This window comes from the organism of the source record quoted next, unplaced genomic scaffold (genome assembly GCF_019419815.1).
Source record: "Pyrus x bretschneideri cultivar Hongxiangsu unplaced genomic scaffold, Pyrus_bretschneideri_v1 Contig52, whole genome shotgun sequence".
NCBI lineage: Eukaryota > Viridiplantae > Streptophyta > Magnoliopsida > Rosales > Rosaceae > Pyrus > Pyrus x bretschneideri.
The window spans coordinates 606676-745418 of record NW_025999790.1 but is presented as its reverse complement, the minus strand read 5'-3'; the positions used below and the strand labels follow the sequence as shown (position 1 = coordinate 745418).

The 138743-nt window shown below is 36.8% G+C and overlaps 19 protein-coding genes, 2 long non-coding RNA genes, 1 other non-coding gene and 3 pseudogenes across 31 annotated transcripts; 15 read left to right on the top strand and 10 right to left on the bottom strand.

Moving 5' to 3' along the window:
• Positions 1 to 1967: 1967 nt before the first annotated feature.
• Positions 1968 to 2355, bottom strand: LOC125470727 (ADP,ATP carrier protein 1, mitochondrial-like). The gene has a single exon (XM_048570209.1). The coding sequence runs from the start codon at positions 2338 to 2340 to the stop codon at positions 1999 to 2001; it is 342 nt and encodes a 113-aa protein (XP_048426166.1). The 5' UTR covers positions 2341 to 2355; the 3' UTR covers positions 1968 to 1998.
• Positions 2356 to 2879: 524 nt separating this feature from the next.
• On the bottom strand, positions 2880 to 3526 carry LOC103954941 (ADP,ATP carrier protein 1, mitochondrial-like). The gene is made up of 2 exons (XM_048570213.1): positions 3443 to 3526; positions 2880 to 3215 (listed from the first exon to the last, which is right to left on the bottom strand). Exons 1-2 carry the CDS (start codon positions 3524 to 3526, stop codon positions 2880 to 2882), a joined length of 420 nt encoding a protein of 139 aa, XP_048426170.1.
• A 234-nt stretch (positions 3527 to 3760) lies between these two features.
• Positions 3761 to 14664, top strand: LOC103954942 (annotated as a pseudogene).
• A 5468-nt stretch (positions 14665 to 20132) lies between these two features.
• Positions 20133 to 22965, top strand: LOC103954869 (zinc finger protein WIP5-like). The gene is made up of 2 exons (XM_009366717.3): positions 20133 to 20880; positions 22446 to 22965. The coding sequence occupies exons 1-2, from the start codon at positions 20173 to 20175 to the stop codon at positions 22902 to 22904; spliced, it is 1167 nt and encodes a 388-aa protein (XP_009364992.2). The 5' UTR covers positions 20133 to 20172; the 3' UTR covers positions 22905 to 22965.
• A 2323-nt stretch (positions 22966 to 25288) lies between these two features.
• On the top strand, positions 25289 to 26573 carry LOC103954870. Its single transcript, XM_048570403.1, has 2 exons — positions 25289 to 25616; positions 26249 to 26573. Exons 1-2 carry the CDS (start codon positions 25412 to 25414, stop codon positions 26476 to 26478), a joined length of 435 nt encoding a protein of 144 aa, XP_048426360.1. The 5' UTR covers positions 25289 to 25411; the 3' UTR covers positions 26479 to 26573.
• Positions 26574 to 27205: 632 nt separating this feature from the next.
• On the bottom strand, positions 27206 to 28217 carry LOC103954871 (thylakoid lumenal 19 kDa protein, chloroplastic-like). Its single transcript, XM_009366718.3, has 2 exons — positions 27824 to 28217; positions 27206 to 27684 (listed from the first exon to the last, which is right to left on the bottom strand). The coding sequence occupies exons 1-2, from the start codon at positions 28200 to 28202 to the stop codon at positions 27308 to 27310; spliced, it is 756 nt and encodes a 251-aa protein (XP_009364993.2). The 5' UTR covers positions 28203 to 28217; the 3' UTR covers positions 27206 to 27307.
• A 5510-nt stretch (positions 28218 to 33727) lies between these two features.
• Positions 33728 to 39586, top strand: LOC103954873 (putative RING-type E3 ubiquitin transferase C3H69). 2 transcript variants are annotated; one of them, XM_009366719.3, is made up of 8 exons: positions 33730 to 33980; positions 34585 to 34672; positions 34769 to 35562; positions 35889 to 35958; positions 38207 to 38295; positions 38367 to 38427; positions 38805 to 38887; positions 39265 to 39586. In XM_009366719.3, the coding sequence occupies exons 1-6, from the start codon at positions 33970 to 33972 to the stop codon at positions 38401 to 38403; spliced, it is 1089 nt and encodes a 362-aa protein (XP_009364994.2). In that variant the 5' UTR covers positions 33730 to 33969; the 3' UTR covers positions 38404 to 38427; positions 38805 to 38887; positions 39265 to 39586. The 2 variants fall into 2 exon arrangements, with proteins under 2 accessions (XP_018504841.2, XP_009364994.2); XM_018649325.2 differs by lacking the exons at positions 38207 to 38295; positions 38367 to 38427; positions 38805 to 38887; positions 39265 to 39586 and adding an exon at positions 37291 to 37682 and having other exon boundaries at positions 33728 to 33980.
• A 499-nt stretch (positions 39587 to 40085) lies between these two features.
• Positions 40086 to 42814, bottom strand: LOC103954872. 2 transcript variants are annotated; one of them, XR_007253073.1, is made up of 5 exons: positions 42525 to 42814; positions 42352 to 42420; positions 41869 to 41997; positions 41174 to 41228; positions 40086 to 40326 (listed from the first exon to the last, which is right to left on the bottom strand). It is a non-coding gene; the product is annotated as an uncharacterized LOC103954872 (long non-coding RNA). The 2 variants fall into 2 exon arrangements; XR_668271.3 differs by lacking the exon at positions 42352 to 42420 and having other exon boundaries at positions 42525 to 42790.
• A 2978-nt stretch (positions 42815 to 45792) lies between these two features.
• LOC103954944 (putative disease resistance protein RGA3) lies at positions 45793 to 49928 on the top strand. Its single transcript, XM_048570402.1, is given in 5 exon segments — positions 45793 to 47254; positions 47256 to 47391; positions 47394 to 47990; positions 47993 to 49331; positions 49436 to 49928. Coding segments are annotated over 4 exon segments (3348 nt in total). The 5' UTR covers positions 45793 to 45919; the 3' UTR covers positions 49273 to 49331; positions 49436 to 49928.
• Positions 49929 to 50000: 72 nt separating this feature from the next.
• LOC108867764 lies at positions 50001 to 52495 on the top strand. Of its 3 annotated transcripts, none has more exons than XR_007253189.1 (6): positions 50001 to 50146; positions 50406 to 51166; positions 51287 to 51730; positions 51817 to 51921; positions 52004 to 52149; positions 52299 to 52495. It is a non-coding gene; the product is annotated as an uncharacterized LOC108867764 (long non-coding RNA). The 3 variants fall into 3 exon arrangements; XR_007253188.1 differs by having other exon boundaries at positions 51287 to 51736; XR_007253187.1 differs by having other exon boundaries at positions 51287 to 51921.
• Positions 52496 to 52554: 59 nt separating this feature from the next.
• Positions 52555 to 53241, bottom strand: LOC125470730 (annotated as a pseudogene).
• Positions 53242 to 61554: 8313 nt separating this feature from the next.
• LOC103954874 (arabinogalactan protein 23-like) lies at positions 61555 to 61974 on the top strand. Its single transcript, XM_009366720.3, has one exon. It carries the CDS (start codon positions 61616 to 61618, stop codon positions 61811 to 61813), a length of 198 nt encoding a protein of 65 aa, XP_009364995.2. The 5' UTR covers positions 61555 to 61615; the 3' UTR covers positions 61814 to 61974.
• Positions 61975 to 66030: 4056 nt separating this feature from the next.
• Positions 66031 to 67088, top strand: LOC103954875. The gene is made up of 2 exons (XM_048570212.1): positions 66031 to 66288; positions 66415 to 67088. The coding sequence occupies exons 1-2, from the start codon at positions 66031 to 66033 to the stop codon at positions 66973 to 66975; spliced, it is 819 nt and encodes a 272-aa protein (XP_048426169.1). The 3' UTR covers positions 66976 to 67088.
• A 209-nt stretch (positions 67089 to 67297) lies between these two features.
• LOC103954876 (putative disease resistance protein At3g14460) lies at positions 67298 to 70253 on the bottom strand. Its single transcript, XM_009366723.3, has 3 exons — positions 68253 to 70253; positions 68098 to 68166; positions 67298 to 67906 (listed from the first exon to the last, which is right to left on the bottom strand). Exon 1 carries the CDS (start codon positions 70118 to 70120, stop codon positions 68309 to 68311), a length of 1812 nt encoding a protein of 603 aa, XP_009364998.2. The 5' UTR covers positions 70121 to 70253; the 3' UTR covers positions 67298 to 67906; positions 68098 to 68166; positions 68253 to 68308.
• Positions 70254 to 70264: 11 nt separating this feature from the next.
• LOC125470752 lies at positions 70265 to 72472 on the bottom strand (annotated as a pseudogene).
• A 798-nt stretch (positions 72473 to 73270) lies between these two features.
• Positions 73271 to 79685, bottom strand: LOC103954877. Its single transcript, XR_007253074.1, has 9 exons — positions 79458 to 79685; positions 77191 to 77291; positions 76675 to 77036; positions 75114 to 75986; positions 74937 to 74982; positions 74668 to 74729; positions 74469 to 74575; positions 74271 to 74358; positions 73271 to 73995 (listed from the first exon to the last, which is right to left on the bottom strand). It is a non-coding gene; the product is annotated as an uncharacterized LOC103954877 (transcript).
• Positions 79686 to 84260: 4575 nt separating this feature from the next.
• On the top strand, positions 84261 to 87456 carry LOC103954878 (zinc finger A20 and AN1 domain-containing stress-associated protein 8-like). 2 transcript variants are annotated; one of them, XM_009366726.3, is made up of 3 exons: positions 84261 to 84396; positions 84496 to 84567; positions 86673 to 87456. In XM_009366726.3, the coding sequence occupies exon 3, from the start codon at positions 86687 to 86689 to the stop codon at positions 87203 to 87205; it is 519 nt and encodes a 172-aa protein (XP_009365001.2). In that variant the 5' UTR covers positions 84261 to 84396; positions 84496 to 84567; positions 86673 to 86686; the 3' UTR covers positions 87206 to 87456. The 2 variants fall into 2 exon arrangements, with proteins under 2 accessions (XP_009365001.2, XP_048426278.1); XM_048570321.1 differs by lacking the exon at positions 84496 to 84567 and having other exon boundaries at positions 84374 to 84396.
• Positions 87457 to 94939: 7483 nt separating this feature from the next.
• On the top strand, positions 94940 to 95899 carry LOC103954879 (zinc finger A20 and AN1 domain-containing stress-associated protein 5). The gene has a single exon (XM_048570400.1). It carries the CDS (start codon positions 95127 to 95129, stop codon positions 95628 to 95630), a length of 504 nt encoding a protein of 167 aa, XP_048426357.1. The 5' UTR covers positions 94940 to 95126; the 3' UTR covers positions 95631 to 95899.
• A 3333-nt stretch (positions 95900 to 99232) lies between these two features.
• On the bottom strand, positions 99233 to 102986 carry LOC103954881 (sm-like protein LSM7). The gene is made up of 6 exons (XM_009366730.3): positions 102827 to 102986; positions 102501 to 102568; positions 102315 to 102396; positions 101772 to 101843; positions 101597 to 101649; positions 99233 to 99535 (listed from the first exon to the last, which is right to left on the bottom strand). The coding sequence occupies exons 2-6, from the start codon at positions 102501 to 102503 to the stop codon at positions 99446 to 99448; spliced, it is 300 nt and encodes a 99-aa protein (XP_009365005.1). The 5' UTR covers positions 102504 to 102568; positions 102827 to 102986; the 3' UTR covers positions 99233 to 99445.
• Positions 102987 to 105088: 2102 nt separating this feature from the next.
• LOC103954882 (60S ribosomal protein L31) lies at positions 105089 to 106858 on the top strand. Its single transcript, XM_009366731.3, has 2 exons — positions 105089 to 105247; positions 106366 to 106858. The coding sequence occupies exons 1-2, from the start codon at positions 105159 to 105161 to the stop codon at positions 106646 to 106648; spliced, it is 372 nt and encodes a 123-aa protein (XP_009365006.2). The 5' UTR covers positions 105089 to 105158; the 3' UTR covers positions 106649 to 106858.
• Positions 106859 to 111076: 4218 nt separating this feature from the next.
• On the top strand, positions 111077 to 114263 carry LOC103954883 (protein gamma response 1-like). Of its 2 annotated transcripts, XM_048570247.1 has the most exons (3): positions 111077 to 111370; positions 111780 to 112919; positions 113458 to 114263. In XM_048570247.1, the coding sequence occupies exons 2-3, from the start codon at positions 111782 to 111784 to the stop codon at positions 114168 to 114170; spliced, it is 1851 nt and encodes a 616-aa protein (XP_048426204.1). In that variant the 5' UTR covers positions 111077 to 111370; positions 111780 to 111781; the 3' UTR covers positions 114171 to 114263. The 2 variants fall into 2 exon arrangements, with proteins under 2 accessions (XP_048426204.1, XP_048426203.1); XM_048570246.1 differs by having other exon boundaries at positions 111077 to 112919.
• Positions 114264 to 116399: 2136 nt separating this feature from the next.
• LOC103954886 (DNA damage-repair/toleration protein DRT100-like) lies at positions 116400 to 117865 on the bottom strand. Its single transcript, XM_009366739.3, is given in 2 exon segments — positions 116400 to 117174; positions 117176 to 117865. Coding segments are annotated over 2 exon segments (1107 nt in total). The 5' UTR covers positions 117686 to 117865; the 3' UTR covers positions 116400 to 116577.
• A 3166-nt stretch (positions 117866 to 121031) lies between these two features.
• LOC103954885 lies at positions 121032 to 123959 on the top strand. Its single transcript, XM_009366737.3, has 7 exons — positions 121032 to 121275; positions 121545 to 121608; positions 122099 to 122346; positions 122431 to 122649; positions 122721 to 122813; positions 122920 to 123021; positions 123144 to 123959. The coding sequence occupies exons 2-7, from the start codon at positions 121545 to 121547 to the stop codon at positions 123771 to 123773; spliced, it is 1356 nt and encodes a 451-aa protein (XP_009365012.2). The 5' UTR covers positions 121032 to 121275; the 3' UTR covers positions 123774 to 123959.
• Positions 123960 to 124588: 629 nt separating this feature from the next.
• On the top strand, positions 124589 to 129995 carry LOC103954884 (SURP and G-patch domain-containing protein 1-like protein). 4 transcript variants are annotated; one of them, XM_048570278.1, is made up of 9 exons: positions 124589 to 124781; positions 125923 to 126313; positions 127282 to 127408; positions 127614 to 127720; positions 128424 to 128540; positions 128884 to 129018; positions 129184 to 129366; positions 129470 to 129648; positions 129790 to 129995. In XM_048570278.1, exons 2-9 carry the CDS (start codon positions 125962 to 125964, stop codon positions 129814 to 129816), a joined length of 1227 nt encoding a protein of 408 aa, XP_048426235.1. In that variant the 5' UTR covers positions 124589 to 124781; positions 125923 to 125961; the 3' UTR covers positions 129817 to 129995. The 4 variants fall into 4 exon arrangements, with proteins under 4 accessions (XP_048426235.1, XP_009365011.2, XP_009365009.2 ...); XM_009366736.3 differs by having other exon boundaries at positions 125889 to 126313; XM_009366734.3 differs by having other exon boundaries at positions 125872 to 126313.
• Positions 129996 to 135795: 5800 nt separating this feature from the next.
• On the top strand, positions 135796 to 138526 carry LOC103954887 (transcription factor bHLH130). Its single transcript, XM_009366741.2, is given in 9 exon segments — positions 135796 to 135867; positions 135984 to 136062; positions 136177 to 136916; positions 137043 to 137345; positions 137348 to 137385; positions 137487 to 137654; positions 137781 to 137846; positions 137939 to 138007; positions 138114 to 138526. Coding segments are annotated over 7 exon segments (1287 nt in total). The 5' UTR covers positions 135796 to 135867; positions 135984 to 136062; positions 136177 to 136321; the 3' UTR covers positions 138162 to 138526.
• Positions 138527 to 138743: the final 217 nt, after the last annotated feature.

Sequence of the window (138743 nt, the reverse complement as noted above, 5' to 3'; positions counted from 1 at the left end):
TTGAATGTTTCGATGTCACATCCCCACTCGAGCCCCCACTAGAAGAACCAGTGACGATCTTAGACTGGAAGGATAAGGTTCTAGTTAGACGTTCGTGTTGGTGGCTCACGAGAACTCTACGGTGGTTCTGACAGACTCCAAATAATGTAGGGTTTTCTTTCATATCATTTATAATTAGTACTTAGCCTGCTGGACTACACTTAGGTTATCTATGCTTTGATACCAAATCCCGGGCCGGGATGTGACATTCAAGTACTCCAAATCCTCCCTTGAACATTTCAAACAGTCCAAATCTTCTCAATAAAACTCCAAATCCCCCTTTGAATATTTCAAATCTTCTCAATAAAATGAGCTTACTCAGTTGAATGAATTATTGGCCAACCTTGTTGCAAACCCTGGACTGAGACCTTGAATGATTGTCTAAATTCTTTTAGAGCCTTTTATTCCTTTTTAAATTTCGCCATCCTGCAAATAATTTCTGGCTTCGTCATTGTGAACTACAGTATTTTTTTTTAATATAAGAGGAATGTCATCGGTCACCACATACAGATGATAAGGCTAATCCTCTTCTTCATATATTTTGGTGTCATGTGAGGCTAAAAATGTACTTTTGGCCTCCAAACAAACGGTACACTAAAACAAAGTCGATGACCCTAAAAAGTGCATCCATAGAAGTTCAAACTCGAATTAGGAGTTTCAAACATTTGGTCTCTTTACAAGGCCAAGCCCTTGGGGTTCATGAACTACGAGCTCGTTTGGATGAGTTTTTAAAATGACTAAAAGCGCTTTTGATGAAAATATCTTTGGAACCAATCCTTGGTAAAAATGCAAGTAAATTCTGGAAAAGCACTTAAAGTGCTTCCTGGAAAAAGCACATAACCGGTGTTTCTTGCATAAAGCACTTGAAGTGCTTTTGGAAACAAAAAAACATTCCTCTAGAAGTGCTTTCAGTTATTTTAAAAGCACATCCAAATGAGTCCTACATTGTTTCAGGAATAAGACTTCTAAATTTAATTTCAAAACTGATTCCATTCCATTGATGAAGCCTATCCCCTTCTCCCTACATTGGTTCAGAAATAGGAGATAATAAGAAAACTGAATCAGAGAATTGCTTTTGAGCAATAACTTTCAAAAAGCAAGTTTTTAGGATTCTTAAAATGTTATTGTCAGCTTGAGGGGTTCACTACCATATTCAACATATGACTTTAGCGAACAATCCTTTTTTTTTTTTTTTTTCGAATAAATTGTAATAATTGTCCATCAACTTTAATTAAATTGGAGCAATGATTTCAAAACTAAAAATTCATTATCATTGGTCCCTCAATTAAAAATTTATTACCATTGATCCCTCAACTCATCAAAACGTGTAGCTATAGTCTTTTTCGTCAACTTCGTCATAATTTTATCAAAATGAGTTATGTTGGAAATGTCATTGCTACAATTAAATTAAAGTTGATGGATCATTTCTCCAATTAGTTTAAAGTTGGGGGATCATTTCTCTAATTAGATTAAATTTGAGGGACCATTGGTAATGAATTTTTAGTTGAAGGACCATAGCTGTACCCTTTGATGAGTTGAAAGATCAATGGTAATTATTTGTTAGCTAAGGAACCATTCCTCTAATAAAGTTAAAGTTGAAGGGCGATTGCTACAATTTACTCTTTTTCCGCTTTACACATCCTTTTATTTTTCTCTTAATTTTCCTTCGATTTTTTCAATCAAAGGCAAGAAATAGACAAACGCATAAAAAGAAAGACATGGTACGTGAAAATCACTTCCTTCCAACAATACGTAAATTTCGGAGACGAACATTTGATTTGAGCATAATTATTTGACATCATTGAAGGAAAAATGATGCAAGCAGGAATTCACAAACTGGAAAAACCAAAAACAGAAAGAGACAAATAACCAGCAAATCATACCAATGAAACTTCAGGATAATTTTGCCGAAACAAGTTCTTCAAAAACTCAAAAAATATTTTCATCACCATCTAAAAGCTATCTGGCCTTGGGAGGAAAAGTATTCTTAACCGGACCAGATCCGTACTTCTTGCCGAACACAAGCAGCTGTAGCTTGTCATAACCAGACAGGACACCAGCACCAGCAATGGCACGGAGGATGTTAGCACCAGCACCCTTGAAGAGAGACTTGGCACCCTCGTTCTTCAAGATTTGTTGGAAGGCATCCAGGGAACTCCTGTACTTGACGGCTTCACCGGAGGTCATCATCATTCTTCTGCGGACAGTGTCAATTGGGTAGGAAGCAAGACGAGCACCATTGGTTATGAGCCAACTGAGGGCAAAGCTAGCGAAGAAACTGTCCTGTAGTTTTCCAAACATAACAGCAGCGTGTCACCAAATGCTACAAGCTCTGGATTCGTACTGCAGATCAACAGGCCAATAAGCCCAAACACTTGAAAGGAAACAAAAACAAGTTCTTGTAACGATCAACTGATAATAGACGACGACTGCGGGCAACAGATTAGAACACTGGGGCATAGCATTACTTAAGAACCAACTTCATCCAATTCTTTGTAATTGCTTCGCATAGCATTCTTCACAAAGGAAGCATTACATTAATAAAACGAAGCCAAAAATAATAAACAGAAGAATGGCTGCATCATAAAACTTTTTGCAAAATTATTTTAGTCCCTTCTCACAATTTTAAGAAGGGAAATGAATGACATAAGAAACATTATATATCATAACAATATGCATGCATACAAGAGATTGCACAGTACGTAAAAAATAACAAAGTTGAGCTAGCAACTAACGTAAGCACACCATCGAAAGAATATATAAGCATGAACAAAAAGGTAGTGAATAAAGAAAGGAAAGTAATACACTAACCTGAAAACCTCCAGTAAGGAAAACAGGCTTCAGTGAATCATAGAGTCCAAAGTAGAGACCACGGAGACAATGATTCCAACACAAGAAATGTTGAATCCACAGTAAAGACCAGCAATTCCAGCAGATTTCAGTGTCTTCTGGTAGACCTCAATCAGACCATTGAATTGTCTTTCTCCTCCCTTCTTTGCAGCTTTGGCATCATTGGTGAAACGGAGCATAATCCAAATAGTAGACAAAGAAAAGAGAAGAGCACCAACAGCACCTCCTGAAGCCAAGTTACCAGCAAACCATTTCCAGTAACCATCCCTGCCTTTCTTGAAATTGAACAGCCTCTTGAAGTAATCCTTGAATGCAAAGTTCAAGGCCTACAACAAATCCAGGTAACATTTTAGTACAAGCACACATCAAAACTTTTATTTTACCAGGGAACATTTAGTAGAAGAATAACATCACAAACCTGAGAGGGGAAGTGACGGATAACATTGGCAGTGTTCCCTCCCCACAATTAACCAAAACCCTCTTCCTTGATTGTACGGCTAAAGCACTCACCAATGCCCTTGTAAGGTTGAGACAAACGGCCGGTTTTGATCACCTCATCCTGGTTTTGAATCAACAGCTTGACACGCTCAATTGGGGCAGGGACAGTTTTAGATACGGCAGCGGAGACAACACTCATGAGAAAATCAATAAGAAAGTGGCCTTTCTTTGCAGGGGTTTGAACAAAAATAATGTGGGACAATACTTCTCTATTCTTATTACCAACAAGCCATGATCAATACTTGAATTGAGAAACTTTTGTGTGACCAAGTCAAATGGTCATTACCTTCTGAATGTCGATGCTATCTTAGTATTTTCATTGATGGATCTTTTCCTCGGAGTACAAAGAAGATCAAAGGAGAGCAGATTTTTTTTTTTTCATTTTGTCGTAGGAGAGGGAATATTTGAACAATTGACGGTGCCAGGATAAGTTATGTCTAACACTCGAGCTGCAAGGACCGGTAATTAAACTAGTTAAGGTCCCAAAAATTCTCTGTTGTTGTGGCCAAATTGTCACATATTCGAGAAAACTGACATCTGCTTGTTAAAATCTTAGACGAAAGTGCAAGACAACGGGCTAATAAATAATGGAACGTTAACATCAACAGAGGTGTTAATTTGGTTCAGTTCAAAAAATACGTTGTGTGATAAAAACTGCATGATTCATTTTGCAAATGACTCCAAAATCATGTGATGTAATACGCAATTAACCCAAAATTGAATTATAAACATGTTTTTGGAGAACAGATAAACGTGGCACACCCTTCTCAACGATTAAGCTAACAGAGGCGGGAAGTGGAACGTCTCCAAAAATGGCAGCCATGGTGGCGGAAGAAAACCCAAAGCAAAAGCAGGAACTTGCAATGGATAAAGAAGACGATGACGACTAGCATGGCGCCAAGGAGGCAGTGCTCCAAAAGTACTTCCTTCAAGAATGGAAGCTCGTCAAGTCCATCTTAAACGACATCGTCTCAAATGGGCGGGTGTCCGATCCCTCCGCTCCCCACAAGATCCGATCCATTGTAACGCTCACTTCCATCCCTTTTGATATTTTCTGCATTTTGCAAGATTGAATTTTTTGTTAGAACCCATTTGGAATTACTATTACTAGACCAATAATACCATTTTTCGTTAATTACATTGTGATTGGAGACATTTTTAAGTGAATATGATATGAAATTAGTTTGCTTTTTAAGTTTTTGATCAAGACACCATTCTAGCTTACTGTAAAATGAATTGGTTTTGGTTTTGGATTTGTGGGATGCAGTTATTGTATTTAGGAGTAGGCTTTTCTGATTGGGCCCGTTTCGATCAATTCAGAGGTGAGCTAGTGATTGCACTAGTCCAAGTTGGTTTCTTAGTTTGTCTTTCGAGGCATTATTTGATTGGTGAAAATGTTTTTGTTCTATACTGAAAATTTGCTATTTGTTCCTTATATGTATGCAGATGGACAAGTATCAAGAACAGGGTCAACTAGTTGAACCTTACCTGGAAAGCATCGTTACCCCGCTCATGTTTATTGTTCGCTCTAAAACAGTAGAATTAGGTGTAGCTTCAGATGAAATTCTTGAAGTAATTAAACCTATATGCCTTATTATTTATTCTCTCGTCACCGTTTGTGGATACAAGGCGGTTGTCAGGTTCTTTCCGCATCAAGTTTCAGTCTTGGAACTTGCTGTGTCTCTTTTGGAGAAGTGCCATCACACAAATTCAGTGTCTGCGGCAGGAAAGTCCAGGAGAGATGGAAGCTAAATGTGTGATGCTTTTGTGGTTGTCTATGCTCCTGTTGGTTCGTTTGATATCTCCACTGTTGATACTAGCATTGCAAACAACAGTAATCTTGGAAAACTTGAGCCAGCTCCTCTGATATTGAGGATAGTAGGGCTCTCCGAAGATTACCTTTCAAATTCAGGCCCTATGTGCCCTATTGCTGCTTTGCTGCTCTCGAAGCTTCTAACACGTCCAGACATGCCAAAGGCCTTTTCCAGGTTTCTTTCATCAAGTACATTGGTCATAACTGGTGCATACTAACCGCCTACTTGAGCATTGCATGTTTACGTGATAAAAATTGATTAAAATTCCAGCTGAGAGCAAGCTATGATTACACCCTCATGGAATTTAACCTTCTAGCCAAGAGAATATTAGTTAATCCTCTCTTGTTTTTGTTTCTGCACCACATTAAGTTCTTCCTTCTTTTTTTCTTTTTTGGAAACACTTAAAATTTAGTATTGGTTTTATGGTTAATATTTTGAATAGAAAATAGTATGAACACTCAATGTCAAGTAACTTATCTTTCCTTACATGCTCTAAGACCTTGCAGGTTGAACAGTTAGATTTTCACCCAATGGCTTAGAATGGGTGATAAATTTGATACGAAATACCCAACCTTAAGTGCTTGTACATTACATTACACACACATGCTTATGTGCATGTTCTGTCATTATTTCTTTCTTAGCTAGTATGCTGTAATTCTAGACAACTTTTATTGCTGCCTTTGCTTACCTATTTCTTATACATATTCTTCTTCAGCTTTGTTCAATGGACACACGAAGTCCTATCTTCTCCGACAAATGATGTCATCAATCATTTCTGGTTACTTGGAGCTACAGAAGCACTGGCTGCTATTTTCAAGGTCTGCTTTTGCTTCTTTGTTGTTCATACGAGATTATGAACCCCAACATAGTTTGCAACTTATTTGACTAAGGTGAAGGACCAATAACTGTGACCCTATAAAGAAAGTCAATATAAATGAGCAAGTATGATGATATTTGCAAGTATTGCAAGTATTGCAAGTTGCATACTGCATTTATACTTTTTAATGGAAAAATAAAGTTACAGGGTAATTCCTACCGATAACTTATTCGGTTAGGTTAGACCAAATTAACAAGATTCTCTTGAAAGTTTTTCTTGCTGGAAGTTTTTGCGGTTTATTTCAATAGTTGGGCTGTTTCTCTGCACCATGCACAATATACATCCAATGGCCTCGTAATCTTGTGGACTCATTGGGATGTGAGGAGATGCTATTGATATCCCTGTAATACTTTTAACTCGTATGATTTTGTTGATGCCCATTTTGTGCAGAGACGGAGTACTTGGGAAGAGGAAGACCTAGGAAGACTTGGACAAAGACTCTAAGAAACTATCTAGGGGATAACTTGGGTAATGAATTTGATTCTGGGTTGCATATAATGTCTTGTTGGTTGATACTGAGTCAGGAGTCAGAATTTGATTCTGGGTTGCACCAAATTATTGTGCTTCTTGAGTCCAGTTGTCAGGTTTAGAAACTTGGGTAATGAATTTGATTCTGGGTTGCATATAATGTCTTGTTGGTTGATACTGAGTCAGGAGTCAGAATTTGATTCTGGGTTGCACCAAATTATTGTGCTTCTTGAGTCCAGTTGTCAGGTTTAGAAACTATCTAGGAGATAACGTGGGTAATGAATTTCATTAGAGCTCACAATATAAAACTATGCGTGATATAATGATAAAGTAGTAACTAGTAAGGATATTATATTTTAAAAACTGTTCGACCTACTTGGTTTTAAGATTAAATATGTTCATTCATTTCCACTTTGAGGTGTAAAATATCCTTTTAACTTTTGATACACATACTTCAATTTTCATGTTTTTTTAATATAAAAACAAAATTGTATATTGTTAAGTTATGGAGATTGTTTTAAACTTTTATGGATGCTACAAATCTACGTACAGCAGAAATCTATTTTTCTAGAAAGGTTGTCATTTATTGTGCTCAGTTTATGATATTTCAGTATCTTATATACCATCTTCAATAGACAGGTTGGTGGGCGGCAACTCTTGCTTGATGTTACTATTGTTTGGGTTGACACCTTATTGTTGATCAAGTCTGGCAATGCCGCTAGGAGCCCATTACTTCGCAAGCATCTGATGAAATTAACACTGAGGATTGGGCTTCTTTGCCTCCCTCATCGTACACCTTCATGGCGCTATGTGGTTAGAGACACTAAATTTTTTATCCTTTCCTTATTATGAACTTAGTTTTTATAAATAGTAAGTTGTTTCTGTCAATGTTTAAGAAACTTAATTTATTACACTTGTTTTTCATTACAAATGGTATGTATTTCCTGTTGAGTTCCAAATATGTCCCACCTTTTAGTATCTTTCTTTTCAATTTTTTATGCTCCTGTTAAATGATTAGAGTACTTCAGAATTCAAATACCAGATGTGATTCTGCATCTAGAAGCATAAGATTTTTGAAAGGGGCTGCACATTAAGCAATTCTTTGCATTTTACAAATGACCACACAACGGATTACTGACTTTTGTAAAAAAGCCCTGATATGTCTTGGATAATTTCGTTTTTTCTCTGATGGCTCTCTTGCCTTAATCATGTACTGTTGATGCAGGGGAAAACAAGCTCTTTGGGACAGAATGTAACTTTGTCTGCATCTGAAAAAACTGGTCGATGCAATTATGCTTTAAATGATGAGGTTTCCAACTCCGAACCAAGTTCAAGCTGCCAGCAAGATGAAGAAATGGATGTTCCAGAAGTCGTAGAAGAGATTATTGAGATGCTACTTACTGGGTTGAGAGACATGGTATGTTTAAAGGTGTGAGATTCCATGAAAACTTGATTACTTTGAAGTTAGTAGCTCCTGCTGTTAAAGTTTCAATGACTATGGATCTCTTTTTTTTTTGTTGGTCCCATCTTGGTCATTTACTTGATCTTTCTTTAGAATTTTATCGGTTGGGAACATTTCTGGATTTCTGATATAGTAACCTTTGGAGACGCTGTCATTCCTCAATATTCTGCTTATCTGCAGACATTTTGATCTTGCATTTTAAGCAAACTGTTTGTTGTGAACTTGAAGAGCCAAGCCATCTGCATAACAGCTTTGAATGATTCTCCTCATAAGTGAGTTCGTTCTTAACAATTACTATACAGACGAACCTAAAGGATTATTAGTTATACTTGCAAGATAAAGAAAACTAAATAAAAGTCTGATTTCCAAGATGTGGATGATTTGGCTGAGGCTTTCAATGTTGGAATGAGAAAGAATACTTACAAAAGTCCCATCAATTAGATGAAATCCTCCTAAATTACCTTGGAAATGGGGAATAATAAGTTGCAGTGGTAAATACTCAGGAACAGTTGTTCTATTTAGTTCACTGGTTTATCCTCTCCACCACCTTTTTCATTGATCCATGAGGTTCAATGCGCAAAATAGTTAGTGGTCCTTGAGGAATGAAATGGTCATCATGTCTCCTGATTCCTTTTGAGATGCGAGTCCACTATTTTTTAAATGAATTCCAGTAAGCCTTTCTTTCAGCTTCTTCCACAAGTTTTCTTTTTGGGTCGAACTCTTCCAAAAGTTAATCTCCTATAAAACTAAAAACGAGAGCTTCATTGGATGGATATAGGTTGCACCACAGAGCAACATAAGTTGGTAGTGATTCATCCTATTTTTGGATATTTTATTTTAGTTTATTTGAATTTATCTTTCCAAAAGTCATATGGTATGTACTTGCTAATAGCATTTTATGCAGGACACGGTTGTGCGTTGGTCTGCTGCAAAAGGCATAGGCTGCATTACATCATGTCTTACATCTGCCCTTTCAGAGGAGGTCCTGTCATCTGTGTTGGAGCTGTTTTCAGCAGGCGAGGTATAGTCTGGTCTCTTTCTTTAGTTTCTTTTCCCATACTTATACCATTCAACTGGTTCAAATGGCCATGCTGAAAAATCTTTCATACTCACATGGATTTCTGTAATCCTTTAAAATATAGCATCTTCATGCCCTTTCATTAATTGTAAGTAATTGTACCAATTTTATGCCCAATGGATGTACCGATATTTTGTTTTTTCAGGGCGATGGGTCATGGCATGGTGATTGCTTAGCACTGGCCAAATTGGCACGTAAAGGGTTGCTCTTACCTATCAGCCTTCCAAAAGTTGTACCCGTTGTTGTGAAGGTTTGGAAAGTTGATATTCTCTTACCACTTATAAATCTAGCTTATGCTAATTGACATTTTTGTTGAACTGTAGCGAAGTGTATGTCATTATGGTTGATCCACTATCGAACATTTTTCATCAATAGTGAAATGATTTTACATTTACTCTAAATTTGAATGCCTTCTTTCTTTTCCTTTATTTATTTTTCCATATGTTATACTACGACCTGGGTGTAAGTGACAATGAACATATGTACATCATGTCGTATTTGAACTCTACTTTGGTTTTGTGAGCTTTTATTGAGCTTCAAGCTTACGCCGCAGTAGGTTGCTCTAATATGGTGCTGTTTCTCTGTTGTACTTCTACTCTGTTGTATTCTATGTTAGATTAATGATCTATGTTAAAGTTGAACTAAGTTTAAACTATAAATTCTTGGCTTGTAGAGATATAAATTAGCACTGATGAGAGTAAATCTTCTAAATAGGCACTACATTATGATATTCGAAGAGGTCCACAGTGTTGGATCTCATGTACGGGATGCTGCAGCATATGTTTGTTGGGCTTTTGGCCGTGCATATTATCACACAGATATGAGAAATATACTGGACCAGCTTGCGCCACACCTTCTGACAGTGGCCTGCTATGACCGTGAGGTACTAAACTTTTATTATAGTATGATTTGAATCATTATTTTGTACCACATTTGCTTTAGGTTTCTTATTTTCTAGTTTTATGATGCTTAGGTTAATTGTAGAAGAGCAGCCGCTGCAGCTTTTCAAGAGAATGTTGGAAGTCAGGGTAGTTACCCTCATGGAATTGACATAATGAACACTGCGGACTATTTTTCACTTTCTTCACGAATAAACTCTTATGTTCATGTTGCTGTCTCTATTGCTCAATAAGAGGGTTATCTTTATCCATTTGTGGATGAGCTGCTGTATAACAAAATTTGTCACTGGGTAGGCTCCAACTAGAATTCTTTTGATTCTTATTTCAACTGCCTATAGTATTTGAAGTTACTTTAAGCTTATATTCTCTACAATCTTAGCTGCTAGAGTTTTTAAATTCCTTACAGACTGCTTTTATCTATCAGTGTAGATCTTATGCTTTACACAATGTCATCAAGATAAAGGATTGAGAGAACTTGCGGCTGAGGCTTTTCTGCCTTTGTTAAATATGATCCTGAATATCTTGCAAACTATGCTGTGGAGAAAATAATTTCTTGCACTCTCTCATCTGATTTGTGCATGCGCCATGGAGCAACACTGGCAGCTGGGGAACTTGTTTTAGCTCTGCACAAGTGTGGTTATGCTCTTTCTGCAGGTTGGTGTTCTAACCTCTAAGAAATACAAGTAGAAGATTACAATGAGTAAGATAAAACTTGATCTTTGGGTCTACCTTAGATTAAAGTGTTTTCTTGTCTAGTTAGATTTCCAAGCAGAAGGTTTCAGATTCAGAAACATTTCAAAAGTACAGTTTCTGGATCAAATGTGAACTGAGTAACTTTCTTAGAAATTGACTCATATGTATGTTTATATATTTTCTGGTAGGTGTCAGGATATGGAAGTAGTACTGTTATCCAAAGTGAACAGAAAAAGTAGGTGCAGTGGGATAAGAGGGAGATAAATTATCGGAGTGAAAACATAGAGAAGTGTTTTCAAATGTTCTTTTTTTCACCGTTTTTTTTTTTAATGTTAAAAACAGTGAAATTTTTTATGAGGCACTACTGAAACTTGAAAGACATGATTGCTTAGAAACAAAATGGTTTGATAGAACTAGGTCACAGAAAACAAAGTCCTTGCTTACCAGTTTAGATGTTGTACCAAAAGCCCTAATCCATGAGGAGGAAGTTATTAAATGACATGTCTGGGAGCCAACTCATCTGAGGTCATTGACAGCATACGTTCCTAATGTCTCCTTTTCAGATGGTTTTCAATTTTCAAGTAAAATAGATCTTTTTTCTTTCCAATTCAAGCAAAGCAGTTGTACTGGGTTTGTTTTCTACTTTTCTTTTCCTATCCATGCTTTTTTTTGTTGGGGGCTGTTGCTGCGGTGTGGTGTAAGATTGGTAGTTTTTTTGCATTAGCCATTACTGTTTTGTTAAATTTGGTGTTTACAGATAAGTAAAAACGTGTTACTGGTGTTGTGCCTGCTATTGAGAAAGCACGCCTTTATCGTGGAAAAGGCGGAGAAATAATGCATGCAGCTGTTTCCCGCCTCATTGAATGTGTATCTATATCATCAGTGTCACTGCCCCAAAAGATAAAACGTAGTCTGCTTGATAGTCTTAATGAGAATTTGAGACACCCTAATTCGCAAATTCAGGTGGTTATCTCTTAGCTTTATGTCTTCTAGCTAATTTCTTATTATTATTTTTTTTTCCGATATCTAAATTGCAACTCAAGTTTTTTACTATTATATGCAGGATGCTGCAGCTGAAGCTCTGAAGCATTTTGTGCAAACATATCTGGTTGCTTCATCTGTTGGAGGTACTGGTGATATGACATCAAAGTACCTCGAACTCTTGAGTGACCCAAATGTGGCTATAAGAAGAGGGTCAGCACAAACGCTAGGTGTTATGCCTTGTGAACTTTTCGCGCATAGGTGGAAGGATGTGCTTCTGAAGCTTTGCAACTCTTGTTTAATTGAGGTGCAAAAGGAGTTTTGGATCTTCATTTCCTTTATCCTTTTTTGTGGAAGAATATCATATGATGGTCTCCTAATTATATTTCTCATGTGTAGGATAATCCTGATGATAGAGATGCTGAAGCACGAGTAAATGCTGTCAAAGGACTTGTGTCAGTGTGTGAAGCATTAACTCAGGAAAAAGAACAATCTGGTATTGATGCTGTGGAGGGTGGCTTGTCCTTGTCTGGTGACATGTACTTGTTTCTTCTCATCAAGGATGAAATAATGATGACTTTATTAAAAGCTCTTGATGACTATTCTGTTGATAACCGAGGCGATGTGGGTTCTTGGGTGCGTGAGGCTGCTATGAATGGCCTTGAGAGATTTACATATATCCTATGTAAGAGTGATTCTGTTGGTCTCACTGGAAGATCAGGTCGAGTCAATTCTGCACTGGAGTTGCAGAACAGTGATGACAATAACCAGCTGCAATTATTGTATGATGCCAATCTTGCTACCAATATAGTTGCTGACATTAGTAAGCAAGCTGTAGAGAAAATGGACAAACTGAGAGAAGTGGCGGCAAAGGTTCTACAGAGGCTTTTGTACAATGAGATGGCCTATGTCCCACATATACCGCACAGGAAAAAAATTGGAGGAAATTGTTCCTAATAAAGCTGATTTAAAGTGGGGAGTAAGCATGCACATGCCACTTCTATAGTACTAATACTATTGATGAGTAAATGAAGTTCTTTGACGTAGGCCCTATCCTGTACTTGCTTGTAGCCTGTAGGTGCCAACTTTTTCATATCCTCGTTTTGTACAACTGCTTCAATTTGGCCGTTTTAGCAGATCAGTGCTATCTGGGCTAGTCATCTCTATTGGTGGGTTGCAAGATTCTTTGAGAAAGGCGTCACTCAGAGCATTGATAGAGTATCTTCAAGTTGTAGAAAGTGAAGACCAGAATGCACGGTCCAGAGAGTATATGCTATCTACTGACATGCTTTGGGTTCTCCAACAGTATCGGAGATGCGACAGAGTCATTGTACCTGCTTTGAAAGTATTGTCAAACACTACCTTATTCTGAGAAGTGAGAAATATGAATCTGTTTGTTTTATAGAAATTATGAAGGAATTAGAGGCTTCAGAGAGCAGAGTTAAATAATTAGTTAGCTTCTTGTTTATTCTTACCTGAGACCTTGGCTGGCTTCAGACTTAAGAGAGATGATACCATAACCATGTGTTAATGTTGTTTCCTTTGGCTAATCATAAGTTCATAACCTATTTATTGCAATATTTATCATCCTACCTTGGTCAAGTTTCTTGATTTCAAAGAAATCTCTTTGGTATTGCAGACCATCGAGATTCTTTTCAGCAAACAGATATTTCTGAGTATGGAGGTTAGTCCTTTATCGTCTTTAAACTTTTCGATATTAAGTGCATGTTTTCTGTTTCATATAGTGCTTTGCAGTCAGTCTTGTGATTATATATGACAGTTCTGATTTATTTGGATCTCAATTTCAATTTACAGGCTCATACACTTGTTTTTTGTGCTGGTGGTTTGGACTCTCTGGAAGTTGAATTAAAAGGGTCAAAGGACTTCTCCAAGCTATATGCAGGCATTGCAATACTTGGATATATTTCTTCAGTTTCGGAATCCATCAACACTTGGGCCTTCTCTCATCTTCTCAGTTTTCTTGGCCATTGCTACCCTAAGGTTTGTGGTTCCCAAGAAGTTTAAGTATTTATGGATCAAAACCTTAACATAATTGCATTGTCTTCTCTCTTAACCGATTGTACCACTAGCGGGTAGCGGCTCCAGTTGCAATTGTATGTTTCCTATAAGTTCTTTCTTCTTTCCTCTACCCAGATACGGAAAGCTTCTGCTGAACAAGTTTACCTTGTCCTCTTGCAAAATGGGGGTCTTGTGGTTGAGGACAAGATGGAGAAAGCGCTTGAAATTATTTCGGAAACCTGCTGGGAAGGTGACATGGAAGCAGCAAAATTCCAAAGGTTGGAGTTGTATGATATTGCTGGTCTTGACACAGATAAACTTCGAAAGTCTAGTAGTCGAGTATCAAATAAGGATGGTAACAGAAAGCCAACAACTACAGATGAAAATGCATCATATTCCTCGTTAGTTGAGTCATCTGGCTTCTAAATGTGTACACTAATGCCTCGTTTTCTCCTGCTGGCTAAACACGACAGCCCTCCTATTGTTGTGCTTCGTTCTTCAAGTGTGCTTCGAGGTGCTGGCTGATATTTGGTTTGGAAAATCTCCATGGATCTTATACATGGATTCAATGAGAGCTCTTTTTTTGTAGCTTTACGTAACGAGTTGGCACGTTCTTTGTAAATAACTGAGTTCAAATTCTTCGGCTCGTTTCTACTTTGAAGGCCAAATATAGCAAGGCCGATAGAATTTGACTAGTGAATCTTTTTTCGATGATTCCATGTAGCCCTTCGTTAGAGAGGGATTTTAGAGCCGCCATGTAGTCCTTCGTTGGAGATGGCCTAAGCCTTCAAAGAAGCTATAGACTATACACTTTAGCATGCTGAGTCCAATTTTCACTTTGTGGAATTCACATCGTTAATTTAGTCTTCTTTTTCCTGCTTCTTTTTGTTGTGCGTCTTTCTTGAGTCTGCAATCTCTTTGTGGAAAGCTTCTACCATACATAATTGGCAATGCCATTAGCGACGGTGAGTTAGATTCTTAATTATAACCGCCAGATATTGTGGATAACTTAGCCTAGTTAATTTGTTTCCTACGTTATACTATGGAAGTATAAGTACAGTTTGTCCTCATCAAATTTATTCTTTCATCCTTTATGGACATCTATTTGTATGCTTACAATGACAAGGAAATTAGGAATTTAACCCACAAATTATAGTTTACAAGCTAATTATAATAAGAGCATATGTTAAGTCATTAAAATGATAAATGGTTTAATGCCTAAAAAAGTTAATCCTTACATCTTTTTCCTTTTAAATTGCGAGACACATGTTTACAAAATGGGTAAGCTAGGTAGACCAATTTTCGACCAAATTTGCAAACTAAATAATATGTTACCAAAAAAAAATAAACACGTTAATCAAAATTTATGTAACAATCCAATCATCAACAACCATGCCTTATAGTATACGAAATTTGGTTTAAAACTTTGGTCTCCCTAGTATTCCCCGGAAAAAAATTGTTCTATTGTAAGATTTCTTTAGTGTTGGTGTTCCCACTATCCCACTTATGTCCTAATTCCTCTCCCACTATTTTTTTTTAATTTTAACAATCGATATTATTTATACTAAAAGGGTGAGGGAGTGGGCTAAGTCTCAAAATGGGCTAGCAATAATGTGGTTCAAATTCGCCTTTGGCAAGAATCAAATCTAAGACTTCTCACTTACAAGTGAAGTGGAATATTACTAGACCGTAGTACTAAGTGACTCCTCTTTCACTATTTAATAAAAAAATATTGGAATTTTTCAATTTCTTAATCATCGTTTAAACTTCAAAGATCATCTCTACGAACAAAACAAAACAAAACAAAAGATCAATAAATAAAGATCATTTTATGGTAAGAATTCTGATATCTACTGGTGTCTGGTTAAATGAGTAATGTTTACAACTAATAGATTACCACAGATATTAAAATATAGAAAGTGTTTGAGTGATATGTATGAATGCCCTACATGAACATCATACTTGTACACGAACAGTGACTCTTCCAATCATGTCAAGTTAGCATCTAATGCACGTCCTCCTCACCCGTCACCCTTGGGTGTTTGGTATACTGTTCATCATCAAATGCAGGAGAGTCACATTATTCAACGATCGATCTGCATGTTCGTCCACCATATATATCACTTTCATATTTATAAAGAGACTGGTGAAACTAAATACATTGGAATTTATTTTTGTTTATTTTTGGTAAATTAAATGCGGGGGCTAGGGTTTCATAATATCCCGCGGTTTCATTATACAGGTCTATGTGCTAGACAATGAAATATACTCAATACATTGTTGTAGTTGATTAATGTAGATTGCAAATTTTGTACATCGGTTGGCCTTTTTTAGTTAATTAAGCTTCATTACTCCATCTAATAATTCTTAAGATTGTACATGCATGGTAGATAGGCTCCACAGTTGATGAGAAGTTCCTTTTTCTACGCCAACTGATTAGTGGAAAGAAGTTTGGAATTGAAGGATGAGGTAATGAAATCTGATCTCGGAGTACAAATATGTCTGCATCTATTTGAGAAACTACAAAACAAATTAAGAGAAAAGAATTTTTTTTTTCAAGTTTTTACCTAAAGATTGAACGACAACGAAAATTCTGTAGTATTTTAAAGTATAAGATATTTTGAGTTTTTTAACCGTTAATTACAATATACTCACACTATGTTTGGATGAGGGAAATAAACATGGAATTTTGGTAAAAGTCAGAATTTATAAATTAACAGGCACCAATTCTCTTGTTTGGATTCATAAGCATAGAAATTTAGAATTTCCGTATGGAAAAAAAACTTGGAATTTGGAACCTCCAAATCCCAAGTTCAAATTCTATGTAAATAGGTGTCATTTCTCAATTTCTATGATTGAGAGTTTAAAAATAACAAATTCTGCATTCAATTCCATTGTTCTTTTAGGTTAACCAAACAAGAAAATTTACAAATTCTAGAAAATAAAATCTCTTCATTTCAATTTCCGTCATTTTTAAATTCCTTAGTAATCTTAAATTTCTTCACCCAAACATAATGTTAATGTGTGCATGAAAAGCAGGGGGGAAGCCTCTCTTTATTTTATTTGTTGACAGACCAGGACGATAGTAAATTTCTTTTTTCAGGTAAAAGTTGTACAAGTCAAATTAATAAACAATTAGGAAGCGAGCCAAATGTGGTTTGATTTGGTCTTTGTGGGAGTTCCAACTTGGGAGGGATAGGTTTTTATTTTTTATTTTATTTTTTATTATTATTATTATTTTTAAATATCATGAAGATCATCAATTTAGACATATTTTATAAATTACATGATGTGATGCTTGATAAGTGAATTTCATTTTAATTATTTAAAAAAATAATTCAATTATCAATTACCATATTATATGATTTACAAAAATACGATGTAAAAATAATCTAAAGAAAATGTGGTCTCCTATAGCTTTCATCCTTCGAAAGTGATGGACATGGGAACTTAAAAGGCTGAAGCTCAATTTCCAAACACACATGGACTCGTGTAGTCTTGGAATCATTAAACTATGAGCATGGACTCTGGTCAAACAAATACTTGTAAGTGAAGAACATTAGAGTATTTTTTAACTCTTAATGATGGTTTGGGGTTTAGTTCTTAGTTGCTTTGGCAATTCATTCTCTTATCAGAACATCTCGAATCTGCTAACTGGCTCTAGCTAAAATTTAGAAAAATGTCAAATGAAAAGTAACTCAATTAGGCGAAAAAAAGTTGATTGGATAAACACTAATAACTGATGGTTGTGTTTTTAGATAAAAAGTAACTTTATTAAAAATGACCAAGAAATTATATAAGACATACATGCCAAATGTGAGTTTCTTAGCAAATTTTACCATAAAACTACATAGGATTTCTTGCAATCTCGTGATCAAAGATGCAACAGAAATATACAAGTCCTCTACATAAGACTCATATTCAACCAATCGGGAATTAATTGTAAAAACATCACAAAGAAAAGACCGCACCACCCTTTGTTGATCTTGCAATGGTCCACAAAGAAGCTCCATTATCTACGAGTCACCTTTAACATAAACCAAACTTTGTTGATTTTACAATGGTCCACAAAGAAGCTCCACTATATACGAGTCGCCTCTAATATATGCCAAAGCTTCCTCCTCATAATCCTTTGCTAAGTGCCTAATCATAAAAACAAAAATATTTTAGATCTAAATAACAAGCGCTACTCCAAGATTTGTTGACTATTAAGTTATAACCGTTATAAAAGACTCTTCAATAGAGTGAGAAAGTGATCAACACCAAGGAAGTTTTTCTTGGCAAAGCGAAAACGCGATCATAACTAGGTAGAAGATGGAGATGGTTAGAAGATAGTAGGAAGCAGCCACATAGAATAAAAATTTGCTAGTTTGCTAAAAACAGCTATCTCTAGTCATTTTAGTTAAAATTTAGTCAATATAAAATCATAGATCTCCAAGACAAGGTCTTCATCTCAAATATTAAAAGGCTACTACAAAGCTACTCTCAAATGTATAGCATCTGATCATTTTAAAAGTCCCTCCACATAAATTTGTGGTGCATTCTTAACAAATTTAAGTCAATTAAGTTTTATGGAATTTCAAAATCCTGATCCAAACGCACCTTTAAATTTTGAAATATAAAAACATGAAATTACACACCACTTAAATTTCAGTTACAAAGTTAGAGGCCATGATGCCTATACCATGTGAACCTTTCTATCATGAAATGACAAGTGATTCATACCAAGTACGCACTACATCTATCGAAAAACATATGCAATGAGTTTGCTTGTTCCAGTATTAGTCAAAGCAAACATGTCACAATTCAAATTGTCCCCTGCAGCGTTACTTGTCCTTTGAGTATTAATTAAAGAGCTAGCTACTCTCTCTCTTTAGAAATTTTTTATATATTCCGAACATGGGTAAGTACATCACATATCATAATATAATAGAGAATATATATATATATATATATATATTTTTTTTTTTAAAATATCGCTCCACTTTTATTATAACATGAGTGCACCAACTCGTGTTTAGGTACACATCAACGGTGAATTGTCGATTTAGTTCCTGAATTATCACTTGAATGAAAAGTAGGTTTCTAAAAAAAAAATTCAACAAATTACATACCTAATATTAGATTTGAAGCTACTATATTCAATTTTTTGTCAATTTAAGTCACGGTTATCCACCCATTCTAGGGGCCGGAAAGACTCACAGAGTCATTTCAGCCTCTCTCTGGCCACAAGTCTGGCTTCCACACCAGCAACAGGTTTTGAACCCAAGACCTTCCATTTTTTAATTTGAAGAAAGCCTCGCAATCTGCCATTTACCACTAGGCCACCAGCTCGTGGTTGACGAAAAGTTTGATAAAATAACTTTGAATATAACAGTAAGGATGAAATTAACAATTTTTTAATGAATTTAAGGACTTATTTTATTGAAAAAATAATAATTCAGGGACCTAATTTTCACTGAGGTGATAATTTAGGGACTAAATTAACACTTCACCCTATAATCAATTATTTTTAGATGGAACTTCAATTTTCTTCATAGTATCATAGTAAGTTGATCACACATGCTATATGTGTTTGGCTTGAATATCCCGAACAGTAAAAGGGCTTATAAAGATGTGAAGTATTTATCGTTTTAGAGGGAGTAAGATTCTCTCCCCCTTCAAATTTCTCTCATCTTCTATCTCCTCCTATTTAAACGGTTATGATTAAACCGTGTTAACATCTTGTATTGATTTGTTTTATAGGGAGAGAAAGACAAAAAAAAATAAGAGAGAAAAAGAAAGAGAAAAGAGAGGATCAAAAGGGGAGAGAATCTTACTCCGATTTAGAGTTGGAACTTGACTTCCTTCCAAGAGCACCTAAAAACTTGAAGACTACACCTCAAAAATTTCAAACCCCAACGTCACACCTGCTTTCACGAGTTTGTTGACCATCAAAGCAAGAAAGAGGGAGCGGTACTGCATGTATATGAAACATTGTTCACGCCCATCCAAGCAAATGCTGGATGGACTCAGACCCTCATCAAGAAATGACTTGATTGCTTGAAGCAAGATATAAAAAGTCAGCAAATGCAAGGATGGACTCAGAACCTCATCAAGAAACGACTTGATTGCTTGAAGCATGATATAAAAAGTGAAAATGTTAAGACCAAAAATAACCTAGCGAAATTCCCGTCTCTCTTCTCTTCTCTCTCTCTCTCTCTCTCTCTCTCTCTATGGAGACATGCTGCAGGTCTGCTACCTGACTTTATCTCCCCATCTTGTCAATTTCTGTTTTTTTAATTGCCACCCAGGGGGGTAAAAATTTCTTGACTTTCCACAGCTTCAGTTTATTTCTTTTACCTGCAGGATCATACTCTCTCTCTCTCTCTCTCTCTCTCTCTCTCTCATTATATATATACCAATCTCATTCTGGCCAAAGTGCCACACCGTCAGCCAAAACTGTGTCTTCCTACAGTACTGTCCTTCACTGAGACTGAGAATACTCTTCTACCATGGCAGACCCCTATAACTCCTCCAATCTCTACAATAATGGATGGATCAACTTTATGCCTCTCCGCCCTCACCATTGCCCTTCATTGCTCTCTACTGCTACTTCTTTTGCCAACTCCTCCAGAGGAACCCCCTTTAATTTGAATATATCCAATCCTCCACACTCCTACGCTTCACATAATTTATTCATTGACTACAAATCCTCTAATAGTCAAAGCCAGATGCCCTCATCCATTAATGACCATATTAATGTTTCCTCACCTCCTCTCAAAGAAGCTCTTCCTCTACTAAACAACTTATTAAGCCCTAGAGGGGTCCTAGAAGAGGAACGTGGTCATGAGCCCTCAAGCGGCAGTCCGATTACTCCAAGGGAAGAGGAAACCATGAACAAATATGATGCTGTTCATGATGATGGTGATGGCGACAATGACGACGAGAACTTGACTGTAGCCCTACACATAGGCCTCCCAAGTTCTTCTAATTCTGGTAATGTGCAATCTCAGTTTGCAGATCAAGATCATATTACGGAAGGAGCGATCAGTAGTACTATTAGTCATGTGGTTTCATCAGGTAACCCTATTGTGGCCGTGGACAGACTAAACAAGGGCGGTCATTACTGGATTCCCACCCCTGCTCAGATTCTTAGTGGCCCAACTCAGTTCTCATGTTCTATTTGCTCCAAAACTTTCAACAGATACAATAACTTGCAGGTATTTCTTTATATACATATGGAGAAAGAAATCCCTTTACAAATTCTCTTATTTCCTTGCCATTTCTTATTTCCATATCTGGATCAAGGTTAATTAGTTTCCCCAGTTACCATTGAAGGTTAATTAGTTTCAGTGAGGTCGCCTGTGCGTGTTTAATTAATTGTGGCTTAATAAACTATGTGTTGTATGCATGTGTCTTTCATTTTTAGTTGTGTACTCTTACCATTAATATTTGGATGTTCATGTTCCTTCTGATCTGAAAAAGCTTCCCTGCGGACAGGATTTTAAACTGCTGCAGAAGCAATTTAATTACACACACATACACACACACACACACACACACACACCAAGAAGTAGTAGTACTTCCAGTACCAAGGCTTGTTAACTAGCATGACAGCTTCACTAACAGAAAAGATGAAGCTATGATGAGGGTGATGGAGAGATCATGATATTTATCAATTGATGGCAGCTGGATGTATACTACTACTTGCATAATCAGTTGAATTAAGAACTAAATAATACTGTAGTGCATTTTACATTTTTGGAGATTTAATGCCATGCTTTTTTTTTTTCCTGATACAATTATATGTTAACTACGGTCGGGAAATAAATTGATATCAAACCTGTCATCAACGAAATTCAAACTCAGACCTCTTATTTAGAATCGGTGAAAGTAGCTGATCCCATATATGAGAAGTTCTTCATGGTATTAGAGTCGGTAAGCTCATGTCAAGTCCATAACTACATATATGTGCTTCAAGTCACCCTGTTAATTAAACTTGTTCACGTGTTCAACTAAAAATTTAGCTAAGCATGTGAGAATGTGAATAATGTCCCATGTTGAAAATTTAAGAAACTTTGCAATAGTCTATATGGAATTAATTTATGATTTACATATTTTTTTTATTCGTTAAGTGTTAGTATGTTATTGACATTTGAATCTCCTAAGGACTTTTGAAACTAAACTTTCATCTTAGTGGGGAATATAAATGTGGATTATTTCTTCTAGGCTAAGAAAATGTGTGAAAGGTACCTGTTTGACATAGTTTTTAATAGTTTTCTGTCCCTATATCAAACTTGTTTCCTGCGCCTGAAAACACACCTACCTCAAAAACGATGAATTTTCTTGGCCAATGATAATTCTAGCTTCGTTCACTCCGCCTAGTGACGGGTACAAAAGTTACGATATTCATTTCACAGTGCAAGAAGATTGCCAATTTTCTGCCCCTTTTTTTTTAAATTACACATAACTCGTTAAAATACAACGAAAATAGAAACACATATATCAACTGTAATTGTTATGAATCTAAGAAATTCTATTTGAAGAGAAAGAGAAAAGTATTATTCATATATACTATATACATCGATGTTTGAAATGTATAGCTTTAACTTGCAGAAGTTATAAGGCATCAAAAGTTCTAGGTGCATATAATTAGGTTTCTTATTTGTATGGAATTATATATACATATATATATATATATATATGTGTACATCTTTTGGCTCTAACATTAGTTTTTTTGTTTTTCCTTCTTCCTGCACATGCATGAAATTAATTAACTGTACAGATGCATATGTGGGGGCATGGTTCTCAATACAGGAAAGGACCAGACTCCCTAAAGAGAACTCAACCCACAGCCATGTTAAGACTCCCTTGCTACTGCTGTGAACCAGGTTGCAAGCACAACATTGAAAACCCTAGAGGTGCAAAGCCACTCAAAGACTTCAGAACTCTTCAGGTACATTACAAGAGAAAGCACGGTGTCCGGTCCTTCATGTGCAAACGCTGTGGCAAGGCATTTGCTGTGAAAGGTGATTGGAGAACCCATGAGAAAAATTGTGGCAAGATTTGGTACTGCATTTGTGGCTCTGATTTTAAGCACAAGAGGTCTCTCAAAGACCACATCAAGGCCTTTGGTCGTGGCCATGGATCGTTCGATATTAAGTGTTTCGAAGAAGAAGATGAACCCGCACCCGAAATCGAACATGAAGCTGAGGCTACAAGATGGTGTACATTGCAAGGTTAAGATTGATGTGTGTGTGCCTTATCTCTACCTTGAGCTCATATGTACCATCTCCAAATGGATATTTGTTACTCATCCTCATGAATGGACATATGGTACCTTGGATTTGCCTTTCTTATGTATACTTTTATTTCATATATTTCAACCTATGAACTTCAACTGTAAACAATACAATTAAGATAGTATACATGGTTGAGATAATATAAATTGATGAATTTTTTTGAAGAGGCACCTTTTTCCCACATCAATTTTCAGTTTTGGGTCTTAGTGTAGAGAGATTTTTCAATGGGTTGGGATTGGGAACATGACTCGGTAGTGTGCTGAGAATACGACTCCGTACACCAAGTATAATAATACAATTGGTTGGAAACTTGAAAAAAAAAAAAAAACAAATTTACACCTTTTGTCATAAAATCAATCAAACCAAAAAAACAATACTGATTCAATTTTAATACCTTAATGTGCAATATGAGAAAATTGAATTTTCCAAATTTATTCTAGAGATAACTTCAAGCCTAGAGGGTGTAACATGAAGTTAGCACTATGTTTTAACTTTTATGTAGTAAACATAATAAAAAACCTATGAAAATGAGATAACTTTTAGAGCATCTCCAAGAGAGTCCACAAAATTAAATTTGAAGTGTCACGTAGCATTTTTGTACTCCAAAAAAGTTGTCAAATGAGTCTCCAAATTTAGAAAATGTTCAACATTGTCTAGATTTAGGCTCTCTATCCCACTTTTCAATTTGTTGTAGTAAAAGTAATGTAGGTAAATTAAATTTGTAGACTAAATTTCCAAACTAAATGATGTGTCACCAATAAAAAAAAAATAAGGGTAAAGTACAAAAAACTACCTCAACTATTGGTGTCATGACACTTTCATACCTTATCTTTTAAAATTGACAATGTCATACCTCATCTTTAGAATTTGTGTCAATGTTATACCTTCCGTTAGCTTGGCCGTTTATTTTTCAGTTAAATGCTGACGTGGCTTGATCCGGGACCCATTTTTATTACAAAATTATTAAAATATTATTAAAAACAAAAAAAAATATTTAATATTATTTAACTATTAAAATAATTTAAAAAAAAGTACACAAAAAATATTAAAAAAAACCTCTCCTTCGTCCCTCCCCCCTCTCTCTCTTCCCCATCTTCCTACAACCCAGAAAGAAGAAGAAGAAGAGAAAGAAAAAAAAACCCAAACCAAACCCAATTCGACCCCCTCCCCCCACCACAAACCCAACCCCTGCAACCCAGAAAGAAGGAGGAGGAAGAAGAAGAAGAAGAAGAAGAAGAAGAAAAAAAAAAAAAAAAAACCCCAACCCAACCCGAAGGAGGAGGAGGAAGAAGAAGAAGAAGAAGAAGAAGAGGAGAAGAAGGAAAAAAATAAAATAAAATGGGAAACCTAGTTCGTCCTCCCCCCCCCCCCAACCCAACCTGCAGAAGAGAAGAAGAAGAAGAAGAAGAAATCAGTTCGTCCGTCCCCCCCCCCCCCCGCATCCACCCTCTTCCCTCCACACCCATTCCCCCTCATTTTCTCCGCGCCCAGGTTCTCAACCTTCGAAATCGACCTGGCGAAAGTTTCCCGATTCCACCTCAACGGGATCTGGGTTTTTTTTCTGGGTTTTTTTTTTTTTTTTTTTTTTTGGTTGTAGGTAGTGGGTGCAAAGGTGGGGAGGTTGGGTGTGGAGAGTGGGTGCGGGGAGAAGAGGGGGTGGGGAGGGGGGGGAACAAATTGGTTTTTATTTATTTATTTATTTTTCTGGGTTGCAATTGCAGAAAGGGGGAAGAAGATGAAGATGGGGAGAAGAGAGAGAAGGGGGGGAGGGGACGAACTGATGTTGGTTTTTTTTTTTTTAATAACTTTTTTTATTATTTTAATATTAAAAAAATATTAAATGATTATTTTTAGTTTTTAATAATTTTTTAATAAAAAATGGTCCCGAATCAAGTCACATCAGCATTTAACTAAGAAATTCACGCTTAGCTAATAGAAGGTATAACATTGACACAAATTTGTAAGATAAGGTATGAAAGTGTCGTGACACCAATAGTTGAGGTAGTTTTTTGTACTTTATCCAAAAAATAAGCATGTTAATCAACATTTAAGTAATAATCTAACTGTCAATTTCCATGTCACAAGTTTACAAAATTTAGTTTACAAATTTAGTATTTCTAGCATTATATCCTTATAACAACGTGTCTTTGTTAACTTTTTCCCAAAAACTAAATACTAAAAAAGGCCACTTAATGGAGTAAAAAATAATAATAAAATCTGTGGACTGGCAAAGTTGTGAGTCTTAACAAATTTTAATTTTCAAACTCTCATATGCGTCGACAAACTTGTTTTTAAAGAGTTACATCTAAAAAAACTGTTACCTATGCTCTAAAGTATCCTTCTTCAGTCAACTTCCCCCCCCGCCCGCCTTAGTTTCCGTTTTCCAGATATCATATTCTCTCCTCCTCTCTGTCTAATACACACAAGACACAATAGACTGAGTATTTTCATGGCTCTAGCTTCGGGCATTACTCAAATCTTCTTATGCAGGCAGTCAAATGGTTTGACGGTCAAGAATTGCTCAAGTAGTAGAGATAGCAAAACAAGCTCATCCCAAATCCAGACGAAGAAGAAGCGGTGCTTGAGATGCAGCACCCTTTACTCAGACCACGACAATTCCCCGACTGCTTGCTCCTTCCACGGCCACACCACTGGTAATTATAATCTTCATATCACAATCATCCACATGTTAATTTCCTCTTTCAGTTTCTCATCTACATGTTAATTGGGATCTTGTGGGCTTTTACTAAAAGCGTGTTTCCGTTTGATTGATTGACAGTGGATATCGATAATACGAGGACCTAACCAATTTAGGAAAATGATTTCCGCGTATTTTTTTCGCATTCTGCATATACTATTTCTTTTTCTTCTTGCAATTGGATTAGATTATACAATTCAAAGGAGAATTAAGCGCTAAAACTAAGACGGTGTGCAAAAGGAGAAAATAAGTGTCATAAATCACTTTCCTAGCATCTCCAGCAACATGAGCTAGAATTCGGTTAAATTTAAAATCAAATTACATAAACATTATCGTCTCTAGTTCTGGCTAACATGGATATTACACAATATTTTGGTTAACTTTTCTAATGGGATTGAATCATTAAGGGAGATAGAGAAAAATAGAACAAGATTTGACCAAAAGTTATTTTCTTAGTTTCGGAGCGTGCTTAAATCTCTAGATTTGAATAAACGATAGGCAGTAAAAATATCACGTCACTCGGCATACAAAATCTAGCGAATGGTGAGCATAACATTGCTATGTTGATAATTGGATATGGTTTTGTAGGGGAGAAAGGATTATTTGCTCTAGCTCCACCACACCAAGGGATTGATGGAGAGTGGAGTGACAAGTCTGGAGTAATTGTGTACAAATGGAATGAGAAGAACAAGAGACCAAACACTGGAAGTGGGAATTGGAAGAAGAGATGGAGCTGCTGTCAAGAGTACGATGAAAATGCCACACCTTGTCAAAAGGGATGGCATATTTCCTATGATGATGGCTTCACTCTGTATTAGCCACTGTTGAATTTGCTTTAAATAATTAAATGTATCACTTGTTAATATAAAGTTTGTTAAATAGTTTATAAATCTATAACAATCTTTGTTTTTAATTTTTTCCTGAATATTTAACTTTGCTTTGATGGGTGAAAGTTGATGTGCGGCGTTGCTCCGTCAAGGCTTTTCGCCCATTGCAAAAATTCCCCACTACAGCCTCCCGTAGGAGTATGGCCTGTGTCTCAGTCTCAGTGTGGCTGATCATTTTCTTGGACTAGCTACATGATCATCGCCTTGGTAAGCTAGTAGCTCACCACTAGCTAGACAGACGCAAGCCCTTCGTTGGGTGGATTCCTCCTTTTGCTCATCAGTCTATGGGTATTAGAAGCCGTTTCCAGCTGAATTTTAGCTATATTGGTTTGTTTCGTATAAAAATGCGGTTCTTTAGACTCAATTATATATTCAGTCTCAGTAACTCATATTTTTCTTGATTCAATTCGGACAGTTCAGAAAAAGCACTTTACATCCCAGTAATCAGTACAATTTGACTTGTTCTGGTTTCTACTTGTGCAGGACAGTAACAATTTTTTAAGAGAAAACTTGTATTCCAAGTCACATTTGGCAGGAATCACAACTCATTTCATAATAGCACGGAACTTCTTAATGCGCAGAAGAAGCTATAAATTCCTATTTTTGAAGTGCTTATAGGAAATTAAATTGAAAGAATAAGCAGATGGGAAGGCCTGCATGGAAAGGAATTATCGAAAGTCGTTTTATTTTGTAGTCGAAATCTGTATATATTTCTCAAATGAGCAGAACCACATTGTCAAAAGTCATCAAATGCAATAAGCTAAAAAGATCCAATAGTCTTGAAAGACTCATGAACATGCTGCAACAAGTCATGGTCACGGTTCCACTCTGTCGTTGGCGCATTGACAAAATGTGCATACAGCTTGTTCTGAGCACAAGTTACTGAAATCAAACTGTGAGCAGCAACTCCATCGATCTCATACACATAGTAAACCTGTCCATTCTCGTCCTTCCTCTCCTCCGATGTCACATTATCCGCGCTTGCTAGCAAGTCCTGCAAGTTCACATCTGACAGAGCCAAATTGTTCAGCACCGCATCCTTCGGTGCTAGTTGCCTAAACCCAGAAAGGAATGTCAAGTACTCTTTTTCTGACTTCTTCTTCGGGTTGTAAAATTCGCTATCAGTCCCATTTGTACCTGTTCATCGAGAAATATACACTAAATATTGAGTTCGGATTCACTAGTTTGACAATACAAATATGTCTATATTAAGCACCACAACGTAATTAGCATGTGACACATATGTTGCAGATGTAGTGAGCTTATATGTACGTACCCTTTTCGACTTTTGAGACCAAACGCTCTTTCCATCCATCTGGCACGTCATAGACATATTCGGCGGAGGCTTTCTTGTCGGAGTTGCCACCGTAACCACCATAGTTGGCCGCGCTGGCAGCAGTGCCGTAGTAGATTTGGTAAGTTGTTTCTGCTGTGGAGTCTGCCAACGAGGGTGGAGGGGCGGTTAGGATGGCAGTTGCAGCAGCGGTGACAGTTAGTGTGGCGGTTAAGGTAGTTAGGAGTGGTTTAGAGGGTGGGATAGGGATGTGGGATTTGGGCGGTAGGGGAGTTTGAGGTGGTTTTGGAGATATGATGTTGTTGGTGGTGTTGGTGGTGGTGGAGGAGAAGAAGGTTGAGGGTGAGAACATGGTAGCCATGGGATTGGATTGAGGGGGTGTGGTTCTTTAATTTGTTTGTTATCTTTGTGGTTCTTTAATTTGTTTGTTATCTTTAATTTGAGATTTTCCTTATCCTAAGTGGTGGGAGAAAGCTCGAGATAATTGGCCATTGACCAATCATGTAAACCACAAGATGGACCCTTCCCTTTTTCCTGTCCGCCCTAGAGGATGTATGGAGATAGAGACAGTATCCAAATGACAAAGATATAGGATAATAATACTTGCATCGCTTCATGTGAGAAATGCACATTATTTCACTTTTTATCAATAACGTGTATTTACAATAAGGTTTTAAAAGACATTAGGTGCTAGTCGAGCAGCGAGCTGGGACTAGCGCCTAGGCGGGGTTTAGACGGGTGCTTAGATGGACTAAGCGGATTTAAGTCAATCTATTATATTTCGTGTAAATAAGTGTCTACTTATACTTAATATATATATATAATTTCATCATAAACTATAAAATAGAATATATATATATATTATGAAGTATTCGAACATAATGAAAACATAGGGAACAAGCATATAATGTGTAGTTCATTTAAGTATTTAACAAGTCTCTTACAATTTATTGAAAAAAATAAATGCAAAATGAAAGTTATCTATTTTCTATCTAAGTGTGTCGCGACCTAGCTAGTGCCTACGCGGGTCTAGGTGAGCTAGACGGTTGCCAAGCGGTCGAGACGGGGCCTCAGTAGGTCTATGCACCATTTCTTAATTTTCAAATGTCTAGGCACTAATCAAGGCGGTGGCCAACCGCCTAGCGCCACGGAATTTTAGAACAGTGATTTACAATATAAATTTTATTATTGGATCTATTCAATTTTTAAATCTTCATTTATTGGTTATATAAAAGTTTATTTAAATCGAAAAGCATTTAGTCATTCAATATATTACTTTGGTAGTCACACTGTCCATTTGCTCTATTCATTTGGATGTATAAACGATATCTTTTCGAATTATTTTTATGTAGGATTGATTTTTCAAATAAATATGAAAAAATTAAACGACTCTGATTTTAAAATGTACACAAACGACCCCACCTAACAGAAGATTTAGAACAAACTCGAGCACGTTCTAAAATTTAAACAAGCAACCCCACTTAATGGATAGAACTTTACTGTTGTCGTTATGTTTATTAGTTCATAAAACACGTGATCCCTAAAACTCTATCCTCATCTTCTTTATCTCTTTAGTCAGACGTAACTGCTAGCCATATTTTTTTAGGGGAGAGTCATTATTCATACGAATGGCATTACGGTCCATTCAACCCAAAAAAAAAAAAATCAGCTAAATTAAAGAGCATTCACCATAAATTCGTGTCAATTTTTGTAACTGACGTATTTGTTGTTCCTATTTTATAAAATTTTAAAAGTTTAGGAGTTTTGACGAATAAAAAGACCAGAAAATAAGTTGAGTACAATATAGTTTTAGAATGTGCCTATCATGAATGATAAGTTTATGTATCTATGCTAAAAATGGGATGAAAACCTAAGAAATTGGGTCAATTTGTCTAGTTTGATGGATTTTGTTTATTGTTACCAACTGACTAAATCGAAGTAACTAGATTTAAAATCAACAAAATGTTATTGGGCCAAGCGTTGGTTCAGCCCAAAGCGTTTCCAAGTGTACTATGTGGGCTGCCCGGTGGTCTTGGGCTGTTCAGCAATGGTAGTCGAGTCCTATTGCAAGAAGGAGTAGTTTGGATGAGCAGATAGGTCGCAAAAGTCCTAATACGATAAGGGGTCCTAGTACAATAAAGATTCTCGACGAGCAATGAATATGGCCTAAAAAAGGGGTGAGATCAAAGTCCTAACAGGAGTAGGATTGGTCGAGATAGAGTTGGAATAGAATAAGAGGTCATAATCTAGATATGGTTTCAACTCGATTTTAAGGAGGATTTGTTGCTATAAATACAAGGCATCATGCAACAATCGAGGCGAATTCAACACACAATTGCCCTGCGCAAGCCTCTCAAGCAACTTGAGATTTTTCATTTTCTTTTTCCGCCAACACATCTTCAGTTTGGATAAATAGCATTGTGGAGGCAACCGGTGAACATCTTCAGTTTGGATAACCAACACTGTTACCGTAGAATCAATCGACCAAGGAGCACCTTCAATTTGGATAAGCAGCACTGCGTTGAGGCCGACTGGTTACCTATCCAAGCCTCGGTCGAGAAAGGTTTCCGAATCCTTATTGGCAGAGGTCATCTTATTAGCCTTCTTGGCGAAGTAGGGTGTTACGAGTTACGATATTCGGCACATTGAACGCCGAGTGATTATATGATTGGATTCACAAGTGAGTTTTAGAGTTTGACATTCTGATGGCCAAACCACATTTACCATCAAGACATACATCTCCTTTGAATACTTGTGTCCATATAGTCTGGTGTCGTTTCGACGTGCTTATACTCTCATGAATATAATAACTACGACCGAATTCGGTGCCAAAGATTCGTGAACTTCATAGAACTAGCAGCCTTGTCTTCAGGTTCGAGAATCCAAAGGCCGAGATTTGTTCCTTCCTTGGCTGCAATTGCGAAGATCAAGAAGTCATCAACGCGCTCAACACAACATCAACAAATTTTACTCCTCGGTCGAGCTCGGCCGACGAGTTGACACGCCCCGCATCAACCGAAAGACGTAGTTAGCTCATTAGTTACTTGGCCTGCGCGTCACGTAGGCTTTGTAATTTTTAGGATCAACAGTATCAGAAAACGAAAAATTTATTTTGGGCATGGCTCTCAATTTGAGAGGTTTTTTTATTTTATTACTCCTTTTTTTTTTTAAAAGGGGAACAACTGATGATAGACCACGGTTATCCATCTCTTTTGAGGGTCAGGAAGACTCACAGAAGCATTTCAGCCTCCCCTGGCTATCTTCCTATACAAGATGTGGTAGTTTGAAAAAAGTTTCATTACTCACATGAAACTGATGTTATTATCCTTATTTTATAAAATTTTGTTTTATTGTTACTAAATTGTTTGAATCGAAGTCACCAGATTTTAACATCAAGAAAATCGATGGTATATGATTTAAACTCTTTTTTATGTGTGTATTAAAAAAGAGAATTTTCTTTTACATGTGTTTGAATTTGAGTAATCTTTTGGTTTTATATTAATTCATGAAACACGTTATCCGTAATATTCTAACGCACCTCATTTATCTGTTTAGCGAGGCGACGGACATAACTGATAGTGATACCCATCCTTTTATAGGAGTTATGGTAATTTGAAAAGGAGTTTCATTACTCACGTCAGTCACGTGAATAACACTGCGGTTCATTCTACTAAAAAGACTAGCTAATTAAATGAAGGCAGATTGTCTGCCCTCCTGTTTGGATGTCATTCACTATTCTTTTTTATTTTATGCGGTCATGGTTAAACCACGTTAATATTTTATATTAATTTTTTTTTTATAGATATAATAAGATAAAAAATAATATAAATATAAAATATTAACCTAACTTAATCGTAATTTCATAAATAAGAAAGAATAGGAAGTACATCGAAATTGGAGGACAATCTGCCTCCAAATTAAATACCAGTTGCCAGTAGTCGTGTCAGCTATTGTAACTAACTTATTGTCCTTCTTTTATAAAATTTTAGTAGGACATCTGAGGAATAAAAAAGAACAGAAAATAAGTCATAGTACAGTATGGTATCAGGGTGGAACATGTATTTATGCTAAAAATGGTACAAACCCACCAAATTTGGTTATGGTGACTATACTGACTGAATGCATGTGACTAAATTTAAAATCAATAAACGGTATATAAAAAAATAAAAAAAAGAACAATTTATTTTACATGTCTCTCAATTTGAGTGGTTTTTTTTCATTTCGGTCGGATGTAACTGCTGGCCATATTTTGATAGAAGCTGTGATAGTTTGAATATGAGTTTCCTTACTCACATGAGCCACAATGTGCTCCACTCTTCTGAAAGAAGGGAAAAAAAAAAAAAAAAAAGCCAAATTCGATGGTGCTCACCATTGGTTCGTGTTTTGTAACTAACGTTATTCTTATTTTATAAATTTACAAAGTTTAGTGGAGTTTCAATGAATAATATAAGTTAAAGTACAATAAGGTATCAAGATAGCCTGTACCGAGCTTGTATGGTGAAGAGGATTAATCCACCATCACCTGTGTGGTGGAATATCTCCTTTATTAAAAATAAGCGAAAAATTTGAGGATCAAAGTGGAACGAATACTAAACTTAGGAAGCAAAATGTATTAATATTATGTTTGGATGAGAGAAATGAACTTAGAATTTGAATAAAATTTAGAATTTATAAACTGACACGCACCAATTCCCTTATTTGGGTTCATAAACACAAAAATTTAGAATTTTTGAGTGAAAAAAAAAAACTTGAAATTTGGGATCTCCAATTCCCAAGTAAAAATTCTATGTAAATAAGTATCATTTCAATTTCTATGATTGAGAGTTGAAAAATAACAAATTTCATTGTTCTTTTAAGTTAACTAAATGAGAAAATTCATAAATTCTAAAAAATAAAATTATGTCATTTCAATTTTTATTATTTTAAAATCCTTTAATAAGTTTAATTTTTTTCATCTAACGTACGAACCAAAGTGGAACGCATCTCAACCCAATGCCTTAATTTCTTGAGGTATTCATCTAAAACAGTGTAAACGTACGAACCAAAGTGGAACGCATCTCAACCCAATGCCTTAATTTCTTGAGGTATTCATCTAAAACAGTGTAAACGTACGAACCAAAGTGGAACGCATCTCACACCAATGCCTTAATTTCTTGAGGTATTCATCAATTTACCCCTGAACTTGTGGCCATTGGCCAATTTTCCCTCTCAACTTTAATTTTAGCCAATGTCCCCCCTCAACTCTCATAATTAGTCAATTTGCACCCTACTGTTAATTTTTTTAATTTTCATCTATTCTTCTGTTAAGTAGGTATCAGCATGACTGCCTTTGAAGGGCAAACAAAGTCAATTTGCACTCTACTATCATTTTTTCAATTTGCACCCTACTGTCATTTTCCGTTAAGTAGGTTTCCCTACATCTTAGCAGAGGTAGACGAGGCTAGAGGGAGGAGGCGATAGGGTGTGGGTAGCTACAAACTGCAAAAGCAGCATATCAAATGGACTGAGCTGCAAACAGAGGAGGAGGGAGGCGTTGGCGGTAGTCACGGGCTCGACTTGGAGAAAAGGAAGAAGAAAAGAAAGTTCAAAGAAAAGGAAGAAGATAGAAAGTAGTAGGGAAAATGACTTTTTGCCTTATAAAGACAGTCATGCGGATACCTATTTAATGGAAGAATAGATGAAAAATTAAAAAAAATTAACAGTAGGATGTAAATTGACTAATTATGAAAGTTAAGGGGAGAAATTGGCCAAAACCAAAATTGAGGGGAGAAATTGATCAATCCCTACAAATTCAGGGGTACATTGAAGAATACCTCTAATTTCTTACAACCCTCACCGTTCTGTCCGCGACTCAATCCACTTTTCCGTGCACAGGAGCATTTCCGTAATTGCACGTCAGAACAAAAACCCTAGGTGGTCACATTTTTGACCCCTCTCTCTCTCTCTCTCTCTCTCTCTCTCCATTTCTTGTCAGAGTCTGAGGATGATTGAATGATTTCAGGCGCGGTGGTTCGTCGCTCCCAATTTTGTTTCTTCGTCATTCTATTGGTTCCTAAGCTTTTTAGGGTTTCCAATTTTTGTTGCTCAGAAAAACCCCTTTTTCTTTATCTCTCGATTTCTTGATCACCATGTCCAAAAGGTGGGTTCCTTTCTGTTTTTCATATGCAAGGAACGAATTTGGATATTGAGTTTGTTGAACCATCCAATTTTTAGATGTTGTGATTTGCCATATTGAATTTGTTATCTTTTGTGTCTCTTAGGATTCTTGGAATAGCTGTTTTTAATTTAATTTATAATATATTTTTTAATTGTTTGGTTGCTGGGAAAATGGAGGAAATTAAAAGGAGTTTTCGCCGTAGTGGTAGAATTGGTTGATTGCCCTTTGATTAATTTACTGGGTAATGTGGGTTAGGAGTTCTCTGTGAGTCAATATTTTTGAATTTTCAACGTTAATTGCAAATCTTTTGTTTTGAGTCAGGGTATGATTGTGTAATCTGAATATTTTGAAGATATGTAATGAAAATTTATGCTTTTTTTTTTTTTTTTTATCCATAGTTGAAGCGGCTCTTCGCATGTATTAGAGATGATTGATTTTGTGAAATTTTATCATCTGCAACAGCGGTTTCGCTAATCTTCTTATCCGACAGTAGTCATATTACAATGAGGATTCAATGGCTTATTTATTGATTATGCTTGGTTAAGGTTTTTGAACTACTTTGTATTGTCATTTCTGATTACCTCAGGGTTCTCTGCAAGTTTTTTGCACATGGCGCGTGTTTGAAAGGGGAGCATTGCGAGTTTTCACATGATTGGAAGGCTTCACCAAATAATGTAAACTATTTATTCTACTTTAATTGCACTTGCATTAAGTAATAATGATCAACAATTGGTACCTTATTAACTTTTCTTTGTCGTCCATCATAACAGATATGTACCTTTTATCAGAAAGGAGCTTGTGCATTTGGTAGCCGATGCAGATATGAACATGTCAAAGCTTCTCAGGCTCAGTCTTCAGGCTCATCTTCATCAACAAATTCTCAGCCATCCCTTGCTATTGATTCTGCATCTCTGGCACTTCCTGTGAGAACCTTAGCAAGCAGATTTTCTCTTGCACCCCTCTCTCTTTCAGAACTCTCTGCTTCAAGTAGCCCTTTCTTACCTCCCTCTAAACCTGCCTGGAATGGTTCTCTGGAGGATGACTATGATAATGATGAAAGTAATGTTGGGGAGACTAGGAGTACTAGACCAGAAGATCGTGCTATTTGTTCATTTGCTGCAGCTGGTAATTGTCCTCGTGGAGAAAAATGTCCTCATCTTCATGGAGATTTATGCCCCAGCTGTGGAAAACATTGCTTGCATCCTTACAGACCTTTGGAAAGGGAGGAGCATATGAAAACATGTGAGGATAAGCAGAAGCAACTTGAGGCTTTGAAACGTAGTCAAGAAATAGAATGCAGTGTTTGCCTAGAACGTGTTTTGTCAAAGCCGACAGTTGCTGAGCGCAAGTTTGGGATACTCTCAGAATGTGATCATCCTTTTTGCATATCTTGTATTAGAAATTGGCGCAGCAGTTCCCCAACTTCTGGTATGGATGTCAATAGCGCTTTGAGAGCTTGCCCAATATGTCGGAAGCTGTCGTACTTTGTCATTCCAAGTGTCATTTGGTATAACTCAAAAGAAGAGAAACAGGAAATTGTTGAGAGCTACAAGGCAAGGCTCAGGTAATTTTCTGCCTGAGTATCTTGTTTTCTTTTGAAAGCTGGGAATTCAATTAGGTGCTCTGTGTTCTGCCTTGGATATATTTTCTATTCTTAGCTCAGAAAGGAACTATTATGGTTCAATATTTGTTTATAAAAAAGTTACTCAATTTGGAGGACAGAAATATCACCTTTCTATATTACTATTGTGATTTGAAGTTGGAAAGTCCTTAAAAGTGGGAAACTTGGGATCTCTTTCTCTCTTCCCCCCCCCCCCCCCCCTCTCTCTCTCTCTCTCTCTCGACTTCATTTTTTGTATTGTATTGTAATTATAATTATTTATATTGTAGGTCAATTGATTGCAAGCACTTCGATTTTGGAAATGGGAACTGCCCATTTGGAACTAGTTGTTTTTATAAGGTAAAAAGATGTCCTACGTGGAGTTTTTCAGCTGCAACTGTCATTTGCATTGGTTTCTCTGTCATGTTGAGTGCAATTAACCATGTCAAGAATCTAATGATGATTTGGATAAGTATATGATGGTTAGTCTACTTGTTGAATCTGTTAATATCCCATATCTTGAGCTCAAACACAACAACCTAAACACTGTACCTCTTTTGTTTTTCCATGTGTTTGTGGAGTCATGTGGTATGTTATGTGATAGATTTGGCTTAGCCCCATGAATTTTATTTTTCTTCTTAAACATACTTTATTTTTTCCCTCAATTGTTGTTCTGATTGATTGCTGGGCGGATGCCTTTGTTTTGGTGGAAGTGGGTGGAATTTGTAATGTACGAGGATATTGAGTTATAATATACTTCGGGTTTGTATCCTTTATGTTCGACCACATATTGAGTTATAATACACTTAGTTTTCTTGATGAAAATATTATTTCCATGTCACCAGCCCAAATTACGTGGCTTGTTGGCTGCAGTTTAAGTATTTACTTGTTTAAGTGTATTGGTAGGTGGGGATAAGGCAGTTTATTGTTCCATATTAATTTTTTAATAAATTTACACTTAAAGATGTGGTCATTTAGACCTTTGCAGTCTGCGTTCAAGTGAAATGTTTGATTTATTCCCATGCTCATTCTTGTGCAACAATAACTAATGTTAGTTCTCCCAAGGGCTTGCAGTGGTGTCTGTGTTATAGGATTGGCAGTCCAATGGCTTACTTTAGTTTCTTTTTACCCAACTCAACTAGGTATTGGTTTAATAACATGGGGCTACATTGGATAACAAATTGCTTCAATCTAAAATTAGTATTTGTGATGAGGACCTTGCCAATTTATTATTTATTGTTTTAGTACTATCTTTGTTTGTTTGTTCCTTTTTGTGCTTCAATTGTACTTCTGGGGCCTTAAATTTGGATAGTTTCTCGTCTCTGTTTTAGTATCATTCTTGTGATAGTGGTGATACCAGATTGTTGATGGTTTGCGAAGCAGTTTTAGTTTATAATATGTTCTTTTTCTAATCATTGCAAATGGTTTTGCGACTTCAATGGGTTTATAACAGTTTTAGTTTGTAACAGTCTCTCCCTCCCTCCCTCCCTCCTGTTTTGTGACGTAGTCTATCGTAGAAAATTAAATTGATTTATCAGTTGTACTGTGTTATATTTTGTTAGGAGATGCATTAAACTAGATTCTCCTGAATGTTAGCCTTAGAATATGTGCCTTTTGTTTTTCATTTTACTATCTCGGGGAGGATCACAAAGCTAATCACCTTTAATGGATGGAATGTTTGTTGTATTCCAGCATACGGTCAAGCCTGGCTCATATGTATGGAAATTTCACAGGCCACCTCCTAGAAGGCCTCCTCCACGGCGATATGATATTGCGCCTATGGATGTCATATTTCATATGTTCGAGCACTTAGAAGAATTGGATGATTATATGTTTGAAGATTTAGAAAATGAAGATTTAAACCCATGGGAGAGGGAGATATTAATGCAGATGGGTTTGGATACAAGTGACTCGAGTGAAGACGAGATAGATTTATGGCCTTGAGTAGATTTAGCCGGTTGTATAATCTGAAATTTCCTACTTGTTTTGGAGTTGCTGTGTTTTGATTGTAGTTTGTATTTAACAACTCCTATTTATGAATGATGTATAGATTTACCCTTTATAAAGGGGGTTATTTGTTGTGAGTCTCGAATAGTCTTCATTGGTACGATGTGATAGTTATGCTAATGATACAAAAGTTGTATAAAATTTAAAGGCCACTTTAACTAAAAAAAGGGAAAAGGAAAAAAGAAATTGTTTTGTGGTTTTGATTTCTGTTCGTGCTATAATATTTTAGTTGTAAGCTTATCTGACCAATTACCATGTTGCTCCATTTTTGAGTATCTGGTGGCTACAAATTAGGTGCACGTAACAATTGCTACAGGCAAACAAAGTACTATGTCAGGCATTCTGTCTTCCTCTTCGAATTTTATCTGCAATGCGGCTTTTATTTTAGGTCTTTCCAATGTCATGTACACTCCCATCTCAAGATATGTTTGATTCTACATTTTACTTTCTCTGCCGGTACATTGTCTGTTGTGGTCTGTACTGTTATCCTCTTACTTTTTTTTATCCATGTCTTGTTTGCATGCGCTATTGTTTACCGTGCTGGTTTAGATCCTTTTTTACAATAATTGGGTAATGAACTTGGCTGTTGGTCTGATTGCAGCATGCGTACCAAGATGGCCGTTTAGAGGAAGTAGCACTCCGTCATCTTGGAAATGAAGATGGTCAAACAGTGATAGCTACAAATATTAGGTTTTACCCTGTACCTTTGATCATTTTCTCCATTTACTTTTCTTTTCATACTAAAGCTGTGATATTTTCAGGTTGTCAGACTTTCTGTCTGATCTACACATAAGGTGAATAATGCTGTTTCAATGTTCCAAAGTAAGTTTATGCAGTGGTTGGATTTTGGTTATTTACTACTACTGTTGTTTATAACTGCATTTGTCCATTTGGGCCAAACCTCTAATGTAAAGGTTAAGTTGTCAAATAACACATACTAAGTTTTGCACAGAACAGGATGATGTATCAGTGAAGCAGTGGTCATGTTTATGATAGGGAACACGCTGATACCATATTGTACTGTTAACTTATGGGCAGCAGTAAACTAGACTGTAACTTAGTCAAACCGTGCATTTAAGTTGTATGGTCGGAGGTCATTAGAGTTGCACACTGATGATTTTCCCTTCATGAGGCTGGTAGACCAGTGTCCTTTTTCAGTAAAACAATGACGATGTGCTCAGTTTTGCCTAAATGTGCAGGATTTGTTTTTTCATCAAGAACACATGCGCAGCTCTCATGCTGGTTTTTCAATGGAAGGTGGAATACTCCGGTGGTTTGCAAGGTGTGGTTCATGTACTTTGAATGTTTTTAATGATGATAGAAGACTGTTTTCCATAATAATTTCCTTTAAATTATGTAGGAGATATGTTTTTAATGTTTTTCTTTTTTGTTTCATTCACAACTTAAATATTGAACATGGGGCTGAACTCAGAAACTTTTATCATCCAGTTTCTCTTGTTTTGCAATACTGATCGTGATGTCAGTCTCATTTCGTTAGTTCCTGCTACTGGTTAATTTTACACTGAACATGGTTAATCTGGGTAAAATTTAAATGCAGTGACCAGCATAATCTGGATTTTTAATTGTAATTGTGCTTTCTTTTGGCAATTTATGAATATTTAATATCTGACTTTATACTGTATTCGATTCTTGATGTAGAATTGGTTGCTGGATGGCTACATCCGGTTGCAGGAGCGACGACGTGCTTGGTTATCGTGAACTACAGTTAACAGAATTCTAAATAAAGTTATTATTGAGTGGATGAGTGTATGTTCAGAATTTTGACAATTATGCAATGTGCCGGTCTGGGACTTGGATGAATGTCTTCAGATCGGGACATTAAGATAGTCTGGATAAGAGCATGTCGATATCGAACTGGTTGGGGGCTGTGTATATAACATTATACAAATGTCTAGGTCTTTAAAGGAATTTTTTATCGACAGCGGTAGACATTTTGATAAAAGAAATGCTTTTTGGAGGATGCCTTCGGGGTTATTAGTCACATTTTGTTTTTCTGGTCAAACGAGAATGGTACTCATTCAAGTAGAAGATTCAACGATGGATGCCTGCAGGCTGCAGGTAGAGTACTCCATCAATTTCCCAATTTATTGTTTTAGCATAGTTGCATTCAGAAGGTTACATGTAGTTTTACTTTTTAGCAATTTTGCTTTTGTATTTTACAACTGTTGCAGTTGAGTGCCAAATCGCGTAATTTTTGTCAATTTGTTCAACGGAATGAGCACGCCAAGGGGCGCATACATGCGTATGAACTGCTTTTTGCATGTGAACTGCAGTTGCATATTATTCTAGTTCCTCGCGTACTAGTTCTGCTGCATTTGACATGGTAAAATCAGATGCTCTTGAATCCCAATCTACTGCATGACGTTGCAAGGGATCAAACAATAGTTAGAAATTGGACTATAGATCTAACAAGCATGAATACCCGCGCATTGCTGCGGGTTTGGGTTTTAAGAACACCGTTTAAGACAATACTATTTAACATAAAATAATTTTTATATATCAATATTTACATGTCTGTTGTTTGAGAAGGTAAATTAGCAACATATTACCGTGATAAAAAAATTAACAGCATTAAACTGCTAATTATTCAAAATATTTTGATAGACTACGAACATGTTATTGAATCTAGATTTTCCTACTTCATTGTTTCCGGCTCATCTTCATCTTCATTATGTTGAGGTTTAAGGTTTCAGCTAGTTCCTCCAAATTTTGAAAAAAAAAGGAGTTGTTAGTTCGTACATATAAGAAAACAAAAGGGGGACATAAAAGTAAAACTGAGACATAGTTCATTTGTGAATCTGAAGGTGCAAATTAAATTTTTGCTTTCCTTCTATTTTCATTTGCTCTATCAGATGCAAAAAGACTAAAATGAGTGCATTCAAACCAATCGATTTTTCGCACTTCAATCCTATATCAAATATATCTCAATGATACTAATTAGAAAGAGTTGGGGAGTTCAAATAAATTACTTATAGCAAAAAAAAAAAAAAAAAAAAAACAGTCAAAAGGAATGTGCATGTAGAAATTAAAATAGTAAAGAAGGTATCATCATGGCGAAGATGTAATAATCTAATGTGAATAATTTCACAAAGATACCATGTATAAAGGAATCATGTGAAAACAATGCAACATTAGAACAGTAGAACATGTAAGTAAACAAATGAGGGACACATAACCAAAAGCTAAGACGGAGTTTTCTTATGGTAATGAGGAAGCATATATAATCCGTTTTTCACTCTTTTTTCATCTGCTCTATTAGATATAATGTGTGACAAAAGGAGTGCATTTAAATTAGAAAGAGTTGCGTTAGGCATAATTGGGCAAAGAAAAGCTCTTTATAGCAACAAAAACGAAAAACTGCTTTATAATTGGACAAAGAAAGAGGAGAAGATAAGAAGAAACAAAGAAAAAGCCCTTAAAATTTTGGCAGATACATTCAGCAAGCGAACAAAAAAAACAGAGCCATTTCCAAACAGAAACTCAATATCAATATGCAGCGAAAAGAAAATAATGCCTAAGCAAGGAAAAAAAAAAAAAAATTATATACCGGAGCAGCGACGTAGAATTCATACGAATGCAATACTTTCCCTTCAAATGAAAACCTGTAGGAAAATCAAAAACCCAAATGAAATAGCATGGAAGAAAAATTGAGGGGGAAAATAAATTAAAAAAAGTAAATAGAAAAACAAAGAGGACGAATGAAGTTGTCCAATGTACTTAATTTCTTTCGAGTATAAAGACATCTTACAAATTTCTTAACCATATGAGATCAGTAGTTGATATAATTAGTCCAGCCGCAAAGGAACTCAATTCAACTGCTTAAACCTAGCTTATCATTGCATTGAAATGACTAAGAAAATACATATTATATCCATCCTTTCAATCATTCATTAGGTAGATGTGTTTGAATGTCACTGATACCAATGATAGATTTCAATACTCTGCACATAAAATTGTTTAGCCAAAACAATTGTTCATAAAAAATTAAAGCATCCAAGTGCATTAAATGAAGATATATCTATATCTAAAGAGGCAGGCTTCTGATAGGCTTCAGGAATCTGTAAAATGAAATGTAAGTACATGAATTCTCAAAAAAAAAAAAACAAATTGAAATTGAAATTCTTATTTCTAAAGAAATTGAAGACAAAATAAGATTAGATTATAAATTGAACGTATAATAAAAGTAGATTCAACATTACTCTCTCAGGAACTAAATTATTATGTATCAACGCTCCTTCTCACCTAGGATCAGTTCAATATTTTTAACAAAGTAAGGTGTTGCAGATTGTTGCTTTTGATCATCTTGCTCCTTTTTTTTTTGGCTCGACCATTGCCATGGTCATCTCAATAGTTGGTGCAAAGATGCAGTTCCTGCAGTAAGGAACAAAAAAGATACAGATTAACCCTTACGATCGCTGCAGCACCTATAAGTAAACAAATATTGTAGAGACATAAGTTGAATAATTGCAGCAAGCAAACAAATACAAAATTTACTCACTTTCAAAATCCAAATTAGAAAATAAAACAAATGAATGGACTATGAAAGAAAATTTATTAATTAGAATCAAACTAAAAAAATTGAATTGAACAAAACCCTAACTCAAATTTTTTGAATTAGAATCAAATTAATGAGATTTAATTGAACAAAACCCTAACTCAACTGAGCCCTTTTTAAAAACCCATCATTGATATTAAAATTATCTTTGTATGAGTGAGGGTACTGACCTTCTCCGGGCATGTTGTGTTCAAAATTGGAAGAGTTTGAGATGTGATTTTTGTGGAAAATGGGCAGTGCTACAGAGAGAACCATGTTTATGTGGAATTGAAATTGCAGAAATTAAACGATGTAGATGAGGATTTCGAAGATTCCAATTGCAAGAAAGAGAAGAGAAATTTACCTTTGGGGAAGAGTGTTGGCCACTGCTGTTGAAATTGAAGAGATTTTGGCAGATGAGTCAAGAAGGCATTGATTAACCATTGAAAGAAAAGCTTTGAGTTGAGCGGATGCCATTGTCTTCTTTCACTTCCTTAAAACAACCACAAACCCATGTCGATGTGGATTTTGGAAAGAAAAAAAAAGTTCAAAATCTAATCACCAAAATTAGGAGAAAACAACTAAAATTAACAAAAATTGAACCCTAGGAAGATAATATTTTTTGAAATTCAAAAAAACCCATATGGAAAAGTGAAAAGTGAAAAAACCATATGGACTGAGTGGATGACAGATAAAATTGCAAATCTCGAGCCAAAATAAAAAATTTCAAATTCAAATGGGTTTATAGTAGTAATATATTGACAAGTCTTTGTTTCTATTTTATTCATGGGTAATGCTAGATTGATTAAAAAATTTAGATAAAATTTTGTAAATTAAATGATATGCAAGTTAATGATTGGATATTACTTAAGTATTGATTTTTATTGGTGACACATTATTTAGTTTGTAAATTTAATTTACAAATTTAATACTAGGCTACCTAGCATTACTCTTTATTCATCAAATGATCTTTTTTTTTTTAAAAAAAGTTACTTTATTAAAGGGAGGAGGAGAGTTCGAAACGTTTTACAATAATTTAAAAAAAAAAAAAGATAATGTTAAGGTTACTAAATTTTTTAAACTAATTTTGAAAACCAAGTGATGTGATTGTAGATGTTTGGATTATTAATTAAATGTCAATTATCATTTTTTTTTATTAGTAACACATCATTTGATTGCAAATTTAATTTAAAATTTTGGTCTCCCTAACATTATAAGATCATCTCCAACCCTTGACCTAAAACCTAAAATTTTTAGCCCATAAAATTTAAGTTTTAACCCAGAAATAGCTTTTCTACTCCAACCCTTATGACCTAAACTTTTAGCCCCAGATTATTAAAGAATGAATTTAGGTTAAATATATATATATATATATATATGTAGACTATCCTAAATTAATTTTATGAACATTTTAAACTAAAAATATTTAAATTCTAATAATTTTGAAAAATCACTAAATCAATACATGAAACACTACGGAAGAATATGAAAATCATGATAGAGATGTATAAACATAAAATACATGAAACACACAAGACACACAAAACACATATGAAGCACATACAAAAAACATGATAAAGATGTATAACACACCAAATATATGAAACACATGACACACACGAAATACATACAAAACACATGATAGAGATGTATAACACACCAAACATGTGAAACACATAACACACGTGAAACACAAACCAAATACATACAAAAGACATGAAACACACATGAAATGCAAACATTCAATCATCCTCTATATAAACACAGGTTGAATATCAAACCATCACACAACATATTCACCAATCTTTCAACTTTCAAAGTGTTTTTGTTTTCTAAAAATCCTCAATATCTCATCAATGGATGATAGAAGAAGGCGTAGCATTGGCAATATAGATGGCACAATACCAAACAAGTCTTGACAATGCAGATGCAGAAATGAACAACGCAAAAGCCGAATTTGCAAACTCGCTTATGCAATATGAGCACTATGCCGAATCTTAGATATTATGGTTCTGTCACTAGGACGTTCATTTGTGTAGCGTGATAGAGAAGAATGTCATGACCAAATGAGGAAAGATCATTTCATTGAACATCCGAGATATCCTACTCATGATTTTCAGATGCGGTTTTGGATGAGGAGAGAGCTTTTTGAAAGCATCTTGAACATAGTTGTGAATCATGACCACTACTTTGCAAAGAAGATAGATGTTGTAGGCCGACAAAGTTTGTCACCTCATCAGAAGCTCACATATGCATTTTAGATGCTAGCTAATGGGTGCTCTGTAGACTCAACTGATGAGTATTGCGACTTGCGGAGAGTACTGTTATTGAGAACCTGAAGCGCTTCTATAAGGCAATTGAATCCATATATGGAGCTACATACCTCCGTAAGCCAAATCGTACAGATTTGAAGAGACTTCTACGTAAGGCAAACAAAAGAGGCTTCCCCGGCATGATAGGAAGTATCGATTATATGCATTGGGAGTGGAAGAATTGTCCTACTAATTGGGCTGGCCAATTCAAGCGCCGTCACAACAAGACAACCATCGTGCTCGAGGCTGTGGCATCTTACGACACATGGATTTGGCATGCATTCTTTGACGCTTCTAGATCAAACAACGATATAAACTGTTTTTTGGTCTTCTTCTTTGTTCGATGATGTTGTCAATGGATGGGCACCAGAATGGAGGTACAAGGTAAATGGTAATAGACATGAGCTAGGTTACTATCTAACTGATGATATTTATCCTAGTTGGTCTACCTTTGTGAAAAGTTATTCTCATCCAGCTAGTGCAAAGAAGAAATTATTTTCATAAGAGCCTTACAGGAAAGATGTGGAGAAAGCGTTCGAGATCCTACAAACTCAATAGGCCATTGTTAGAGGGACTACACAATTGTGGCATGTTGAAGACCTCTATTCAATCATGATGACGTGCATAATTTTGCACAACATGACTGTGAAAGATGAGCACGTTGAAATTGAAGAAGATTCTGACGAAGATGTGGATGATAACCAACCAACACATGCAAGAGCTATGTTAAGAGATTTTGAATATCTCACTGCAATCACATATGAGACCCGATAGGATAGGGTCAAATTGAGTAAGTATATGAGACGTTTAAATAGAATTCAAGCCCCTCAAGATCATGACACACTCCAGCAAGAATTTGATTGAGCATATACTGCGCCGAGAATGTGAAATCCAAATGATGTATTGCTAATTTTTTTTTTTTTTTTCCCTAGCATAATTGGTTGGGTTTGGTAGCACAATTTGTTTTACTTTCTCAACGGTCATTATTGAAACTGGACCGCTATTGCTACCAGAAGCTCCACATTGGTCATTCTAGTTTAATACTTTGGTAGCACAATTTGTTTTACTTTCTCAACGGTCATTATTGAAACTGGACCGCTATTGCTACCAGAAGCTCCACATTGGTCATTCTAGTTTAATACTTTTTAAGATTCGGTCTCGACGAAAGCGTAGTGACTTCATAATATATTTTGGCAGTGGGGAATTGGTTACTTTATATTAATGCTTCGGGGACTGATAAAATTGCAAATGGCTTTTAAAAATAGAACATAACGTCAAGGACCAAGCTGGCATTAGGAATATGTTGACTAGTCTTTTGGTTTAATTCATGGAATGATGTATTTAATGGTTGGATGAGCTATTGTTCGCTACGCAAAACCATATTCTTGTTTACAAGCTTTTACTTTAATTCACTTCACCTGTGTTTTTCTTGACCTGAATCCAAGTAATGGCGGAACGAGTCCTCTTTAATATTGCAGGAGGGATCATTGGAAGGCTAGGCTCTCTTGCTTTCCAAAAGATTGGATTCATTTGGGGTGTTCAAGATGAGCTCCAGAAGCTTGAGGAGATAGTTACCGGATTGCAAGCTGTTCTTCTTGATGCTGAGCAACAGCAAGCCAACAATGAAGTCAAATTGTGGCTCCAAGGCGTAGAAGACGCTATTTATGAAGCCGATGACGTGCTGGATGAGTTTAATACTGAAGCTCTACGAAGACAAATGGTGCTGGGAAATACTAAGTTGTCAAAAATGGTTAGTGTCTTCTTCTCTAGCTCAAATCAATTTGTTTTTGGACGAAAGATGGGTCGTAAGATAAAAGATATTAACGAGAGGCTTCGTGTGGTTGAATCTCGTAGACCTTCTCAGCTAGAAGTAAATCGTGATGATGCACGACTTATAACTAGAGGGAGGGTCACTCACTCATTTGTCCCTAAGCAAAATATTATAGGGAGAGATGAAGATAAAAATGCAATTATTCAACTTTTGTTGCATCCCATCTCAACTGAGCATGTGTCAACTATTTCCATAGTTGGAATTGGAGGGTTAGGGAAAACTGCACTTTCCCAACTCATATTCAACGATGACGTGGTTCAAAATTATTTTGAGCCAAAAATATGGACATGTGTCTCTAATGCATTTGAGTTGGATAAAATTGTTAAGAAAATCCTTCAATCCGAAAAGAATGATATAGAACAGTTGCAAAATGATCTTAGGAGAAAAGTAGATGGAAAGAAATACCTTCTTGTGTTGGATGATGTGTGGAATGAGAATCGAGATAAGTGGCTTAGCTTGAAGGACTTGTTGATGGGTGGTGCGAAAGGAAGCCGAATACTAATAACCACTCGTAGTAAAAGTGTTGCAACAAATTCAGACACAACTAAGTCATACACCTTAAGGGGTTTGAATGAAGAGCAAAGTTGGTCCTTATTTAAGAAAATGACTTTTGAAGATGGAAAAGAGCCAGAGAATTCAACGATTAAGGTAGTTGGTGAGGAAATCACAAGAAAATGTCGGGGAGTTCCACTCGCTATAAGGACGATAGGTGGGGTGTTGCGCACCAAGGATGATGAATCAGAATGGTTGAATTTCAAAAATAAAAAACTTTCGAAAATAAGTCAAGAAGAAAATAATATTTTACCAACACTTAAACTAAGTTATGATGTGCTCCCATCACACTTGAAACATTGTTTTGCTTATTGTAGCTTGTTCCCACCTGATTATGAGATCTCTGTGGAGAGATTGATTAAACTTTGGGTGGCTCAAGGGTTCATTAAGTCATCTGACTGAAAACGAGTGTTTGGAGGATGTTGCGTATGAATATTGCAAGGAATTGTTGTGCAAATCTTTTTTTCAAGAAGAAGAAAAAGATGAGTTTGGTAGAATACAAAGTTGTAAAATGCACGATCTCATGAATGAACTTGCAATCTAGTGTCGGGCTTTAGTAGCACTATAGTCGACTTGGATCGGGTGAATTTTCATGAAAAGCTTAGTCATGTATCTTTCAATTTTCATGTTAATTTAAAGAAATGGGAAGTGCCAACGTCTTTGCTAAGAGCAAATAAGATACGGACTTTTCTTTTTCTTAGGCAGGGACTTATGAATTATGCAGAGGAGTCATTATGTAATTCACTTTGTACTACAATTGTTTCAAATTTTAAGTCATTACGTATGTTGAGTCTTAGTGAATTTGGAATTATAACATTACCCACTTGTCTGAAAAAACTGAAACATTTAAGATACCTTGATCTTAGACATAATCACATCAGGAGACTTCCTGGTTGGATAGTTGAACTTTCAAATTTGGAAACACTAGATCTCTCTGGTTGTAAATATCTTGTGGAACTGCCTAGAGGCATTGAAAAAATGATCAACTTAAGGCATATCATCTTGGAAGACTGTGCTAAGTTGACTCGAATGCCACGTGGAATTGGTGAATTGAATGGTCTTCTTACATTGGGTAGATTTGTTTTGAGCAAAAACAATTCCATGCTGAGAGGCAGTGCTGGTCTTGGTGAACTGGGAGGCTTAATGAATTAAGGGGAGAGCTACGGATTATAAATTTGAGGCACGAGAAAGATGTGATGTCAAAACCAAATGGTGATGCACCTCTGGAGGAGAAACAGCATCTCCGTTCGTTGAGTTTGTCCTGGAAACGTGGAGAAGATGTAAACGCAGTTGATGAGAAGGATCTTATCAAGTTAATGGAAGTATTGAAACCCCATTCAAATTTGAAGAAGTTGTCCGTGTCGTATTATTGTGGTCTGAGGTTTCCGCGTTGGTTTTCTTCTCTCGAAAACGTTGTTTATCTCAAATTGTCTGAGTGTGAGAGATGCCAATATCTTCCACCCTTGGATCATTTGCCTTCCCTTAAGTTTCTTCATCTTTATAAATTGGAGAAGTTGGAGTACATATCAGACAATGAGAGGGGTAATAGTACCAATAGATCGAGTGATGAGATGTCATTCTTTCCCTCGCTGGAGGAGCTCTCTATATATGGTTGCCCTGTTCTGAAGGGATGGTGGAGGGCGCACACTCATAACAGTGCTTCTTCTTCTTCATCATCAACCGAAACGTTCCCGCTCCCTTCGTTTCCTTGTCTTTCTATATTGGATATTAGGTCGTGTCTTAATCTAACTTCCATGCCTCTGTATCCAAATGTGGATAAAATAGATCTCATTTGGACCAGCTCCAAGGTCGTTCCTTCCTTGTTTGTTAGAGGAGCATCTGATATTACACATGATGTTGGTGTTGATGTTTCTGCCTCTTCTTCTTCCCCTCATCTCTCCAAATTAACACGTCTGTCACTCCGTGGAATTGGGGATTTAGAATGTACAACGTGGGAATGGATCGGAAACGCCACATCCCTTCAGAAGCTTTCAATTTTTTGTTGTGATGGTTTGGTATCACTGCCAGAAGGAATAAGCAACCTCGCATCCCTTCAGGAGCTTAGAATTGAATATTGCTCTGGTTTGGTATCACTGCCAGAAGGAATAAGCAACCTCACATCCCTTCAGGAGCTTACAATTAGTCATTGCGATGCTTTGGTGTCACTGCCAGAAGGAATAAGCAACCTCTCGTCCCTTCAGGAGCTTGGAATTGAATATTGCTCTGGTTTGGTATCACTGCCAGAAGGAATAAGCAACCTCACATCCCTTCAAAAGCTTACAATTAGAAATTGCTCTGGCTTGGTATCACTGCCAGAAGGAATAAGCAACCTCACATCTCTTCAGAATTTTATAATTTGGGATTGCTCTGGTTTGGTGTCACTGTCAGAAGGAATAAGCAATCGCATATCACGTTAGAAGCTTACAATTGGATGTTCCTCACATCTCAATCATTCGTATTTACGCCCATTGTTAAGGTGCGTTTTCAAATGCCAACCTTGGTTCTTCATTTTCTTTTTCATTTATCATTCCTTTTGCTTTCGTTCGACGTTCATTACCAGCATTTTATTTTTCTTTTCAGATGACATAGCATGTGGATCAAAGATTTCGTCCCCACTTAGAACATCTTATGCTTTCTGATTGAGCAACACTGGTTTCACAGCAAAGTGGTATGCATTCCATTACCTACTCATCCCACTGACTTCAATTATTTTCTTAATTTCTTTTTTTTTTTTCTTTTTTTTTTGAAGTAACATCTTATTTACATTAATAATTTCGACTCAAATGAATCCCACATTGATAGGAGAAAGAACCTTGCATAAGCTTATAAGTAAGTTGAGTTACTCCCGAATTCATATTGCCAATTGGTTTTATTTGGAACTTTCAACTTCCTTCACATTTTGCAATATGGTGTTGTGCAGATTCAGAACAATCTTCAAAACTTCTCTTCATTTTACATCTATTTTTTCAACGTTTTCTAAATACCCCTCTTACTCTCCCTACTTGTCCTTTTCAGGTACTACGTACTATGAGAAATTAGTTTTTTAGATCACTACTATTATAGCTATCAAGCAACCGGCCATAAATTTGTACTTCATTCAATACAATTATTATATGCACAACCCTTTTAATTTTTTTTTAAATTTTCAAACTATATAATATGGCTTCAAATTTTTTGGGTTTCGGTTTTGCTTCTTAATTTAGTTTCATGGATATGCGGTACTGATTTAAAGAAGAACAGATAGGATGAAGATGAAGAAAGACAATAACCATACTGCTTTTGCTTATACAGGTGACTCATTTCTGTAGATGTGATAAATATTTGTCAGGATGACTTGATATTCATGAACCAAATTCAGATTGATCTGCAGATTTTAATCATACGTCTTATTTTGTTTTTCTTTGGTTTATTGTATTGAGTGTGGATTTTCTCAGCATATCTTTGTTTGCTGGTTTGCTTGCTTTGTTATTTACTGTGGTTGTTTTTTTGTACCTTGTTACTTGCATTCATATCACTAGAAAGAGCTCTAAATTAGGTTTCGAACTTGCAGTGTAGGGATGGCCGCGTATGTTATACTACACAATGTTTGTTGTTGAGCTTCAACAGCGGATCAGATGTCTCAGTGCTGCATGGAAGCATGAGAGGACGTGTTAAATTCTTGAGCTCGAGATCACATCTCAGTGATTCCATGATCTATTCTTGGAATTTCGGACGAGACAAATGTGCAAGATTTCAAGACTGCAGAAGTGTGGTGGGACGTGGATTAGAGCGGCTATAAGAAAAACGTTTCCCTGCCCTCGAGCCGACATGGAGGTTGTTCATTTACCGTTCCTTTTAAACCTCTGTATGTCTGATCGTGTGGTGTCGTCTGCTGCTCCGACATGAATGGAAAATGTTACAGTTGATCAGTTCGTTAGTGGCATTCGCTTTCAAGTTTGTGAGGAGAATTCTTAGGGTATGGGTTTTATGTTAAACAAAATTGATGTGCTTTGCATTCTCAGTGCGCTTAGATGCATGGAAGGCCTTCAAGAGCGCCTAGAATTCATGTGGTTCTTTAGATTTCCCTTTGTGCTTTTCAAGTTAAAAGTTAATAGGGCCGGCCCTGGCCTAGTGCAAACAGCGGCGTCCAGAGCCTTTCTTCCAGACCAGTGCCCTTCTGTCGCAGCTTTCCTTATTGGCCTCTTGACCTCCACTTCAGAAATCGCCTAAAACTCGACTGAATTTTACAGCATCGGCCGCCGTCGTTCACCATTGCAGTCCCTCTGTCCGCAGCTCATTGAGCCTTCTGGTTACTCTTGCTCCGAGCACACTGTGAGTACCATGCTAATATTTTACTAAAATTGCCCATTTATATGTTTTAACTGTTAAATTTGTGATTAAAGTAACTTTGAGATACCCAGATTGCTAAATTCACTGCTGCTCGTTTTCCAGATTCAGACGAAAGATGGGTACTTACTGGGTTTGAGATGTGAAGGACTAATGAGGTTGCTTTGGTGGGGAGTGTTCCCCATAACTGATCCGTGAGTAAAATATTGATTCTCTGGACACCTGGTTAGTGAAAAGCCTTACTTTTATAGCTCCTCCCAATTTTTTCAACATATTGGTCGCACTAAGTTGATTATTTCAAAATTTGAACGTATAGCTCACTATATGGTGCTCCCTGATCTCAAGTTTCCAGGTTCTGTTGAAAGTTGCTTTCTTGAAACGAAAAATGATGAACTTCCGTGGGATATATATTTTAAATTAGGCTCTAATGTGCTTTAAACTCAATTGAACTTGGTTACTAGCTTTTCTTGTTCTTAACCAGGTGACGCATGGTTCTTAAATTCTCCAGAAGAATAGCTGGGATTCGTCCTTGCAGATGAAGGTTTCGATGTATGGGTAGGGAATGTGTGTGGAACACGTTGGAGTCATTGACACAATCTTTATCAGAAGAGAATCAGGTTTATACTTTATTGTAGGATTTTTGGGATTGGAGTTGGCAGGAATTGGCTCTATTTGATCTGTCAGAAAAGACGCGCTGCATATATTCGAAGCTCCAAAGTCTATGTTGTTGGACATTCACAGTTCGTACACCTCTTCATCTACTTAACATATCATTCCCTTGCTGCTGCTTTTGGCGTTTACTCAATTTATTCATGTTATTAGGGAACAATAATGTCTTTAGCTGCTCTCACCCAGCCGGACATAGCAGAACTGGCTGAAGCTGCCGCTCTTTTCTCTCCAATTTCGTACTCGGAACATATCACTTCTAAATTTGCACCTAGAATGGTCAACATATATATATTGATCAGGTATTCCTTATCTTCTTCAAAGTATAGCGTATGAATAGCTTCTTTAATAAAATTGATGCAACCGTTCATCTTTTCAGATGATTCTTTTTACTCACTGTTATGAGATTTTATTAGTAGTAATATTTTTATCTTATGTACACTATATGCAGTGAATGGGGTGTCAACCTTTGGATTCAATATGTGGTGGCCATGCTGACTGCTTGGACTAGTTGTATATGATTTTGCTTTTGATCGTTGGGGTTTAGGTATTATGTTCCCCCTGTTGTATATTTTCTCTTTTGAGTAATATAATATGGGCGTGAGGGCCTAGCCTCCCAGCTTTGACTGGGTTCCAGCCCTCTTTAAATATGTCTTTTTAATATATGTTGGTGCATCGAAAAAAAGGCACATTTTCACCCCGAGCACCTAAAAACTCAGGACTAGCCCTGCACCAAACATGTCTCTACTCTCATTGAGTGAAATGCTTTTCACACCATCAATTCCAATCTGCTCTATCCTTTGAGGCATCCCCTATCCAAAATCTGTTTCATAAAGATCCACCTTCGGCGACCCGAGGACCACGACGTGGTGCCCCGACCAGCGAATCTCCTCCCACCTCGAAATCCACTTCTCTATCTCTCCCAAAATTGCCTTGTCTAAATTTTAAATAGTGTTTCCGATTGTCTTTACTGCAACGACAATTCCTTTTTCCTAATAACGCCTTCCCTACCGTCATTGACCGGCCAAATATGACACAATTACTGGCGTATGCAATCGGTATTGGATGGCCCAAACGACTTATCTAGCCCGCAATAATTCTTGTGACTATGATGATCATTTTCTTGGGTTTTAAGCAAACAAACCCATACAAATTCACATGTTAGAACATATGGTGATAAAATGTACTGGATCTGACTCATTTCTCTTGTTGCATAACTCAATAATCCAATTTTTAATGCTCTCCATTTGGGCCAAGTTCACCAAAAACGTAGCACGATCCATTTTTGGTGAATGTCATTAGCAGTGGCATTATTATTTACCAAATCCTCGAACCAATCCTTGTGAAGAAATTCGCTTCCACCACTCCTTCAAGAAGACATCCTCCGGACCAAGTGGATGGGGTATTCAGTTTCTACCATGCGTTTCAGATTCGAAATTCTTCCATTCTCTAAATTATTGTAATAGTTTCGAACTCTTCCACTCCTCTTAATAATAGTATTTAAAAAATAAAAAAATAAAAACTACAATGGGCAATACTACTACTTGATGCTAGCTCAAGCATAAGTGTGGAAAACTCTTCCGCATCTCTTTGGAAATTTCTCAAGAGATAAAAAGTCAAGAAAACTAATGAAAATGGCTTGAAAACTTTGAGTTTTAACCAAAAGAACAAAAAAAATGTTGTAAATAAATAGTACCAGGAGTAACTTTTTAGAGTTAAAATGTCCTTAACGTTAAAAGTGAACAGTACCAGAAGTGTTTCATTAAGACTTCCAAAAAAGTCACGTCCGACTCAACGACAGTCAGCGAAACTTGTGCGTAGAGGAGCTCGGGTTTTTCAGGTTCCTGGCCACTAGGGATCTGGCGAAACGGTAAAAGTGTTAGAGAGTGCTTGAGGTTTGGGAGGGTGATGGAACTGAAGTGGAAATGGGAAATGGGAAATGGGAATTCATAGAAGAGGTAGGCTTGGAGAGAAGAAGAGACATGGTATGTCATGGAAGGTTAGAGGGAGAGGGGGTTGTGGAGCAGATGATAAGTTTGGCCGGGGGAGATACTTGGCATTTCTCAAGAAGTTTGGTTTTGGAGAATCCTGCCATGGATCACAAAAAGAGATCAAGTGGAAGACAGGAGCATGAGTACAATGCTAAATTGTGGAGGTTGCATTTTAATCGTGACAAATGATTTGTCCCAAAAAAAAAAAAAAAAAAAAAAAAAAGGTAAATTATACATAACTATCTTAATCATGGATCGAACTACAATCTCATATTTTATGTTTTAAACATTACAATGTCATACCTCAACTGATGAATTCGTTGCAATGTCAGACCTTCGTTAAATTATCTGTCAATTTTTACCTCAACTGATAAATTCATTGCAATGTCAGACCTTCATTAAATTATCTGTCAATTTTTCTGTTAAATGATGACGTGGCAAGAGTAAGGCACACTCCTTCTCTATTTGAAATATTAAATTAATTTTTTATTTAACAATTAAAAAAAACAATAATGCTATTCTTCCTATGTTTTTATACCATATTTATATACCACCTTATGTGGTATCTGATATGGACAGCCATGTCATTTAAATTCATTAGAATTTAATTTAAATTAAAAAACCATTTAAAAACCCAATAATTAAAAAAAACAGGAATTAAATGATGATTGTGGCAAGGAGTCTTCTCCTTCCTTCCCCATTCAACTTCTTCCTCCGTTTCTTCTTTCCCTCTATTTTTTCAAGTCAGTCAAATCCACAATCACCATTTAATAGGGAAGGAAGAAAAAGACTCCTTCACTCTACAATGGCGTGAAAGAACTGGGGTGGAAGAAGAAATGAGAGAAGAAGTTGAATAGGAAAAGAAGAAAAAGATTTCTCATATGCTACATTCATCATTTAATTTTAGTTTTTTTTTTAATTATTGATTTATTAAATATTTTTTAATTTAAATTAAATTCGTTAATTTAAATGATCTGGATATCTACCTCAAATGCAACATAAGGTGGTATATAAATGTGATGTAAAAACATAATAAAAATAGCATTAGGAAGAAAAAAAAAAAAAAAAAAAAAAAAAAAAAAAAAAAAAAAAAAAAAAAAAAAAAAAACCTCTCTCTCTCTCTCCCCTATCACTTGTCTCCCTCACTCACTCTCTGCTCTCACTTGCAGCGCTACAATGGTCTCCTATCACTTGTCTCCCTCACTCACTCTCTGCTCTCACTTGCAGTGCTACAATGGCAGCCATGGCCATAGATCGAACTGGAAAAACAGTTCGCCTCGAGCTAGAGATGTGAGAAAATGGGTCAAATGGTTCACCGTTGCGGGAATCCCGCCGGATAAGTTGAATCCCTGCACTCGAATTCCGGTTCTTGGGGTGGCAGAGTTTGTTGGAGTCGCAGGAAGCGGGTATGGTGAGGTCTCGGGTCAGGTTCGTGCAGGTGGGTGAGGAGCATGGGATGAGGGAGTAGGAGGTGGACCGGGTGGAATCGAATGTGTTGTTATAGTTCTGGGTTTTGTTGCAGTGAGTCCAGGAGAGCTTGCTTCGGGTGTCGGTAACAATCGAAACGTTCTACGGCGAAGTTCCGACTACAGGGGTGACTTTGCGGGTGACATTAGGAGGGACTCAGATGGAGTTTGTTGGGTTTTGAGGGGTAGAATGAGTGATGGAGTTTGGAGTTTGGATTCAGTGAAGCAAATGAGGAGAGTGACAGAGAAGAATAAGAGAAGGATATCTAGCCATGGCTGCCATTGTTTTTCTGCAAGTGAGAGCAGGGAGTTGAGTGAGGGATTTTTTTATTAATTTTAATTGTTAAATAGATAGTTCATAAATTATTAATAATTAATTAATTTAATATTTCAGTTTGAGAAGGAGTGAGTCCTGCTACTGCCATGTCATTATTTAACAATTGAATTAACAGAAAATTTAACCGAAGTCTAAAATTGTAATGAATTCATAAATTAGAGTATGACATTATAATGTTTAAAATATGAAGTATGAGATTGTGATTCGATTTATAATTAAAGTAATTTTGTATAATTTATTCAAAAAAATTGTGAAAATTAAAAAATGTAACATTTGATGTAGAAAGCTCTCGGGTGAGCTCTTTCACAAGCAACCTTCAACTTCATAATTATTTAAAAAGTGTCGGTAGGGGCATGTGAGAAGTTTAATAAAGAGAAATTATAAATACATATTTTTTAGTATTTTACGTTCATGTTTAATTTTGTCGGTTTTTTCATTTAAATTATTTAATTTGATTATTAAAATAAAATTTAAACAAAAGGCATGTAAAAAGTTAGAAAGAGTGTGAAACTCACTTCTTTGTTGAAATGAAACTCCTTTAGAACTAATATATTATTTGAAAGACATGGTTCGTTCAATAAATATATAATTTGTGTTAAAAAGTATGCCATCCGTCCAAATATAATCAGTAGAATACGATGGACTTATAATTTTATAGACATGAGGAACTCATGTGTGATGGTCAGAAGATTATTGAGTTAGAATATTCGTGGCATAAAAAATGGACTTTAGTAGAACTTTGTTTTTATATTTCTAGTTATATTATTTCTCAAAACTTTTGAAACCAGTCAGTCACTATATACTTGTGGATCTCATTATATATGGTTTTGAAGACGGACATTTTCAAAATGATTGTCGTCTTTTCTTTCTGGTTTTATCAGATATTTTGTAATGAACTGCATATCTTTGTCCAAGTTTGATATAGGTAGAGGGCACAGGAAATTAATTTTGTACCTACAAGAGGTTCGCAACTTCCATTCATGAATCTACTGCTGGATAGGATACATTTGGATCGGTTAGACTTTGTTTAGTGTGCGCGGCCTTTCTAGTTAACTGTTAAGCAATGTAGTTTGGTTTGATCTGAGCTAAAGTAAGGGGATAAACCGAACCAAATAATTTATTAGGCCAGAAAAGGTCTTGCATGAATTTTAATTAAGAATTTTATGGTCCGGTAAAAATTGATATAAACTGTGAGTATTTCACGACTTTTATATAAAAAAATGCAGCTGTTGAGTTTTTACAAGATCTTTTTGCATGCGTAATCAAAAAATTGTTATAAATTGTTTGAAAGTGATCTTACCATTTATTTAGTAACATAAATAATAATAATGCAAAAGCGAAGATGCCACAAGAAAGTTTCATTTCGATTTTTTATTTATTTATTTATTTAGAACTTCATAAAATCAATTATGCAATTGTTGTGTCGTCGCAAAATTTTTGTCCGCTCAGTAAGAGAAATATTCCAAGTCATTTAAGTAACTATAAATACGAGCTTGAAGTTGTCTTTATCACTATACCCACAAATTCTGACACTGCTACGATCCTCATGCACCTAAATATAGCAATCCTTACCCAATTGATGACAAAAAAAACAAAAGAAACTGCTAAATGTGGAAAAGAATAACTTACATACTCATATTCAACAAAACATCATGAACCTCTCCCATACGAAAATCACTCCCAATCCTACCACATTGCTCGGACTGGACTCTCAAGTCCAAGGCATATATTCTTACGTTTACATGATCATTGATTTCATTAACACATTTAGTTCTCATGATCTTAATTGGATCGCTTATGAGCTAGCTTTTTCCCTAACAAAACAACACCTTCCACCATGGAAATGAAAATGAAGAAGATTGCTTGCTTAGTCCTTTTCGCCGCTGCATTTGTGAGTGTTGCAATGGCTCGTAAGAAGGGCAAGGACAAAGACGACGAAGCACCAAAAGTTGTAAAACCTACAAAATCAAAAAAATCGAGCAGTGATGTCTCTGCCGGCCTGCCCACCTGGGGGTCATTAGTTGGTGCCTGCCTTGTGTATTACATTACCTACTACTTGCAGTACTAAATGAAGGAACGATGTATGCATGAGATCTATATCTTTGAGGAGCTAGTTCATACGCACGTAGGAACAAGATTGAAATTTTTTTTAATAAAAGGATTATGAAGATTTGGCAAGTCGAGTTACACATAAGGCTTGGTCATTGGTGGAACAAGATTGAATTGGATGAACTGTGTTTCTCTTCCTTTTTTGTGTTTTTAGAGTTCTTCTCTTCCTTCTCATTTATTTTATTGTGTTTGATTTGTGATAAAAATACAATTTGATTAATCAAGGAAAAATAGCAGTACAACATCCCTTCTATTACCTGTGATAGGATGGTAGTCTGCGAATCGGAGAATTGTTACAAGAGAAATGATTTTGGCACATTTTTCTTTTCATGCACACTCTTGTGTATTTCTGGTCTTTGGAGAGAATAAAGCAATGGAGCATCAAATGACAATATTGAAGGATTGAATCAGTTAGAGTATTTGATTCTCCTTAACTGTAGGATCGAATCAATGTAATTATGTGTATAGTTGACTTCCTAAATATGTTAAACTTTGGATATTTAGGGAGTGATTAGCGGCAAGATTAAGGAAGAACAAAAGGAATTTTCTCTTGTATTACAGTCTGCAAACCATAGCAGCAAAACTGATGATTTTTACACACACATGCATCACCTACATTCATCTGCATTCTTATCAGAATTGCACGGTGGTACATGTCCTTCAAATGGACTGCTGGATACATATATATACATACATATATATATATATGAATCTCAGCCCTACACTAGTATTAATCCTAGCCTTACATCTGTTCTCAAAGACTAGAACTTACTTATTCAGTTATTTATCAGAAAACTAGCCATTACAACTTATATAAACTAGCCGTTGGATGCTTCAAACCTTTAGGCCAGACTTCGAACCCTCAAGGCTGCAAGCAGCTTATATTCTAACAGAATAGCTATCCTTTGTACAGTATAAATCATGTATTTTGGTGTACAAATCATTCAGTTACACTTGAGATTTCATTCCCAAGTTTTTCAGTCATACCCTACGATCTGCAAACGCTAGTAATCTTAAAATGTTAACATGGTATCAGAGCACCACTCCTGGTGACTCTGAATACCCACATAACTTCTGCAAACACAACCACAACATGACATACATAGCCGTCATGCGCGAAACCCAGAAAAACAACGAAACATCTCCAGATGTTTCAGATCCATGCACTCTACATCACTCGGATCAGCCAGGAACTGTTTTAGTCTCCAAACTACTCAAAGGAGACAATTATAGCACATGGAGTCATTGCCATGCGAATCAGCTTGAGCGCGAAGAATAAACTTGGTTTGGTGGATGGAACCATTGAAGCTTCATCTGAAACTGAGAAAAATTATGCCTCGTGGAAGAGATGCGAGGACATGGTTCTTGCCTGGCTTCTGAACTCAGTACGTGGAATCATCTTGGGCAGCGTTTCCTGTTCCATGACAACATCAGAAAGAGTTTGGGCAGATTTGCGTGATCGTTTCTCACAGAGAAACGACTCACGCATATACCAGATTAAGCAAGAGATCGTTGAACTCAGACATGAACAGCAGCAATCCATCTTCATAAATACAGGACGCTCCTGTGACTTGCTGATTCCAGGAGTAGAATGAGTTGTTGATGGCTTTGTCTAAGGTGTATGGTTCCCTTCCTCTCTCTCTCACTATCTCTCTTATGCTAATCTCTCTCCTTTCGCATTCAAAATTTTGTCTGCAATATTTCCACTCTAGTGAAGCCTGGGCTCTTACTCGCCTTCCTCTTGGGCATTGCACTATTGGTTGTAAATGGGACTACGTCACTACAAGATTAAATACAACTATGAAAAATTAATCACTGTCCGTTGTCTCTTGGTCGCTGCCTCTATCCAAAGTGGTCTATCCATCAAATTGACGTCCGAATATGTCTTCCCCCATGGCGATCTTCGTGAAGAAGTTTATATGCATTTGCCTCCTGGCGTTCGTTCATAGGGGTAGTACAATTTATGTCGACTCAACAAGTCCCTGTATAGACTTAAACAAGGTTCTCGCAGCTGGGTCCACAAATTTTCTCATGTCATCACTAAGCTGGCTATCAGCAATCTAAAGTCGACTATTCCTTATTCGGTAAGGTGCAGTGGAGATTTTTATTGCCATCTTTATTTATGTGGATGACATGATCATCACAGGCAACCACGATGGAGCCATTCTTGATCTCAAACAATATCTCCAGACTAATTTTCTTGGACATAAATGTAAACCTGACATTTTTGAAAGAATGCAACACATTATAATGGCTAGTTGGGAAGCTTATCTATCTCATAATCACTAACCGAACATTTCATACATAATTTTCATGTTTTTAGCCAATATGTGCAACAGCCGAGAAAACCTCATCTTGATGCAGTCCACCGCCTTTTGCGCTATTTGAAGGCCTTCACTTCCCTTCTAAGGGAGAATTAACAATGAATGGTTTTTGTCATATGAATTGGGCTCGATATCCAATAAAGTGAAGATACGCTTCAAGTTATTGCATCTTTCCTGGAAGTGCACTTTTGGATAACTAAGAAACAATCCACTGTTACTCGATCCTTGGCTGAAGCAGAGTATTGTGCCATGACCTCCATCACATGTGAATTCACTGGATGAAATATTTACTAGATGACTTTGAGAGTTGACCAGTGAGTTGATATTGTTATAATCAAGTTGCACTTCACATAGCTGCAAAATCATGTATTCCATGAGTGTACCAAACACATCGAGATTAACTGTCACATTGTTCACGAAGAAATGTAAGCTGGTATTAACAAAACAGCCTATGTCCCAACAATATTGAAGTTCGCTAATATACTCAGCAAACCCCTTGGACATAAGATGTTTCGTTTTCTAATTGGCAAGCTGGGTGTTATTTACATCCACATGAACTTCAGCTTGAGGGGGAATATTGACAATTGAATATGAATTGAATCACATATACATTTACATTTTTGTTCTCATTGCACATGACTTACATGTTACTGGTATCAGTGACGGATAATGTCACCGCCATTGGTGCTAGAAAAATTTTCTGGTCGCCTGAAAAATTCTAGTCCATGTTCAATAGTGACATAAAAATAACGATTGGTGCAACTTTTTCATCTTGAATTATGTTTAGTTGTGCGCGTTTATTGTTTTTCCACACTATATGTACAAAATAAAATTAGAGAACTTAGCAAATTCATCAATTAACATGACTCACTTTTGGAAGTAACATTGAAGCGGAAAAATTGATCGGTCGATCGCTGAAATTTTGATGGCTAGTCACGGGAAAGCGTTGACCTATCAACAACGTGGTAAGATTAACTGACAATCATTTTGATTTAAAATAGTATTTACATATAAAAAGTTGTCAACTTTTCCATTAATACCTAAAATGTCACCAATACAATAATTCTCTTGGCATTGTTTTTCTATACCGTTTTGGATACATTACCAACTCTTCAACAAAACGCGCTCCGTACGTGCACCCAACTCGCATTTTCTTTAGGAAGAAAATCCTTTCCGAATCTACTTTGTGGGGGGATCTGATCCCCACATTCTAACCGTTCATCGTATATCGTACGATCAGTTTTCGTCAAAAGTCATTTGTGTTTAATTTTAAATAAAAAAAAAGTTAAATGATTTCTGATCACATGATACACAATGAATGACTATAATGTAAAAATCCTTAAAATCCCCCCAAAATAAAAAAATGGCCAAAAATGGAAAAGAATACATGTCCTTTGTAACATTCCAAAGGACAATCATGAACCGTCTCCTATATATACTTGATAAATTCCTCCTCAATCCTACCAAACTGCTCAGCCTCAACTCTCAAATATTCCACTACGTTTTTGCTCATCAAGCCTAAAAGACACCGCAAGGCCACCATGGAAATGAAGAAGATTGCTTGTGCTCTCCTCTTCGCAGCCGCCTCTGTCAGCTCTGTGATGGCTCATGAAGGCCACGCCCACGCGCCGGCCCCGGGACCAGGAGCAGCCCCAAATGATGCCTCCGTCAGCCTCCCCGTCCTGGGGTCCGTGGTTGGTGCCTCCGTTGTGTCATTCATTGCTTACTACATGCATTAAAATAATAAAGAAGACATGACAACTGAGAGAGATTCAACTGAGTAATTCAAAAGAAGGGGAATGAGATTGATGTTTTCTTTAGTTCCTGAATAGAGGGTCTCTCTTGGTTCTCATTCTTTCAAATTTATGTGAACCATATATTGTAATAATAACGTAATAAAATAGCGTTTTCCCAATCTTCATACGATATTGTTGGTTACCTAGTGAAAATTTGTTTACTGTTGAAGTACTTTTTAACTTCTAACTTTCTCTTGCAAGGTGCAAAGTGACATATTTGTAGGAGAAATAAACTGCAAAAAAAGAAAATAATGTGCAGAAATCATTTCTTGTAGAAATCAAGCTCAAAATTTTCAATTAACGTCCAAATATTTCAATTTTGATCTTTTTTTCTTAGTATATATATAGGAAAAATCCTGAAATTAAGATAATTAAAGAAGGAAATTAACTCTAATATATTGTCGCGTTGATCTGTTACCGCGTTTTGTTGAGAAGTCAAGGATATGTTACCCTATATTTATAATATTTCTCCATTAATTCGAGCCATTTTCCTGTTTTGCTCTTCATTATGGAATATGATTTGAAACTTGGTCCTCCCATGCATTTGTTACAATTTCTCTCTTATTCTCATATTTTCTAATGGAGAGCTGCTAGATTCATCTTACTATCTTTTTTCTCATTCACATTATAAATTTACTCTTCATAAAAAGTTAAAAATTGAAACGCTATTTTATTACCCACTATTATTTCTAAAATAATTACTAATATGTTATTTCTCTACCCACTATTATTCCTAAAAAAACTAAATTATATTTCCTCAACAACGAAGTCTCCTTCGATGGTAATCTACCAACAAATGAATAACTTGTAAATGCTCCGGTGTGTGATTATACACTCCAATAACTACCATCAATATTCAATCATCATCAATTACTAGCTTCTTAACCTTTAGTTGAAAAGGGCATCCACACTTTTCATTCCAAAACTCGTTTTATCCTCTATTGTTTTTTCACAATCAAAATAATTCTTGGTTCCTGTTACCTTTTCACACTCAATCTATTATTATTATATGTCTATTAAGATATTTATCTGTCATTTTACAAATGGACAAACTTATAAATAAAAATTTCATGAAAAAGTGGGTGAAGAGGTAAGACACTGTGGATGAGAATAAAACACTCTTTTAATATTATATGAATGTTCTGCCATATGGTTCTCTTTACTAATATTTTTCTCAGTTGTATGTAAAAGATTTTAGGTTTGATAATCGTGTCCATTATATGGTTTAAACTAAATCTCCTACACAATGTAAATATATAGATTTTTTCAGATTTTTTTTTTTTTTATAGAGATGATGTTTTACTAGAATCTTAAGAAATAAACGGTTTGATCATCAAATTATCCATCTACATATGGGAAAATTCGTGCATGGGCCATGGCGATAGACCTAAAATTTTTACTCAAACTTTTTGTGCTTAAGTAATTGAAAGGACCGCGTACACCATTAGACAATGATGCAGGCAGCATGTGGATTGTGGAGATGTGGTGAGCTTTATCTCTGAATATATAATATTGCAGGCCTTATGTAAGCTTTTCTCTCTGAATTATATATATATAGGAATGGATAGTGTTATCTATACTCATTTTTACTTTTCTCAATTATTGAATGAAATGAATTGAGAACAATGACAAAACATTAATAAAAATGTGTAAACAATAAAAATAGGTTGCGAATGGCACTATCCAATATATATATAGCAGACTAAAGGCCTCGATCGTGTGAAAACCAGGTCACGGGAGGGAACTTCCCTTTTCATGGAATCATCAATTTCATGCGCAAAACTTAATTATATACGAGGCATGAGTTGGCATCTGCATGAATCGCAAGCTGCTTCGATATGGACCAAATTCCAGTCCATGTGTCTACCATGCATTGGAACTCTAAAATTGCACTCAACCTCAACGCATCATTCTGCATAAACCCTAGTTAGCTAGCTTCTCACATATATAGCAGTTTGGACCTCTGAATCAGATATAGCTAATGGCTTCTACTAAGGCATTCTTGGTCGCAGTAGCTCTTATTATGTTTCTTGCTATGAATTATATCGCAGCCTCAGCCTTTGGGGATGGGATTGCTCCGGCGCCGGCGATGGCCACCGGATCAGCTTCTACTTCTTCTGCTTCAGTCGCTTTGCCAGGGTTCTCTTTTGTCTATATTTTTTGTGTTGTTTTTAATGTAATATAACTAGTACTTGTAGGTTCTAAATTAATAATCATTTCAAGTCTTCAAGACGATGTATTCTCCTAGCTTGCTACTCGATGTATAATTGCACTTGCTTTTTTATACACACTATTCATATTAATATTTCTACCCTAGTTATCTGTATAATATTGTGCGTGTCTTCTGTCTGGATAGGTAATGTTTCGCACGAGGTCTTGTGTCTAAATAAAATAAATTAATTTATAATCATGTAATTACAGAGAGATTTTTCATGTATCCGTGTTATGAACACCACATTTTATTATATAAGAAAAGTTTTTTTAATGTTCATCTCTAATTGTATAATAACATGTTGAGTGTTTCACTCGAATTGTGAAAACATTGAAAAATCTCTTGTAATTACGTTATTGAGTGGGAACTTGCTCAATGTGCGCTATTTTCCATGCCATACCTTTAATGACAAACGGGCTGTAGCATCTTTTAGTGCAGAGGGAGATGAAGATTGAAGTAACAAGAAGGTGAATTAATCTGGATCGCGAATATATGAATTAGAATGCAAATGGAAATGATAGTAATTATAAACTTAAACAACACCTGAACCAATGGGAATTGGAAATCGATGCCGAGTGCAGTCTTGGCGGAGCTAAAATTAACCGCAACTTCAGCAACATGCGTTTTCGGACTTGGATTTGAGTGAGGGCACTGGATATGAAGTGCTTGGATGTATATGAAATTTGTGTGAAAAATTATTTGGGGTTGATCATGGATATCTTCCTCCTTCATCAGAAAACTTTGTCATTTGATTTTGGATGAACTACAATTGGGATGATGATGCCACTTTTCTTTGCCAAAATTGTTCACCTGCTTTCTTATGTCCAAAGTTCATTCATTTTCCTACCAGGTACAAATTGATCATCTTAAAAGTTGGAACACGGGGTAACATGATAATTTTTCATTAAAAGCATGGAGCTACTCTGTTGAAAAATATAATCTCATATCAGTCATATGACAAAATAATATACAATTTATATGGAAGTTTTCATGCACTCTTACTTATCTTTGAGGTCTATGATACAAACTCAACATCTAGTAATATATGATTAAGTTAGGACAATATCAGTAATATTAGTGGTGAACCATGATGAGCCTATAAAATTTATCATGGCATCAGAGCAGGTTTTGGCCTGTCTCAATCCCTGAAAAACCCTCCCGCAGGCAATTGCTATTTTCATGCACCGATTCTTGCACGGTTTCAGTCATTTGGGTTTAAACTCTTTGATACCACTTTTTCAATTTGGTCTCAGATGATGGAAAGTCCACGCAACGGAGTTGGGAAAGCAGCTATTTGACTGAAGAATAAAATCGACTCTAAACTCTCAAATGTAGATTGAAAATGGAAGACTAATGCATGCTTGTGGTTGCATGTAGAAAATGGTTTAAAGTGTTTTTTGGATGTACTTCTTCATAACCACTTTCAAATGCTTTGTTGGGAAATACTAGATTAAACAAAAATTTCTTATAAATTTATAATTAAAGTATAATTTATGAAAGTGCTTTGGAATGAATCAATCTCAAACGTGGCCTTATAACATGAGTTCCTTTTCTTTTGTTTTCTTAAATTAAATTAAGTTTTAACGAAACATTCTCGGTTTTGTTTACTTTTAACGAAAATGATATTTTTACTCTAAAAAATCACTTCTGGTACAATTCACTGACAACATATTTTTATCCTTTTATTAAAATTCAAAGTTTTAAAACTTTTGTGATTAGTTTTGCTTTAAATTAATGCAACAAGCACTGTTCCCCAACAATCCGATAATCCTTTGCTGGGTTTGAACCATGGTCCGATTGAAATTTATTTTGGGCCAAACCTCTACATTTCGGCTCGTGCCCGAGGCCCGCGCCTATATATGCCCAGGAGAGGTACGTAAACGCCGCCTAGAAGGAAAAATCGCCCTCCCTCCCTCCCTCCCTCTCTTCAGTTTGTGGTTGAACAAAAATGGCCACCATGATCACACGCAGATTCAGCTCCAAGCTTTCAAGACTCAACGATCATCATCATTCATCATTGTCTGCATCCTCGACCTACCTCGCCGCCCAAAACCTCCAAAACCGTAAAACCCCAGACCACTTCACTCACTCCTCCAATTCCACTCTCTGCCCAAATTCTTTCAAATCCTCATCAGACCCCACCACCATTATCGATCATTACATAAAATCATCAAATCCAAAACCCATAAACCATAATCTAACTTGGGTACCCAATTCAAAATCCATTACTCAAAACCCTGAATTCAGAAAACCAATCTTGGTATTACTTTTACACAATCGTGTTCAAGTTTCAGTACCAATTTGTACAGTCCTAGGTTTAATGGGTTATTAGATCAGAAACCCAGATTTTTTTCAACTTCTTCTAGTTCACCGTCACCGGATCCAGAATCTCAAAATCCAAACCCAGAATCTGAAAGGCCCCAAACCCAATGAATACCCTAGTCAAAACCCTAACTTCAAGCACCAAGAAATCGAAGGACCGACGGTGGAGCGAGACCTTTCGACTTTGGCCAATGAGACCAGAGAAGTTCTCGAATCGATGGCCAAAAACATGTATAGTCTGAGCAGGGCATTGGCTCTTCTGGGTTTGGCTCAACTCGGCGTTGGAGCTTGGATTTCGTACATTACCAAATCGACCCCAATGGCGGAGGTTTCAGTTCAGAGCATATTGGCTTTCGGATTGCCCTTTACGCTGGCGTTCATGTTGAGGCAGAGTTTGAAGCCAATCTACTTCTTTAAGAAGATGGAGGAGCAAGGCAGGCTGCAGATTCTGACTCTCACCCTTCAGGTTGCTAAGAATTTGAATGTGTTCTTCGTTCGTGTTCGCGGCGTTTCATTCTTGTGCATTGCTAGCTTGTCAGTCGGAGTGTTGTTCGCCGCGCTTACGAGATGAGTTTGTAACTCCCGCTGATGAGATTTTTATGTTGAAGTTTGATTGTTGGATTGTTGTAATGTGTAACTTGTGCGGGAAGAAAAGATTAATCTAATAACCCTATTTGAGTCTTTTTTTTTTTTTTTTTTTAACATGGCAATATTATATTCTAAACTACTTTGGTCTAGAAGAGATTCGAACTCAGAACCCCTCAAGCCCGCATCAAATTTCACGTTGCTCGCTAATGTAATAGAAGTTTCATTGTTTTCTCAATAAACCCAACAACGCCTCGTCTTCTCCTTCAACTATGTTGGTAGATTTCTTCTTGTAAGAAATCTTAACAGTCTTCAAACTCTGCGTTTCATTAGCAGCTTCGCATCAATACGAGCGTTCAGCGATGATACAAAAGAAATTAAGAAATATGAAAGATATACATATGCACACACAGATAGTCCAATTATGATTTTAAATGACCATCGAATAGGCCTTAATCAGGACCTTGAAACACACGAAAATTAGGTACCGCAGTACCTTCAGTACGCAGGAGCAGTAGCTCAAAAGCAAAATATACCAAGTAGCCTTGTGAATAAATAATATTCTGTATCTACAAATTGTTGTAGATCGTAGAGAGTCAAGAGCACACCAATAGCATCTTCTGGAGCTACATTGTTCAGCAGAAACTTCATATTCGGGAGCAATTTCGCCTGTAGAAATCGTTGCCATTGTAACAAAGACAACTTTGCTTTCATCCTTTCCGCTTCATTATACATGTTAGAAAGCTCCTTTAAGTGCAGAAATCAAGAAGAGAGAATGTTTCGCAGCCACTTGAATATGGCAATATGCACTTATGGATGCAGAACCCCCATCTCTTCTTCTCATTGATAGAAATATGGGTTTCTTGACAATACATTCTCAGGAAGCCTCAAACGTTTTATGTAGGGGATCTTAAAACCTGCCACACAAGTCACAAGTCAATTAAAGATCCTGTACAAGTTACAGAACATACCCTAAACCCTTTGTCAAAACATATTAGTAGTTGTTGGGTGGATGGAAAAGCCTCCAAAAAAAGCTTCTTAGTTCTTCGAGGAACGTAGTTGAGGAGAATGCAAATTCATAGCATGCAAACAAGCGTAGAACATGTACCTGACGGACATTGAATTTCTCCAGTGATAACAACGTCTGAATATACCGAGCCTCTGAAAGCAAATATGCCTAAATGGAGAAGATATAGATAGAAGGTAAGATACAATGGCGGGTAATAAACATTTTTATGTAATTCTTGATTTTATTTGAAGTACCTGGAAGGGACTATGAGAATAGTAGGCTTGAATGTTTCCTCTTGTATCACTTTTTATCAGGGAGCTAGGATCCTCCTGTCTCCCAACCATATGTAAGGGACGTGAGCTATGGAGCGCCAGTATCGACCTTTACCTGGTTTGCATCTCGCTTCTAGCAGAGGACAACGACGGATACTAAGTTGTGTCAGTGGAACAAGCTGGCCCTCATATGGAATGGATTCTAGCTTGGGACAAGTCCAGATGTAAAGAGATTTAAGAGATGTGAGGAACTGAAAGCCCTTGCTGGACAGGTACCGGAGATTTGGGAAGTCTTCAACAGTGAGTCTAATGAGAGATTTGGGGAGCACCATCTCCGTAGGTGGAAAGAAGACTAGATCTGGATCTTCACCGCTGATCCACAACTCTCTGAGAGAGGTTAGTCTGTGCAAACCACATTGGAAGAGTGGCTTACAACTCTTGAGGTTCAGAATTTTAAGTGATATTAGGTTAGGGGGAAAGCCCTCTCCTATAAAGGACATGAAACCATCACAATAAGGGATTCTTAATATCTCAAGAGAGTTGAGGTTGTGCATGCCTTTGGGTAAGGCCTCCAGTTTATCACAATTAGTGATGTCAATCTCTCTCAAATTGGAAGCTATTCTCTCAAATCCTCCCCGCTGGAACGAAGCAAGACTTCTACAACCATAAATACTCAACTTCTGAAGATTGGGAAGGTGGCAAAGGCCTTCTGGTAAAGATTTGAGATTTGGGCAATACCAGATATGAATGTATTCAAGATGAGTGTTGTGGTCGAACGTATCAGTTATGAACTCCAGTTGTTTACAAGTGTGTATCTGAAGGTGCTTAAGCGCCTTGGGCAGCTGGATTCGAGATGACAAAGACGCCAGAGATGGACAACTCCATATGCTCAAGTATTCAAGACAAGATTCCTCATCTTGTGTCAAACAAGGAGAAGAAGATGATGATGCAGAACCATCTCTGTCCTCCACTAATGATTTCAAATTTTGGCATCTGTTTATCTCTATTCTTCTTAAACTTGGGGGTAGACGATATCTTGCAAAATGCGTGAGAGAATCACAACCTCGAATCTTTATTTCCTTAAGAGAAGCCGGCAAGTCAACTTCTGGAAAAGAAACTAGGCTTGGCCATTTGTCAATGTGAAGCTCTTGAAGTGATGTCAGGTGATGCAATTGAACTAGGTGAGAATTACCTTCAATTGTCAAACGGTGAAGAGAAGTAAAGTATTGCAGTAATGAATCCTCACTCTGCAACGACGGTGTCAGCTCTGCACAACCAGTTATTTCCAAATCTAGCAACTGAAACTCAACCGCACTCTGATACACCAAGCCTTTACAACTGTGGACGCACAACGCACAAAGTTCTCTGTAGTTGGCAACTGAAACCACCAACTGATCGCATTCACGAATCACAAGATTTTCCAATGAAGAAATGTTCTCAGGTAACGTACCCTCCAATTTGGGGCATGCATCAATGGAAAGCATTTTCAGGCAAGGAAACTCTCTAATTCCCTGAAGTCGTTCACAAGGAAACCACTCCTTCCATCGTTGCATATTCTGAAACGAAAGGGTCTCTAGTACCGGAAAAGGAAAGCTGCCCTCTCCATAAAACTCGGAACCCACATTTTCCACTTCAGACATTCCTTTTATAGAAATCTCTTTCAGAGAAGGCAATTGTCCAAGTGGTGGCAAGAATTTGCAGTTACAGCAATCTTGTAAGCGTACAACAACCATATTAGTGAATGAAGGATTTCCCACCCAAGTAGAAATCTTCACACCACCATATCCCCTGATGGTGAGTTCCTTGAGATTTCTATGAGCTTGTAGCAAGTCAAGAACGTCTGCCTCCATTTCTCTTGTGCCACTCCCTTCCGACCATTGTAGTAGCAAGAAATCAATCCCTTCCTTGCTAATTAAGTCAGCCCTTCTTGCATCTTCAACTTCAGTCACATTCTCCAATCTTGAGAGGTGTAATGTCCCCCGAAGATGCAATAGGGGCCCTATGTCCTGTCAACCTTGACCCGCTACCTTTACCCACAGCAAAATTAGCTAGTGTCTGCAGATTAGTCAACCGCCCTAGTTGCAGAGGCATCCCTTTCAGAGAAGGTACATTTGAATTGTTGAGATGACGCAAATTAATCAAATTCCTCGTGTTTATGGGCAGTGCCTCCAAACGTGAACAATTCTCTAATAGCAATACCTGTAAGTTACAAAGTGTGCTTGTTGATTCAGGTAAACGTGTTATCAGTGTGTGAGAAACATCAAGGTAGCGTAGAAACTTCAGTTTACCAATCGAATTTGGTAGCTCAGTTATTTGATAGCTGTTCATAGAGAAGACCCGTAAGTATTGCAATTTTGGCAATAAATCAAGAGCAACCTTACAAGTCACATAATTCTGGGGGTTTTCTGAAAGTGTAAACGGTAGGAAAGTCCGCAGGTGTTTGGCCGAGAAAAAGGTGCCAAATTTTTCAGCCCCATCAAACTCTCCAGAAATGTAAGAAGAATGACGAGCTTTTGGAGTACATCTGAACTGCTGAATGCTCTTATCCACATTATCCTCCAATCTAAAACATACTTTTCCTGCAGCCCACCGTGCGAGTTCACTAATGAGGTCATGCATTACATATTTTGAATTGCTTTTGTTCGATTTCTGAAACAATGACCTGGATAAAAGCTCCTGAAAATACTCTCCACCCAAATCTTCCATTTGTCTACCTTCTTCCGAATGCTGAATCAAACCCTCTGCCATCCACAGGAGGATCAACTGCTTCTCACTAAATTCGTAGTCATTGGGAAGTATTGAGCAATAGGCAAAGCATCTTTTAAGGTTTGAAGGGAGAGAGTGATAGCTCAATTTCAATACTGGGAGAATGCCACTCTTATCTGATAGACTCCATATTTTGCTGTCTAATATTTCTTCCCATTCGCCAATTCTTTTACACCGTAAAAGTCCACCAAGAGTTCTCGCAGCCAAAGGCAATCCATTGCATTTTGCAAGGATTTTCTCCCGAAGTAACTCAAAATTGCGCGGTCTGCCGTTGTTATGTCCAAGAATGAATGCTGTTCAAACACTTGCCAGCAATCATCATTTGATATATAATTCAAATTATGAACTTGAATGGCTCCCATAATTTTCGCAACTGTTTCATGACGTGTTGTCACAAGTACCTTGCTTCCCAGTGCTCCAACCCGAAATGGGGACTGCAACTTTGTCCACATATCATAGTCACATGTGCTCCAAACATCGTCCAAGACAATCAAAAACTTCTTCCCAGTTAATTCCTTGCTCAGATTATCCTGAACTTTACTGAACTCCTTCAACTTACAGTGCTCGGATGTGATCGATTCAAGAATTGCCTTTGTCACTCTTACGATATTGAAGTCATCCGACACATACACCCATACCTTAAGATCGAACTGTTCCATGGCATCATCGTTGAATACATGTCCTGCAAGTGTTGTCTTTCCGATCCCCGCCATGCCAAGAATGGAAACTACATGAAAGTTGCTGGTACAAGGCTCCGATATTGACAGCAACTTGACGATCTTCCTTTTGTCTTCATCCCTTCCGATAACAGGTCCATCCGGTTGACAAGAACTGGGAGGCACTCTATATGCCTTAGTAGTGTATGCCGAAGTCCCAGTATCGTTCAAGCGAAGCTGGTCTTTCCGTTCAGATATATCGACCAGTCTATCCGTAATCTCCTTCATTTTCATGTTCATACAAAAGTTGAATTTAGCTTTAGGAATTAGACTCCGTACCTTGCTTGATCTAGTTCCATGTCGCTGCTTGACCTTGCGTCGTAACGTCTGAACGGAGAATCTGTCCAGTATGTCTTCCACATCATAAGCCAGGTCTTTGAGATCATCCAGCCACAGTCTGATTGCCTCACTTGTGAGCTGTTTCTCTTCCGCATCATACAGCACAGCTCCAATTGCAGACAGTATTGCACTCCATTTCTTCAGTTTCCGATCGACAATCCGTAGGCGACCGAAGTTGAGGATACCGCGGGGCGTCAACCTGTCGAGCAGCACCTGCAGAAATGCCCCAAGAAACAATTCTCCAGCTACCATTGTTTGTTTTGTTGAATGAAGCTGCCAAATCAAACTAGTGAAAATGAAGCTTTGGTTGGGCGGTTTCTCCTATCTCTCAAGCTATCAATAACAAGACTTGGTAGTTGGTACGCCACAAAGTCAAAGTCGCCCTTTGCAGCACATGGACAAAGCACTCATACAGGAAAATATCGAACGACTTCGTTTAAATTTGAGAATTGTTACAAACAATCTTAAAATATTTTACCACAAAAAAATAAGAAATAAACAGGGCTTAGGATAAAACAAAGGACAATACTCGACTACTCAAAGATAAGGAGAACTTTTACTTACTCAAAATTTCTCAAAATTATTCGTTGTCAATTTATAAAACTTTGTGTTTATAATCAGAACTGTTCATAGTATATAAATCATCATATAAAGATGGCTTTTGCAAAAAATAAATTAAAACTAAGGTCGTTTAATCATGAAACTATTTAAAAACAAATAAACGGTATTAGTAAAAGCATTATGAACCGTCTATGTATTTATTACAATAGATTGACTAAACGATCTTAGTTTTAATTTAATTTTTGCAGATAATTTTTACAACATGATTCATAGTATGAACGGTTCTAATCATAATCACAAAGCTCTGCGATTAAAACACTAAGAATTTTGACTTTTTAAGTGAAAATTCATACTCATCTTTGAAGTAGCCAAGTATTGTTCTAAAACAAATTCCTTGTGACAAGTAATAATTTTTTATAACTGATAGAATAATCTACAATAAATTTATCTGAATTGTCCAAATTTCAAACTTGGCTACATGAGGTAAAAAACTTATGCTTGAAAAGTATACAAAGAAAACAACACGAGACTCGATCAGCGAGCACAGGGCGAACTAAACGGAATTTCGAAGCAAATAACAGGAAGCTGCTACTGCTAAATGTACAACATGCAATACTATACAAGGCAATTAATATCTCCTTTTTCCCATTTTATCTTTTTTTTTTTTTATCAAAATATAAATGTTACGAAACAGATTAATAAAGTTAATATCCTTCAAAAAAGAAACCATTAATCCGTCCGCCTATACACAAATTTGATCCTAAACAGTAATATCTTCGTCGAGCTGACTACTACTCTTGTCTCCAAAAATGTTTTCCATCGCTTTATGATCCCATGCCATAATTTAACTCCCTTTTATCTCCAACCCAAAGAATAAAACCAAAATTTGCGAGTGGGGAAGCCTTCGCCTTCACTTCTTCCGCCTCCATGTAAAAATGTTCTCGACCATATACAAAAAGAATACACCCCAATTTATTGGAATTCCGAGGACCACAAGCTTTTCATGTCGGGCATATCGCAGATGGTAACGTCATATACGGGACTAGTTTCCATCTGGCTTAGGTTCTGTTCGAACATAGGTTAAGACTGCGAGCTGTTGGTGTAGGAACAGCAGTGGCAGTGACAGGAGCACCCGTCCCACCTGGACTGGCCTGAGTATCACGCTTCCACTGCATGCTCCTGGCACCAGGTTTGATTAGGGGGCGAGGCCTATGTGCACCAGATATGCCTCTCTGGAATGGGGACCAACCAAACCTCGCAGTGGCAAATGGAGTGCCCCGGGCAACCCTTGGCCACGTCATGCCAGGAGCTGCTTCTTGATGTGCAGCTCCCCTCTTTACAACCTGCGATAGGATAATGATACGGGTAAAGATTTCACTCCTACATTTAAACACTAAAAATTACAAATGCTAAATGTAAGGATTCATGATCAGTGTTGATAACGTCTAATGGCTGATGAATCAAATCCCAAAATGCAATGACACATACAAATCCTTACATCAAAGATTTACCATGAAAAAAAATCATATGTTAACAAGGAAGCTAAATAGAGTTCTGTTCTCAAATACCTCACAATAGCAAAAAGTCATCACTAGTTCTAGTTACCACAATGATTTACCTTGAGGATCCGTGACATGAAAGAGGTTCCATCCAGAGATAATGCATTGTCTGCCGCCTCCCTCCGTGTGAACTCTACGTAAGCTGACCTGCTCAAGTAAAGTTATTTAGCAAAGACTAACTAAGGAATATGTATTGTCCTCATATAAAAGGAAGGACTAGGCTAAGAGCTAAGAAGAATTATGATGAGACATCTTACCCTTTAGGCTGCCCAGTTGCTGCATCAGTAACTATCACTACTTTTAGCACTTCCCCAAACTTGTTGAAATGTCGAGAAAGACTATCTTTTGTAGCAGCAAAGTGGACCTGTGCATTCATAAAAAAATATAACTAAAACTGAAATTGCACAAAACCGAGACAAAACCTCAAACATTGAACAACAAGAAGGAAGCTATTACATTGTTAACAAAGATAGTTCGAGAATCTGCATCCTCCAATGGGCGTCCACTGGCATATAGACCTGCACGATATTCCATAATAAAAAAAATTAATAAAGATGCATATTTGGATACTACTCGAATGACAGAGATCCAACACCAGAAAGAGAATCAATTATTTGACTAACTAACAAAAAGTAGGGGTTTTACTTCTCTCATCTCTAAATAGAGGAAAGCAGTAATAATGCGGAAACAAAAAAGAGGATTATTTTAGAAGTTTCAAAACTCACCAGCAGAAGAGGAAAGCATCTTAGGAGAATCTGCAGCAAGTGTTACCTGATATCATAAAAAGACATATTCAATAACAGCCTCCAAGTGCAATGAAATATCAAGTGAATTTAATGTACAAGTGACGATAGAGGAGAGGAAGGTGTGGGCGTGGGCGTGGGCATGTGCGTGCATCTTACATTTCCATTACTTGCTCCAACAGGATTGCCGTTCTCCTTCATCACATGCAAACCAGATTTGGCAACCCCTGCCTCACTATTCTGTAGGGATTTCCAATCATCACCAGCAACTTCTCTTGGCTCCTGATAATGGTGCGCTTTCCAAGTATTGACATTCACAGATATATTCACAATCTTATGAGAAGAATTCGCAGCTGCAAAAGGTTGACCGTGATCTTTATTCCTGGATAGCTGCATAACATGATCAACATTCTTCGCCACATTGTAACGCGCCATTAGTGAATTTTCACCCTTGCTTCCACCAGATGTCCCAGTTTGAGAAACATCAGTAACTATATGACCCATAACATTAACGTCATCAAACCCTTCATTGTCCAATACAAAATCAGAAGCCAAACCAGTTTCACTTTCTAACATAGCATTCCCTACATACTGTCCACTGTATTCACTTCTAGCCGGATATGACGATCGTTTTTGCTCACGAAGTTGGACGACATCTTCAAATTCAACATCCTCGGTAGCAGCATCTCTGGATGGTGCAAGAGGCACACTGGTCTCAAAAAACTCCATACCACGACCTAGTCGGTCAAACACACTCCCTGAAGGTTTAACTCTTGTTACATCTTCAGCAGCTTCTGCAACAGCTTTCATTACAGTTGACATGGGATTTGGCACCCTGGCGACAGACTGTATCCGTCGAGGACGATCAACCCATGATGAGTCAACAGTGGGTTTAGATACCACAGAACGAAGACGCTTCAATGTGGGCTGAGTTGCTGAATTGGATTGCCTTGAGGTCGTTAATGCATCACGCATAGCAAATTGGAGTAGCCGTCGAGGGGCATCAATATTCACTTCAGAAACTGGTTCCCTCTGTCAAGAAGAGGATAATCGAGTGAGAAAGTTGAATAATTGTTATCAAAGTGCATACACTCTATACGAAAGAAGTCTCCAAAATGATCTTTCTTAAATTGCATACTCAATCAACCCTTGCAATAAGCATAAAATACGTTGTTTTGGGGGTGGGGATATTCTTTGTGTGGGGAGAAAAAGCAAAAGAGGATTGCCAGAGCGTGACAAAAGAAACAGTATGCACAATTAAAACCATTAATATGTCCAAACGCAGGTTATAGCCTATAGGCACCCACACAAGCACATGAAAACTAATTCGTAAAACATTATCAATAATGGGCCACTGATAGATTGAATAATACTAAACAAGACCAAGTACTTGAACAAATCTTCCAATTTCAAAAGTTATTAGTATGAAAAGGAAAAGTCCTGAATACAGAAAGGATAGTTCCAATACTGTATAAGTGCCTTGAATTCTGTAGTATAGCAGTCTACACCATACTTCAGGATAAAAGAAGTTATTTATATCTATTTAACAGAGACAAAAAAAATTTGCCTATTCCATACAACTTCAAAATGGATAATTATCACATGAATCAATATGCCCCAATACAGCAGCAAGATCCACATTCAAATTATTAGAATCAAATTCAAGTACCCCCTGCTCAATATCATAAAAGAAAGAAAGAAAAAAAACACAAATTCAAACCTCTGTATTGTGTCGCTCATCAGGCCGAATCCTTTTCCTTTGAGCTGCTGGTTGACGCGAAGGAGACTTCACATCACTGACTTTGCTACGACTTTTTTCTTCTACATGAATATCTCCGATCTCGGAGCTTCGAAAAGGAGGGGGCTCAGCTGCATCCCTTGTTAGCCCTTTCCATTCTCTAGTGTGCCAGGCTTTTAGTTGACTTATTAAACTTCTCCCTTTCTGGCTCAGAACCCAAATGATACAAATCACTTTTTCCTGTAAGGTCACCTGATGTGGTTTTTCTTTTACTCACATCTTCCATCTCAGGATCCTCTGATTGCAGATACAAATCCGAATTTGAAGCCAGATGACCCCACAACCTAGTGAAAAAAACTTAAAACAAAAAATTAGAATGTTGCCACAATAAATATGTACGTTCCAAACTAAACAACCATTATATGTGAAATAACATTGCTCATACAACCATTATATGTGAAATAACATTGCTCATAAACAAGGAAAATAATCAATTACCACGAAACAAAAGAATCACTGTCATCCCCCAAAAACACGTTCAGCTCATTCTTTGCTTCTTCTTTGCCCCTGCCATTCTTTAGAAGGACAATAACATATTCCTGCAAGGAAATTAGAAAACTTAGCGAGAGTTCTAGTGCCATTATTTTTTTCTGTGGATATATTTACATAAAGAAAAAAAAAACCAGGGGTTGAACCCAAGTAGACAATTGAACACAAACTTAAATGAAGAAGACAAGAAAACATCCTCATATATGTTTCAGCTTTCATCTCATGCATATTAAACTCCACTGACAGATATATAAAGGGCACAGAAAAAATTTCTAAGGTTATAGATGGCAAGCATGGAGTACAATCTAGTCTGAATTACTTCATAAGCTTTACTGGTTAGACATCCGACAGGGAGGAGAGGGGAAAGAGATATAATATTGAATAATCCAGATGGACCAATTTCAGCCACTAGAGAATGGGTTCACATAATCAAGACTGTAACAAGATGACAAGAACTCTAGGATATCACTAAAATTTAATAGTAAGCCTATATCAACTCTCTTGCAATGGCATCACTAACAAAATTTTGATCACTCATGCCCTAAGGGGGAGAGAGAAAGAGAGAACCTTCTTCTTACCTATAGAACCTATTACTAGTAAAAGAAGGGAAAAAAAAAAAACAGTTCTTACTAACTAGGACTGGCTACTAAAACCATTAATTATCAGAGATATGTTTCAGAAGTTACAGTATTGTTCGGGAGATGGAACTGGATAAAACATAATGGCTATGCATCATTTGGAACTAAATAAATGTAAAATTAAACCACGGAGTGCCAACTGTATACATGTAGACCAAACAAAAATATAATAATGTTGTCATTTGGTCCGTTAACACAAAGATACTGATATCATATTTCCTAATAAATATGGGGCCCAAGAAACAACCCACATATGAACAAGACTGTAATCTCAGGAAAGACAGAACCACACACATAATATGACAGTTTGCTTATAATAACAATAACATCTGAAAAGCCATGAACAATAACAGAGACACGTGTACCTGTATGTAGTTCTCATGTGCTGTATAAAAAAGAATGATACAGGTACTTCAAGACAATTTGTGTATTTAAATTTCATGGTTGTATTGCTTCTCTAAGGTTAAAAATAAGGACCATGATAAGATCGGAAAGCAATCTCAAATTGTCCCATGAAAGTCCAAGATGTACTGAGATAACACTGTGTTTAAATTTTCTTTTATGGACACCTTAAATAGCCATGTCCTTTCACCTTCAAAAGCATGCTCAAACTTTATGCTTCCTTGCCTAATACCAAGAAGAAGTAGCTCAATATGAAACCCATAAATACACCCATAAATACACCCCTACAAAATTAAAAGTCTATATGGAACCGTTCAAATATATATGTCAGGATATACACAACAAAGGACCCAATGTAACCCCCCCCCCCTCTCTTTTTTTTCCTTTTTGTTTCAATAGTTTAGCAATCAGCAGCAGTCCACCTGAATCTGGCAGCTATTAAGAACATCACATTATATTTCCTCAGTCATTAAGGAAAAAATCAGCATTTGAAAGATTTGGGGAGGGCATCAGCATCTTGTAAGAGGACTTTTCAAATTGGTATGTTGTCCCTCCCTCTTGAAAGCCTTCCGCCTTTAAAAACTCCCTACACGGACAACCACCTCAAGGAATCCCATGCAAAAACCCAAGCACTGCAGTCACAAACTTTGTCTCAAAGACCTGACAGCTCACATTTTGAACAATGGCATAAACTCCTTAAAACCCCTTAATAAGGTATTCAAACTTTTTTTTTCATAAAAGGTAGCCAACCTGAAGCAAGAGAACTGCAACCATTCTCTACATAATCATATCAACTAATAGAGAGCTCAAAAATCTAGGCAACGATTTAAATGGAAACAAATTTCCATAGTTCGGCATATCTCCCTGTCCGACCTACATTGTCTACCCTAAACCGAATGGCAACATCAACAGTTCATACCAATTCATGGTCAGATCAAAATCCAAGATATTCAATAGAGTTTCTTGACAGTGAAGACGAAACCAAATCAAAATCCCAACCTTAACTCCATACATAAACTAAGAACCACGAAAACAATAGGCAATCACCCCAATTAAAACAGAAAATCAAACAGGAAAATTCTCCCCAATCAAAGCACTGAAAACTGGCTAATAATCAGCATAAATTTCAGAACAATGCGCAAGAAATTACTATTAGCCGAATGAGAGAGTCGGTACCACAAGAGTGTCGTCGGTGTAATCCCCCATGAACTCCTTAAGCTTCTCTCTCACACTCTCTTTCAACTTGATGACTGAATCGCCCGTCAAATTAACCCTAAAGGTCCTATCATCAACTCGATCCACGCTCCCCATCGCCACGAAACCCTAATTTCGGCCGAGCAAAACCTGCCGCCCCAATGCTTCGGAAACCTCCACCAATCGTAAAACCCTAGCTCGGGTTTATAAATATCCCCGCAGCCGATCAAACCCCCTCCCCGCCGGAACTCGGGGATAACTGTAGGGGATTTCCCCGGAAAGTGACGTAAATGATTTCTTAGGAAATTGGGTTATAGGGTTTCATGGAAAAATCCGCCGGGAGAGAATTACCGGGAGAAAAAGAAATGGAATCCTTGATTGTAAAAAAAGTAGGAGAGCGGGGCTTAACGTATGATATCGTCGGGTTTTTTTCTTTTTTTTTTTTTAATTTTTTGGCTTATATTTTGTAGCTCTTGTTAATTTATACAAAGTCTCATTTTATTCATTACCCTTTATTTTATCTTTTTTTTTTTTTAAGTCAATCGATTGATTTTATTAAATTAGATATTAGACTGGTCTTCGAATAGATTCAAATCCACACTGTTATGCAAAAATTTAACTCATTTTCATATAAAGGGCCACTTGCACCCTTTATTTTATCTCAATTATCCTATGTGTTCATTTTTTGAAATTTTAATAAGAAAGAGTAATTTGGTTATTACGAAAGTTTTATCCTTTTGCCTTCTTCTTTTTATACAGAGAGTTTTAATGAAAATAGCTTAGACTAAGACTATTTTAATCAAAAACCACCCTATAGTTTTCTTTAACCAAAAGCACTTTAAAATTAATCATAAGGACAAGAGCCTCTAATTTTACATAGGCTGAATTACATAGCCCAACATAAACAAAAATAAGTTTTCATAATTACCCCAACAAGGAGGCGCAGGTCTGAAACTTGTTTGTTCTCATGAAGGAGAAAACTCACGTCAAGTCCAAGCAGAGCGTCGATTAGCGTTTCGTTTTCTGGGTTTTTCTTCCTTCATTCTTGGTGCTTATATCAGTTTTTGAATTTCCTTGTCCAAATTAGATTCAAATTTGGAGAATAACCAAACTTTGAGAAGAAGAAAAATCCCAAATTATTGAATCCAATCTCCAAAAGTACAATTAAAGAGAAATGAATAAGAAAAGAGTTGTGCAATTGAATCAAAGAGAAGGACACTCAAACTGAATCCATTTTCCATAGAACTGGAAAAAACCAAAAATTCCAATTCCTTGCACCCATTTCTCCATAAAACTAGAAAGAAAAATATATATCTATCTGTGATAGAACCACCTTCCCCAATTACAAAATCTAGAAAAGAAAAAGAAAATAGAAAAAGCAGATGAGAAAGAGAGAGAAAAGTGACTTCAACCATAGTGTTCAACTTTCATAACACTGTTTCTGGAAAAAAAAAAAAAAAAAAATCAGATACAGTGTTTGTTTTGTCTGTGCACAAACAAATACTGTATCTAGAAAGGAAAAAACCAAAATCCAGAAATAGTGATTTAAATTCTAAAAACAGTGACTTAAATTCCAGAAATAGTAATTTAAATTTTAAAAACAATGACTTAGATTCCAGAAACAGTCTATGTTTTAACCTTTGACTATTTCTTTTCTTTCATGCATCAGTTAATTATATTTAATAAGTAGGGTGCTTATTTTGATTTAAATTCAGATACAGTGAATTTCACTATTTATTTTCTAGCTTACATTTAAGAAACAGTGTCTCTATTTCATTTGAATCCAGAAACAGTGATTTAGATTTCATAAACAATAACTTAGATTCCATAAACAGTGACTTAGATTCCATAAACAATGTTACTTAAAATCCAGAAACAGTTTATTTTTACAGTCCAGAAACAGTGACCCGTCATTATTATTGAATAGCATGCAGATCTCAAATTTATTTTTTAGAGAAACAAACGATGAACTCCATTGACGATGAAAAATTGAAAAACATTACCTCGAATACACTATGAATAATAACAACAATCACATTTCTACGAAATAATACAAAATATAAATTAAATAGCATGAGGATCTATATTTTTGTTTCAAAGAAAAAGAAGTAGGTTTGCAAAACAACGATGAACTTCATTAACAACAAAAATCTGGAACTCAACCTAAAAAAAGTTAGGGGTAAAATCGACAAATCATAGTTTATTATAGTTAGATCAGTTTTAGTTGAATTGTTTTAATATGGGTTTTGTACTAATTATTAAACAAAACTTATAACATGGTTTTTTATTAAAACTAAAAATTTTCAAGCCATTTTCATTAGTTTTCCTTTTTATATATAGATGATGTGTCACATCCTGGCCCAGGCCCCCACCATATCCCGAGCTTGACTCTAACGTAACACGATATTGTTCGCTTTGGGCCCCGACCACACCCTTACGGTTTTGTTTCTGGGAACTCATACGAGAACTTCCCAGTGGGTTATCCATCTGGAATGCTCTCAGCGCGAATTCGCTTAACTTCGGAGTTCCAATGGAACCCGAAACTAATGAGCTCCCAAAAAGGCTCGTGATAGATGGAGATAAGAATATACATATAAGGCTTACAGATCCACACCCATGGCCAATGTGGGATGTTACAATCCACCCCCCTTAGGGGCTTAACGTCCTTGTTGGCACACTTCCAGCCAGGGGTTAGCTTTGATACTAAATTATCACATCTTGGCCCAGGCTCCACCACATCCCTGGCTCAACTCCGCCGTAGCACGATATTGTCTGCTTTGGGCTTCGATCACGCCCTCACAATTTGTTTCTAGGAACTCACGCGAAAACTTCACAGTGGGTCACCCATCTTGGGATTGCTCTCGCGCGAACTGCACTTAATTTCGAAGTTCCTATGGAACCTGAAGTCAGTGAGCTCCTAAAAGACCACGTGCTAGGTAGAGATAAAAATATACATATAAGGCTTACAAGATCCACTCCCCTGGGCGATGTGGGATATTACAATCCACCCTCCTTAGCAGCCTGATGTCCTCGTCAGCACTACTTCCGACGAAGGATTGGCTCTAATACCAAGTTGTCACATCCCGGTCCGGACCCCCACCACATCCCACGCTCAACTCTACCATAGTACGATATTGTCCGCTTTAGACCTCGACCACAGCCTCACAGTTTTGTTTCTAGGAACTCACACGATAACTTCCCAATGGGTCACCTATCCTGGGATTGCTCTCGCGTGAACTCTCTTAACTTCGGAGTTCCAATGGAACCCGAAGTCAGTGAGCTCTCAAAAGACCTCGTGCTAGGTAAATATGAGAATATATATATAAGGCTTACAGATCCACACTACTGGGGGATGTGGGATGTTACATGATGTGATAAGAGCTTTTTCGTGGTTTCAAAAATGAAACAACATGTGAAAGAAATTATGAGTTATACGATAATGTAAGGGCAAGTCTTCACTGTGTTCGACTCTCCTCCAACCTCCATAAGTAAAATTGAACCAGCTCTTGCCCTACCATTAGAGTTGCAATGGCAACTGATTGAAGAAAACCCAAATTTATCACCTCGTGTCTTTCCAACGATTTAATGCTCATTTGAATGTCCTTTTTAAAATAACTGAAAGCACTTTTAGTAAAAATATTTTTAGCACCAATCTTTAGTAAAAATGCAAGTAAATCATGAAAAAACACTTAAAATTTGTGGAAAAAGCACATAACTAGTGCTTCATGCATAAAACACTTCAAGTACTTTTAGAATCCAAAATATTTTTTTTCTAAAAGCGATTTAGGTCATTTTAAAAAGCATATATAAACAAGTCATTTAACCTTTTATTGACATGATTCTCATTAAGCCCAAAATATGACAGTTACTACTCTTTTTGTGGTATGCCTAAATATGCAATTTATTGAAGCGCTTGTCGAAGTTGAAAATTAAAGTTCCGATTATCAATTATAATGGCTAGAGACAGCAAATCAACTCATTACGTTGTTAACGAGTAACTATTAATATCCAAGTCGTTACCGACATCACCACAACCAATCTCACCATCATATTATAGTGAAATCAAGCCACGGCTAGTTTGGTATTGCTCCATTTTTATAAAACTAGTTCTGTTATGCTGTAAAAATAAACGACTATGAAAAAAAAAAAAAATGTTTGACAAATTGTTAGGTTAAAAGTGCTTTTAGCAAAAAAAAAAAAAAAAAAGTAAAAAGAGAAACTAGGGTTGTCAATATGAAAGTTTTGTTAACTAATGGTGTTCACATGCCTCTAGTCAAAAATGATTTTTTTTTTTTTTTATTTTTTTAAGCATGGGAGAGCAAATATGAATAGAGTTGTTTCTTCTTTGTGCTCTTTCACACTCATGATTTTGAAATAAAACACTTTTTCCTTTTATTTACCAAAATAATTTAACTCCAATTTTTTTAAAAGCTGCTTTTTAAAAAATTTAAACGACTCCAAAATTTTAATGGTAACCCGTTAACATTCTATATTATTCCTACTTGTATTGGGATGCTATATGAGAAACTGACTAAATACTGGGCAGCGCACGTAACATCGAGGGGAAAAAAAAAAGCAAATAAAAAACAAAACAATATCGGGCACGCAACTCACTTCCGCTTCTTGACGCGAAGGATCGTCTGCACCCGAGTCTATGCATATTCCGTGTCTTCGAGAGTCCAATTGGTCGAATACTTATGATCTCCCAAATGCAGTCCATTCCTCTTTCTGACTGATTTCCCGCTCCCCCAATCAAAACTAGAAACGTAGGTTGACTCACGACACCACGGAAACACCTGATCATTGCTTTGGGTCACCCCCGCCACGCTCTCTCATCGCTTATAAAGTCGCAGCTGGAACATATGGCTTCTGCTTCTCCTCGTCTGACACCTCTCTCTCCCTCTCTCCTGTTCGCTTTAGGGTTTGTCTCTCTCTCTCTCTCTCTCTCTCCTCTCTCTACATGTGTGTTTGTTTTTCGAAATTTTGGTTGTTTGATTATTTGATTATTGGATTGTTGAAGGGGAGCGGATAGGAACCATCTCTGTGTGAACTGCAGGAGCTACTTTGAAGAGGTTGGTTCCTCTGCGAACAGGTGAGTCGTAGATTGTTGTTTTTAATCACTATTTGCTTCCGGGTTCTGCTTTTTTCGATGAATTATGTTAAGGATGGCTGAAGAAGCTGAGCAGCTTATGTATGTGATGAAAGATGTGAAGTTTTCAAATGAAAAAATGGTACTTTGATGGTGGGTTTTGGATTCTGATGGGAGAATAGACCTTAATCCCAGGTGCGAGGATGTGAAGAATAAGAAATTAAGGTTTTTTTGTGCAGATTTAACTGAATCGTTCTCAAAGTTTGAAGCTTGATGAGTTGGTTTAATTACTTGTGTGTTTTGTCATTAGCAATTGGTTTGAATTAGCTTGAAGAAGTAGATTTAATTGCATGATTAATATGTTTATGTATTAATATGAAACTTTTTAAAAAAAGCCATAACTTAGTGCCACCACTAAGACCATCCTCCTACTATCCTTATTTCCTTTAACAATATACATGTATATATGTGTATATATACATATATATATATATAGAGAGAGAGAGAGAGAGAGAGAGAGAGTCATGGAATCATGGGATGTCTTGGTCGAAAACGGTGGAACACACTATTATATGATTCAGGTTCAGATTGGTTAGGTGTCATCTAACTCTGTGGTTTTACCTTGTGAAGAGGTGTATTGTTTCAATTGTGGTCTTGAGGCTTTATGAAAATCAGTGGTTCCATCGACTTTATAGAAATGCCCATGGTATTTTCATAGGGTGTTGAATACCCCTTTACCAGGTATATTAAATTTTCTATGACTGAGAGGGCAACTGTTCTGTCAGTTGTTGTCTTCTGATACCTCATATCCCGCATGCCTATTGCAGTGGGAAGACAGCAGCTGCTTTAGTAAGGCCTAGGAGTCCAATAGTTAACTTCAACTAGCACTTTTGGATGTGCATCGGGTTGTGACAGTAGGCTCGAATGACTTTTGTCTTCCCCAATCTTGAGCTAAAGATGTGGTTGGTGTTTATTTTACTGTGTTTACTCTTTATTACAAAATCATTACAGCCGAAGCCTGTTCATATTGTTATACGGACTGTCACCTTTACAAGGAGGTAAGACAGTGCTTGTTTGCATTAATCTCAGATTTACAGTAACGGAACTCCTCAGACAAAATGGCAAGACTGCAAAAGCTCATTCCTTGGTTTTTTATGGGGGTTACCCTGTTTAATGATTGTAAATTTTTTTTTTGCTGAATAAGGAAGTGGGCTTATTTTCTTTTACTTAAAACCTCTGCCTTCCAAGAATTATTATCTTTCGCTAGCCTGTCTTTGTCTCTTTCTATCTTCATATCTCTCGAATGGCATTTTGTTCATAAATCGCCCTCCCTGTGTATGAGGTGAAGGGGGAAATAGATTGGTGGGATAAAAACTTCTTCTGTGCCCTGGCTTTTATTACTAGAAAAATAAAATAAGAGGAAGTGGCAGTGGCAGTTGAGCTCTTATGGTATCACTTTGCAACCCTATGGTTTAAGATATGATTCTTTGTCTTCGTGTTGCTTTCTTTAATAAGGTTTGCTCTCCTATCATGGAGGCATAAAATACATGTTTTACAAGCTGTCGTATCCGTGGATTGTTATATTTTCAGTTTAACTGATTGAACACTTGGGCAAAGAATACTACTCATACGGTCACACCCAACGGTGTAGTGCACATTTTCCCTTAACAAAAAAAGATAAAAAGTATAAAGTGAGCTTTCTTCTTTCTCATTTGTGTTTATTAGGTATGTCTAGTTCAGTGGAACTCTCCCAATTATATACGATTTCATCTTGAGGCTTCAGAACTAGAATTGTAATCAGAGCTTCAATACTTATATCAATTTTATCCAACTTATTGTCATACATGAAGCATACTTCTCTATACTGAGGATAAAGGGAAGTCCCTACTACTTTTTGTTGGCGATCTAACATTCCATCTTTCTTATGCTAAGATTCAAATTACTGTGCTGATTTTAATTTAATGAGTTGATGGTTGAGTCTGCTTGTTTATACTGTTGTAATTGCTTGGCTGCGTAATATTGTAGATGTCTGGTAGGGGGAGATGTCTACCTTGAGCTGTGTTATTGTATATTTTTGGAGAACTTAAGGGAATTAAATTACAATGCAGGAAATTCTAAGAAAATGGAGCACAATGAGACAGGATGCCAAGCTCCTCCTGAAGCTCCCAAGCTTTGTGCCAACAACTGTGGATTCTTTGGAAGTCCAGCAACCATGAATTTGTGTTCCAAGTGCCACAAGGACTTGGTGTTGAAGCAAGAACAAGCTAAAGTCGTTGCGGCATCCATTGATAGTGCGGTGAATGGCAACCCCTCTGAAAGTGGGAAGGGGCCTGTTGCTACTGCTGCTGTAGATGTACAAGCTGGCCCCGCAGGTGTGATGCTTATCTCAACACAGGCATCCTCTACTCCATCTTTGAACATTAAGAGGGAGGAGAAGGTGAAAGAGACTCCTACCAGGTGCGGCACTTGCAGGAAACGTGTTGGTCTAACTGGGTTCAGTTGCCGATGTGGAGATCTCTTTTGTGCAGTTCATCGGTACTCTGATAAACACAACTGCCCTTATGATTACCGGACTGCTGCTCAGGATGCAATAGCCAAAGCCAACCCGGTTGTCAAGGCGGAAAAGCTGGATAAAATCTGATAAAAGTCTTGGAATTACGAGGGTTTAATCTTTTCATGTATTGCACACATGCTCTCATTTCTACCCATGTGGCTTCTGCTTCTGTTTGAGTTGATCTTGTTATGTTAGGTCTCGTGTGTGATAGATGGTTGGAAGCTGTTGTGGGCATTTTCAAATGTCAGGAACGATTGTGTGTAATAATCCCAGCCGTTCGTGAGGGCCGTGAGGCCGTCACGAGGCTTTGGTACCGATGGTGTTTTGGACCTTGTTTATTTTGCTTGTTTGGGATGTAGCTTGTCAGATATAGGAAGGTGCCAAGGTAGGTAGCATGCTCAAGTAATTCACGATAATGCTCATAACTAAGGTTTTCCCCATGTGTTACTTGGGGTGGGGGAATTGGAATCGAACTCGGGACCTCAAGGTGGAAATGTGAATGTTTTTAGCGAAAACTGAGCTACAAACCCTTTGCAGAGTAGAAGTATTTTAACTTCTAAGTTGGGACCTCAAGGCTAAGTTCATAGTGTGAAACCATCAATATAATTTTCAAAATTTATTGGACTAAGTAGCTTAGGTTTGAGTCGACTAGTATTAAAATGAAGAAGATGTTGTAATATGGCACATACTATTACTATTTGGTTCATGTACCATGAATTTATTAATTAATATTACACATACTTATATAAAATTCGAAGATTTTGATCCGAAATTTTCAAATTCAGTATTATAAAGAACATCATGCGTATTCCAATTTTATCAAGTTTATTATTTAGAATGCTTTATTATATATAAAAAATAAAGGGTATAATTATACGTATTATTTTATTTTATCTAATATGATTTTTATGTCATAAACCTTCATGTAACGACCTAAATCTCTTCCTTCCACCCCAATTCCCACTGCATATTTCCCGACCTTTAACTCCTCCCATTTTCTTCTTCTGGTTTCTTTCTCTGCGGTTCTGTTTGGTCAATCGCCGTCGGAGAAGAAGGCAATGATGTTAAGGAGAAAGATATAGTAAGAAAGTTAAAAAGAAAGAGTGATCTTATCCGTACAATTTTACGTGAACAATTTAGATTATTTGATCTGAAAAAAAAGATAGTATGGATTTAGAGAGGATCATATCCTAAATTATATGATGGAAGATAGACGGCATAAGGACCCACAAGCCCACCCAACCCCTTCTCCGCCACTTGGAATCCAACAAGGTACGTCCGCCACGTTTGAAGCGCGTGGCGCCCAATCACAGCCGTCGATCACACCGTGTTTGACATTCTGATAACAAGTCACCATCGATTGGACCTAGTGAGGTGGTGAGATCAGCCCACCGGTTGTGCAATCAACTAGAATTAGCATTAGTTTACTCGTTAATCATTACTATTAGTGCTGCGATAGAAACAGCTGCGCTATTTCTAAACCGTGGACCGGAAAGCGACTTTTGCACTTCCCCATGAATCTTCCCTTTTATTGGCTTAAGGACCATATTTATAACGTGGACACTTTGCTTAAAAATTAAATACAAATATTAAAGAGCGTAGTGCATGTAGATGAACTATGCATCGTATCATCAATTTAAGGTATGTTTGCTTCGGATCCATATAAGAAATAATGAGTATGAGATAAACGTTTCTTTGATTATTTTGTGCTTTTATTTTGCAAGTATGTCGTATCAAAACTAATGGGACTCACCCTTTTTTTTTTTTTCAATTGTTGATAAACACAAAGTAGGTATGCTTTTAATAGTCTTATCTCATCGGTGAAAGTTCTCATTACGCACTTAAAAAAGCACTTAATACCTTGGATTTAGGCTAATTTAATGCAATTAATACAAGAGCGTCGCTGGAAAACTATACAAACGTAAATTTCCATTGTACTGTAAACCAAAGGAGAATGAAAGAAATGGTATGCATCGTCTCATATCCCAACATTCCAAATACGTGATCGAAGACATTTCATCACCATGTGTTGGCGATATATTAGGAGTTTCAATGTCAAGGAACTTAATAATCTAAACAGTTCGTTCTCTTGAGAATAGACTTAGTGGTTCTGAGAACTTATGTACTCGAGATCCTAACAAATAGTTTGTGTATAAAAAAATCCATGAATAACTTATACAAATGCTTGATACTTTTTGAAGAAGAATGAGCATAAAATCTGATGGGCGCATATTTTCATATATTATTATCATATATTTTCCTTGGATTTTGTATATATCAATGTGTTAATTGCACTTATTTATATTGTTTAAATTTATAGGCATTCAATATGGGAGTTACGTGAAAAATAAGTGAAAAATGAGCTTTTTTGATGTCTAGAGTAATTCCAGTGGAGCAAGAGGCTACTTAACTGCGCCAAGGCATGTGCATTACAACAAGAAGATGAGACTGCAACGATTTTGGAAATCAAATGACATAGGAGTGCTATTCAATGGATTTAAGAAGAGACATAATTATTTTTTTTATTATTTCCGTTTATTTTCTTTTTATTTAATAAGAACTTAAAGTGCATTAGTTAGGATCTTAGTGGGGTTAAATTAGTTTTTTTTTCTTGTCTTTGCCGTGGGTGTAATAAGGAGATTTCTTCTCCTTGTGATGCATTACCACCAAATAATATCATTTTTCATAGGGGTTGCGCCAGGAAGAGAAGAGGGGAGATTTTTTTTTTTTTTAGTTTCTTTTCTTTGCTAGGGCTACGATGTAGCCTGATCATGAATACCTAATTTCCTTGTGGCATTGTTGTGTTCAAGTTTTTCTTCTTATTGAATATCTTTTGTTATTCGTAATGCGCTTGATTTTTGTTTAGATGCTTGATCACCATCTAGATTTAAGTTAAGTTGGTTTGATGCAAGTTAGAGTAGATGCCAGACTGAACTTGGGTTTAGCTTCCTGCAATTGATACCATAAACACCTATTTGTAGATACCATGCAATTAGGATTTGTATGCTTTTCCAACAATTCCATAGAGCTTAATGGGTTCTTACTTGTTTAAATCCATCTAGACGCCACAAAGGGTTAACGTGTAATGATACTTTTGATGCAACAAGATGCCATGGTCGTTGAATAATTTAGGGAAATCGATCATCAATATTAGGGAACTACTTGAGCATAACATAATAAAGGAATTAAATAGGATTGGTTATGGTGAATTCGGATGCCCTAGTATTTATTTTCTCATGTTCTAAATTTTATTATTTCATGCATTTTATTTTAAGTCATATTTCATTTTTGGCTTAATTCAAATCTTCTATCTTTTCTGTTAAAGTTTCTCCACTATAATTTGTTTTCGGTTTAGTTATTAAGATTTTAGAATCAATTTGATCTTTGTGGGACGATATCCGTGCTTATATACTATACAATCATCTGATTCGTATACTTGCTATCACTAAAATTCGAGACTTAATGAGTTTAATTTTTGTTATCTAATTTTCGCAACAAAATCTATGGTTATAATTGTGGGAGCAAATTCCATCGCACATTGAATTGACGAAAATTCACACATAAAGAGAATAGCTAAACAAATATAGACTAACACTGGTGTGGTGTTAGTCAAGGGGCCTCCAATACCCAAGTTAAAACGATTATAAGTTAATGAGGATCCTCTCCGAATCCTCTTTGTGAGGATCTTGGGGATCCTTCAATCATATCCGTTCATTATACATTATGCAGTCATAAATTATTGAAATTTTTTATATTTAAAATTGAATACTAACAATACATCACGATTGGAGGTCCGGATAGGATCCTAATTCATAAGAAGTAACAAGAGTATGTTGAAAGTTCTTGATTATTGTAATAAAGTGGCTAACCTTGGTTATTTACGAAGAACTGAAAAGTTAATCCTAGTGTCTAGGTTCGTTGAACCTATAAACAGAGCATTACAAAATTATCCAACTCTATTCTTGTAGATTGACCGTTTATAAGGAATTTTGTCTCCTTTATATAGGCACTAAGTAAGCCCCAAGAGTTTTCACTGCCTCACTAGTAAATGGGTTGCACACATAAGCATGAGGTGTAGTTTACTTCTCCAATGTCCAATAGACACGTGGAGAAGAAGTAACATTAGTGCAACTTGCTTGGCTTTCCAAGTCGACACCCTCTTGAGTAGCGCTTATACAAGGCTGGTTGGAACACAATTAAGTCAAGAGCTAATTCTGAGAACATTCATGCTATTGTATAGACTTCTCTTCTTATCGCTGGCCAACGCATGACTTGGAGTTGACGTTTGGAAATACTTATCCTTGGAGCTCAGTGCTAGAAAATTGTCAAGTTTGCCAACTAGCTTGAGTGGTTAAAAAATAATTTAGGTCACCATGCTCTCTTTTGTCGATAAACAATTCAGGGTCTTTAGGGGTCATTTATGATGGTCTTTAACGTAGCGCTCAGTCAACTGAATTCCTTGGGCATAGCCTATGAGCCTAGCATCTTAACCTTTCATCGCTTCGTGAGGTCTCAGGGCTCATCTCTAAGATTTTAACAACTATACATTATTTTAATGAATCTAGAAGGATTTTGTATTAGCAAGTGACCCTTTACTATATTGGTGGAAATGTGTTGAGCCTTTGCATGATGGTATGTGTTCAAACCCCGTCGGTGACTAATCTAACATCTAATTTAACAAAATATATCGATTGACAAAAACCAAAAAAATGACTGTGTATTAACATCTTGCTTTATAACGAGTCGGAACTCAAGAGGAGGCTACTGACTCGAGTTGAAGAACATGAATTGTGAACTTTACATAAACTACAGACTTATATATTAATTTATTCTCCTATATCAAATCAATATTATTTCCAACTCAATCGTGCCAAGCAAACTATAAGCGAGTAGATTAATTGATTGTGACTAATCTTAATGTTACATATGAAAGTTGGTGAAACCGATAAAAAAAAAGTTTATCTATTTTGAACAAACGATATATCTATATTAAGGGAGAGATGGATATGCTAAGGCTCACAATAGGTTAGCAAAAATGTGATTCAAGTTCGCTTTTAGCGAGAACCGAATCTAAAACCTCTCACTTATAAGTAAAGAGAAATATAATTAGACCGTAGTACTAAGTGGTAAAACTTATAAATATTTAACAAGCAATGTTGAGTACAAATTAGGACTCATACGGGTACACGGTTACAAGGAGAGACAGCCGACACGTGTGCGTCACACGTGTACGCCGGACGAGGACCGAGACCGACTTCTTTCTTTCCGAGAAAACGAAAGGGGTCAGATAGGGCGGCGGCTTGGGCTCGTAGCAGCTGGACGCGTGTAATTACCCACCGGTGGTTTCTATAATTTCCCCCTTTTCCCATTTTGCCCCTCCACATGCATTCTTCTAGGATCCGTCATTTTAATTTTTTAAATAATTTAAATTCGGTTCTCTTTTTAGTTTTACCCGTGCACCAACATGCACCAGCAAAAACAATATACTATTTGCTTCTTCTTCTTAGTGGATGACAGAAAATATCCCTCTGACACCAACAAAAACAATTTATAATTTGTAATTTTTGAGAACTTTCGTGTTTAACGGTCAACCTATCACGTAATTTTATTAGTTTATATGTTATAAAACGATGAAATAGATATATGATTTGGTATTAATTTTCAAATCAATAATATGCTATGTGATTGTGAAGTAGTCATATTGAAAAACTACTTTTGATTTTAAAATTTCATTTTGAATTTTTTGTCACATTGATGCTTAACTCGTGGGACAATAATATAATCGACATTTTTTATCCTTTGAAAACTCATATCGTTTTTTGCGGAAGCTAAAAGCTGTATATACTCGCCTCTAGGCTTGCTCATTGCCTCGTGAAACCTCGCTTAGCGCCGCAAGGGTGTAAGCATAGTAGGTGGTGGAGAGCTTGACAACATGTACCTCTCATTTTAAGCTTATATTCTTGATGGTTTTGTGAAAAAAAGCCTTTTAAAAGAGTGAAGAGAAAGAAAAGGAAGATGAAATGCTTTGTAGGGTAAAGATGTGAGTGACCTTAAATTGGCGAGGCATCCATGACCATGAGATGAAATGCAGCTTTTGTTCAAATGTAGGAAATTTAAAGTTCAAAGGAAGCAAGATATTGCTTTTGAAGTATTCTTTTTATATAATAGCTTTTATAGCAAATCATGAGAATAAGTATATATTTGTGGGTTTCGTAATTAAGAGTCAATTTATAATAGCTTTTTACAGCAAATCATGATTAAAATCCTTATTCGGTTGTCACTTAGTACTACGGTTTAGTGGTATTAATATTCACTTGTAAGTGAGAGATTTTATGTTCGATTCTCGCACAAGATGAATTTGAATCATATTATTGATAGCCCATTATGAGGCTAAATTTATTATTATTCCCCTTAATATAGATAATATTGTTTGTTAAAAAAAATCTTCCTTCGGTTTTATATCATCATAATCCCAAGAAGCTTTTTGCATGCGGGAGTGTTACTATTTGAACCATTCATCTTAATGGTTCAATAGATATTATGAGGAGAAGTTCCGAATGTCGACATTGAGCCAATAATCAATCTAAGAGCATCTTCAAAGGAGATGTCAAAATTGCCACGTAGGCATAAAATAGTAAAAAAAATGATAGCAAACTCTCTCAAACCGAGTCTTCAATTTTTTATGTGGCGCTGAATCATTTGAAGGCAAAAGCCTTTTGCTGTCAAATTCACTAAATGATTTTTTAATAGATTAATATAATATATAATAAATCGCTTATGTGGCGCTGAATCATTTGAAGGCAAAGCCTTTTGCTGTCAAATTCATTAAATGATTTTTTAATAGATTAATATAATATATAATAAATCTTGTTATGTTTTTGAAATATTTGATTGGTTGGCTTAATTATTGGACTCTACAAAAAGATAAAAAGTTTATTAAATGACATTACTATTTAACATATCTGGAGCAAAATATTGTATAAAATGTCAAATTGCCACATAAGCTATCAACTATCATTTTGATGTTTAAAATTTGACATTTCCTTTGAAGATGCTCTAAACTTTCTTTTTTTTTTTTCCTTCTAATATTTATATTTTTGTAAAAGTAACAATTTGGTCTTACATATAGAGATTTAATAAATTTTTACCGTGGTTAAATTTGGCATAAAATTTGTATCACTCAATTTGCAGCCGGACCGCTAAACTTTATCGTAATACTTATGTGATCGATGAAAGATTACCAGTGCAGATTAAAAAACTATAAAACAAAACGTAGCAAATTCCTTCTTCTATAATATTTTGAGCTTGAATCGATTGAGCTACTAGATAGATTGTGAGTAAACAATCTCATAACTATTATTTTAAATCGTAATAATAGAATACCATAAAACTAGAGAAATTAGAACATGGGCACCCAATAGAATCCATGGGACGGCCGCATGTTGATAATATGCTGCATGTGGGTAAAAAATGGGGTCCCACCGCACCTTAAAATAAGCTTTGTCAGGATATTTACCTTTTCTCAATAATGACGATTATCCACGTCAGAACCAATCTTGAACGACCAACTCAATGCGGCAATTCCACGCCCAAGAACCAAAAAAAAAAAAAAAAAAAAAATCAATTATTCCTTCTTTCTCTTTAATTTTTTAAGCAAAAAGGTGATCATTAAAGAAAAGTAGGAAGGGCATTTCGGTAAAACTGAAAGGCAAAAATGGTCTATACGCGTCTAGATGAGGTCCATAATTTATCGCCATTACCGACCTTTCGCTCCCCCATATTATCCCCCTCCCCCGTTTCTGTCTCCTCAATCGCCCACCCAAACCTCTCCTCTCCTCTCCTCTCCTCTCCCTCTGTCTAAAACCACAACTTTTTTCTTCCTCTTTCTCTCTCTCTAGAAAACAACAACCTCCAATTTTCTTCCTTTCCATCCATCTATATCTCGGAAAAAAAACAGAAAAAAGAGAGAAGACTAGAGAGATCCATCTCTCGATTGTTCAAAATTTGAATGAAAAAAATGGCACAGAGAGCGGAGAAGGAAGAGACCGAGTTCAAGGTCCCCGAAACGCTAACGCACTGCGTCAACAACTGCGGCGTCACCGGCAATCCCTCCACCAACAACATGTGCCAGAAGTGCTTCAACGCCGCATCGGCCGCCGCCGCCGCCACTTCATCGTCGTCAGCGGCGATTCTGAAGTTTTCAGCCGAGAAAAGTCCGAGATCTAGCTCATCCTTCAGCTTCGAGGCTGCTGCCGAGACCTGCCGTAAGACGACGGCGTCGGAGATCGCGAGATCGGACGAAACGCCGAATCGGCGCGTGGTTAATCGGTGCTCCGGTTGTCGGAGAAAGGTCGGGTTGACCGGATTCAGGTGCCGGTGCGGCGAGCTCTTCTGTTCTGAACACCGGTACTCCGATCGACACGTGTGCAGCTACGACTACAAGGCTGCCGGTCGCGAGGCCATCGCGAGAGAAAACCCCGTGGTCAAGGCCGCAAAGATCGTCCGGGTTTGATAATTTATATATCGATTGACTTTGTAGAAATGAAGCAACGCAAAAAGTCACGCGAAAATTTGAAGAGGAATTTGTGGCTCGATCGGTTGTCATGGCGCGTCTCTCTCGGACACCAAAACGGAATTCAGAGACGGGGAGAGATCGCTTCGTTTATCAAATTCTCTCTGATAATTTTTTTTTTTTTTTAATTTTAATTTTTCGTGTTCTTATTTTAAATTTTTATTTCTCTTGGATTGGAAATGATAAAATTATTGTGATGATTTAAGATATTCGGCGTGTTTGTTGGGGTTCAACTTTTTTTTTTTTTTTTTTTGGTAGTTTTAATGTATTTTAATATTTTTTTTTCTTTTGTTCAAACTGTGAGCGGCTGTTGAAGGGACATTCCAGGAAGTGACAGGGTGTTTTTCGTCATTTCGCGTATTTACAACTTGAAATACAGTTGGCGATGGTTGGGAAACAGCGGGCCCAAGGTATGGAGACGGGATGGGGGCTTTACAATTATTTATTTATCGCGATAAATTCGATTGGCATAGGAGAGTTGGAAGGAGAGCCTATAGGAAGGGGACATGTGAGCACGGAGTAGACCATAAAAGCTGTAAAGCAGTTGGAAGTGAGGTGAAGGGGGAACATTTGCGTATGATAATTGGTCGCTGTTTTGAATGAAAAGGTGGGATATGTGGTGGGGATCTCGAGGGTGTGACGAGATCGACGGCTGAGGTTGTGTGTTGGTGGGTTGTTAGAATAGAATAGGTGACGTCGATGAGTGCGTGTGTATATATGGACTAGAATTCTCAGCTCTTTTTTATTCATTCTCTCCTCTTAAATTTTCTTTCTATAAAAAATTAATATCAAATGTTAACGTGATCTAACCATGATAGTTATTCTTTTAAATTTTCTTTTTATAAAAAAATTAATATAAAATATTAACGTAATTAAATAAAATGAAAATAAAGAAAAGGAAAAAATAAAATATAAAAAAGAATCCAACTCCTGTATATATATAGGACTTGCATTGTGCGGGGGGCCATTGTGGGTGCCCGGACTACTTGGACGTGTGGGGCCCCGCGTTTTGTGACCTTTGAGGGACATGAAAAGCTGTCAGACACATGGCTGAGGCTTACCTTGATACAACCATTGACTGACACATGTGAAATTTAAAACAATAAAATTTAAAAAAGTAAAGCATAAGAGCACGTCTTAATTAATTATTAGAGCTACAGAAAAGTCAGGGTGAAGAGATTTGGTTTGGTGTTAATGTGAAAGTGTGTATGCCTGTACGTGACATGATGCCGAAGGCTCGAAGAGCTGTGTTTAGTCTTACATCGTTTAGGGGAGTTTGGGTTGATGGTTAAAAATGGAAATGTGAAGTGAAACTGTTAAACTAAATGGTAGTGTAGAACTTGAAAAGGTATGTTATGGCATTTTGTTTTGTTATCTCCTTATGGGCACGTGGATGATCTCTAACTCTAATGAAGTTATAAGGCGAGGTCTTGATCTCTACGTACCATGTTGTTGGTCCAAACATTATATTGTGAGTGTCAAAAGGTAAATGGGATTAGTGAAAATAACACAAATATTATCCATTTTTATTACTTCTCAACACGAAAATAAACCAAAGCTATAAAAAGCCTTGAACTCCTTGGATATCGACGATTAAAACAATCGCTCATATGATATATTGAGGGAGAACTCTGGTTCATTAACTCAAGTCTAGTTAAAGTACGAACGTCATTTTGCAAACTCATCTACAAAATTAATCTCACTAAAAATTTAGACGTCAAATTTGTAGGACTAGATTGAGCCCAAATCCAACGCTCGTATGGATTACGAGGTAGCGTGCTTGATCCAGAAGTCTATTTATTTTAGCAATGATTTTTTTTTGTTTTATTAAACTATTATGATTTATGAGAAGAAGAACAAAAATATCAAACTCTCACGTGTACACAAGGGATGACACTACCATAATTAGCATAATTACTATTATTTTTAAGAGAATGACTTGTATGGTATCGGTATATCGACGTATGACGTCCCATGTCAAAAAACAAACAAACAATGATACCTGGCAAAACCTTACACATTTATTTTCTTTTATCGACACAGAACATCATTATAAAAATATACATGTATTCGTACCATATAAGTCATTCTTCTAGTTTGTTGCTTTGGATATGGATAAAGATGGGAAAATGTAAAATGAAAACCAAAGTGTTGAGGATTTAAGTCAAATTCAGAGCCGTAGCTACAATTTCACCACCCCTTTGGCTGGTTCTTCACGAAAGCATTTTCCTCATGAACTAATCCAACATTAAGACCTAAATTGGACAATAATCCCACAAATCCTTCAAAAATAAGATAAAATTAACACACTTGTATTTGTGTCATGTCATATGGGCTTATTTTATTTCATTTCTTGTCGGGTAAGCTAAAGCCTTCAATTGTGGTCTATTAGAAAGAATCTTTTTTTTTTTTTTTTTTTTTTTTTTTTTTACCAACGATATAATCTAAGGATGGAGGAGTGGACTAAGTCTCATAATAGACTAACAATAATGTGCTCAAATTCGTTTCTGGCGAGAATTGAACCTAAGTCCTTTCATTTACAAGTGAAAAAACATGACACTAAACCGTAGTACTAAGTAGCAGAACGTCTTCGATATTTTCTCTCCTTTTTTTTTTTTTGTTTTTTGGTTTGTTTGTTTGTTGGTTGGAGGGGTCGATGCCAGCAATCGGGTGCATTCTTGAAGACAAATGATAGAACCAACTTTTGGACCCCTTTTGTTTTTTTTAAATAAACTAATTTTTTTTGAAGGGCCAAAACTAAATATTTTAATGATAATCACCAGAATAAGTAGCTTCTAGTCTTAGCTTTTTTATTGTTGAAACGTTGAATTTTAAGGATGTCTGTGGGTTTTAAAATCATGATATTTGTCTTGATATTGTTTTTTATTTATTTATTTGCCACCTTTAGTGATCTAGATTCTAGAGAGTTGAATTTCTTTTATTATAAACGTAGTGGAGAAGCAAAATCAGCATACAATCCAAAAAGTTAATTAGCTTTTCCTACTTTTAACTTTAAGATGGAAAAATGAAATCAAAAGTTTGTTCGATCCGAACGATGTCATTCTGTGTAAAAGAATTTTCACAAAATCCCCATATTTTCACAAAGGGATGTGATATCCACTATCCCATTTTACTTCTCACACACCTTTTTAATTTTTGACTATCGGATCAGATGAATTGAAGAAGATTAATAGATATAAATTATCAAGGCGTGTGTGTGTATAGCACACCCCTTATCCACACACCCCTTTCACAAAATTTGCACTTACAAGTGGGGATACTAAACCGTAATATTAAGTGACAGGAAAAAAAGTTTGTAGTTAAGGATAGGGCAGCTTGAGTCACGTTCAAATCTTCCGCATCCATTTTGTGTGTGGCCTCTATCATTAATTGAAACGTGTCAAGTCCATGAAAACAGAGCTAAGAAATGTTAAGTTTATAAATGCGTGTCAATCAATCATACAGCCCAGAGAGGCAACACACAAATTGGATGTAGAAGATTTGAACTTGATTGAGTTTCATTTTGTAGAAGCATCCAATAATTCCCATAACAAATTTCTTAATAGATATCTAAAATAAATGGAGTCATAAACATCTTAATGTTTTGCATTAGTCACTAATCAAATATGCATGATATTTAAAGGCCAAGGGCATAACCATCCTAAATTGTGCATGATGTTCTAAAAGGTACAACCACCTCATCACGGTTTTCTTGTCAGCGGTGTTGTGAGGAGAGGCACGGCAAGGTCTCCGGTTTAGGCACCATCGGGCTGGCTAAAAGGGTTCGCAATCTCATCTGTGCCATCTGTCGGCGACACAAGCATTACAGCAGTTCCCCTGCAAACCTGACACCATAATATTGCACACTCAAAACTTGTTGTGGAGCACAATCTCAGCAAAATAACCAATAATATTATACTAAATCCGAATGAAGGAAAACACACAAATCTGCCCAAATGGCTAGAAGTTCTGGGTAGTTCACCGGGCACAAGCACTTTGCCAAATTGCTAAAGCAGAAATTGAGGTAGAAGTTTCTGATTGCGTGGGAAAATGCATATGTAGGATTATTTGGATTGGAAAACTAGTTCCGAAACTCAGTGGAAGCTTGTGAAGATTAAACCGAAAAATACTGCCCTTCAATGGCAGAAAAAAGTTTGAGCAATTTGCTCAACAAGGAGAAAACCGAATATGCAGACCAACTTTTAGCAGCTGATTAAATGATGGATTTGTATCAGATATTCCACTCACTAAAACAAAAAAGAAAGGACCACAGACAGGTATTTTATGAATCATGTAACCCCTCTAAAACGATTTAATATCCCCTCCTGGGAGAGGAAGGTGCATACAACGATGTCTTTCCTGGAAAGAATGTGTTGGTGCAATACCTATGAATACAGCTGTTGTTCAAGTTTTAAAGTGAGCAAAAAGAAATCAAGATGGGAGGACGAGATACTACCCAAACTAATCAAATACACGGCAGATATGTTCCTAATATGACCATGGTGAGAAAGGGAAGAGATGGTTCCAAAATCAGCTTTCTTTCAGACTCTTATAAGGAGGTCAGCAAGTTGAATTTTAGTTGTCACTCTTCCAGGGAGAGGTGAAACTGTTCCTGCACACAGCCAGGATGAAGGGAACAGCAGAGGATGACGAGAAAGAAAATTATACTGGAGTAAGTATCTCATGAATCTTATGGAAAAATATAGTATATGGGGAGTCTTTGGTGTTTCAACATGTCATGACAACGGCCAAGGTTGAGAAGGAATATTGGAGTACATTTAATGGGCTTGCATTCTTTGTCGTCACAAAATTAGCTCTTTTATTCTCAAGGAGGGTAGTAGTTTGAATATTGTTTCAAAGATAGGTTGAAATTTGAATTTGGCTACTAGATGGGGAAGGAACTGAGGAACCAGTCAATTACAGATATTTAACTGAATTACGTCAAGAGAATATTAATGAAGAAGTTATGTGCGTCAAGGCGCCTACAGATGCATGTCACATTATGTTACAAATATCATACTTGTAGGATGACATGATGCATTAACTAAAGCCAACAAGTATCAGTCCGAGTAGTTAACCAAGAACTGAACTTTACAAGTTTACATACTATGAGATAAGTCACTAAACCCCAAGGGATCAAATGAACTTTTCACCTATCATAAGTCTCAAGTTATGAGCAAGCAACGGGTAGTTATGTGGGTCACATGCCCAACAGAAAATATTTACGCTAATATACCAGCTCTGGGTTTCGCCCTAGATGCCTCAAAATTCCATAATATGCTATGGAGATGAGAAAAGCATTCAATAGGAAAACTAAATTAAAAAATTAACACAGTTTTTAAGCAGGATTCCCAACCCAATTGAACTTCTCAAACGAGCTGATATCTGCACTGAAACTTATAGTTTCTGAGCTTTTCTTATATCAAGGGTACTTTGGTCGTTTCAATTTCATCATAGCAGTACCTGCTGATTTTATGTGTACTTGTTTTCCTATTCATCGGAGCAGTACCTACTGATCATACATGCACACTTGTTTTCCTAATCTTCACAGCTTTTCCTATGGTTGGATCAGCTTGGGGGGTATTCCCCTAATCCTAGTCAAATATAGTTGACTAATAGAGCAAGGAGATTTCAGCCATTTTCTTAATATGCTAAGCTTTTCTTGGGTCTGATGATTATTCTTTCTTTTCTAATTTTCTCCTGAAGTATTCATCTCTCCCCTTTAATATGATGCCATCAGATACACAGAAAGTGTCACAACCAGGCATACCACAAATCCTAACAATTTTAGGCATAGTTGAATACAATCAAACATGGATCCTACAACAGCCAACATCTATATATATTAAGTTCCCGTGCAGTTTTCTTAAGATCCTACAACAGAGATAAACTACAAGAATACATACTATGAGGCCAAGGCGCCTGGTCTGATCAGTGGTCTTCAATGGATCATCAGAATCTGCAACACAAGGGAAAGATTCTCAAGTCAACTAAGCATTCACAGCTGTAGAAAAGTTCCAAAATCGTGAATTTAAAAAACATAAGTCGTAAACGATTTCAAGAATGCTGTGAAACATTTACCTCTTAGAAACTCCACTGCTTCATCTAGAACAAGGTTTAACAACTGGTCATAACCTTTAAGAGTCCCCGTCACTGTAACCAAATTCACAACAGTATATCACATACTGGATATATAATAAGTCAAAAAACTCTCATTGATGTTTTCTTAACGAGTATGACATAGATCCAGTTGATGTTATACTTGAAGCAAAAGAAACAGGACGGTCTATTTCTACTCAGCTAGTGCCTCTGCAGTGTTGCCACATACCCTGGATCATGTCATAACACATTTACTGTACAACTACAACGAGTGTACATTTCTACATTCTAAATCTTCGAGATTGCTCGATTAGAATCTTGCAACCTCTTCTTTCTTGTTTTAGATAGAACCAAAAAACTGCTTGAAGCGTGAACCCCTAAATTGAACGGTAATCAAACAACCAATAACCCACAAATCCACGAAAAATAGAACAAACTGCTAGACCTACAACATTGTGCACTAAATCCAGAATCTAAAATTAACTAACTAGAATTCATTTGAAAAATTCGGCAAATTATAGTAACCTTGTCTACCGCCGGTGAGCTTGACTTGGACACCCTTGTCCACAAACTTGGCCAGGTCCAAAACTGTTTCTTTCCTCCCTGACTGAAACACAGAAACACAATTTCAAACTATAACAAAAAATTTCAGTTTTATTTTTATTTTTTATTTTTTACTTTTTTATAAATATTCGCGGGTCTTAAACTTACCATCTTATTCGGCTCCGCTCAGTTCTTCAATTCGCCGATGAAGGTCTCTACTCAATAACCCTAAAATGCTAAAACAAAATTGGGAAAAAAAAAAAAAGAAACAAAAAGTTAATCAATTTAATGAACCAAATGGCAGCACATCAAGTGAAATTTGAGTGTAAAAACTTAGAAACATTTAATCAAAATCTAGGGTTTCTGAGAAATCCAAAAAACCCAAAAGAGATCGAGGACGACTGAAAGATATAAAAATTCCCACAAAGAAAAATTAGCATAAAATATTGTAAAATTTAAATGAAAGTAGCATAAACTATTGTGAAAGTCAGTACCTTTGTCTCTGTGCTTTAGGAAAACAAGATAGAGATGAAACAGTGAAGAAGATGAGACGCTATGGCAGCTTTAGCGGGAGCCTTAAGCTTTAGTACAGGGTTTTGAGTTTTCTCTTTTTATTTATTTTATTATTGGTAATTTCCATCATATATTGCATTAAAAAAAATCCGTCACTATTTGTCACATAGACCACACATCTAAAAGAGTAAAAAGGGAATTAGCTAAAATAAAAGTTTTGAAATAATTGGTTAAAATAAAAGTCTATAGTAAAAATTGGTAAATGGCCAAAGACCTCTATCAAATAAAGTAAAATTTTATAGTTAAATCTCAAAAATGCACCCACTCAATACTACGATCTGGTGGTATTATGTTCTCCTAGAAGTGAGAGGTCTTAGATTTGAATCTCATGAATGACGAATTCGATATTAAATTAGGCTGCTCATTGTGTGATTTAGCTGAACTTGCCTTCTCCTGTAGCCACTCAATACTATGGTCTAATGGTATTCATGTTCTGAGAGGTCTTAGGTTCAAATCTCGTAAATGACGAATTCGATACTAAATTAGGCTGCTCATTGTATGGTTTAGTCGAACTTCCCTTCTCTTGAGTGTCAAAGATATTGATGTACTCAAAAAAAAAAAAATCACACAAATGCATGATGAAGTATTGAAGTCAAACAAATATTGTTGTAGACATCGAAATGTCAGTGAAATAAATGTTGATCATTGCATTAAAATTATAACCTTTATTCATTTCATCTACATCATACACTCATTTCACCTACAAACTCCACTCATTTCACCCACAACTTCCACTTACTTCACCAACATCACACATTTACTTCACCTACAAACTCCACTCATTTCACCTATAACATCTACTCACTTCACCAAAAAAAAAAAGGATAGTGGTGATTCATTCTCAAAGCCTATAAATAGGCTTTTACATAAAGGGATAAAGGGGGGAAGAGACCAATTCACATCACACCAAAACCTTGAAGCTTTGAAACTTTAAAGATCTCAAGCAAATTCCGAAAGATCAAGAAAGCTCTATTCGTTCTTCATCAAATCCTCCTTCAAGATCAAGCCTCGACGGCCCTCGAAGAAAGTGTTCATCGTTCATCATTTGTTCATCCTAAGATTAAGCCCCAACGGCCCTTTGGATCAACAACATCAACAAATCCACGCACCCATTCTTCAAGATCAAGCCCAAAAGCCCTTGAAGATCCGTTCATCCTGAGATCAAGCCCCGTCGGCCCTTTGGATCAACAACATCAACAAATTGACACAATTGTTCATCCCTAGATCAAGCCCCGACGGCCCTTTGGATCAACAACTCATTCATAAATCTACACCTTACAAAGATAGAATCAGAGGATCAGATTGTAAAAGAGATTGTAACCCTAAAATCAATACAAATATTATTTTGTACACATGTTCTTGTTTCAGGAAAATTCGTGTTTACAATTGTCATTCTTTTTAGTTAATAGGGGAAGTGGTCTTGAGTTTTCGTTACATGCCATCACTTTATTGGTTCTAAGATGACACAACAACTACAAACTGGTGTCTAATTTAGTTTCTCTCTTAGACTAGGTTAAGGACTTACCTATAATCCACAGAGGTGTGTACCACTATCACCGTCGATATTGTACTATCATTCTACGTATTATAATACGAGGAGATGATATAGTTAATAACTTAACATGTCACACTTTTAAATATATAAACAAAACAAATATACATGTTTATAATTTAAGTGAAATAGTAACATCATGTGACAATATTTTTATTATGCCAAAAAATTTAATCAAAATGTGGAATTCTGCTGTAGTATTTAAACCAACAACACGACGCCTCATATGTTTAAACTTTCGTAAAATTGAATATCGTTATATTGACATTTCTTTCATTTTAAATTGTTAGTACTACGGTTTAGTGATATTCCTCTTCACTTGTATGCGAGAGGTTTTAGGTTTGATTCTCGCCTAAGAAAAATTTGAAGGCTTAGCCAACTCTCTCTTCTCTTAGTGTAGATAAATATCGTTTGTTTAATAAAATTTAAAAAAAAAAAAAAAAGTTGTTATCCTACATTTGGGCTACGGTGTTTAGTTCGGTCTGGCCCAGTTTTTTAACACAAGCCCAACGAAAGGATTGAAGGCAACTAGAAAGACAAAATTAACCTGCATCTTGTTCATAATAGCACGGACAATGATGTAGTTTTGTTGGACAAATGAGGGCATTTTATGAGAAGGCGATCGTTAAAGCCCGAGGGCTTATGCTTATTGAGCATCCGACGGACATCAGGGAGGCGGAGGTGAGCTCAGAGCTTTAACAATGGCGGAGAAGGGCAGTGGCAAGGGGAGAAAGGAGGAGGTCGTTACCAGAGAGTACACCATCAACCTCCACAAACGCTTGCATGGATGGTAAGCCCTCGAAATTTTACTTGTTTTGTTCTAGCTAATTAGTTTAGATGAGTTGAAGGAGGTTAATTTAATTTAATCTTTGGATTTTTATGGTTTTATTTTGTTGGTTTTTTGAGCTAATTTTTTTGGATAATTGTTTGATTGATTGCATTCTTTAATTTATTGGTTTAGTTGATCAAAATATTAGTTTTGGAGTGATATTTTAGGGTTTTTAGCTCTTGTTCATATATATATATTTTTTATAGCTTCATTAATTTCCTAAATATTTGGAGATTCCCTTTGCAATGATGGTTTTATGGAACTAGGGTATTGATTAGTTGCTTCACAAGAACATTGTTTATGGTTTGGTCTTAGGTGAAGTGAATTGTTGACTTGCCAACTTCTTTGATGTCCACCGATGCAATCGTAATAGTTATTGGTGGCTTAAATTGAAGGGTTTTGCGAGCAATATTTGCTCCATTAGTTGTTTACTTGGTTACATTCTTGATTTTGACATTGCCCAACTGAACCCGGGGTGTAGTGGAATATAGGGTTTATGGTCAACAATGACCTTCTTTGTTTTATAACTCAGTTTGTTTTGAGATTTCTTTGGTTCTTAGCAGCTGGTGTGCGAATGGGGTTTTGTCACCGGAAAGTGAATTAACGAGGGTTTGGTGTTAGCACCTGAAGTGAATTGTCGATGTGCCAAATTTCTTTGGTCCATTCGATTGTTATTTGTTTGGGATGGTCAAATTGTTTCACCCTATTCTATAGTTTTTATTTTGGGGTAATTGTCGAGAATAGAAAAACATAAAGAACTTTGAAAAGCAACTAACCTGGAGCTTCTTGGAATCGAAGGGTTTTGTAGAACTAATACCTTGTTGGTAACTTATGATGCACTGATGAGAATCCTGACTGTTTGTGATTAAACGAATGAACGGTTACTTTTCCAGAAACCAACTATTGTTAAAGAAAATATATGGTTCTCTGAATTTTGGTGCTGACTCCATTTCTGCAGCAGTATTTCCTTTTATGTTCTCTCAGTGTTCGGCATCTAGTCGTGCAATTTGCTTATCTCGCTTCTAATTAACCATTATCTTGTATAAAAAAACTTAACCATCATCTCGATTCCCATGCAGCACATTTAAGAAGAAGGCACCAAATGCGATAAAGGAAATCAGGAAGTTTGCTCAAAAGTCTATGGGAGCCACTGATGTCAGAGTGGATGTTAAGCTTAACAAGCACATATGGAGCCGTGGTATTCGGAGTGTGCCAAGAAGGATACGTGTCCGCATTGCAAGGAAGAGAAACGATGATGAAGATGCCAAAGAAGAGTTTTACTCACTAGTCACCGTTACAGAGGTCCCTCCAGAGGGATTTAGTGGCTTGGGCACCAAGGTGATCGATGAAGAAGAAGGCTGAACTTAGTTTAAAGTTTAAACCCCAGTTTTTGTTCTAGTTAGGTAATCCCAATTTCGGATGTACTTTTATTTAATTGAGGATGTGTGGTCTGGTTTTGTCTGCCCTTTGAACTTCCAAATCAGAGTTTTTGAATTGTCTAATTAGTGTTTATCTGTTCAGTTTTTTATTGAAGACCCTTATACATTAAAACCCGAAGAATTTCTCCTTTTAGTATCTCTCTCATCACGTAATATACCCCCGGGTGTTTTCCCGTGTCTTGGAGAACAATATCCCTCGATTTTGGCGTACAATAGTATGTCAAGATTTCCGATAATCATGCCCGCTAAGCTGTGTACTACTCGAGCCAAACTCTTCAATGGGCAGTTCACATGGAGATTCAAAAGGTACAAGCTTGAAGGGGACCCAAAAGACTCTTCCAAGCAGTTCAACATACAATTCAATATCCCTCGGTTTTAATGTTCTTGTAATCAGGTAGTCTACCAAGTAATCCGACGTTTTAAATAACCTTCACCATATGGTTTTTTTAATTTTTTTTTTTTTAAACTAAATCTTAACTGTTTATTTTCTGAACTACTTAGAAGTCCTGAAATATTGAAGCAAAATTGCTTTTAATCATTGGAAAAAAAAAAAAAAAAAAAGAAGTTTTTCCACTCAACTGAAAAAGCAATCCATTAGACATTGTCCAACCTTTGGGCTAAAACTTAAATTTCCACTTCTTTTCCCAACACCCCCCCCCCCAAACAACAATAAAAAACCCAACCCAATGCTAAAATGTGGCCTAAAACCTAAAACTCAAATGAAAGTCAAATACTAGGCAGAAAATAGCCCAAAAGCACTGATGGAGCCCACCAATGTGCGTGGACTCGCCTGCTCTTCGGCCCGTCGCAGCCTGCCCACTCGCCCCACTTTCCACATGCAGGCTGAGGCCTTCTATCACATCCCGGCCCGGGCTCCCACCACATTCCAGGCTCAACTCCACCGTAGCACGATATTGTCCGCTTTGGGCTGCTAGCATACCCTCACGGTTTTGTTTCTGGGAACTCACATAAGAACTTCCCAGTGGGACACCCATCCTCGGAATGCTCCCACCCTGTACTCGCTTAACTTCGGAGTTCCTATAGAACCCGAAGCTAGTGAGCTCCCAAAAAGCCTCATGCTAGGTAGGGATGAGAATATACATATAAGGATCACTCCTCTGGGCAATATGGGATGTTACACTCCATCCCCGTTAGGCGCCCGACGTCCTCGTCGGCACACCAAGGCCAGGGTTAGGCTCTGATACCAAATTGTCACATCCCGGCCCGGGCTTCCACCACATTCCAGGCTCAACTCCACCGTAGCACGATATTGTCCGCTTTGGGCCCCTACCACACCCTCATGGTTTTGTTTCTAAGAACTCACATGAGAATTTCCCAGTGGGTCACCCATCATGGGAATGCTCCTGCCCCTTACTCGCTTAACTTCGAAGTTCCTACAAAACCTGAAGCCAGTGAGCTCCCAAATGGCCTCGTGCTAAGCAGGGATGAGAATATACATATAAGCATCACTCCCCTGGCGATATGGGATGTTACACCTTCAGCACCTGACATGGGAGGGGGGCCCACTGTCAGGCAACTGTCAGCCACATCATGAGCCCAACAGATATATTTTTAATTGCATGGTTGTAATCTTTGGACCGTTGGTTGATCCAATGGTCCAGATTCAAATTTTATTTTTTATTTATAAATAATATATTTTAAAATATATTTAATCCAACGGTTTAGATCGAATAAAATCAAATCTAACGGTAAAAAAAAAAAAGATCTAACGACCCAAATTTAAATCCAAAGGCTAAAATAATTAAAATTTTTATTAATTGTCCCTTGTATTAATTTCATATTCTTCCATAGTATTTCAAGTATCAATTTAGTGATTTTTTTTAATATTTATCAAAATTTAAATATTTTTAAATTAAAATGTTCATAAAATTAATTTATGACAATCTCCATAATTTTTTTTTAAAGTTAATTTTAAAAAAAGCCTAAATTTATTCTTTAATAATTTGGAGTTAAACTTTTAGCCTGTGACATCCCGTCCCGGAAATATCGAAGCGTACTTGTGATTTGACCGTTTTACCCCTAGTTTGTCTTGTTATGTTTTTGGTGTTTTGTGTGGTATGGACATGTGTTGGGCCATACACACACATCCACACTGACTTTCTCTCCCTCTCCCTCTGACATTTCTCTCTCTCTCTCTCCCCCGAGCTCCCTTCCTTCTTTCTCCTTCTTCCTCCGAGTGTACGGACAAACACCAAACTCACCCAAACCAGCACAGATCGGGGAAACCAACTTCACCATCGAACTCGTGAGGCTGAGGGGAGTCCAGTGGTACCATTTTCAGGTAGGAACTCCGACGTTTTCACGTCGATTTCACGAGCTCAGTTTTGGTTACTATTCATGCAAACTTAATTTAGCTTGTTTTTGGACTTTTGAAGCTTGTAGTTGTGTTTGTGAGGTTCCCAGGAGCTTGGGAGTGCTTCGTTGGACAAATTTGGACGTTGGGAAAGCTTGGTTCGAAGTTGGCCGAGTTTTGGAAACTTGGACAGGTATTTTCTCGTAGTTTTAGGCCTTAAAACTTGTAGGATCGTGTTCTACTAGTCCTAAGGGTTAAAATGGTGCAAAAATCTTGAAAAACGGTTGAAAAACGAGCGAGATATGGCGAGTTGCAGGTTTTCCGGCGACGGCGCCGGCGAGGGGGATTGGCCGGAGAAGAAAGGGGAATATTCCGTTGAGTTTAACGGAATATTCCTAACGGACGTTGACGGCGTCAGTTTAGGGTTAACGGAATATTCCGTCAGTTCAACGGAATATTCCTGACGGCGTCACTTGACGCCGTCAGTGTGCATGGCACGTGGCCGCGCGTGGGGGCGCGTGGGTCCGTGCCTGTGTTGGCGCGTGAGGGCGCGTAGGAAGTCCAAATTTTTTTTTAAAAATATGGGTGTGATCGTGAGGTTGTGTAGATCACGTTGGTATATTCATTTGTCCATTTTGAGCAATGTATGAGAAGTTATTTTGAACGGACGGTTATGTGCTTTAAAGTTAACGTTTTTATAGTTAATTCGCATATAGGTGACATGTATCCCGAGGACGAGCGTGCACATTCGAGGCAGGGGGGCTACGACCCTTCCACATACCAGTGAGTGGGCTTTTGTTTTCCGTATATACCTATGTACATATTATTCCCAGAATTTAGTATGAATGCTTCGTTACATGCCATTCCTTTTACGTTATTGATCGATATGCATGATTAGTGGCATATAAGTTGGTTTATATATTTATTCATATGTCATTTACATATACGTTGGTGCTGTGGCGGCCTAGGTAAGTGCCAGGTAAGCATTGTTTAACATTTGCATTAAATAGCGATTAGAGGTGCTTAGAGAGCTCATAACCTGCACCCCCGGTGTTAGTGCTCCCACCCAGAGTAGGGCACAGTCCTTCACGTGTTGTTCACCTCCCGCACCACACGCTCAGCTTGAATCCAAGTTAGGTGCACAGTCCTGTCGTACATACCACTATAGATGGTTCCGACTCGTAGGTGACCCGCGATTATTCGCACAGCCTTCACGTGATCGTAGCACTAGAGCGTTTATATGTTTTACACCCAGGCTTGTCGTACAGACCACTCAGGTGGTTCCGACTCGTGGGCAGGTTTAGTCGGGGAAACTGAGATTTGAGCTCTAGATTCAGCCGTACAGGTCACTTAGGGGACTCCGGCTGCCAGATTATATGCTATTGACGTGATTTATACCTGAGCACATGCATGATATTATGAGGCTTTGTGATGGCATACCTGTGAGCATGATTGGCTTACCCTTGAGCATGACTTGGCATATCTACGTATATATGTTTATTTCTGGGAAAGTATACAGGTTTTACGGCGAGGGGTTATAATATGTTTTATGAAGTGATTTTCAAAGAGATTTGTTTTTGCCCACTCACGCTTTGTTTTGCGCCCCTCCAGGTTCTAGTAGCTTAGCGGGTTTGGTGGTTTTCCCGGAGGACGTCCCGGCATTCTGACAGACACTCACCTACGTAGGGTCACCTTCGGGTGCACTATGGTTGTATTATTTCTTTTGGACTGCTGTAGGCTTAAAGCTCTGAATTAAGCGTCTTACTTTTGCTAGCACATACTTTATCACATTATATTTGCTAGTTTTAAATTATTCGTACTTTTCCATTACTGTTTTTAGCTTCCGCACTGTGCACATGGCTACGTCACTTCCACGTGACGCCCAGCATGCCCTGATCTCGGTTGAGGTGTGTCATAGCCCAAAAAGATTAGAGCAGAAAAATTATTTCTGGGTTAAAATCTAATTTTTTTTGAATTAAAATTTTAGGTATAAATAAGTGTTGGAGATGGTCTTAAGCACGTGTTTGTTTTTTTGACAGTTGCACTTTGCAGCGCCAGTGCAAGTGCAAGCTAACGCGCGCCTGTCAATCGTGCCCGCGAAGCTTCGTTTCAAACGAAAGTATATAAAATTATAACGTCCCGCCAGTCTTCCTTTCAGTTAATTCATTTCCCCTCGCACCCAAGCATGTCCCCTCAAACCCTAGAATTTGCAGAGCCACTCACAAACACACACTGACAGAAAGAGCGAGAGCGGGCGATCGATCGAACGATTGGGATGCCGTTAATCTTCTGCATTTTACTTTCGGACGGATAGAGCTAATTTCCAGTGAGGTGACTTCTCTCTCGCCCTCCTTTTTATTACCATCTTTAGAATTTATTTTTGTCCAAATTAGGTTTATAGAGAGGGGAATTGGATTGTGATTTCGGAATTTTGAATTCGGCATTCAAATTTCTGTTGTGTTTATTTATTAATTTGAATCTTGAGCTATGTCAGTTCCTCGCAATTTTTTTAGCTTTCTTTTGAAAATAATTGAATTTCCTTTGCTTGATTAGTGTGGGTACTCTTAGGCATTACTCTTTTGATATTTCGGAGATTGTTTGTCACTTGCATTCTGATGAATTTCATTGTTTGTCACTACAGAAATTTATATTTATCGAACACGATGATAATTGTTGCTATGGCTACTTGTTTTTTGCTTATTTTTGTATTTGTATTTTATTTGTTATGTAAAAAATTCAGGGATGGACTCTCTCAAAGTAGGTTGTGACCCCATTGACAGTGAACGGGATGATGTAGACTATGTCTCTGGGCTTAGTACTTTACTCGTTGCCACGATTCAGGAGACCAAAGACCGTATTTCTCAGATTGAATATGTTTTCTGCAATCAGCTCTATACATATTTCCAATCCAAGTGTAACAGCTTCCAGAAATTTGAAAACCATTGGAAAGAGAAAGAAGATGATCTCTTGCGTCAAATTGAAACGCTTCGAGCTGAAAAGCAACAAACCCTTGAAGAGAACCGCTTACTTAAGCTTGACAAGGGAAATCCGCCCAGGGTAAGTGAAGAGAAGGTGAACCAACTACTTGCCGAACTGAAAGGTGTACAGTTCAAAGGTAATGAGCTTGAGCGAATGCTTAAGCAGAAGTCTGCGGAAGTAGATAAGGGAATGGAATTGGAGAGTAAGTTGCTTGGAGTGATTCAATCCAAAGACGCTGACATTATGGATAAGAAAAAACAACTGAAAGAGAATGAAAAAGGTATAAACGTGCTTCTTGCTAAATTGATTGATCTTCAAAATAGAGTTGATGAACTCCAAGAGGAGCTTGGGGAAAAGATTAACCGAATAGCCAATGGAAATGATCTTGAAGAAAATTTATCTCGAAAGATTGAGCATCAGTCTTCTGAGATCGTGAATAAAGAAAAGGTTTTGAATGATCAAGAAGAAGAGAAAAAACTACTTATGGCCAAATTGGAAATTTTGGAAGAAAATGTTAGTAAACTCCAAAAGGAGCTCCTCTCAAAGAACAACGAAGTGGAGGGTTGTTTGAGGGAGAAAAAACTGCTTCTTGCCAAAGTAATTGGTTTAGAGGAGAAAGTTGATGAGCTTCAGGTGGATCTCAGAGGCATGGCTGCTGAAGTGGGCAAAAGAACGGATTCACGTGAAAAGTTACATCAACAAATTGAATCAATGACCTCGGGTTTATTGGCTGAGACGAAGAAGTATACAGATCTTACTGTTGCTTACAAAAATTTGAAATCTCAGCACAATTATCTCCGCACAAAGCTTGGTCTAACTAGGGAGAATATGCAACTGCAGAAAAAGTTGGAAGATAGAAGTGATTTGTTGAGAAATGATCAGAATCCATCAACTTCCCATGGTACGATGCTCTTGCTTTTTTCTTCTTTCCACCTTTATTAGTCTTTTGAATATAAATTTGAATACTCTAAAGAAAATATTTGTTACTACAAACTTATGGTCATCTGCCAAATGTAGTTTTACTGGATGATTTTGGGTCCACTGATCTTCGTCTGTTACCTTTTAATTGACGTTGTTGTAAGAAATATGTATTATGGGAATTTATGGTGATTTTCCAAACATAGCTTTACCAGATGATATTGGGATGGTTGATCTTTGTATTTTACTTTCGAATTGAAGTCCAATTGGTATCTTTTACTTTTAAGGACATTTTCGATTCCTAGGTTTATGTAATTGGGGAATAGCATGCATGCACGTAGCTTTAGTACTTTAGTACTTTGAATTCAAGTGGTGTCTTTTACTTTTAAGGACATTTTCAATTCCTAGGTTTATGTAATTGGGGAATAGCATGCATGCACGTATCTTTAGCCTGTGGTTGGGTTCTTGTAATTTCACTTCTGGCACCCTAGTTTGAATGGTTCATCTATTGCAAATTGTAGAAATTGTAGAGAAAAATCAGAATGGTTCTGCCGCAGCTTTATGCACAAAAAATGTGAGGAATGAAATCAGTTGTAACAATAACTCAGAGGATGCGAAAGGAGGCAAGCCAATTCAAGCAACTAGTCCTATCTCTCCTACTTCCTTCTTCCCCATTGCACCAAAATGCCCTCCCACATCAAAATCTACCCTAGTAGCTGGGAGAAAACGGCCTGCTTATGGCTGGGTGGATACTAGGTCCCGTCAAGGCCAAGATGGGCGTGACCCACACGATGATTTTCTTGATACTCCACTTGAGAACATCAGAGGAAACTTGAATAAAGCCACAAAGGAACAGGTTCCTGATCGTTTGGTTCCAGCTCCAAATGACATGAATCTAGATAGCTCAGATGATGAAACACAGGATGTGAATGCTGTAATTAGGCCACTCAAGCAACAATTGCCAGTTCCAGTGCACGGTAAAAATGGCTTCAAGTTTGTGGAACCTGTGAGAAAGAAAGCTGAGCGGGAAAATTTGAAAGGAGTTGAATGCAAGCAGTGCAAAAAGTTCTATGACGCTGTCCTTCCCAACAACGGCGGTGGTAAGGACACTGATAATAATAAGCCTAATTTTCGCTGTGAGCACCATGAAGGTGTTTCTCGTCATCGGTATAGGTATGCTCCCCCTCTTACTCCAGAAGGATTTTGGAATATTGGATTTGAATCCGAAATGTGATAGTGAGAAATTTCTTATTGATTTTTTCTTTAATAGAGCATTGACTTGTATCGATATTTACTTTCATATAAAAAAAGGTCCATACTTGTCAAATAACTCCTTCCCCAGAAATTTGTCAAGTCTATAAAGAGTAGTTTCGTAATTTGACATCCTATTGTAGTATTCGAATTTTCATTTCAGAATTTGGGAATATAGAATCATCTGCTAAGTATTTTAGGTTGAGAACAAAACACTATGGAACTTCCTTGGTTTTGAAAAGCTTAATTGTTCTGATAATGCGTCGAAAGTTTGCAATTATAAGACTCTTTAGCATTGCTTGCTGTTTAGTGTGTACCATTTATATAGGCTTAAAAATACATAATTACGTGTATGATAAACAGAAGCCTGGGCGCGTTGCTGCAACAGTAACACCGATCCCTCTTCTGTGCTGTGGTAGACATTTTGACAAGTTCGGAAAGGGGTGTTACTTGTTAGTACTTGCCTGTTGTATGAATAATTTAATAAAGACTAGAATCAAATTGCGTTCATAACTAATCATATTCTGTATTATGATGAAATCTTATCTCGATAAAAGCTCTTCGGGTTAGCTCAAGTGCTAAGAAAGGGTGGGATAACAAGTTAGGATTAGGGTTAAGCCTGTAGTTCGATTCCGGTTTGTTAGGTAATTAGGTTGGGATTAGGACAAGTCTGTAGTACGTTTATGATGAAGCATGGGACGAGGAAGACGTCCCCATAACCGTATTTAAGGACGTTGGGTTAGTTTTACAGACTGTCTATGCTGGTCTCTATTGAATTATTGAGAGCCATATTCCTTTCAATTATCCAATTTTGGCCTCTGTGAATCCAGAGTGGTCCTGTGACTCTTGGCCCCCAATGGGGTATGGTGGGTGGGTGTCAATGAGTAAACCCGCGCAAGTTGGCAAAACCATGGTCGTATTTGGTACCGTGCGGCTGGGAGTTTACTGTAACTGTCTGTACTGTGAAGTGATGGGGCAGTGTCAGAACATTTTAGTGAGTAAATTCAATGGGAGAGTGGGCCGCAAATAGTTAAGAGGAGAGCATGTACTCTGGATATGCATGTGATGTGTGTTTATTTGCTGTGTGAGATCCTTGACCTAAATGGAACATAAATGGTGGCAGCTACCCTTCTTACATGTGTTGAATTTTTGTTTGGGTATTTAGTAAAGTAAAGAGCAGTGTTAAGTTGGGTTACGCGGCTGATTTATGACCGTTGATGCACGTGCATAGAGTACGTGTGTGTGCATCAATAGTTTATCCATGACTGATTGACTGTAACATTGCTAATTACAATATCTGTCATATAAGGTGACAAATGCATCAGTGGTCCATGCATGAAAGTTTGAGTGTAACATTGTTATTGTATCTAAATGTCTAATAGTGTGACAAAGCTTGTTGTGTGTTAACAGTGCATGAACGACTGACTATAACATTATTAATTACTGTACTAGGGTATCTAAATGCCTCGCTTTCTGTTCTATAGCGTAGCAAAGACTGTTTCAAACTTTTTTATTCCCTTTTTTAATACATGAAAAGAAAAGAAGGAAAATTTTGAAGGTTTGAGATTTGTAGCATCCTAACTTTCCGAGTCGTATAAAAGCACTATCCCATGTCCCTCAATTAGTCCATGTCATTCATCATAGTGATATAAGTTGCTCGCAATCTTTTCCCACCCAATTCGAATCTCTCTGTTGTGTGAAACTTATGATGCCTTTCACTGCTCTCAAGTAAGGAAAAAAAAAAAAAAAAAGCAAAAAAAGTAGTTACTCTAAATTCTCTCAATTTGATCGTTTTTTGAAATGTTATGTTCTTAAATTGCTTTCACATTGGTCATGTTATATTTACAATTGAAAACATAACGAGCAATTTCATACACAATAACATGTAAACCGCATTTAAAATTTGAGAGTTGTTATTTGCATTTTGAAATTAACCATCGTGCACATTACTCCAAGAAAGAGACGAAAATAATAAGAGGCATTTTATAATCATTTGAGATTAACAAGTAGATAATACCATTTCCCATGCAAATAATACACAAAATATACAAACAAATAAAGTAGGTGATGGATTTGCCTACTGACCTCACTTACACTCGCTTCTTATCTCTCTCTCTCTCAATCTTACGAAAAAATTATTGTACGTGATGCTCTATTAATTCACGTGCATGCATCTGCATTTCTGTTTTTACCCTTGTCCTTTTCAACCAAATTGTATAGAACTTAATACTTTTTTATAAAATTAAAATAAAAAAGAGATTAAGCCACGTAATAAATCTTACAATTACACAGAAATTATATAAAATTAAAATGTGCATTTGCCCGGAACTTCGGAGCGAGACGAACCGATACGATAACTTATACAATCCAAACCGGCCGAAACCATACGATCAACAGGTACTCAGCGGGTTCCCGCAGAGGCAATCATTGTTGGCAAACGACGACGCTCCGAGGTGGTCGAACGGGTTCCCCACAGGAATCGCCCCGCACAGGTGGTTGTGGCTCAGATCCAAGTGCCCGATATATTTCGCCGACGATAACGAACCGGGAATCGGACCCTTCAATTTGTTGTAAGACAAATCGAGCACCATAAAGTACGAATTTCCGTGGAAAACGTCCGGTATGTTACCTTCAAACCCGTTTCGGCTCATATTCAAGATCCCCAAACCCCGATTGCTCAAAAGGGACGCCGGTAATTGACCAGAAAACGAGTTTCCGTCCAGATTCAACGTCGAAAGAACCCGCATTTTTCCGAGACAATCCGGTACGCGACCCGATAATTGGTTCCTGGACAGGTCCAGGTCGGCCAACCGGTTCATGTTGCCGATGGAGTCCGGGATTGACCCGGTGAGCTGGTTCCGGTACAGCAGAGCCCGGCTGAGCATCTTGAGTTTTCCGAAATCGGCCGGTATCTCGCCCGAGATTTGGTTGTTGCTGAGGTCCAGGTGCATTAGCCCTGAGAGGCTCACGAGACTCGCCGGAATCGTAACCGGAGATCTGGTTATCGGCGAGGTTGAGGACCGTAAGCATCTTGAGGTTGCCGATATCGGCCGGAATCCCGCCCGAAATCTTGTTTCCAACAAGGTCAAGGATTCGGAGATTGGAGAGGGTGGCGAGGCATTGGGGAATCTTGCCGGTGACTCCCTTCCAGTCGGCTAGAACGAGGGTGGTGAGACGATCGAGGCTGCAAATTTGGGGTGAGATCGAGCCGGACATAAACCCGGACTGGCCTGATTTCATGAGTATCGGGTCTTCCGACTCGCCTCGGAGATTAATGTCGACTACTCGGCCGGTTGTGGGATCGCAGCTGACTCCGTACCAGTTTACGCAGCAATCTGTTCCGACCCAGGAGTTGAAGATGCCCAAGGAGGAATCGGTGAGGCCGGTTTTGATGGATTGAAGTGCTGCTAGGTCTGATGGCGAACAAGTAGAGCTCACTGTTGAGACAATGGCACAGAAAGTTGCCACTGAGATTAAGAGCAACCTCACCATCTTCATGGCAGAGAGAGAGAGAGGTTCTCTCTAGATGCTCACTTGATGAGAGTGGATGGATTCTGTGACTGTAACAGTTAATTCATATGAGAGAGAGAGAGAGAGAGAGGGAGAAAGAGATGGGGGTTTGGAAGTTGATGGAGTGAGAGTGATAATATATGCAGGAGCAGCAGCAAGGATATGGGAGAGAGGGAGGAGAGGGACAAAGGTTCAGTGTGCATGTGATTAAAAGCGGTTTAAGGATTTAATTGAATATGGATTAGCACATGCAAATGCTGATTAACAACACATGCATTGATGCATGGACACTAATTAATACATTTTAGTTAGTTTAGGTGAATGAATCCCATGTAATCTAATAAGACTCATTTACCTAAGCAAATTGGTTTGGTTGTGAAAACTTTGTGCTAAAACTAAAGCCCTAAAAGCCCAAGGTAATTTTAAGAGAGTGATTTCTGTGTTTTCACCATCCACCTTTTGCACATTCCTTTCAAATCTTGTCATTGTCTCTTCTTTTTGTTGAATACAAAAGTTGAAAATAAAGAAGATAAAAGTGAAAAACGACGTGCATGAATCATTTGTCTATATATAAAAAAAAGAATCAATGCGGAATTTGCAATAAAATCCTTAACCCAATCGATATAATCACCTTTGTGACCTTGTGATTTCCTCAAACAAATAAGCTAAGAATCCACCATAGGAAGAGGCTCCACATTTTTTTTTTTTTTAAATGGACTAGCTGGTGTTTTTGTTACTGTACTCTACCTTTTCGGGAGGTAAGAAGACTCATAGAGGCATTTCACCCACGACATCCTCAACTACTGAGTCATCTCGTTGTAGTTTCTTCACATTTTTTGAGTTCCTCCCAATTAATCACAAGACATGTTTGAAATGAAATCACCAAGTTTCCATTAACTAGCAAAGCATGATAAATTGATAATCCAATCCACATATATGTCCCCACCATGATCTCAATGTCAAATCAGATTTCAAATCCAATGATTGAAAGGCTTTTTCTCTACTAATTATATTTGTGTCCCTACCTTACCTTAGTGTATATAATCATCATCCAACTAATTAAACAAGTCCTTTTAGGAATTTACTGAGTAATACTATACACATCATATAATGTCTGTAATCCGTTATTATCACCCTAATTATTTCTGACACCGAAAGATAATTTTTCTTACAAAAACCATAATGGTTTTAATTTTACTTTGTCAATTAATCACATCCCCATCTGCTTCTCAAATGATGCAATGATCAATTCACCTAGGAGGTATATACTCCTTTCTCATTTGGCAATTTTGTTTGACATTGGTCCATTATTCAATTTAAGACAGTTTATGCATCTAACTATTTTCCAAGAAATAAATAGACCAAGATTTTTAGTTACACACTGCAATTATAAGTTATAACAATGTTAACCAAACCATCTAACGGTTTATAATTTGGTAAATTTTCTACAAAGTTGATTTCTAAAGAGTTACCTAAACTGTATACGATTTCGATCATGAGGCCACATAGCAAGTATACGAAGATGGTCCAAATGAAAAAAAAAAAAAAAAAAAAAAAGCTAAAAAAAACAGTCCCAAATTGATCACATCATGCATGTAGAGTCTAAAATTCTCTATATATTATTCAAGACTTATTCTTCCCATAGGTCTTATGTTTTGTTTTCTTTCAGTCCACTAGCAATTTATATGTTTATGTTTATGAAGGTGGGTAATTGGAAAAGAAAAACAGTTGAAATATTAGACAAGGGAAAAAACGACAAGATCCCTAAGCTAACTATGCCTAAGAATTTGTTAAATGATTGCGTTTGCCATTTTTTTTTGGCTACTACCTTTTGGAAATAGATTTTCCAGTTCGTGGAGTCTCTATTCGTCTTACCCTATTGTGTTGTGTTTGTATACAACGATATTCTTTATACTATGTGGATGGAAAATAAATCGATTTTGAACTCGTCATTTACGATACTCAAATTTAAGACTTCTTCCTTACTACTAAAGACAAATATTACTAAACTGTAGTACAAACTGACCTGACCTTTAAACTTTTTTAGCATTATAATATGGGGATAGAACATGTTTTGGTCGTTGGAAGTTTGTCCCTACTGCTGCACTGCATGTTTAATCAGTCATGCATATATGGCATTGGTCGGCAGGCCAGACGGGAAGTGCTGTATGGAGGTTCATTTATTTCGGCTTTCATTATTTATTTGCTCTTCTTTTCCTTCCCATTTTATTCTTTCCCAGTTAAAGGACTGAAAACCATTAGTGCAGGTTCACTTAATTAAGCAAGACTTATTCTCTTAATTTACCAATGAAACGAATACCTTAGATTTGAGTCGCTATATATATCGTTCACTCATATTATAACACTTGTAACAGTACAATACGTGATAAGTCCTTCAAATACACGTAAAAATTTCTCCTTGTCAATGATTGGTTAAGTAGAAGTTGAGCTTTTGGCACATACGCAAAAAGATAAGTGGTTTAAAAGTTAAACCATACATGACTTTTTGGTACACATAATTTGATTGGAATAGATAATTCTGAAGGTGAAGGAGAAAAAGAAGTTAATTACCACTACTACAAAATTAGCTTAATATGTCGAAGAGTGGTGGCAATTTTATACAATATGTTGCTGGATGGATAAGACCTTTCCAACCCAACAAGATCCTCTTCAGATCCTTTTGGTGAGGATCCTAAGGATCTGTAAATCGTGTCTGTTCATCGTACATCGTGCAATCAAAATTTTCTTCCAGGTACTGTTTATATTTAATTTCAAATAAAAATATTTAAAATGATGTATGATCGCACAATGTACGATGATCGAATATGATTTACGAATTCCTGGAATCCTCACAAGGAGGATCCGACGAAGACCCGGATTCCTTTCCAACAGGTAATTTACCTAGTGTCAGGTAATAAAGCAATAGTGTCGGTTAGATTAGACATACCAACAGGATCCTCTCCAGATCCTTTTGGTGAGGATCCTTTTGGTGAGGATTCATTATACATCGCGCGGTCAGTTTTTGTCAAGTACTGTTCGTGTTTAATTTTAAATAAAAATATTTAAAATAATTTCTGACCGCACAATGTACGATGAACGGACACGATTTGAGAATCGTACGGCCAATTTTTGTCAGGTACTATTCATATTTAATTTAAAATAATTTTTAATCGTACGATATATGATAAACGGACACGATTTAATGATCTCTAAGATTCTCGCAAAGAGATCCTCACTCAATATAAACAGCAAATGTCGGCTGTAACCGACGTTAGCTCACTTTTAATCTGACAACAATGTGAAGCGGCAAAATTCCCGCCCATATGTGCCCTAACTTTGAAGAGCGCATTCATGTTGGATAGTGATTTATTACAAAGGATTTTTTCGGTATTTTATATTCTAGTGTGTCGGATATGAGGGTTTATCCGACATGAATTCTGACCCTAATTCAAAACCCTCGAGCATCTCCTTCTCCTTCACCGTCACTTCCCTTGGAACTGCGCTGCTGCTCCTTCCCTTGGAACCCTCGGGCATCTCTTTTCCGGCCTCGCCGCCGCTGCTCTTCATCTCCTTACAAGGTATTCTGCTGTATTTTGCTGCCAATTGGTACAAAATTAGGGCTTTCAGATTCTACCTAAATTTCGTTATTGATTTGGTACAAAATTAGGGTTTTCGGTCGTTGTTATTGAATTGGTACAAAATTAGGGCTTTCAGATTCTACCTAAATTAGGGATTGAAGGATTAATCTCATTTATCTTTCGAATAGTTATATGTACTATTGTGTTCTTTTTAAGGAAATTAAACTGTGTAATGAAAATCAGTGTTTTTTTTTTTTCATTTATTTTAGATGAGTACTAATGATGAAGCCGTGGATGAACAATTCGAGGAGCAATCTGAGCATTCCGAAAGTGGTGAGTTTTAGAGTATTTGTAGATGATTTTTATTTGCTAGTAAAACACCACAAAATGCTTCGTTGGCGAAACAAATATATATGAAGTATATTAATTAGTATACTTTCCATTCAAATGATGAGAATTATACTTGGTCATTCATTCAGCATCCAACCATATTACTTTATGAGGATCATAGAATCAATATACTTTATATATATATTTCTCGTTCAACCACGAGCTAGTGGTCCAGTGGTAAATGACGGATTATGAGGTTTCCATAAAACTAAAAACTGGAGGTTTTGGGTTCGAAACCCTCTGCGGGTGTGGAAGCCAGATTTATGGCTAGAGAGAAGCTGAAATGCCTTTGTTAGTCTTTCCAATTTTTAAAAGAGATGGATAACTGTGTACTTGTCATCAGATGTTTTCCTTTTAAAAAAATTTTTTTGTTTTGTCGTTCCATACACTTTTGTTTATTTATGCATTACAAATATTTGTTTTTATTATTAAGGAACGATGCTTCAATGGAGAACTCAACGGAGAACTCGTGGGCCTGGCAAAATAAAATGGGCCAGCAAAGATGGGAGAGGAAAAGAATATTGTGAATTTGGTCCGACTGGGAAATGCATTAGTGCCAACAGCGTCAACTTTTCTAAGTTGATTGCGTCTGAGGTCAAGGATCCCAAAAATCTTCCTTTGAAGACTGATTGGCGATTGATTGATGAAGATGTCAAGGAAGTTTTCTGGAATGCAATACGTGTATGTATTTTGTTTTACATTTAAAAAATATCATTAGCAAAATACTTATGAACATAATTAACTACCTTTTTTTTTTTAATGTAGGACACTATTGCTTTTCGTGATGAAGATCTGGTTAAAATGCCCCTTATCCGCCTTATGACGCTTTCTATTGCCGAGCATGCACATAAAGAATACAGGAATTATTTGAAGAAAATCTTCTATAGTCGCAGACAAGGGGAGGATCGCTTAGAGTGTCCTCCTAATGTAGATCCCGGCCAGTGGGTGGAGATGGTGCGATATTGGGATAATCCAAAAACGATGGTAAAAAATTTATGATTTAATGTGCAATATTGATTTACATTCGTTTGATATTTTCTTTTCTTACTTTTCAGGAGAAGGCTGAAAAAAATAGGATCAATCGTCAAACCAAAACTATGAACCACACAACAGGATCAAAGACATTTGTCAGAGTCCGGGAAGAATATGTATGTGTAGTTCGTTAGTAACTTATTAATTTACAATTTGTTTAATATTGACTTATATATGTGATTGAAAGTTATTTGTTTTGTTTTCATTGACTTATAATTTAAGAGGAAGGAGCATGGAGAAGAACCAGATCCTATTGTTTTCTTTCGCATGACCCATTCACGGAAAGATAGTACATGGGTTGATGAAACGGCTCAACAAAAAGGGGTATTTGATTTTATAAATATTTGTGTTTTCATTTATCTTATGACTCATAATCTTTCAATTTATTTATCTTTGTCTTATGACTACTAATCTTTCATTTTTATTTTTAAATATTATACGATAAGGCATCTATGGAGACTGTCGTTCAATCTAAGGTTGAGGATGGAGCAGAAGACACTCCTGAACTTCGAACTCTAGTCTATGTCGAGGAGATGGGTCCAGAGAATAGGAATAGAGTTCGAGGTTATGGACATGGGGTGACACCTGTGATGGTGCCGTATGCTGCTACTAGTTCATCAAAGAGATCATCGAGTAGTCGAGAAGCCATTGTGCAGGCTGAGAACCTTGAATTGAGGAGGAATGATGAGGCTCGTACTAAAGAGTTAGGGGAGTTACGGACCCAGCTTCAGCAAATACAGGCGACGCAGCAGCAGATGAACCAGCAGCAGCAGATGATGATGATGATGTTTATGCAAGGTATGCAGCAGCCACAGACTTACCTGCCCAGCGCCCAGGCACCGCAGCAATCGGAGAGAGAGGGAGGGAGAGGGGGGGAGAGCAGTCGTCATCTTCAGCAAATACAGGCGACGCAACAACAGATGAACCAGCAGCAGATGATGATGATGATGATGTTTAGGCAGGGTATGCAGCAGCCACAGATTTACCCGCACAGCCCTCAGGCACCACAGCATTCAGAGAGAGAGAGAGGAAGAAGGAAGGAGAGCAGTCGCAAAAAGATGAGAAAGAAGAAGTAGGGAGGAGGGAGGAGAGAGAGAGGAGGAACAAGAAGGAGCGCTTGTCAAAAGATGAGAAGCAAGAAGTGGGAAGGAGAGATTTTCCAGTGTGTGTCCGGTTCACGGAATGGCTATGATCTAGTAAAATTTTCAGCTCCAATATTATTAAACTCTTAGATTCTTAAAATATGTCTCGAGTTTCAACTATACTCCACGTTTTTTCATTTTCAAGATGAGCAATTCTCTCTGGATCAGGATCCTCTGCTGAGCTAAGTTAAGGGTGATAATCCTCCTGAGCAAACCTATCAGCTCATTCAAATTTTATTCAACGGCTACAAACATAGGGTTCCTTTAAAAGTTATAATAACTATAATCGTTGGATAAAATTTGAATGATACTTGCTCAAGAGGTTCCTCACTTAGCTCAGGAGAGGGTCCTGATCCATTCTCCCCAATAACAATTTTAACACGTGCTGTTAAAAGGAATATTCCACCAACGAAAACAGAAATTTTTTTTTAAATTTTTGTCAAATGATAAATTTTGTTAAATTAGTCATCGATAGAATTTGAATCTATATTGTGGTACAAAGACTCAAAAAATTTTCACCACGATGTTAAGGGACCACTTGCAACGAAAATAACTGAAACTCAAATATTTTCCGGATAGCAAAATACTTTTTTGGTAATAAATTTTCAATAAATCAAACAAAAAGAAATAAATTCGGCAAAAATAAATAAGGATTATTTCTTTTCTTTTGGTTGGAAAAAAGAGAGGAGAGTTTATGTAGTAAATCGTAAATGAAGCCTATATATATATATATATGTATATATATATATGTATATAACGAAACCGACCCTGCTATTGCAAAATCCAGGCGGTCTTTGCTTTTCGTTGTCCTCTAGCGAGAGAGAGAGAGAGAGAGAGAGAGAGAGAGCATCTCCGATTCCAGTCCCCAATTAGGTAAAACATATCTCCAATCGACCAATCGGAGGAGGATCAACGATCTGAGATTGAATCGATTTCGTTCTGGTTAGTTTCCAGTTGGTTGCTCCATTATTAATTTTGTTGTGTCTCTCGTTTTGGGATTCTTTTGTTTTGGCTTTCGCGGGTTGATTCGTGGTGGTGTTTGGTGTTCGGATGATTCTTTTGATTGAACTGGGTTCGGAAGTTTACATTTTTGTATTAATGGAGTGGTAAAATGATTTTAATTTTATTAATTCGATTTGGTTTTAGGCTTTGTATTTGATTATATCAGGGTGTTTAGATTTTTATGTATACAAACCGCATAATAAGACTGAGACTTTGTGGATTATGATGATTAATTTGGATGCTTTGTTGAAATTAGTGGTTCTTCTTTTAGGTTTAAAACAATAATTAAAGTGGATAGGTGAAATTAAACTGAACTGGAAGTTGTGGATGGCGCTTCTAAATAAGTTAATTGCATTTAGATTGTGGTTTCGAAACCTCGGAATATGTTAGAATGGTTTGCAAGATGGAATTTTTTTTTTTTTTTTTTTTTTTTTTTGTGCCTTCTACTCATGAAGATTGTTAGCTTAAGTTCATTTCATATGGTGCACCATGCATCCATTCAATCACTTAAACGTTTTTTGAGATCAAGTATCATCGATATCAGTTTGTTTAACTTTTGTGATGTATGTTGATTTCAGTTATTAAGAAAACATCACCTAAAAAATCACAAGCTTTAAGGTTTGAAATAATCTAATAAAAACAATATGAATTTGGTTTTCCATGGTGTCGTCGGAGTCCAAGGTGTTCAGTGTTTGTTTGGGTATAATGACTGGGAGTTGGCCTCATTTTCCAAATGCCCGCACTGGGTACTAGTCGGTAGATCCAGTGTGGTTGTTTCACTTGGGATCCACTGCACTGGTTTTGAAGTTCCCACTCATAATCTGTGTGGATATGCACATTGTGGTTGTTTCTGAAACCATCCCCATACATAGCATTTTGCAAAAATGTGGGATTATCATTGTTTTATTATCCTTTGAGTGATAGTTTGAACGACATACATTAACCGTAAACTAACAAAAATAAATTGCTAAGATCAGATAAAAGAATCACTTCAATGTCTAAATGCTTTGAAAGCTTACTTGTCAAACAGTGAATTCCTGTAAACAGCCTAAGCAAACTTGGCTCTTTTCCAATGGTCAAGGGAGTGACTCCTAGCCTCTTTGTTAATGATGGTTCATTCATGGAAAGGTTCAGACAACTTCAACAAGAGAAGGATAAAGATAAAGGTTCCACAACAGACGAGTCTAGACCAAGTAAAGTTGTTCCAGGGACTTTGACTCCTACCACCACCGGTAAAACCAGTGCTGAACTGAAGGCTAATGATGCACGCAAGGTTGCCACTGCTTCAGGTAGCAAACTTGCTTTCAGCTTGAAACAGAAGTCAAAGATTGTCGCACCACCTGTTAAGTTAGGTGCGGATGAGGATGAAGATGAAGCAGATGCTGCAGATGTTGCAGCTGGTGCACCAACTAAACGGCAAAAGTTGGGTCAGCCAGATGCCGTAGAGGAATCATACAGACAAGTGGATGTTGGTAATTACTGCTTACATGCATATCCTTTAACTTTGTTGATTGCAATTAAAAGTATTTCCAGTTTCAGTTAATTTTTTCAAGAACAAAATTGGAAGATCAGTTTTTTCTATTTTGCTACAATTCTATTTTATTGGCTGATAACTTTATGCTTGAATTTATTGACTCTGTACTTTTTGCATATTTTCTATTCTACAGAAAATGATGTATGACAAGAATTGATTTCTTCATACATCTTTTAATTGCACTTTTATCAAACTATTTTTCTGCCTTTTCACCTCATCGTAAATAGTTGTCTTATACTGCTCTTCCTCTTTCCTTAAATGTTTTTCTTGACTCGTTTAGTTTTCTTCTTATTTTGTTAAAAAAAGATCATGCCCCTCATTCTCGTAAGTTGTTTTAGTGGTGCATGTTGAAGTTATATCTCTTCGCCAATATGAAATTTTGTTGTATTTTTTTTTTTTTTTTACACATCTGTAAGGCGAGTTGGAGTCTGGATTTCTAGTATCCAGATAGAGCCTGTGGACTATTTTTTCTGTATGTGGTGTGTGGTGCCATTTATCACTCTTTTTAGTCTACTAGTTGAGAAAGGGAGGTGTAGGACTGTTAGGTGTTTGTATAGTTCTGGTTCTTCTTTAATGATCAATTAAAATTTGACAGAAAGAGATAGAAGTGGCCAGTAAAAACAATTTAAGTAATTTGAAATTGTCCCTCCGGTAAGTACCCTGTTATTGAGAAAGTCATCTCAGTAATTGTGTTCTCTACTCTTGAGTGGTGTAGATGAAAAGGACAAAACATTCTTGAATATTTCTTGTCTCATTAATGCAGCTAATTCCTTAAGTTCCTATCAACATTGGTGGAAAGAGATGTTCAAAGAAAGAATTGGAATATGTGGCACCCCTGCTACAAGAGTAATTTGCATTCCCTTGTTCATGCTCTCGGTATTAATCAGTTTTATAAGTGATATGCAGCACCACCTTTCCCAACTGATTCAACAGTGAGGATAGTTGCTGACAAACTAGCAAGTTTTGTGGCTAAACATGGAAGGCAATTTGAGCATGTTACACGTCAAAAAAATCCAGGAGATACTCCTTTCAAGTAAGTACCCTATGAAGTTTCCACCTAATTATTTTGTCTGTTATGTACAATCTGTGTGTAAATGCCAACGGAGAATGATGTGGGGTGTGGTTCACTATAGTTGTATGTTTGGGGGTATCACTTTTGTTGTTGTTTTCTGGTTTTGCTCCTTCCACTTATGGTAGCGCATATGCTATATGCAATGGGGGTTTATTTTGTTTTGCAGATTTTTATTTGACGAGAGCTGTTCTGATTACAAATATTACGAGTATCAGCTTGCTATTGAAGAGAAAGCACTTCAACAGACCAGGGATTCACAAACATCTCGTAATGGTGGGTACTAGATTTCCAGTTCCATGCTTTTGCCTTCTGTTTTAATAAAAAATTATAAAGACAAATTTGCCAAAACCATGCCTATTCAAAGTGAAAGTAAGCATCAAGCTTAGTGGAGGCATTACAATAGGTTTTGTGCATCTGTATTTTTGGGTGTGTATCTGAGTGGGTGCACCATCTGCATATGCTATGAGTATTTGAGAGTGTGAGTGTGTGTGTACTTGTTGCCAAAAAATAGGATTTTACTTTCGTCGATCAATCAAAGTTCACCCAAATAATTGTACTGACACTTTCTATGTGCATTGTTAACAGTTCTTGCCTCGATAGTGTGATACCATTGTCTGATTAACTTTTCCAGTAAGAAGTCATAAATCTTGCGTCAATTTTTGTTCTTTGCCTTTCATGCCCTAATAATAAAACATAAGTTTTAACTTGGTTGCTTTGAAATCTTGTTTTGCTTTAATAGAACACTACTAGGTTTTGAGAAATACAAGACTGTCAAATCCATTGGTTTTAATCTACTCAAGGTCCTTGTGTGCCTAGGATTCCTAGTATTCTCCCATTGTCAAGATTCAATATCCATTTTTGTGATTCATAATATGAAACCCGGAATTTGATTTTTGGCTATGCATCACTCATTAGCGCTTCCGCTGAAACATTAGTTTGGTTTGAGACTCAGATTTTGTGGTGTTAACATGTGTAGGAGGTACTAGCATGTCAGCTTCCAAATCCACAAGTAGTTCCCAAAGGTCTACTGTGTATCATCCGAACTACCAAACGCCCGCCTCTGCTTTATATGATGACACTGAGGGAAGGACAGGTATATGATATAACATCTTTTGATGCTCTCGAGTCTTTTCCCCTTCAGCTTCGTATTATCTGGAGATGACAAACGACATAAAATTGCTTTGTTATGGTGGTGCATAGTGCGCTTGTGATTTACTTCCTAGAATCAAAGTTTTTGCTGGATTTTCGTTTTTATGTACGCTAAGCTTTGTAGTGGCCATATCATATTATTAGATGGTTTCGGCACAAATTCCTATGTTCAAACATCTGTATTTCTCAGCTTTTCTATTTTTGCCGTGGTATTAGTTTAACTAAATGTTTTAGTGTTGATTGGTTTTACTGCTTGGTCTGAAACTTACTTGTATTTTCGATTATAGGTGAGCTCACTGCACCAACAGGTGCAGATCCTATTGCCATGATGGAGTACTACGTGAAAAAGGCTGCTCAGGAAGAGAGAAAGAGACAACCTAAACAATCGAAAGATGAAATGCCCCCTCCTGCTTCTCTTCAAGGTTCATTTTTGTTACTCATGGAAACCAGAAGTTTTCTTTAGTTATTAGGGAACTTTCCCTATTTTAGCTCTTATTTTGGTTAGGATAGATGCATGTAGATGGTCCAAATATTTGTTTTTCCTCGCAATTTATTCTTTCTTTTTATTTTTTTCGGTTCCTTTGCAGCACCTTCTCTTAAGAAAGGTCATCACATGGGGGATTACATCCCACAAGAAGAGCTGGAGAAGTTTATGGTTGCTTGTAACGATGCAGCTGCACAGAAAGCTGCCAAAGAAGCCGCAGATAGGGCCAAAATCCAGGCTGATAATGTGGGTCATAAACTCTTGTCTAAAATGGGTTGGAAAGAAGGTAAACCTCTTTCTCTCGTAATTCAAATGTACTGCCAGATTTTTTGGTGGTCGGTCATTTGTACTTCCAAAGGGAGAAACCTGATGATGTGAATGAATTTCAGGCGAGGGTCTGGGAAGCTCCAGAAGAGGAATTTCGGATCCAATAATGGCGGGTAATGTGAAGAAGGACAATTTGGGGGTTGGTGCTCAACAACCTGGAGAGGTGACTGCTGAAGATGATATATACGAACAATATAAGAAGCGGATGATGCTTGGTTACCGATACAGACCCAATCCTCTGGTATTACCCAATCTTCCATTTCCTCCTTTTGTGCGTCTTTCCAAGTTTAACATAAGGAGGGTTGTGAAGAATTTTTATCATGTTTCTGTGTCGTCGCCGATCCTCTGATACACTGTCTTAACATTTTGTGATGCGATGCAGAACAATCCGCGAAAGGCATATTACTGACTGATTTGGCTGCAACTCTGTCCCAAAGACATGTTTGTGAGGTTGGTAGTCATAACTGCATTGGACGTTGAACAACTTTATGATGGGGTAAAAGGAGATTTTGGATACGTAATTTTGGACACAACAAATTTGTCACTCTAAGTCCGTTTTGTTAATTAATCGAAAACCTTTTGTTTTTATTTTATTTTTCAAATCATACGGTATAAGCAAACCACTATCGTGTCGAACTTCTCCTCTCATAAGTGATGTACATCCAATGAAACATTACAATGCTCGTTGTATATAGATGTCGAAGTGACTCCTCAAAAAAGTCTTTTAAGTCTTCTCTTCAAGAGTCAACAAAACATGCATCATGCTAGCCTACCGCTCAAATCTTGCATAGGACTGTCATACCAGACTAGCCTTGAGACCTACCAACGCCCTATTGTCATAAAAAAAATTCATCCTTAAATTTGAAAAATTCACGAGAAAACTACTATTCTTTGTCACATTCCCGATCTCAAATTCACAACTCGACCCCTAAAAAAATATCTCATATTTAAGTTCCGCGTAAGTTTATTTAATCAGAGTGGAAATAAGATTACGCTTATTTGATCAGAGTGGAAATTAAGAACGGGACAAATGACAGAGTATAAAATGGTATTTGATGAGCTGTGAATATGCCCTCGAGGTCCTTGGGTTTTCAAGACAATCTCTAGGGGGGGGTTATCAATATTTTCAAGTCAATCTTTTATGCATTGAAAATAATATAAATTGCACCACCATATTTTAAATCAAATCAAACATAACTTTATAACTCTTAACTTTTGCATTATTTTTTGCTAATAAGCCTTGACATTTAAATTGGAGATAACCAAGTGCTAACCACACCATGAAATATGAATATCCAAGTCAAAAATACAAGAGGTAAAAAAAATTTAAAAAAAAAAAAATTAGGAGCTTTATCCATTGGGAAAGGACGATGACGCTTTGAGGCGGCTTTTGCTTCAAGTCATATATGTAAAATCGGTTGGATGCTAATTTTCTACTCCTAGGGTTTATCCAATCATTCCCTTTCTTCATGGACCAATTCTTGGTTAGGCATCAATCACAGCTGAGGGAGATCCATGTTTATTTCAAAGGGAAAGCAATTTCCATGCCAACGTAAAGACAACTTCCAAATTGGTTTTTCACTTTCAACTTTTTGGTTTATACGTTCTCTTTCGTTTCTGCCTCCTCCTTTACATCACCTTTTATTCGTTTGTTTCTCACATATACTTCTTATTATTCTCAACACAAAAAGCTGAAAACTAATCTCTAAATGATAATTGGACGAGCCTTAGCTTTAATCTTTGTTGACAATAAGCTAATATTTACATATATTTGTTTTAGAAAAAGGACAGGAATTGTTATGTTGTTTTATTAAATCAGCTCAGCTATGGTCATTTAATATTATTCCTCTTCATTTGTAAGTTGAACCACAAGCAAACCCATTATAAGATTTAATTAACTCTTCCACATTTTAGTATAATTACTATCGTTTGTTAAAAAACACAACTATGACTTTCTCCTAATATATTCCAAGAGAGGGAGGGAGTGGACGTTTCAGAAAAGTCAAAATTGAGTAGGAATCACGAGCAAAGCGTGATCATTTGTTTAAGTGAAAATATGTGGTTCCAAAGTAGGTGACATTGCTTTCATTGAACATCCATCATCTTGATATCATTATAAACCAACAAACCGAAACAGCCATTTCCTTAATCCAAAGGGCGGGATTGCGGTTTCTACAGCCGGCTTTGGCAACTCAACAACTTAAGAAACAAATCTTTGGAAATCTGAAGAGCCACGTAGGTATTTTGTCGTCACACCCACCCCGCGGCCCCAAAGCGAGGAAATTCAAGTCACACGCTAAACCGAATTTGACCAAACACATTTTTTATTAGAAAAATTAATAAAAATGATTTAAAAATTTTAAATTTTAACGATAAAGATAAAATAAATAGTAGAATGAATAATATTATGATTGACTTTTTAATGTAAAAATGTAATTTTTTGTTAAAGTGAACAGTACCAAGATTGACTTTTTAATGTAAAAATATGATTTTTTGTTAAAGTGAATAGTATCAGAAATTTTTTCTTAAAATTCCCATCACTTTTTCATATTTCACTCTTCTTTTATTCAAATTGATTTTATTAAAAAGAAAATTGGAGTTGTTTTTTCAATGTATCGATATATCCAAATTGATGACTTTACTTAATAAATACTTCTATATTTTCTATTTTGTCAAAAGATAGAAAATATTATTATATTAAAAAGCAAATCTTTATATCGTATGTTAAAGTATTAAATAATTATTTTTTGATTAAAAACAATTCAATCTATAAAAGTCACCCTCTCATGTAATAAAAAAAGCCATTATATATGATGTAATATCACAATTACAGAGAGCAAAGACAAATTCTAGGAACCTCAATTCCTTTTGTAGATAATATATGTCATATAGTTGAACTTCAATCATAGCTTCAGTCTGCAATTCCACCGGAAACTTTTTTTTTTTTTAGGGTAATATTATTAAGTTTAATAGTTGATGTCAACCAGAATGTCACTGATCAATGCGAAGCAGTTGACGAATAAAATAAAATAAAATGGTCCCAATTGCTGCGTGAAAGAAAGGTAACAATTTATCGCTTTTCAGCTGTACTTGTTTGAATGTCTTGGTCCTTCCTAGTCATTTACGTATACGCATGCATTCGAGCTCGAACATGAACATGTCAAGAAAAGGTCAACTTCATGTTTCTCAATGCCCAATCCTTCCAAGTCCAAATTTATAATGCGGCTACAGTACCAATTGTTCCAGCCCGTTATAAGAAGGAAGTTCAGGTTCCACTCTATAAATCGATTTGTAAAAGGAAGACTGTTGACCCTACTCTTTATGAACCATTGCAAAAAAATTTAACTTTCTGTTATAAGACAAGATAATTCACTACATTCTCGTTTGTGTGTGTCTGTGTGTTCTCACATGAGTGTTACAAGATGAGAATTATCATTTATCAGCATTGTAATCTAGATATATTCTTTTCCTTAATAGCAATATATGCCATTCCGATTCCCATTGGAAGCTCACTTTTGTTATTGATATACGATGTGTGTGTGAGCAGAGCAACTACTATTTTTTGTTTGGTAGAAACTGGAAATGCATTCCAAAACACAGCAAAAGTCAAAGTACAACTAGAAAGCCCTACAAGGCTAATGGGATAAACACAGCAAAAAGAGTAGCAAATACAAGTAGACGCCAAAATAACAAACCAAGCGTCATTCCCTACTCCAATAACCCATCTGCAAAGGAGGACATGGCAATCCATCCTTATTTAAGATTCTAACTAACGAAGATGGAGGTCTGTCAATCCTACATTCCTCGGTCATCTCCGTATCCACATAGGTTGCGACGAAATTTGCCGCTTCATTTGCTGATCTTGGCACCCAAGACCATTTACAAATCTAGAAAGATTTCCCAACATCTATAATGCGACTGACAATGGGAAAAAATTCCCAACCTACAATTTTCCTTTTCTGCACTAAGAGCCGAAATTACCTACCTTGAGTCAGACTCAACAATTATGCAAGGATAATTCCTTTGCTTTGCACTTAGACAACCTTGAAGCACCCTTAGCCTCGCTATCCAAAGCATTCAAAGCACATACTTTCTTCCTTTCTATGCTCTTACATCTTCCTTGTGAGTCTCTAATCACAATTCCCACATAACCTTCGTTACACCTAAGTTTCCAACTTGCATCAACAGTTCACTTTTATCATTTGCGAAGGGGGAGGAGACCAGGGTATCATTCTACTCTAATTTTCCATACCTGAGGATTGCTGGATTCTTGCCAATTCCTCCTCTATTCAAAAAATCGAACTGGCACAATTGGTAGCATGAATGATTTGAGAAGGAGATGGATTTTGATGATTAAAAACTGCTTTACATTGAGCTTTCCATATATGCCAACATGTGAAAGCCATTAAAGAACTTTTGGCACCTAAAATTTGCATCAATAGAATGAATGAAATTAATAATTATTGTTTTGGTGGTTAGAATTTTTCTTTTCAATTCATTGTCTTTTGAGTTCAATTTTTTATTTTCTCTTTGTGTAGTTTAGAGTAAAAATATTGTTTGTACTTAAAAAAAAAAAATAGAGAATAGCCAAATTAAAGCTCGTTTGAAAGTGTTTTTAAAATTGTTGAATGCGTTTTTGATGAAAATATTTTTGAAATTAATTCTTTGCGAAAATGCAAGTAAATTCTAGAACAATACTTGATGTTTTTTTACAGGAAGCACTTCAAGTGCTTTTGGAATAAAAAAAAAAATCTATAAAAACGTTTTCAGTCATTTTAAAAGTATATCCAAATGAGTCTTTATTCTTTGTTATTATCATTAATATTTTGCCACGTGATAAAATATAAGTAGATAAATTGAGGTGCTAATTAAATCAACATCAATTAATAAAACATAAAAGAGCAGAAGGGAGGGATCTGGTAGGCTATGTGGTTTACAGCGGCCCACGGTTTTGGTTTTAGACTTCTGTAGTTTTTAGCGTTGGAGTTTAGACTTTAAGATAAGACTAGCATAGCCAGTCGCTTGGTCCATACGCAAAGCACCATATACCAATTAATATACCACCGTTATCTTCTTATCATGCTCTAGTCCAAAGTTTATGGATAACGTTGTTTTCAGAATTAAACAAAACAACTTTATCCCAACAAAAAGGTGAAACTTATACTTCTAAATGATTAAACAAGATAAAAATAGTAAGTTCTAAAAAATGTTAGACGTTAGTCGAGTAGCAGATTAAGATTTAGTGCCTAGGCAGCTAGGTAAGATCTAGACATATACAAGTAAATTTATTATATATCATATAAATAAGTGTGCTTATACCTAAATATACATAATTTCATTGTAATGCATAAATTACAAAATATAATGAATGATATATAGATGATAAAGTATTAAAGCATAATGAAAACATGACGAACAAATATATAATGTGTTTTTATTTAAGTATTCAATAAGTTTCTTACAATTTATTAAAAATAAAATAAAATGCAAAATGAAAGTCATTTATTTTCTGTGTAAGTAAGAGCGGCGATTTAGGCGGTGCCTAGGTAATCTAGGCAGTAAGCAAGCACCTGGATAGTCTAGGTGGTCTAGGAAGGCGCTTAAGCAGGTAATAAATTAACTAGTAATAAATTATAACTATTCAAGTTTTTGAATCAGGATAAGTTTGGAATACTTGAGATTAAAAGAGATAGGAAATTTAGATTCGCTAGATAAATTCTAATTTTCATCTAGTTTTTTTGGAAATGTTCTGAATGGGATTCTTAGATTTAGAACGGAATTTTTGAGTTGACATTGGAATCTCCAATCCAAATTGCACCACTAGTTTATGATAGTGTTTGATAATCAAGCCGGTCAGACTACCTTAACTAATTAATTTCTCTATTTATTTAACAAACAAATAGTGAACACTTGTTTTTAAAGACGAGCGATTTTTGTGTACGATGGTATCACATCACCTGATGTTATTAAGTCACCTATTTTACTATACATATTTCATTTGGCAAGATTATACTCTAAATTATAAATTATGCTAGTAGTTATCCACCAAGATTATACACACATAATAAATTAATGGAATTGATTATAATACTAGTATGTATTTAACGCAATAACCATCTAACAGTAAGATATAATTCATAAAAGTATATCTAATACACTAATCATATAATTGAGGTGATAATTATATTAAATACAATTCAGTACTGTAGTCAAATTCAAAATTAATTAACGAGACCCAGCAAGCTTGATGTCACAGGATAGTTTTTTTTTGGATGGCTTGGTCGACAATGTGCTGGCATGCAATGGATGCCATCATGCCCCACCAATGGTACTAGGATAATAAAATTAGAAACAAGGGGTAGTTATGGAACATCTTCAGTACATATATGTGGATGTTAAGGATGTAGTAGGAAATGAGACTGTTTGGTTGCTGACTCAGATTCAGAAAAAATAATGAGAGGTAGTTTGAGTTGTAGAAACTCAAATCCTACAACTTCTTTATCCAAAAAAAGAAGTTTTCCTTTTTTGTTCTATTGTTTTCCTTTTTGTTATATTGTTTTCCTTTTTTGATTGCAGGGAACAGAAAAACATAAAGACTCTCATTTGCTGGAATTACAGAGTTCCTTTCCAGCTGCAAAAGTTCAAGTAATCTGAGGTGCGTAATCTAAATTTCCAATCTTTCAAGTTAGATCAAAGCAACCTGCAAAAGGCGCTTTATTTATTTATGTTTTTGGATTTTTTTTTGGTTATTTTTCTTGGTTTCTTGCAGATTTGTGTTCTGTTCAGATCAAATCACAAGTAGATCTCATCTGGGTTTTATCCGAAGAGTGAAGTTGGATGAATCTTGAAGCCATCCAAGTGTTGCAAAATCTTTGAATTTTCAAGAAATTAAGATTAGCAGAAAAGAATCAGATATGAGCAGTCTTCTGTACAAATACAATCCTAATTTTAAGGCCTCGGAGGGAGAGCTGAGGAAGAACCACGCGGCGGAGTTCATGGATTCGGATATTTTCCACCAGCAGCATCCTCAGCAGCAGCAGAGCTCCGGCTTAACGCGGTATCAGTCAGCTCCAAGCTCATTTCTGATGCAGCAGATGGACAACAATGGCGGCGGAACCGAGGATTTGCGGTATCTTCAACCTTCGAGCCCTGAAGTCGAAACGGTGCTGCCCAGGTTCATTTCTTCATGTAACGAACCAGGTCAACGTGACAATGGTGTGCAGCAGCATCAGTTTGAAATCCAAGAGACGCCGGTAAATGTGAAGGGAGAGGCAGGGGACTCTGTTTCTGAGCACATTAATGGTTACTCGAATTCTACTCATATGATGTACCAAGCTCCTCGAGGTCAGCAAGCTCATGGTTTAGACAGCAGCTCCTTTGCTGCAGTCAACTCTACGGGAATGGAGAATTCAATGATGCAGTCGAAAATTGGGGTCGGAAATCGGTCTAATATTGTTAGACAAAGTAGCTCTCCGGCTGGATTCTTCCCGGACTTGACCGTTGACGATGGTATAACAATATTTTTGTTGCCTATATCTTGGATATATTTGTTAAAGTGCTGACAGATGTGTATTGTTATGTTGAAATTTTGTTCTGGTTCCTCTAGTAATTTGTATTGGTTTGGTTGAAAAACAGGCTTTAACGTGATGAAGGACTCGGCAGGATATCGCGCAGGCAATGGTACAAATGGAGAAGCCAGTCCATCAACTTCTAGGTTTGGTACTCAACTGAGTTTCTCATCAAGGCCATCTTCATACTCAGGTCGAATGCCTCCGATTGCTGAAAATGAGAATGGGAACTTGGGAGAAGGTAGCCAATCGCAACCGGATCATAGTTTAGGAAATGCTAATGGTAGCAATTCACCTTACCAGTCTAGCTTCGCAAATGATTCGTGGGACGATTCTTCATTTAATGACCTCAAAATAGCCAGAGACAATGATGGAACAAGTTTTCTACTTCGACTGCATTCGAATCACAGGTAGGATTTGCACATTTTCTGTAAACTATATTTGGTCTTCAATTTTTACTTGGCCATCTGCTTGCTTATCATATTAGTAATGTGTGTTTTTCTTTCATCAGAACAATGATTTTGGACACCGCAATCATGGCTTGACGCAACACTTGAGGTTTTCCAAACATTTTGAGACGCCTGCTATGGAGAAGTATTTGCAATTTGAAGATTCTACTCCTTGTAAAAGTCGTGCCAAAAGAGGCTTCGCCACTCACCCGCGAAGCATTGCAGAGAGGGTAAATCTTCTTTTATTTTATTTGTCTTGTGGTTGGTTTACACTTGACAAGGATTCAGTAGCAGAGCTACATGTTACCGTAGCCAGATTATATCAAATCCGTGATCGTGAATACTGTGAATTTCAGAAGAGAAGGACGCGGATTAGTGAAAGAATGAAGAAATTGCAGGAGCTTTTCCCAAACATGGACAAGGTATTTGCTACGCTTGCAACTATCACCATTGTAGCGGAGTTTCTTGAATGCATGAAAATTGAATCTTGTATTGTGTGTTGTATTCTTGGCAGCAAACAAACACGGCAGAAATGTTGGACTTGGCGGTCGGGTTCATAAAGGACCTTCAGAAACAGGTTAAGGTAAAGTTGCAGCAAATGAAATGTATAATCTTTGTATCGAATTAATCCACACGAAACTCAACCAACTATTTCTTCCCTCTAAAGTGTTATGTAACTCTGAACGCAGACACTCAAGGATACGAAGGCGAAGTGCAGTTGTTCGAGCAAACAATAACAAATTCAACGCAAATCCTTGTGTCCGGTTCGTTCATGTAAAGATAGCAGTAGAAGATCGGAGAGGAAAAGGAAAGCGATTTCTTTTTTGTTTTCGGGTTTATTTCACTTGAGGGAGAATAGTAGGATGGTAGGATGTATTGTGGGTGTCGAATTGTAACCTGTTTAATGTTAACCTTGTAGGCAGGCTTCTGTTGTTTCAATTTCATCATGGACCTCAAAGCACTTAGTGATGAGTGAGAGTCGAGAAGTGAATTACGATGACAATATGTTATGTTTCGATCCCTTCCAATGTAAACTTTATGGCCTCTCAAGCTTCATTTCCAGAAGCAAAATCAATGCAGCACCCCGCATTGTTGAGTTGTTTGATGGTTAGATTTTCAATTATTTGGTGTAAAAGAAAAGATATTTTTGGATAAATTATAAAAATGAAATGCCTTTAAAAACTTGAGTGACTACTGAAAAGAAAATAGTAAAAAGCAATGATTTAGTACCCTAAAGTCACAATATTTTTACTTTTATACTTTCAATTGCCGGACCATTAAGTTAATTGCTATTTTCTTTTGCATGCTACTCAATGGGC

What these genes read in the sequence shown, in the direction of transcription:
- LOC125470727 (XM_048570209.1), bottom strand. Translation starts at nt 2,340, where the DNA reads ATGTTTGGAAAACTACAGGACAGTTTCTTCGCTAGCTTTGCCCTCAGT.
- LOC103954941 (XM_048570213.1), bottom strand. Translation starts at nt 3,526, where the DNA reads ATGAGTGTTGTCTCCGCTGCCGTATCTAAAACTGTCCCTGCCCCAATT. An exon ending in TGATTCAAAACCAGGATGAG is followed by an intron (nt 3,216 to 3,442) that starts GTGATCAAAACC and finishes GATTTGTTGTAG; the next exon opens with GCCTTGAACTTTGCATTCAA.
- LOC103954869 (XM_009366717.3), top strand. Translation starts at nt 20,173, where the DNA reads ATGGCAGACCCCTATAACTCCTCCAATCTCTACAATAATGGATGGATC. An exon ending in ACAGATACAATAACTTGCAG is followed by an intron (nt 20,881 to 22,445) that starts GTATTTCTTTAT and finishes TTAACTGTACAG; the next exon opens with ATGCATATGTGGGGGCATGG.
- LOC103954870 (XM_048570403.1), top strand. Translation starts at nt 25,412, where the DNA reads ATGGCTCTAGCTTCGGGCATTACTCAAATCTTCTTATGCAGGCAGTCA. An exon ending in CTTCCACGGCCACACCACTG is followed by an intron (nt 25,617 to 26,248) that starts GTAATTATAATC and finishes ATGGTTTTGTAG; the next exon opens with GGGAGAAAGGATTATTTGCT.
- LOC103954871 (XM_009366718.3), bottom strand. Translation starts at nt 28,202, where the DNA reads ATGGCTACCATGTTCTCACCCTCAACCTTCTTCTCCTCCACCACCACC. An exon ending in GGTCTCAAAAGTCGAAAAGG is followed by an intron (nt 27,685 to 27,823) that starts GTACGTACATAT and finishes CTCGATGAACAG; the next exon opens with GTACAAATGGGACTGATAGC.
- LOC103954873 (XM_018649325.2), top strand. An exon ending in AGCTACAAGGCAAGGCTCAG is followed by an intron (nt 35,563 to 35,888) that starts GTAATTTTCTGC and finishes TTTATATTGTAG; the next exon opens with GTCAATTGATTGCAAGCACT. An exon ending in GAACTAGTTGTTTTTATAAG is followed by an intron (nt 35,959 to 37,290) that starts GTAAAAAGATGT and finishes GTTGTATTCCAG; the next exon opens with CATACGGTCAAGCCTGGCTC.
- LOC103954874 (XM_009366720.3), top strand. Translation starts at nt 61,616, where the DNA reads ATGGAAATGAAGAAGATTGCTTGTGCTCTCCTCTTCGCAGCCGCCTCT.
- LOC103954875 (XM_048570212.1), top strand. Translation starts at nt 66,031, where the DNA reads ATGGCCACCATGATCACACGCAGATTCAGCTCCAAGCTTTCAAGACTC. An exon ending in TAAACCATAATCTAACTTGG is followed by an intron (nt 66,289 to 66,414) that starts GTACCCAATTCA and finishes ATGGGTTATTAG; the next exon opens with ATCAGAAACCCAGATTTTTT.
- LOC103954876 (XM_009366723.3), bottom strand. Translation starts at nt 70,120, where the DNA reads ATGGAGGCAGACGTTCTTGACTTGCTACAAGCTCATAGAAATCTCAAG.
- LOC103954878 (XM_009366726.3), top strand. Translation starts at nt 86,687, where the DNA reads ATGGAGCACAATGAGACAGGATGCCAAGCTCCTCCTGAAGCTCCCAAG.
- LOC103954879 (XM_048570400.1), top strand. Translation starts at nt 95,127, where the DNA reads ATGAAAAAAATGGCACAGAGAGCGGAGAAGGAAGAGACCGAGTTCAAG.
- LOC103954881 (XM_009366730.3), bottom strand. An exon ending in GCTCACCGGCGGTAGACAAG is followed by an intron (nt 101,844 to 102,314) that starts GTTACTATAATT and finishes ATTTGGTTACAG; the next exon opens with TGACGGGGACTCTTAAAGGT. An exon ending in AGCAGTGGAGTTTCTAAGAG is followed by an intron (nt 101,650 to 101,771) that starts GTAAATGTTTCA and finishes CTTGTGTTGCAG; the next exon opens with ATTCTGATGATCCATTGAAG.
- LOC103954882 (XM_009366731.3), top strand. Translation starts at nt 105,159, where the DNA reads ATGGCGGAGAAGGGCAGTGGCAAGGGGAGAAAGGAGGAGGTCGTTACC. An exon ending in CACAAACGCTTGCATGGATG is followed by an intron (nt 105,248 to 106,365) that starts GTAAGCCCTCGA and finishes ATTCCCATGCAG; the next exon opens with CACATTTAAGAAGAAGGCAC.
- LOC103954883 (XM_048570247.1), top strand. Translation starts at nt 111,782, where the DNA reads ATGGACTCTCTCAAAGTAGGTTGTGACCCCATTGACAGTGAACGGGAT. An exon ending in GAATCCATCAACTTCCCATG is followed by an intron (nt 112,920 to 113,457) that starts GTACGATGCTCT and finishes TGCAAATTGTAG; the next exon opens with AAATTGTAGAGAAAAATCAG.
- LOC103954885 (XM_009366737.3), top strand. Translation starts at nt 121,545, where the DNA reads ATGAGTACTAATGATGAAGCCGTGGATGAACAATTCGAGGAGCAATCT. An exon ending in TCAGAGTCCGGGAAGAATAT is followed by an intron (nt 122,814 to 122,919) that starts GTATGTGTAGTT and finishes TTATAATTTAAG; the next exon opens with AGGAAGGAGCATGGAGAAGA. An exon ending in AAACGGCTCAACAAAAAGGG is followed by an intron (nt 123,022 to 123,143) that starts GTATTTGATTTT and finishes TTATACGATAAG; the next exon opens with GCATCTATGGAGACTGTCGT.
- LOC103954884 (XM_009366736.3), top strand. Translation starts at nt 125,914, where the DNA reads ATGGTCAAGGGAGTGACTCCTAGCCTCTTTGTTAATGATGGTTCATTC. An exon ending in TAAAATGGGTTGGAAAGAAG is followed by an intron (nt 129,367 to 129,469) that starts GTAAACCTCTTT and finishes AATGAATTTCAG; the next exon opens with GCGAGGGTCTGGGAAGCTCC. An exon ending in GATACAGACCCAATCCTCTG is followed by an intron (nt 129,649 to 129,789) that starts GTATTACCCAAT and finishes GATGCGATGCAG; the next exon opens with AACAATCCGCGAAAGGCATA.